This window comes from Crocuta crocuta, unplaced genomic scaffold (assembly GCF_008692635.1).
Source record: "Crocuta crocuta isolate KB4526 unplaced genomic scaffold, BGI_CrCroc_1.0 scaffold619, whole genome shotgun sequence".
Lineage (NCBI taxonomy): Eukaryota > Metazoa > Chordata > Mammalia > Carnivora > Hyaenidae > Crocuta > Crocuta crocuta.
In genome coordinates this window covers 2,129,251-2,273,429 of record NW_027533395.1, presented here as the reverse complement: position 1 = coordinate 2,273,429, position 144,179 = coordinate 2,129,251, and the positions used below count along the sequence as shown (strand labels likewise).

Here is a 144,179-nt window from a genome sequence, read left to right as displayed (position 1 = left end):
AAGTGGAGCAGGGGCAGAGAGAGAGAGGGAGAGACAGAATCCCAAGCAAACTCCACGCTGTCAGTGCAGAGCCTGATGCAGGACTTTAACTCAGGAACCATGAAGTCATGACCTGATCCAAGATCAAGAGTTGGATGCTTAATTGCCTGAGCCACCCAGGCACCCCTAACCTGATGTATTTTAGAATTCCAGTGAAGACTATGGGCATAATAAGCTAGTGAAGAAGAGTTAGCAAATGGACAAAAAGATCTATGGAAAATTCCAGGAAAAAAAAAGTTTTATTATGATCACTGGTCTTTTCTTACATTATTTGGTGCACATTATTTCTCATAATGGCGCACACATTATTTATCTTTCCATTATTTACAGTAACATAAATGCTCAATGCGTTAGTTTGATATGAGAAGTTAGGGACCACTTCTGACAAAGTGACATCTGAAAGCAGGTTCTCGAATTATGGTAATTACACTGGGTAGATGAGGGAGGCCTATGGGGGGCGGGATGAGTAGAGGGAGGAAGAGTAGGAAAGGAGGATCCTACGTCCCAATGTAAGAGGCCATTAAATAAGATTTGAAAATAAAATAAATCACAGCTTAATACCAAATTTTAGAAATACCACTTTCATATATGGCATAAGGAACAGCTAAGAGAGTTGAAAGTAGTTAACTTTGGAGAGGGGAAACTAGGAAGACACAGAGGGTTGCTATTTTTAATCATAAGTACTGTATCATTTTAAGCCGTATTAATTTGGATAAAAACTAAAATTTTTTATTTTAACCTCATTAACCTCATTTCCATTCTCCCCAGATTTCTATTTTTAACCCTTCTGTCCATTACAACTACTCATTTTATCCATTCATTTGTTCATTCAACTATTATTGGGCAACTACTAATGTCTACTGTTTTTGATAAAGATACGGCAAGTAACAAAAACCAAAGTCCCTGGTGCAGTACAGGAAACTAATTACTAAATATATCATACAAATTACATCTACTATTTTAGGTGTACTGAACATCTAGATATGTCCAGTAAGTGTTAAGAGGAAAAAATGCAAGGGGCACCTGTGTGGCTCAGTCGGTTAAGCATCCGACTTTCGCTTAGGTCATGATCTCGCGGTTTGTGGGTTCAAGCCCCGCGTCGGGCTCTGTGCTGACTGCCAGCTCAGAGCCTGGAGCCTATTTCAGAGTCTGTATCTCCCTCTCTCTCTGATCCTCCCCTGCTCACACGGTCTCTCTCTTCTAGAAATAAAATAAAAATATTAAAAAAAAAGAAAAAATGCAAAATAAAGGGAAAGAGAGATAGGAAAACCTATTGTACTTACATTGGTGACATTTAAGCAGACACTGCAATTTAGTAAGGGAGCAGGCCATGCAGATATGTGGCAGAGCAAATGAGGTGGAGAGAGCATTCACCACAACGGCCACAATGGCCTAAGACATGGGTGTGCTTGGTATCGCCAAAGTAGGGAGACCAGGCCATGTGAATCTTTCTATTCCACTATTAAGAACTTCAGCTATTATTGAGTTGATAAACTACTGACAGGTTTTCAAACAGAGAGTAGTAAGAGCTAACTTACCTATTTAGAACGTTCACTTGGTGGGGTACAACCACTTTGGAAAACTGTTTACTGACATATACGGAGGCAGAAGTTCCATGCAAGTCTGACTTGCAGATAGAGAACATAAATGCATACGTGTATTTGCCGAAAGACGTGTACCAGTACCTTCACAGCAGGACTCATAACAGCTAAAAGTCAGGCACTATCTGAATGCCCATTAACAAAATGAATAGATCAATTGTTGTGTATTAACACAATGGAATAGTATATAGCAATGCAAAGAAACCATTCACAATTTCAAGGAACATCAGGGATGATTCTCACATGCATAAGGTTGCATGAGAGCCAAACTCAAATTACTTATTCTATGATTCCATTTATATACAGTGCAACCTCAGACCAACCTAACCTATGCTCTTAAAAGTCACTTATCCCTTGGAGACAGTGACTGGAAGGGAGCCTGGGTTGCTAGTGATGTTCTATTTCTTGTTCTGGGTGCCAGTTATATAGGTGTGATCAGCTTGAAAATTCACCACAAATTCCTAACATGTGCACTTTCCTGTGTTTTCATAAAAAAAAAAAGTTGCTGACATTTAAGATGAATCTGACTGTTGTGTGGAAAATGGTCCTAAGGGGGGCACAAACAGCAGGGAGACTGTTTAGCAAGCTAACGTAATCATCCAGTTTAAGATAAAGGTGAATTAGGGGCACCTAGGTGGCTCAGTTAGCTAAGAGTCTGACTTCAGCTCAGGTCATGATCTCAAGGTTTGGGTGTTTGATCCTTGCATCAGGCTCTCTGCTGTCAGCACAGAGCTCACTTGGGATCCTCTGTCTCCCTCGTTCTCTGCCCTTCCCCCTCCAAAAATAAACATTTTCAAAAAGAAAATAGGAAAATGACTTAGGTGGTAGACGCAGAGGTGGTGTGGAGCAACCATCCTCTGGATAGATTCTGTACCTGGAGTCAGTAAGACTTGACAGATTATACATTAAGGGTGAAGGAAACAAAGGAATAAAGAACAGATTTTTACCCTGAGAACTGGAAAAATAAGAGTCCCCTAATGGAAATGGGCAAGACTGCATCAAGTATAGATTTGGAGGACATGGAGAACCCCACAATCTAGGTTTTTAAAAAAAATTTTTTTTTACATTTATTTATTTTTGAGAGACAGAGGGAGACAGAGGGTGAGTGGGGGAAGGGCAGAGAAAGAAGGACACAGAATCCAAAGCAGGCTCCAGACTCTGAGCAAGTGTTCACCACAGAGCCTGACGCAGGGCTTAAACCCACAAACTGTGAGATCATGACCTGAGCCCATGTCGGATATTTCACTGACTGAGCCGCCCAGATGCCCCTCCACAGTCTAGTTCTGAACACCTTCCATTTAAGACGGCTCCAAGTAGCTCCAAGTAGAGCTACTGAACACAGAACTGTATGTATGAATCTGGAGTTAAGAAAGTTGGAGCTACAAAATCAATGTGGGAAGCATCGGCAAAACTACATTGTGTGTGAGTGTGTGTCCTATTGAAGGTTGTTTTTAGTAATTCATTTTTATGGGATTTTATGAAACTATCTGTAACTAGTTGGAAATTAACAAGAGAAGGTTCCCTTACCACAAGTGGCTTGAAAAGCACTGGTTCTGAATGGAACTAGGTTTTTTTTTTTTTTTTTTAATGTTTTTTTTTATTTATTTCTAGGAGAGAGAGAGAGAGACAGCATGGGCATGGGAGGGTCAGAGAGAGAGGGAGACACAGTCTCCAGGCTCTGAGCTGACAGCACAGAGCCCGACGCGGGGCTCGAACCCACGAACCGCGAGATCATGACCTAAGCGAAAGTCGGACGCTTAACCGACTAAGCCACCCGGGCGCCCCTGGAACTAGGTTTTAAGCCAGACTAAAAACATGTTTTTGGGGTGCCTGGGTGGCTCAGTCAGTCGGGCAGCCAACTTCAGCTCAGGTCATGATCTCACGGTTCCTGGGTTCAAGCCCCACGTCGGGCTCTGTGCTGACAGCTAGCTCAGAGCCTGGAGCCTGTTTCGGATTCTGTGTCTCCCTCTCTTTGACCCTCCCTTGTTCACACAGTCGGTCAGTCTCTCTCTCTCTCTCTCTGAAATAAATAAAATGTTAAAAAAAAAAAGTAAAAATAAAAACATGTTTTTCCCCTTTAACCCAGTGAATAGGGACTTGTAAAGGAAGATCATATTAGTTTTGGGGGATAAAAGAAGGAAGCAATATTGCAATGTTTCCTGCATGTCTGAACTATAACAATAATGCATATTTTCCCATTTTTACCCCCACAGTATCTCCCACGCTTTTTGTTTGGCCCCAGGACATCTGGTTTAGGGGAGCACATCTGCAGTGTAGCTCAGAGGAGGGCTCGGGCACTCCTTGTACACAGATGGCTTTAAAACCAAGGCCCACCTCAGCCCAGTGATCAAGGTTAACAACAGTGATTAAGTCACACTGACAGTATGTGCCCTTGTGATGCAAGGAGAAGGGTATTTCACTTTCTGGTCTTCCTCCCAAAACCCTTAACTCCTGACAAATCACTCTACAAAATACCTGACCAGCACTCCTTAATATTGTTAAGATCATCAAAAACAAGGGTGCTTGGGTGGCTCAGTTGATTAAGCATCCATGGTCGTAGGATCAAGCCCCTGCTTAGGATTCTGTCTCTCTCTGTCCCTCCCCCTATCTCTCAAATAAACAAACTCTAAAAACAAAAAGAGTCAGAATTTGTCATAGCCAGTAGAAACATAAGAAGTCTACCATATAGGATGCAGTATCCTAACTAGACCCTGGAACAGAAGGCGATATTATATAAAAAAACTAATGAAATCTGAATAAAATACGGACTTCAGTTAATGACAGTTGCAGCATTAGCTCATCAGTGTGGCAAGTGGACCATATGAAGAGAAGATGTTAACAAGGGGACACCATGTCAGGTGGTGCCAGGATAGGAGAATTCTGCATTATCTTGGCCATTTTTTGGTAGACCTCAAACTCTTAATAGTTTATTGCAAAACCAAAATGGGCCTCGAGGAAATCGCCTAGGGAGTGAGTGTAGGCAAAGAAGAGGTCAGGAGGAACCCAAGTCCAAGGTGTGTTCTGGAGACTATTAGTATCATTCCTCCAATTCACGTTATTTCTCTCACCATTGTACTGCCTTTCAATGGACAGAGACCTTATTTCTACTGTTGCTCCTCCTAGAGCAACGCTGTCCAAGAGGACTTTATGGGACAGTGGAAGGAAATGGTCTCTACCTGGGCTGTCTAAACACAGTAGCCGCTAGACACAAGTGCCTACTAAGCACTTACCAAGTATCTACTGTGACTGAGGAACTAAATTTTTAATTTTACGCAACTTTAAATTTAAATAGCCACCTACTGGTTACTATTAGGACAAAAGAACTCTAGAATTCAGAATCTCTTATTTGGTCCTTCCCACTGCTTCCCCCTACCCCCCCTTTTTACAAGCCATCATATTTCTGACTCTCCACACTTGATTATCTTGGCTCTAGAACATCTTCAAACAACATCTAAAGCCAGACTTCACTCAGTCTATTGTTCCACATCTACACAGACGGCTGTAAAAGGATATAAGCTGCCCAGTCCAAATGACTATCCTCACTAATCTGCCTGTAATGGAGGCCTTAAAGGTCAGACTCCTGTGAATATAAGGAAAATGTTTCTCAAATGTGATTTTTTTAAGTATTTTTTTTATTTTTATTTATTTCTAGGAGAGAGAGAGAGAGAGAGAGAGAGCGCGTGAGCAGGGGAGGGTCAGAGAGAGAGGGAGACACAGACTCTGAAGTAGGCTCCAGGCTCTGAGCTGGCAGTCAGCACAGAGCCCGACGCGGNAGCACAGAGACTGATGCGGGACCCAAACTCATGAACTGTGAGATCATGACCTGAGCTGAAGTCGGACGCTCTACTGACTGAGCCACCCAAGTGACCCTCAAGTGCGAATTTTTTTTTTTAAAACAAAGGGTGGGGGGAAAAAAAACTCCCATTGTTAATTATAGAGACAAGTATTAAAAGTTTATAAATCAAGGGCACCTAGGTGGCTCAGTCGGTTAAGCGTCCAACTTCAGCTCAGGTCATGATCTCACGGTTCATGGGTTCAAGCCCCATGTCGGGCTCTGTGCTGACAGCTAGCTCAGAGCCTGGAGCCTGTCTTCGAATTCTGTGTCTCCTTCCCTCTCTGACCCTTCCCTGCTCATGATGTCTGTATCTCTCTCTCAAAAATGAATAAAACATTAAAAAAATTTTTTTAATAAATCAAATACAAAACTATGAAAATATTCAAATTAAGGACTGAATTAGTGAGACAGATCAAGTCATTCTTCTTAAACCACTACCTATGATATGAATGTAGTAGTAACTAACTCAAAGTACACAGTCCTACTGCTTTCCTCAGTTCAAACACTTACAAAATCTCTATCTGTACAGTGTCTGTACAGCCAGTAGGCATGAAGATGGCATTCAGTGAAGTTTTTTCATTAGCACCCATCAATCGATCATGATAGGCTCATCTGCTAGTCCCATCAAAATTAAGTGGCAGGGCTTTAACGTGATCGTCTAAAAGATCCACAGTATACTTACATTAATTTTCAAAGATGACTGAAATAAACAATTTAAATTCACAGGGAACTCAAGAATCCAGAGATTAAGTCCCCAAACCATCAGGAACTCCACTTCGAGAAACAAGATGCTCCAGTTCAACTACAAACCTCCATCAGAGAGTAACTAGTAACAGCTTCTCATACCAGAGGCTTTCCACCCTGTGTTCAGTCACAGGAGAACAGGTCTTCTTCACTAGATTACTTTCTCACAGAGTTTAAGGTCTTTAAAATCTTTCTATGAGAGAGACAATTCTATAATGAGCCTCCCTGCACCTAATACTAGCCTTAACCTCTCCATGCTGCTAACTGGTCAAGTTTTAATAGGCAAGACAAGTTGCATAATGAGGTTAACAGCAACAGCTCAGAGAAGTCCCAAGACAAGGAAGTAGTACAATGAAAGAGAAGTTAAAGGGACTTTTATTCAGCCAACTTTTTTTTCCCATGTTAATTTGAGAGGAGGGAGGGGCAGAGAAAGGAGGAGAAAGAGAATCCCAAGCAGGCTCTGCACTGTCATCTCAGAGCCCAACTTGAGGCTCAATCCCATGAGCCCGGAGATCATGACCTGAGCTGAAATCCAGATACCCAGCAGAAACTGACTGAGCCACCCAGGTGCCCCTCAGCCAACCAACATTTATTAAACTCTTACCATACAGCCAAACCTGGGAGTCCAAGACACAGTCCTCTCTTCTAGAAGCTTTGTCCAGAGGGGTTGAAAACAACTAATTACAATACAGTGTAACTTGCTATATAACAGGCAAGTTCAAGTACCAAGGTAAGCACCTAATCCAAACTTGAAGGCAGGGGCAAGGCTGAAACATGAAGGATGAGTAGCAAGTTGCCAAGGGTGAAAATTCTGCATTACTCTTTCCTCAACTCCTCTGTCACTAATCCCAAAATTCATCCATCTACTATCCCTCCAAAAACTTTGCAAATTTCAAAGAAAATTAGTACAACCATGAATTTTTAGTTTATTTTGGGCTCAAAATGCTTCAAGATTTTTCTGTTCATTTCTAAATCCTTCAGTCTGCTCATTGACCTTATACTTAACAAATATTTTCATTAATCGTGCTCTTCCAAATTTCTCTCCTCTCAACAATATTGAGGTTTCTCAACTGAGAGACTCTAGTGAGATTCTTTCAAAAGAAAGGAGAAGTTCACTTCAAACAAGAAGGGGCCCAAGGAGCCACTAGAAGGGTTTAGCAAAGGAAGACACTCTTCTCCCCCATGGTGAGAATGTATTTCTAACTGCTAACCTCATTGTAATTACAATCCCCAAAACTGTGGCCAAATTCCAGAGGGGCCACTTATAAGCCACCTAAATTATCTCACCATTCAAATTGGCTATGATTCCATTACTTTGTAACCCTAAACTACCACCTAACATTTATTACCAGATCATATACCAAAGAATTTTACAACCAGAAGAGAACCTGAGAAATCAGGTTTAGTGCAGTGGTTTGCAGAGTGTTCCAGAGAAGTACTTCACGGGCCCTGCCAACATAGACACTCAAATGTTAACGTACTCCAAAATTCAGTAATTTGGTTTTATGAAGACCTTAGCATATAAAGCTCCTTCCTTCCCTTTCAGTGCACGTATATTCACAGGTTCTTATAGTTCTGTCAATAATGAGAGAAGGCTGTAAGTGATGGAGGACTTTTTAAATTCCAACCTACACAATTCACTCAAGTTAACCTACTCAAGTTAGGGAACTCTCCAGTTCCCTGTCCCCACTCTGCTTAATTCAGTATCAAGGGAGGCTGAAGAGCATCTGCTGGCTCGTGCTCTCAAAGCACTGTCAGTTGTAAAATAATAAATGAACTTAATAACATTTGATGTTACGTTAAAATTTGAATGCCAAATCAAACTTTGATGATGTAGTGCCTTTTCAAAGTGGAAGGAGGAAAACTGAGCAGTGAGGAATGATTCAACTTAAATCCCCTACAACATGGCTGCCAGACAACTGGTCAACTAATTCCCACACTCCTTTAGCAACAGGACATTTGCTATCACCCCATCATTAGACAGTTTTCACAGTAAATTATTCCTTAAGTTGAGCTAGTCTTTTCTGACTAGGGCCTTAGTTCTAGTCCTAGAATCAGAAGGTACAAATCCTTTTCCTTTATGAGTATTTGATTGTGGCCTCCCCCATACCCCAAATTCCATCATTTCCAAACCAAATATTCTTTCAATTATTCTTCCACATGTCGTTTCCAGCCCCTTCAACATCCTGTATACTATGACCACAAAACTTACCTCAGAATCTGCATTCCAGAACTGATCTACATTATGTTTGTAACCAGTACCAAATAGGATCTTCATCTCCCCCAATTCTAGATATGGTTTGAAAGTAATTCATGAGATGGGACACCTGGGTGGTTCAGTCAGTTAAGCATCCTACTCTTGATTTCGGCTCAGGTGATGATCTCATGGTTGAGTTCACACCCCGTGTTGGGCTCTGCACTGACAGCATGGAGCCTGCTGGGGATTCCCCCTGCCCCTTCCCACCCATGCGGTCTCCTGAAAATAAATGAGCCCTAAAATAATGCACCTGAGATATGACTTTTTATTACATCTGACTCAAATTCAGCTATCAATGTCCCACAGCACTACTCCACACCACATGTCCATCATCATCATCCTGTGCCTCCTTATGCAATTGGTTTTACTGAAGGATTACTGAAAAGGATTACTGCACAAAGGATTGCTCAGTGACAAAAGGATTACCGAAGTCCAATACGGACACATACACATCCTCTTAATCTTAGATGGATTTGATTTTTGTGTGTGTGCACGCGCACTTTTCTCTCCCCCTCTCCAAAGTAAAAGGTTGCCTGGCTTCAGGCTCACACATGTGAACCCCCACATCCCTTCCAACCCTTCCATCTCAAGCCAAAAAAAAAAAAAAAAATCATTTCAAACAAATCTTCACCTATAATTCAGCTGGCCTCCAAAACCACAGTCAGCAATATGAAAAGGCCAGGAAACATTATTACCTGGTCTTTCTTAAAACACCAGAGTTGCTGCAAAACTTCCCTGTTCCTTTTCAAAAATTATCTTTTACCCCCCATGCCATCAGCAGAAATGGCATCAAGGACATGGATGACGGCAAAGTTGAACTATGAAAGATGATAGGATTTCAACAGGCAGAGACGTGGGGAGATGGAGAGGAGCAATTCCAGGTAAAGATTCAATAAGCAAATATACAGAGGATGACAAAACCATATATATGAAAGCTATTGTTAGCTTAGTGACTAAATACTGGAATGTGTGCATAAATGAGGGTTAGAGACGTAAACTAGTATTACATTCAAAAGGTCTGAAATGCCATGCTAAAATGTTTGAACTTTGTTACAGCTGTTCACGATCATGTCTATTGCATAAAGTAGTGATTTAATCAGAATCCTAATTTGAAACAATTCATCTGACGAGTCAGATTAATTAGACTAATTAGAGAAGAAACACTACAGAAGAAGGGACCCCTCAGGGAATGAAGACTAACCCAGAAAACACTGTACTGGTGTGCTGGAGATAGCAGGGACAACGGATCCTTACCTAGGTTCCACGGAATCTGAGGATTTTAAGAAGCACCATTACTTCATGTTTAAGAAACAAAAAATGCTTCCCAATCAACTAGTGCGTACTATCATCCCAATTCCATCGATGTTAAAATGTGACAAATGTGGGTTTTCTAATCAATGAAATACAGCCAATAGTTTTTTATTCAACACAATTGGCTCAAGAACAAAAAATCTGGTGATTTTCAGGGTACTATATACAGCAGTTTTCCTCCTTATCAGGTGCATGAAACCTCTTCTTAGTGATTCTCCAGACCGGTCATAGGAATTCAGTGAATGCAGGTAAAAGTAGCCAACCAGCCCTCCTCCCTTCATTCACTTAAATAAAAGATTAAAAAATTAAAAACAAGTCTGTTTTACCAACTTTGATTTTTAACCAAGCTTTCATCAGGAGCCGCTGCTTTCCTCAAAGCCCAACACAGAATTGGACCCCACCCTTGATCTACCAAGTAAAAATAGCTTAGTCGGAAATCATAAGTACCTTAAAAATATTCCCTACATTATTCTGATGCACCCCTGAGTAGGAATCATTTAAACATAGTTACACTTGAAGTATTAAAGCACTGAAACTTTTTCTCAGGGTAACTCCAAACCAAAAAGCCAGAAATGCCTGGCAGATTTGACAAGATGAAAATATAAAACTTCCCTAAGAAAAAACTCCACCATAAATGTAAGAAATGGTAGTTGTGGGGCTCCTAGGTGGCTTAGTCGGTTAAGCGTCTAACTTGAGCTCTGGTCATGATCTCACAGTTCATGCGTCAGGGCTCAGGGCTCTGTGCTGACAGCTCAGAGCCTGGAACCTGTTTCAGATTCTGTGGCTCCCTCTCTGATCCTCCCCCATTCATGCTCAGTTTCTCTTGGTCTCTCAAGTGTTAAAAATAAATTAAAAAAAAATAAATGATAAAGTGTGAGAGGTGCCTGGTTGGCTCAGTCAGTAGAGGATGTGACTCTATCTCAGGGTCATGAGTTCAAGCCCCACAGTGGGTATACAGAGTTCTTAAAATGACAATTTTTTTTTAAAAAAGGCATTCAATTGTGAGAAAATACTTGCAGATGAGTTAACATCTGTAATACATAAAGACTTTTATTAGAAGATACAAACCCAGAAGAAAACTCTAAGCAAAACAAGAAGCTACTCATAAACGCACACATCGCTTTAAAAAAAAAAAAAGTTGTTTCACTAGAGTACAAATTTTAACAATGAGCTATTTTTCACTTATCAAATAGGTAAAAATACTAAAAGATGAACAACCAGTGTTGATGAGGCTAACTGAAACATAGGAGTATTATTTACACAAGACCTAAAAACGCACCAGTAGTAAATTACAATAGAATCAAACCACAAATGCTATATGCAGCTGCTAAAATAAGACAAATTTAGATGTATCTAATGTGGAAAAATGTCCTCCATATACTGCACCCAAATTAAATTTTTTTTTTATTTTTAGAAAATGCGTACTGAATATTTTTGTAAAAATCAAAACCCAAAACCCAACTGGGTATATTTAGATCTATACAGAAAAGGGTCTAAAAGTAAATAGACCAGATGCTTACTAATGATGGCCAGTAAGAGCATGGTAAGGGGCAGGTGATAAGTTTTATATATACCTCTCCACTGTTTTAATTTTTACAATGAGCAAATTCTTTCAAATTTCTCAATAAATTTACTTGAAGGTACCACTTGCACACCGTCGCTTTCCAAACTCAGTACGCCTTCATCTCCAGAAGGTCCATTCCCTTCCCTCTTTGTTTCCTGGGAGAGCCTTTCCTAGAAGGTCCCAAAGACCAACTGAACCCTCTAGAGCCTCCAGCCAGAAGGGAGCGGTTCTGTAGTTCAGCCTCCGCCCTTCCCAGGAAACAGTCTGGAGATGGACTTGCCTTTTTCAGTAACAAACTGGAGAACAAATGCAGGAACTGTAGTTAACATCTCTTCTGAGAATAGGCAACGTTTGGAATAGGGGAGTGTGAAATTCGAGGAGCCAGCACTTTGCTTATAAAGGACCAGATAGTAACTATTTCAGGCTTTGCTGGCCATACAGTCCGTCTCACTAGGCAATTCTCACCAAATCAGCCATAGATCTATGTACATGACTAAGCGTGGCTATGTTCCAATCAAAATTTATTTACGACACTGAAGTTTGAATTTCAGGTAATTTTCACAAGTCACAGAATAGTGTTCTTTGGATTTTTTTTTTAAATGGAAAAAAAACAAAAACAAAAACAAAAAATCCTTTAGTCCACAGGCATACCGAAGCAGGGGGGTAGGCTACAGGCAACATTTCCATTAGTAATTTTACAAATCTCAGAGTAGAAAACAAAACACAGAAGCATTCATTAAAATACCTGGATTTTTAAAAATATTTGAGAGAGGACGCACAAGAGCGGGGGAGGGGCAGAGAGGGGATCTGAAGCTGACAGCATGAAGCTCTAGGAGGCGTTCGATCCCACGAACCAGGAGATTGTGACCTGAGCCGAAATCAAGAGTCTGACACTTGACCGACAACTGAGCAACCCAGGAACCCCAATGATGGCTGGATTCTTAACCTACCAAAAAATCTTTCATGAGCTTTAAAAATGTATTTTAGTGAACCACAAATGGTCACTATTAGAAGAGCAGCTTTCTCTTAAATAACTGATAAAATTTACAATATTAAAAGGGATCCCTCATCAGAGAAATGCCAATTAAAACCACAAGAGAGGGGCGCCTGGGTGGCTCAGTCGGTTGAGAGTCCCACTTCGGCTCAGGTCATGATCTCACAGTTCGTGGGTTCGAGCCCCGAGTCGGTTCTGTGCTGACAGCTAGCTCAGAACCTGGAGCCTGTTTTGGATTCTGTGTCTCCCACTCTCTCTCTGACCCTCCCCTGTTGACAGTGTTTCTCGCTCTCAGAAATAAATAAAACATTAAAAAAAATTTTTTTAAACCACAAGAAGATGTCCCTTCGCTCCCATTAGAATGGTTGGTATACCAAAGTTGGCAATACCCAGTGCCGCGTGGAAAACCCAGAACCGTCAAAAACTACTGGTGTGAAAGCTAGTATGGCCACTTTGAAGAAGAGCTTGACAGGGTCTTAAAAAGTTAAATACCAGGGCACCTGGGTGGCTTAGTCGATTAAGTGTCCGACTTCAGCTCAGGTCATGATCTCACGGTTCATGGGTTCGAGCCCCGCGTCAGGCTCTGTGCTGACAGCTCGGAGCCTGGAGCCTCCTTTGGATTCTGGGTCTCCCTCTCTCTCTGCTCCTCCCTGCCTCATGCTCTGTCTCTCTCTCTCGAGAAAAAAATTTAATTTAAAAAGTTAAATATCAACAAACCAAAAACAGACTCTTAAATAGAGAACAAACTGGTGGTTGCCAGAAGGGAGGTGGACAAGGGCGAGGGATGAGTGAAATAGATTTTTTTTTTAAATTGTTTTTAATATATCCTACTGTATGACCCAGCAATTTCACTGCCAGGTATCTACCCAAGAGAAATGAAAACCTATGTCCAAATGAGGACATTTGTGCAAAATGTTCATTGAAGTATTATTCACATAGCCCCAAAGCTGGAAGCAACACCAACGTCCATCAACTAGCAAACAAATAAGCAACGCATTGTATCCATATAATAAAAAACAATTAAACAAAGGAACAGAGCACCTGGCTGGCTCACTCATTAAAGCAGGTGACTCGATCTCAGGGTTGTAAGTTCGAGCCCCATGGTGGGCGTAGAGACAATGAAATATTTAAAGCAAAACACACAAACAAAAATGAACAAATTACTGATACATGACCCTCAGAAACATTGTGCTAAGGAAGCCAGACATAAAAGACTATCATGTAATATACTACACTCAACTCTAATGTGTGGGTCCCCTGTCCCCCTAACCAATTCTCAAACACCAGCTGGGTGTCTTACAATTCAACTCCATTCTACCATTATCTATCAGGAGAGAGCATAAGATTTCTCAGGTTAAGAGCTCAGTCCCACAAGACTGCCCCCCATTTCCAGGTTGTTACCTGTGCTTCTGACCAAGTGGCTATAAATTAGAGATTCCTACCACCCCACCTCCTTGGGTTTGATTACTTTGCTAAAGCGGCTCACAGAACTCAGGAAAGCAGTGTACTCCCTAGATTACTGGTTTATTACCAAGGATACTAAAGGATACAATCAACAGCCAGATGAAAAGGCACGGAGGGTGAGGTCCCACACACAGGAGCTTCTGTCCCCAGGGAACTTGAGACCGAGAACAGCAGCACGCAGACGCACTCAGGGTCACCAAACTGGAAGCTCTCCGAAACCCCTCCTTTGGGGTTTTTATGGAGACTTCATTACACAGGCACAACTGATTAAATCATTGGCAGCCAGAGAGTAAACTCAATCTCCAACCCCTCGCCCCTTCCCAGAGGAAGGTCGAGGGGTGGGACTGAAATTCCAACTCTCCAATCACAAGCTTGGTCTCCCTAGCAACGAAACCCCATCCTTAAGTGATTTCCAGAAGTCGCCTCATTAATATAAACTCAAGTGTTGGTTGAAAGCTGTTTGTTATGAATCTCAAAACACCTTTGTTGCGCTCATCACTTAGGAAATTCCAAGGATTTTAAAAGCTCCATGCCAGAAACAGAGACAAAGACCAAATATATATTTCTTTTTTTAATTTTTTTTTAGTGTTTTTATTTACTTTTGTGAGACAAAGAGAGAGAGAGAGAAAGAGAAGGAACGGGGAAGAGGCAGAGAGAGAGAAACACAGAATCTGAAGCAGGCTCCAGGCTCTGAGCTGTCAGCGCAGGGACCGACTCACAAACCACGAGATCATGACTTGAGCTGAAGTCGGACACTTAACCAACTGAGCCACGCAGGCGCCCCAAATGTATATCTCTTATTATATATCACCGTATCACATTATGGGATTCCACTTGCATGAAAAGCCAAATCACAGAGAAAGAAAGCAGATCAGTGGTTGCCTGGGGCTGGAGGCAAAAGCAGGGACTGACTAGAAATCAGCAGGAGGGGGAAGAGAGCAAATATTCTAAAACTAGATTGGGGTGGTGGTTGCACAACTCTATGAACTGTAAAAATCACTGACATGTACACTCACAATAGACAGGCTTTACGGTATGTAAACTATACCATAAACTATTTTCTAAGTTTGTTTATTTGTCTATTTATTTTGAGAGAGACAGAGGGAGAGAGAGAGAGAATGAACAGTGGAGGGGCAACGAGAGAGAGAGAGGAGAGAATCCCGATGCAGGGCTTGAACTCATGAACCGAGAGATCATGACCTGAGTCGAAACCAAGTGTCGGGTGCTTAACTGACCGAGTCACCCAGGTGCCCCCCATAAACTATTTTAAAGCAGGGGTAAGGAGATCCCCCAGACAGCTCACTGGACCTATCACTCTGCTCATAACTCCACCTGCCCAGGTGCCTCTCAGTTCTGTGCCTTTGCTTCAGGTACTCCTCCTGGAAACTTCTCCATCCCAGTCTCACTCCCAGGGAGAGTGCTCGTTCATTTGAATCTCTCTAGCACTTTCTGCTCAGCACTTTTTATCCTGGTCTTCTTCAGTCCTAACTTCCTAATTCTGTGATAATTCCTTCAGGAAAGAAGTATCCTTCCGCCCTCCATATGGCAGGCACTATTTGCCATGAGGAGTTACAGAGTCTGCAGGGTTAGGTACCGTCTAAGCAAAACCCTCTTGCACACTGGCAGGCAGAGTGACAAAATCCTTAACCGACTGAGCCACCCAGGTGCCCCTAGAGTGACAAAATCCTAAGTCTGTAAAACTGATACCATCCCATCTCCCACCCCCTGCCCCCACAACCGTGATCCAAAAACCCTTCCAGTTTTTCAGAAAACATTTCTAGTTTATTCATTCCGGATTCTTCCAATTTAATCAAGCAAATGCAGACGTCACAAACTACGTTTTCAGTGCTGGGCACAAGCAAACTTTTGACAACTGAGTATGAAATCTGCAAGTCAGAAAGACAGTGGGACTTAATGAGGCAGAAAACATGGCTCCGTATCTGTCCACCAAAGCCAAATTTTAACCAGCATGAAGTTCCCAAATCGGAGGGAATACTATCTCTAAAAGCCCCTCTGGTAAAATCCTGGTTGAGATGAAGATCCTCAGCTGTGAGAAAGGCTACCTTTTAAGATGTGTTCGCACTGGTCACAGATAACACGGAGAACCTTGATGCTTACACAGTTCGGGCAACTCCAAAACTTCTCAAATGCTCGACTGGGGGACTCAGGGGTTGTTTGTTTTTATTTCTTAAACAAGAGACGTCTGAAAATTATTCACTCTTATTTTCAAAGAAGGTATAACAATGCAATTTCTTTTTGAAATCACAATTTGCGTCAGCTGGAATTTAACTCTCCCCAAAATGATTCACAGAGATAGAGTACATAAAGGCCAAACACTGATAAGGATAAAAAAAAGCTGACTCAAGACTTTAGAAAAACAAGCTTTAAAACACTGAAGCAGACGCTATGGGGGATTAAAAGCCGTCTACCTACCGGTAATCTTCAATGAAGAAATCACTGAGATTTTAATAAATTCAATTGTGAGTGAAACACCAAGTATTAACTATGAAAACTCCCTGAACTGAGAACACACCCTTGAGACAGAGGCGTCTGCAGCTAGGGAAGAACATATTTGCCACTTGTCTTTTGATTCAGACCTGTAAATAATAAGACACTTATATTAAACATCTCTGATTTTATTAAGTATAAACCCTCTGGTATTCAACACGTAGGGTTTATTAAAGAAATATAAACCATCCCAGTTTGAAAGTAAGAGGGTCCCCTTCAAGTGGAAAAAAGAAAACTGAGAGCATCTGTTTCACCCTTTAATGGCTGATCCTGCTCCAAATAAGCCCAACCGCAGGGGAGGCGGGGGGAGGGGGCACCTCATTTGTCCAGAGCTGCCTATGTGTCAGGTGCTTTACATACAAGATCTCATTTACTTCTTGCCAGAATCCTCTGAGGTGTTTTAAAAATGAGAAGATCAAGGAACAGAAAAGCAAAGTACAACTTCAAGGCTCAGAGCTACCAGGCAGCAGAGCCCAAGTTCACCTGGATCAGACCACTTCCCTAGGCTGAGTGGTCTGTCTAGTTACCTAGCTCTAACTGCCAGCTCATTAATTACAGGCTATCTGACCCCAACACTACTCTCTCCACTTCTCCATTAAGAACATTTCAATGGCCCAATTAAGTGAGCATTTTTTCCAAGTAAATTTTAACATGACTTTATTTTATGCATAAATTACATTTCATTACACTTGGCAAACTGCAAACTCCTTGAGGGCAGGCTCGATAAATATTTGTAGAATCCTCTTTAAAAACCATGAAGCCGCTCACTCTGAAAGTTCACTACTTACTATCCAAACATTTGCCTCTTTCCTCCTTTTACCCTAAAGTAAAATAAGGTATATAAACATGATCCCATGACCAGAAACAGTTGCTTCCTTTGAGTGTCCACAAACTTTGCGTCCATCTCTTTGAGGATTTATATGTGTGTTAAAATTATTTCTGTGCCTGCTTTATCTTCTCCAAGAGACTAAACAACTTTAATATGCCCACAGCATCTAGCACAGCAGATGCTGAATAAATGTTTAAATGAAGAAAATTTGTATTTTTTTCTATATGTCTGTCACACAGATGCACAGAATCAACCTGGTTAATAAAAGAAAAGATTTCTACAATAATAATGAATTCTCAGGGAACAATCAGCCTTGAATCAAAGTTGATTTCTGTCATCAGGTTCTAATTAAGAACGGCAGATAAAGCAGATGGAGAACAGCTTTAATCTTCATGCTAAGTTGATCCTACTCTGGTGAAAACACAGAAAAATTGTTTGGACAAGCCAACTGAACAAACATGATATTGGATGTCTAGAGGAAAGTCATTCTTAAAGAGTCTTCTTTCCACTAGATGGCTATCTGAATTTTTTTACCAAGAGAGTTAGTCAAAGGGAAGGGATCACTTAACGTTACTGTGCATTCCTGCAGGGCCACGGAAAGAGGGTGGTGGTAATGGGGGCAGGGGGGAATCAAAGAGAGGGTTTTGGGGGGTTGTTTTTTCCATTTTAAAAAGGTTTCCCCTTTTGGAACTACTTACTTAGTCCTCTTCCCATTTTACTTACTTATATCATTTACCAAACAATGTAGAAGTATTTCCATAGAGATTATGGAACTGTGCCAAAGTTCTCATCAAAGAAGTTTAGAGTTCACTTAAACTGATTTGCCATTTAATTTCTGGTGCGAACTCTTAGGACTTCGTTTTGCCCATCTAAATGTGGAAATTTACCTGCTTGAAATATTTTGGGGTTTTTTTTTTATGAATGGCTTCAACATAAAGATAAACATTAATTATTAAATGCTCCCAGATAATCTCCCATTTAAGTATAATGTGTTATGATGCATACAGTAAAACTCTATCTGAAATGAACTACTTAAGGCCATTTGTTCAAAATCATTATTTTATACTAAAGTTTATTCACTTCTTTCCTTTCCAATTACAGAATAAAAAGTGCATTAAGAAATGTAGGGAAAATCTGAAAACACTTGTTTTGTTTTCTCCAGTCTTTAAAAACAGTTTTTCTAGAGGGGTCTGGGTGGCTCAGTCGGTTAAGTGTCAGACTCTGACTTCAGCTCAGGTCACGATCTCACAGTCATGGGATCAAGCCCCTCATCAGGCTCCAAACAGAAAGTGTGGAGTCCGTTTGGGATTCTCTCTCTCCTTCTCTCTCTGCCCCTCTCCCCTTCTCACAGCCTCTCTCTCTCTCAAAATAAATATATAAACAAATTTTAAAAAGAAAAGAATGCTTTTCTATGTAAATATATTATTTCAAAACTGGTATAACACTATAAAATACAATGTACATCATGTTGTGGGAATTTACCCCTGTTGCTAATTATGCTTTGGAAGATCATTTTAATAGCTATTCAATATTTCATCACTTGGATATATCTTGTGGGACATGTGAATTTCCAATATTTTTTTGGTATGAATACTTTGATAAATGTCTCTAGGTTTACTTCTATGTCTGAGTTAGACCATGTCCTCAGGAAAGCTGACTAGAAGAATAATCATAAGAATCCCAAATAAAAATGTTCATCAGAAAGAGTATATCACTTCCCCTTAGCAGTGAGAGGACCCACCTCATACCCAGCTCAACTGAATTTTACCATTATAATTTTTTTTTCCTGGAGCACCTGGGTGGCTAAGTTGGTTAAGTGCCCAACTCTTGATGTGGGCTTAGGTCATGATCTCAAGGTCATGGGATCAAGCCCCAAGTCAGGCTCTGCATTGGATGTGGAGTCTGCTTGAGATCCTCTCTCCCTCTTTCTCCACCACACGTGCTCTCTCTGTCTTTCTCTCAAAATAAGTAAACATTAAAAAAGAAAAGATTCTCTCTCTCTCCCGCTGCCCCTCTCCCCCATTTACATGCTCGCTCTCTCTCTAAAATAAATTAAAAAGAAAAAATTTTTCTCCTAATTAGTAGGAAAAGACTGGTATCTTGCTGTTTTAATTGCATTTCATTTATTACCAACATGGTATTTTTCTTCACTCTTTAAAACTTAAGTGGCTTGGGCACCTAGCTGGTTCAGGCAGTAGAGTGTGCGACTCTTGATGTGAAGATTGTTAAGTTCGAGCCCCATGTTGGGTGTAGAGATTACTTAAAAATAAAATCACTAAAACGTAAGTAGCTTACTTCAAGTCAGAAGTCTTGTTTTTCTTTTTTTTTTTAATTTTTTATAGTTTATTTATTTTTGAGACAGAGATGACAGAACACGAGTGGAGGAGGGTCAGAGAGAAAGGGAAACACAGCATCTGAAACAGCCTCCAGGCTCTGAGCTAGCTGTCAGCACAGAGCCCGACGCGGGGCTCAAACTCCAAACCGCAAGATCATAACCTGAGCTGAAGTCTGCCGCTTAACCGACAGAGACACCCAGGCGCCCCAGAAGTCTTGTTTTTCATTACTATAATTAGACAGCCTTCTTTTAAACCCTGTAAAATTTTCAACTGGCTCTCAAAGACTTTATTCTATTCCACAACAGATTTGGCTACTCTTAGAGAGATTAACATTGCAAATAAATAGTAGTATCTTTAAAACAGAAGTTTCAGGGGGCGCCTGGGTGGCTCAGTCGGTTAAGTGTCCAACTCTTGACTTCAGCTCAGGTCATAATCCCTGGGTTCGTGGGATCGAGCTCCACACTGGGCTCTTCTGCACTGACAGCATGGAGCCTGCTTGGGATTCTCTCTCTTCCTCACTCTCTGTCCCCCTCCCTCGCTCGTGCCCTCTCTGGCTTACGTGCTTGCTCACTCTCTCTCTCTCTCAAAAATAAACATTAAAAAAACCTGGCAGTTTCATATAATCCAAGTTAATTTAATTTCTAAATTTTACCATTCAATTTTACACTTAAAAATGCTAGTTTGTTATACTGCATTAAATCCAGGAGCTAAAGACAATGTAAAATTCCCCATTTTACATAAAGAAAAACATTTCATTAATGTTTCCTTTGTAAAATCATAAATATTTTTTATAAGACATGCTGAGAGTGAGTTGCTAGGTAAATAGCTTCAGTATTACGAAAAATAGTTAATCCTTGAAGTTAATCCTTGAATATAAGCAAATGTTCTTTTTTCAGTTATTATATTACCAGCTTCCTATATTACAAATGAGAGGGGTTATCTGGCTTATCACAAACATATAAATATCAGCTAAAACAGCAGAATCAAATTATTCAACATTATATTACCAGAGCACGGTGTTGCCCATTTTGGGTTACATTATTTGATGGAGAGAGGACAAGAAGAAGGTGAGATCTGGTCTGATTTATTTGCTGGGATGTTTCTATATAGCTACTTAAAATTATGTTGAGTTTAAGACACAACATTAAAAGGGGAGAAAAAGAGGGGCGCCTGGGTGGCTCAGTCGGTTAAGCGTCGACTTCGGCTCAGGTCGTGATCTCACAGTTGGTGGGTTCGAGCCCCGCATCGGGCTCTGTGCTGACAGCTCAGAGCCTGGAGCCTGCTTCAGATTCTGTGTCTCCCTCTCTCTCTGACCCTCCCCAGTTCACGCTGTCTCTCTTTCTCCGAAATAAGAACACTAAAAAAAATTTTTTTAAAAAGGGGAGAAAAAGATACAACACTATCATCTTATATGCTAAAACTAAGTAATAAATATACACCACAGAATAAGATATGTCAAAAGGCTAAAGCAATTTTACTGGGTGAAAACACAGATGAAGAAAACTGACATTGCTTTGAATACTTACATATTGGTGGTTTTATCGCAATAACGTTTTGCATTAATGTAACAACAACAAAAGATTTCAAAATAGTTTAGTTTCTTCCCCTCCATACTATTCAGTCATGGTCAGCACAGTGCGCACCAGTCCCAACAGTATTCACATTAAGACTAGAAAGTGCTGGGGTGCCTGGGTGGCTCAGTTGGTTAAGCGTCCGACTTTGGCTCAGGTTCTCATGGTGGTTCGTGGGTTCGAGCCCTCCATCAGGCTCTGTGCTGACTGCCAGCTCAGAGCCTGGAGCCTGTTTCAGATTCTGTGTCTCCCTCTCTCTCTGACCCTCCCCTACTCATGCTGTCTGTCCCTCTCAGAAATAAATAAAAACATTTTTAAAAATTCTAAAAAAGACTAGAAAGTGCTACTGAATCTCTCCATATGCAAAGCATCCACCCAAGTTTTAAATAAAATGCAAGTAAAATGAAATGCACAATTTGCTGGAATTCAGAACAAGTCGATTCAGACTTGATAGTCTATATAGGAAAAGGGAATAGTTTTAGGATGAGGCCATGCCAAAAACCATCCAACTTCACATTATATGTACTTTAATTCCCATTGCTTTCCATTCAATATTGCTTTTTGAAACTAAGCGAATAGAAGAATCCCAAATTCAGTGTAGAAAGAAAAGATATCCTATCTGGATACCTTCGGGACATACTTGCAACTTTCTCTCCCAGAGCAACTGCTATTTAGTACTGTATTCTAGACCCTGGTAGGCTGGGGATTTATTACAGAGAAGCAAAAAGTGATGCAGTCAACCAGTCTAAGGTAGTTCAAAGTGCCAGACATCTTAAATTGTATCAAAACTAAACAGAGGAATCAGTTGATGCCTTAAAAAGATGCTTTTCTTCCGTTAGTGCTTAATTCCAAGGACAAGTCAAGACCTTAGACCTGTAAGAAATCCTGACCCAAATAAAGGTTATCAAAAGAGCCATCTTTAGTGAGAAGAAAAGCCATACGGCCCTAAAAATAAGTTTTCTGATTTTCCAAAAACAGTGACTGAGCATAACTGATGATAAATGTTAATGTAAAGATAATCACCTAGTGCATACCGTTCGTATCACTCATCCTAGCTCTCAAAATCGTCTGCTGCTAAACCACTTTACCTTTCCAGCCCCATCCCCCACACTCTCTCCCTGGCCTTTTTCACACTCCTCTCTCATGAGGAAATGGCCTCTCCCACCCCTATCTCTACCAGCGGATATCCTACTCATCTTTCAAGGTCCTCCTCAAAACGCCAAATTCTCCTTGAAGTCTCCCCCTCCCCCAAGTGGTTTATAACAACATTCTTTTATCTATCTCAAAACACCAGCTTATCCAATAACGACTGGTAATGTTTTTCTCGCTGGCTAAGAAACTGCGGCAAATCTCTGAACCAAACAGGGGGCCAAGATACCCGCATCTCTGCACTGTCCACATAAGCCTGGCAGCTATGTGCCCTGCACACGGGCAGCTCCATAAATACTTTTCAATGACTGTAATAGGAGACACTAAAGATTGAGTTCTACCAGGTCCCTGACTGTCTCGTAAATATTCAATGATTTATAAACTCACAAAACCCAAATTGTTAAAAAACAAACAAACAAACAATTTTACACACAAAACAGCAGAGGGGTTAATTGTCTTTGAGCAGTTGGAGATTCAATTCCCACGCCCACTTACAAAGTAATCTTTTTTTTTTAATTTATTTAATTTGAGAGACAGAGAGAAGAGAGAGAGAGAACGTGCCTGAGACCCTGTGCACGTGTGTGCATACAGAGTGGGAGGGGGGTGAGGGGCAGAGAAAGAGGAAGACACAGAGAATCCCAAGCAGGATCCACGCTGTCACCACAGAGCCCAATGCAGGACTCGGTTCATGAACCACAAGATCATCACCTGAGCCGAAACCAAGGGCTGAATGCTTAACTGACTGAGCCACCCAGGCGCCCCTTACAGAGTAATCTTGAGCAGTTACTTGGCCTTTCTAAACTTCAGTTTCCTTTTTTTTTTTTTTAAATGTTTTATTTACTTCTGAGAGAGAAAGAGACAGCATGAGCAGGGGAGGGCCAGAGAGAGAGAGGGAAGCACAGAATCCAAAACAGGCTCCAGCTCCGAGCCAGCTGCCAGCACAGAGCCCAACACGGGGCTCGAACCCACGAACCGCAAGATCACGACCTGAGCTGAAGTCGTACGCCCAACGAACTGAGCCACCCAGGCACTCCAAAACTTCAGATTCCTGACTTGTGAATTAGGAATCATAAAATCTATTTCAATGGGCTGCTAACATTAAATAGCACAGTACCTGGCAGAGAGTAAATACTCAAGAAATGGAGCTATGGTTACTGTTACATGAAAACTCTTCCTTTGCTGGACAAGTTTTAAGTCACAATCTAAATAAATCTGAAGCCATTATTCTTTAGTTTTAGAACTTTTATTTCCCATAAGTCTTCCCTGAGAAATTGTTAAGTCATTGTCCATAAAGCTCTAGAATATAACTGGTAGGATACTGACATTTTAAAGCTCAGTAAACTGATTCAAGAGAATAGTTAGTTAATTAAATACATACCAAAGTCCTATTTTCTTCTTCTTCACATTCCTCAATAGGAAATAATTCCACGTTTCCATGTAATATGCCAGTGGACTTTACAATGGCGTCTCAACATATGGAGCCATTTCTGGCCCTGACAGCATACCCTATGTGTTTCTGGCACAGAAACAGAAACATCAAGGCTTTTTGTTCAAGTAAAGAAGCAGAAGTACTTTCTAGTGACAGCACTGATATATACATATATATTTTGTTTTTTTCAAGTAAACTCTACCCCCAGCATGGGGCTCCAACTCATGACCCTGAGATCAAGAGTCACATGCTCTACTGACTGAGCCAGCACTAATGTATTTGAAAGAGTTATAAAACATGTCCCACAGGGCTCCTACCAGAGGGCACAGAACACTACGCTGCCCTAACACTGAGGCTCCTCAGGAAACAAGACCCGTGTTCCCCAGTGCCCCACTAATAAATCCCAACAAGCTTATCTAAAACAATAGCTATTTAACATTTTCTGAAAAGAGTTATCAGTGGGGTGCCTGGGTAGTTCAGTCAGTTAAGCATCCAGCTTTGGCCCAGGTCATGATCTTGTGGTTTGAATTCCAGCCCCGCGTTGGGCTCTGTGCTGATGGCTCAGAGTCTGGAACCTGCTTCAGATTCTGTGTCTCCATCTCTCTCTCTCTGTCCCTCCTCTGCTCATGTTCTGTCTCTTTCTCTCAAAAATAAAGGAACATTAAAAAAAATTTTTTAAGAGTATTAGTATTAGCATCTAAAAACTTTAGACAAATAATCACAAAACACACAGCAAAACAGAGGCAGATTCAGTTTGGCAAGGAATTAAAAGCATGTAGGCATGCTCCACACCCACAAAATGATGTGGGCTTAAAAGAAATAACTTCCCACGGCACCTAGGTGGCTCAGTTGGTTAAGCATTCTACTCTTGAGTTTGGCTCAGGTCATGATCTCATGGTTCATGGGATTGAGCACTGCAACGGGCTTTGCACTGACAGTGCAGAGCCTGCTTGGGATTCTCTCTCTCTGCCCCTCCAGTGCTTATGCTCTCTCAAAATAAACAAACATTAAAAAGAAAGAAAGAATTTCCTATTGTTCCCAGGAGTACCTAATATCACAGATGGTGAAGAAAGGTACCAGTGTATCTTGCTTAAAGAAAAAGATGTGTTCTGGGGCACCTGGGTGGCTCAGTCAATTAAGCATCTGACTTCGGCTTAGGTCATGATCTCACAGTTCATGGGTTCAGGCCCCACGTCAGGCTCTGTGCCGATAGCTCAGAGCCTGGAGCCTGCTTCAGATTCTGTTTCCCTCTCTCTCTACCCCTTCCCCTCCTCAAAAATAAATAAACATTTAAAAATTTAGAAAAAAAGACCTGTTCTAATAAAATTCTATGAAACAAATTACTAAGTGATTTTAGAACTCTTGCGTTATAATCATTTGGCTGAAAAAAAGAAAAGTGACCCCTTAAAATTAGTTTTCCCAAGTCAGTTTCAAAGGAAAATAATAATTTCCTGACAAAATATTAATACCATACAAAATAATTATATGTTGTTAACCTTTAAATGTGCTTTAAGTATTAACTTAATTACTGTATGCACAGTAAAAATAATATGGTAAAACTCTGGTTTTCGTATTATTTCCACAAGGTAATGCTTAAGGCAATCTAGCTAAGTTCTTTACCTAACTGAAACTTGAAACTTTATGACCTAAAAACTTTTCATTGTTACCTTAACTGTGTTTCCCCTACCAAATTAATCAACTGACTACTTTCTGGGCACCTCTGCCTGACTCTAGAGTCTCTCCTGGTTCAGGAAATAGGACCATGTAATGAATGAAATAACAGTACTGACCTCAGACTGACTCCTGGCCCAAAGTCCCTCCTCTGGGCTCCCAAAGAAACTGCATACATGTCCACGATGGAAGTTAACACACCGGAATCGCATATTTGAGTCCTTTCTCCCCTACCACAGAATTCTACAGTGGGCATGCAGTACGCATCTTTCTACAACTAAAACTAAATTGGTATGGGCTCAGTAAATAAATATTATCAAGCACAGTGGCAAACTGAACCTATATTGATAGGCCCTTTCTCCACCAAAGAGCTAGCAGGGGGTGTGTCCCCACATCAGAAGGCAGAAGTGATGAAAGTGATACCTAGCAATTTCGGACAAAGCACCTCTCACTATCAGGCGGGACAAAGCTCCCTATCAGATGGGAGTTTGTTGCCTAAAGTTAGATTTGATGCATAAGAGCTAAACATTTTAGTAGGTGTGGTGTCAGGCAGAAGATAACCAAACAGAAGCTTCTGCTCCTAGAGAGGCGGAGTACCAGAAAGCAAGAGCAGCGGGCTTTTGCTCCAACACCCACCCCTCAGGTCCTGGGTATGCTTCTACTCATCCACCACATGGCCTTTGACTCTTTTGGCCTCAGTTTCAGAGATAATAAATACCCACACTTTACCTGTCTGTCAGTATCAGTTAAAAGGGGTTTGCTAAAGTCCTGTCTTCTTCAGCATCTCCAGAATCAGTCTTCCTCTCTCCATCCCCGCCACCACCTCCTTAGACCCAGAGCACCAGCTCTCACCAGACTTCTGCAGCAGCTCCCAAATGCCAGCCCCTCTGTGTCCTCCCTCACTGCTCTGCAACAGCCGTTCCACATAGAAGGCGGTGATTTTGTGTATCCTCAGTGTTTCAACAGCAAATGATTGCTCTTGGGAAAAAAATGCTAGAACCCTTAGTATGGCATCCAATGGCTTGACTGGCACCGTGCCTCCCTGCTTCTCTGGCTGCATTTTGTGCGACATCCTACCCACCAACACACACAAATTCCATCCACACCAGTCTTCTTTCAGTTCCTTGAATGTACAGTATTACCTCCTACATTATCACATCTCCCTGTAATATTCTCTTTTCCACCCCCAAATTTCCCCTGCGAACTCCCACTTAGCTGTCAGGTCTCCAGTCACTTCCTTCCCTCCCCTCCCACCTGTCGATGTTCTCTCATGACACCAAGCACTTTTGCTGCAGCACACATCCCATGCTGGCGAGTTTATCTGTGTGACTGACTATTTGAGTCATGTCTATCTCCTCCAAGAAACCATAAGCTCCAGGATTGTGACAATCTTACTTGCCAATAAGAAATACAGCGTATGTTTCAAAATAGAAGTGATCTTTAAAAACCTGATAATAGAAAATTATGAGGCCAGTGTTTCTAACTGTGTATTTTCAGTATTTTCCAACATTTCTTCTTTATAAGTATTTCCAAACATTTTTAAAATCCTAGCCAGAATGTAAAATCATGATGTAAAACGCTGGAAAATGAATACATTTTTCTAAAACGTAGAAACAAAGGCATTCCACATCAAAAGCTTTTTCCTGCCTGAACTTAGTCACAGCTTTAGAACACTGTGAAGCATGGCTATCAAATATAAAACTGAACCTTTTATAGGTTTATTTGAAAACCCAGGAAACTATAAAAAGGATTACAGTACCTATGAAACAGTAAGAAAACGATTAAAATGTATGCCAGAGAAGGGATCACAGAACATATGCCTGGGGAATTTATGTCAATGAGGTTAGTAACTACAAACCTGTTCAGAGTAAGCCAGTATTTATAAGAAGAAAAAATCAGTTCTTTAATGGTTCACATTTCCGGTCTTAACAACACTTACTGTGAGCAAACAGTTCTGGCATTTGATTAAAGGTTATTCAAAACGCAAGCAGGAGTAGATTTTAAAGAAAAAATGGACACTAATAACATTAAAAATGCATGTGTTTAAAAACAGAAACAGGCTCATAGAGAACAATCTGGTGGTTGTTAGACGGGAGCTGGGTGGGGGCTGGGAGCAGCAACAGGGAAGGGAAATAAAAGGTACACATTTCCAGTTATAAGACCTGGGAATACAATGCACAGCATGGGGAATATAGTTAATAACAGGTAACAGCTTTGAAAGATGACAGCTAGATTTATCAAGGTGATCACTTTGTTGTTGTTTTTTAATTTTTTTGTAAAAGTTTATTTATTTTTGAGAGAGAGGGGAGGGGGGGGGAGGGGCAGAGAGACAGAGGGAGACACTAAATCCGAATCAGGCTCCAGGCTCTGTCAAGCACAGACCCCGAGCCCAAGCCCAATGTGGGGCTCAAACTCACAAACCGGGAGATCATGACCTGAGCCAAAGTCAGACACTTAACTTACAGAGCCGCCCAGGCGTCCCGATCACTTTGTAACGTATACAAATACTGAATCACTATGTCGTACTCTCAAAACTCATATAATATTGAAGGTCAAATACACCTCAATTTAAAAAAAAAGGAAAAAAATGCATGCGTTTAGTTCTTTCCCAGAACACAGTTTTACTGTCCCCTTATATTAGTATGTTGCAGGGTTTTCTCCTTACCTGAAAAATAAATGGCTGGAAAATAAACCACACGTTGAGGCGCTTGGCCCTTTCTCTGTGGCATTTACAGTCTTCTCCCAGATGTAGTTAAGTCACACTCTTAAGACACAGAAAACACTGAAAAGTCAAAATTTAAGCAGTAATGCCTCAAAGGTTTTCAATTATTAATGTACTTCCCCGGAGGCTTAGCCTATCTAATCTAAGAGTGAAGAATTTGGGCTCGCAGGAATTGCACAAGCAGTGGAGAACAGACCTTTAAAAACAGTACTTGTTCCAACAACAGCTCGTTTAAAAAGTCCCTGTCAGAAACTGCCCCGGCAAGAGACTTTTCTGGCAACACGTATGTTCAATTAGTATCAATAAATGTACGCTAGGTGTCCCTAAAAGCAAAAAGGAAAACACTAAGGAGAACAATCAATATGTTCAAAGAACAATCTATATGTATACTATACATAGGGCAAAAATCCTAAAAGCCAGGCCAATCAACAGCTCAAATTCTCCCCAACCCAATTTTCTGATTCTCTGCCTTTCTCAATATTGTTCCCTCCAACTGAACTGCTCTGACCCCTACCTCAGCCTTTAGCCCCTTTCAACCCTACCCTAAGAACACCTCCATTCTCTCTCTGCTAAAGCACTTGATAATATTCCCTATAGCCCCAATGACCTCATTCTGTCTTTTTTATAACTACAGTCACAATTGTCCCCACCTATGTTTCATAAGGACTTACCTAACATATAAAGTAGCTTTCCACTTTCTACAATGCCCTGCACATGAAATATCAAATATTTATAGAAGCTGTTAGAACTGCAGGGACAATGTCCTGAGTCTCAACCACATCTTTATGGTAAGGCAATCGATGACCACAGAGTTGAAATGGCTTCATTAAGCAAACATTGATTGAGCACTCTAAATGGCAAGCCCAGAAATGAACTAAATAAAACTCCTAACCTCAATGAGCTCACAGTCCAGCAGAAGAAAATATAATCGTAAACAACAATTACCAAAAGGAAAAAGAGATCGACATGGTGATATATGAGGTATGAACAGGATCTTACAAAAACAAGGGGGCGGGGGGCGCCTGGGTGGCTCAGTCAGTTAAGTGTCCGACTCTTGGTTTCGGCTCAGGCCATGATCTTGCAGTTATTGAGCCCATATCGGGCTCTGTGCTGACAGTGCTCACTCTCTCTGTATCTCTCAAAATAAATAAATAAAATCATTAAAAAAAAATTTTTTTAACAAAAGAGGGCACCTAACTCAGCCTGAAGGTGGGTAGTTAAAGGCTTCCTCTGCAGAACTCAACTCAGCTCACGTAATAGTCAAAAAGAGAAGGTAAGTAGGGGAAGGCTCCTTGATTTTGGTCTTGGCAATAATTTTTTAGATTTGACAACAAAAGCACAGGCAACAAAAGCAACAATAAACAAGCAGGACTACATCAACCTAAAAGGTTTCTACATAGCAAACAATCAACAAAATAAAAAGGCAGCCTACATATGGAAAAAAAAATTTGCAAACTATGCATGTGATGAAGGGTTAATATGCAAAATACATAAGGAAATCCTACATCTCAAGAGCAAAAAACCATATAATTCAATGTTTAAAATGGGCAATGGAGGTGAGTAGACATTTCTCCAAAGAAGACACAGAAATGGCCAACAGGCATGTGAAAAGATGCTCAATATCACCAAGCAGGGAAATGCAGATCAAAACCACAATGAGCTTTCACCTGATACCTGTTAGAATGGCTAGTATCAAAAAGTCAAAGAATAACAAAAATTGGAGAGAATGTGGGGAAAAGAGAACTCGTGTGCACTGTGGGTGGGAATGCAAATTGGTACAGCCTTTGGAAAACAGTATGGAGGCTCCTCAAAAAACTAAAAATAGAGCTACCATATGATCCAGCCATCTCACTTTTGGGTTATATCCAAAGGAAATAAAATCACTATGTCAAAGAGTTATCTGCAATCCCAAATTCACTGCGGCTTTTTTCACAGTCGCCAAGATACAGAAACAACTTGTGTCCATCAAACAGTGAATAAAGAAAATGTTAGACACACACACACACACAACACACACAGAATATTCAGCCTATTAAAAAAAGAAATCTTGCAATTTGCAACAACATGGATAAACCCAAGAGATATTATGCTACGTAAAGAAAGCCTGATAAATGAAGACAAATCTTACATGATTTTACTTACATGTGGAATCTAAAACCAATAACAAAGTGGAACTCATAGTAACAAAATAAAATGGTAGTTAGCAAAGACTGCAGGTGGTGAGAGGAAAGGGAAGATGTTAATCAAAGGATACAAACTTTTCAGTTATAAGATAAATAAGCTCTGGAGACCTAATGTATAGCATGATGACTATAGAATAATATAATATATTGAAATTTGCTAAGAGAATAAATCTCAAGTGTTCTCACCACACATATACAAAAATGTTAACTATGGGAGGTGATAGATAAGTTAATTAATCTGATTATGGTAATCATTTCACAATGCATACAAATATCAAAACATCATACTATACACCTAAAACATGCAATGTGCGGTGCCTGTGTGGCTCAGTGGGTTAAGCGTCCAACTCTTGGTTTGGGGTCAGGTCATGATCTCATGGTTCAGGAGATCGAGCTCTGAGCTGTGAGCATGTAGCCTGCTTGGGATTCTCTCTGCCTCTCTCTGCCTCTCTCCACCCTCAAAATAAACACGTAAACTTTGGGGGGGAAAAAGGAGACAGAATATTTTAAAATATAAAAAAAACTGCAATGTTTATCTGTCAAAAATAAAATGTGTCAATAAATAAAAAATAAAATACATAAAAAAGAGAAAGTAAGGAAGACTGTTACCATCCAAAGGCACAGCACACAGGGAGACAGACCCAAGACAACAGAGCTCTACTTTAGTCTGGCTGGAATCTGAAAGATATGAGAGGGGCAGCCTGCAAAAAGAGACTGATTTGCCTCTTTTGAATAAATGAATAAAAGAATGCATGCAAAAGAAAAATCAACGTATGCTTTCTACTTGCAGAAAACTTCCACTTTATTTGAGGCAGTACATATTTGTTTTATGTTTTGTATTATTGGTAAGGATCAATAAGAGGCATGTAGGAATTGCACTGGATTAAGAACCAGGAAACTCAGGTTTGAGTCCTAACTTTGTTCCTTCAACAATTACTCTTGGGCAAAACTCTTTTTTTTTTATGTGTTTTTTTTTTCTAGGAGAGAGAGAGAGACAGCGTGAGCAGGGGAGGGTCAGAGAGAGAGGGAGTCACAGACTGAAACAGGCTCCAGGCTCTGAGCTGGCAGTCAGCACAGAGCCCGACGCGGGGCTCGAACCCACGAACCGCGAGATCATGACCTAAGCGAAAGTCGGACGCTTAACCGACTAAGCCACCCAGGCGCCCCTCTTGGGCAAAACTCTTAATGTTCATCTAGAAAATAAGATGTTTGAACTAGATTCACTACAATCTCTTCCTACCTCAAACATCTATTTTCATGCTATAATAGAAGAAGGACCAAACTACTGTAGACAAAGATGCACAAGGGAGACTCTGTAGAATGATACTCTTTAAAAAGGGGTGAGATGCCAAAACCAATGGCTGAAAGTTTGTGGGGTCCAGGATATGTATACAATCTCAAAATATCACCCCACAGATAACTCATTAATTATTAAAGAAGGAATTTTGTACCATCGTATTCTTTGGGGAGGGAGGAGATTTAACCTTGATTCTTACCCTGAGGAGGGAAAAAAAAATCAGACAAGTCCAGATCGTGGAACATTCTATGAAACAACTAATCTGCACTCCAAAAATGTTGATTTCATGAAAGAAAAAAAGGAGAGGCTGCTATTCTAGATAAAGGACATCAAAAAGATGTCACAATGAAATGACTATAGACTGAATATTAAACAACACATCTGTATTGATAATAAATTTCTTGAGTGTGATAATGGTGGTGTCCTTTAGGAGACTATCCTTATACTGAAGAAACACATGTCTAAGTTTTTAGGAGTGAAGTAGCATGGTTATCTACAAACTACCTTCAAATGACTAGTGGTTCAGGAAAAAAAGACATACATATCCATACATATATGTATATATGAATATATACATATATGTATGGATATATATATGTATGTATGTATATATATATCTGTATTTATAGATGTAGACATACACATTCACATATATGCACCTGTTTACATATGTATACATGGAAAAAGAAACACATAGGGCAAAATATTAACATCTAGTGAAACTAGGTGAAGGATAAACATGAACTCATGTACTATTATTTAAACTTTTTCTGTGTTAGAATTCTGTTCAAAAGGAAGAGTAACATGGGTAAAAGAGGACTGACAGTTACACAGGCTGAGAAAAGCAAGGTGAATCTTCCACACAGGCAGGATGAGAGATACAGAGGTAGCAATTTAGAGACTGAAAAGTTTCAAGAAATAGGAGGTATTAATTATAGCACACAATGATAAGTGGGCTAAGAGTTCGGAGATCAGCAGAGCTTTCAGGAAAAACTGAAATTGTAACTAGATTTTACAGGCAGAGCAGAGTTTTAGATGGGCAGAGAACAAAGTGTCCTTTAGGACAAGAACATGCAGAAGTAGTGGCCACAGCATGTGTACACATAAACGCTTACACATATGTCAATATGGACACATGCATGTACATACATATACATGTTACATATATGCAGTTATGAGATTGCCCTTTTTGACGGAAAGTGCACATATGGGCTAGAGCCAGAGTACCAAGAGCTGGCCCAATTCTGGAAGGCCTGGGTCCTACACAGTAGGTAATGGGGACTCTCGGAGGTTTTCCGATATCTGGGTGAATTTAGAAATACAAAAACAGTAAAAGATAAATACAAGAATGTTTAAAAGATAAATATAAAAATCAGCCCCATCTTTATCATTAACATTTCAGTGTTATTTCCTCCCATTTTTTTCTGTAGCTTTCAAAATGTAGTTGAGATCCTGTTGCTTTTTTCACTTAAAATGCCATCTCCTCATGTTATTATAAAAACTTTATAAATGTTACCCTAAGGGCGCCTGGCTGGCTCAGTTAGAAGAGGATGTAACTCCTGATCATGAGTTCAAGCCCTACAATGGATGTAGAGATGACTGGGAAAAAAAAAAAAAAAAATCTAAAAAACACATGTTACTCTAAATGGTTACATCCTATGCACATACCCAGATTTGCTTAACCATTCCTCAATACTGGATTACTAGACTGTTTATCATTTTTATCATTTTTTAAATCATTGCTATTTAAAAAGTATTCGGTTCCTCAAAAAATTAAAACCAGAATAACCGTATCATTCACCCATTGCACTTCTGGATATTTGCCCAAAAGAACGGACAGCACAAATCTGAACAGATATTTGCACACCCACGTGCTTAGCTGCCTTATTCACAACAGTCAAAAGGTGGAAGGAACCCAAGTGTCTGCTGATGGATGAATAGATTTTAAAAGATAGTACAGGGGCGCTTGGGTAACTCCATCAGTTAAGCGTTCGACTTCAGCTCAGGTCACAATCTTGTGGTTCATGAGTTCAAGCCCCAAGTCAGGCTCTGGGCTGACAGCTCGGAGCCTGGAGCCTGCTTCAGTTTCTATAGCTCTCTCTCTCTGCCCCTCCCCTACTTGCTCACTGTCTCGCTCTCTCTCAAAAATAAACATTAAAAAAAAATTTTAATTAATGAAAATTTTAAAAATTAAATACATTTACACAAGCACCACTTTGTTTTAAGTTTTGCGTGCACTTCTGATTAGTTCCTGCGATCAGATTACTGAAAGGGGAGCTAAAAGAGGAAAGAACACACGAGAAGCAGGGACACACTGCCAGGGAAGATTACAGCAATTAACACTACCATCAATATTATAGAAGAGTCCTGCCTCACACCACACCCTCAAGAGTATTCATTCCATGGGGGAGGAGAAGGGGGAAACAAAAGTTACAGAGAGGGAGGGAGGCAAACCATAAGAGACTCTTAAATACCAAGAACAAAGGAGAGGGTTGATGGGGGATGAGGGAGAGGGGAAAGTGGGTGATGAGCATTGAGGAGGGCACTTGGGATGGGCACTGGGTGTTGCATGGAAACCAATCTGACAATAAATTACATTTTTAAAAAGAACATTCATTTCAATCACTTAACAGTATTTATTCAGCACCTATGTGCAAGGCCCTACTGTGGGGAATAAGGCAGAAGTCCCTGCCTTCATGGAGCATATGTTCTGGTAGGAGAGGCAGGCCAAAAAAACACATTTTTTTATTCTAAGAAGGAAGCAAAAGATACAGTATAGGGTGAGGGAAGAAAAAAAAAAGGGAAAGCAGAGAAGTATTGCAGGGAATGGACTGACATTTTATTTATTTATTTATTTTTAATGTTTTTATTTATTTCTAAGAGAGAGAGAGAGAGACAGCGTGAGCAGGGGAGGGTGAGAGAGAGACAGCGTGAGCAGGGGAGGGTCAGAGAGAGAGGGAGATACAGACTCCGAAACAGGCTCCAGGCTCTGAGCTGGCAGTCAGCACAGAGCCCGATGCGGGGCTCGAACCCACGAGCAAGATCATGACCTAAGCGAAAGTCGGACGCTTAACCGACTAAGCCACCCAGGCGCCCCTGGACTGACATTTTAGATAGGAAGACCACAGAGAGCCTCCCTAACATGGAGTAAAGATCCTAAGGAAGGAAGGAAGGCAGGGAGAGAACCGTAAAGCTGTCTGGGAAAGGGCATTCCAGGAAGAGGCAACTGCAACAACGAAGGACCTAAAGGCCAGAGCATCCCCAGGGTGCCTGTAGCGTTCACGAAACAGCGAGAAGGCCAGCAGGGTTGAAGCAAAGAGTCAGGGAAAAGCAGTAGGAGATGCAATCAGAAGAGTCCATATCTCATGGGTTGTGATAACTGTACATGATCATTTTTTCTTTCTTTTTAAATTTCCTTGTTTTATCATAAGAGCATTTAACAGGAACACTTAACAAATTTTTAAGTGTACAATACAGTACAAAGTCAGCAGACATCTAGGACTTACCCCTCTTGCTTTTATCTTTTTTTTTTATCCTGGCTATTTTGATAGGTAAAAAGACAATATATTAGTCAGGCTGCTATAATAAAATACCACAGATGGATAGTGTAAACAACAGAGGCTGTGAAGTCCAAGATCAAGGTGCTGGCTGATTCAGTGGACGGCCAGAACCCTCTTCCTGGCTTGAAGATAGCTGCTTTCTCATTGTGTCCTCACACGGCAGAGATGGTGATCTCTCTTCCTCTTCTGATAAACCCCACTAATCCTATCCTGAGGGCTCCCCATCACCACATCATCCAACCCTAATTACTGCCTGAAGGCCCCATCTCCAAATACCATCACATGTGAGGTTAGGGCTTCAATATATGAATGGGGGTGGGGAGGTTCAGTCTATGGCAGATAGTATTTTATTATTTTAATTTTAGGACTTTTTGATAAACTGGTAAGAAAGAAGTCACATTTAAGGAAGATCAACTTGGCAGAGGTATACTTGATAAAATAAAATAAGGAAACCCATCTTGGAAGTTTTACAACAATCAAGATGGACAGACTGATTTGATTTATTCATTCAAAATTCAAGGGTACCTGGCTGGCTCAGTTGGTGGAGCATGCGACTCTTGATCTTAGGTTCATGAGTTTGAGCCCCACGGTGGATGTGGAGCCTACTTTTAAAAACTAAGTGAAACATTTTTAAAATGCACTTACGTAGCATCTAAAACATCACAGGCACTCTAGAAGGCATAATTAAAAGGAACTAAGGGCAGGAGTCATAGCAGTAGAAATGGAGAGAAAAAAGTACAAGAGGAATTTTCAAAATGTGTCAATTAAGTTTGGTAACAAGATACAGGGGGGTAAAGAGAATAAACTGATATGTATTGTGAGTTGAGAGCAGGAAATATATCTAATTCATCTTCACATTCTACATAGTCATTTACAATGTTGCTCAAAAAATGCTTATGGATTAGAGTAGTCAAGTTTTCTAAAGATGGAAAAAGACCACGGAAGGCAGAGATAAAGACAATATTTTGGGGAATGCTCAATTAGAAATGGAAGGAAGATTGGAGCACCTGGGGGGTTCTGTCAGTTAAATGTCTGACTTCGGCTCAGGTCATGATCTCACAGTTCGTGGGTTCAAGCCCCGCATCGGGCTCTGTGCTGACAGCCCAGAGCCTGGAGTCTGCTTCAGATTCTGTGTCTCCCTCTCTCTCTGCCCCTCCCCTGCTCGCGCACACACACACTCTCTCTCTCAAAAATAAATAAACATTAAAAAAAAAGAGAGAGAGAGAAGAAGAAATGGAAGTTAGAAATCAGGAACCTTAAGTGAAAAAGGAAGACGTCAGAGAAAGACAGGAAGAGAATCGAGACTGTGCTTTACCACACCAGCAGAGCCAAGCTGGAAAGAAAAAACGTCATCACCTTAGTGCCAAAAACAGCAGAGGAGACAAGGAAGCTGGGAAGGATGACAAACCAAGATGTGGACCTAGCAATAAAGGAAGTCACTAGTTGTGACAGTGTGAAGCCAGATCGTCAAGGATTAATGACGAAGCCAGCAGGGGGCAAGGAAAAGGATGTAACTTCTTCTGCCTTAAGAGATCCTGCAGTAAAAGGAGAAAAGAAAAATGGACAGGTAAACACAAAACTGCCAGAACTGCCTACATTAGCCTCTGACTGTGTGCTGAGTCTAAGCAAGCCTTATGGAAGTGCTTATAAACGTGCAACCTCATTGGGAGCCACTAACAACCAGGTAGACTGAATAAATACAGGAAGACTCTACCTACACTGTGTACAAAGGGGGCTGCAAATCTTCACATTTGCTACTAATTGCGGTTTGGTAAGTGGCCTTAAGAGGTCACAGAGAAAGTAATACCCATAGTAATAACTGCCGGTTTGTTGGATATATTCGCTAATGTGAGCTAAACCAGCTTAAGTCAATTAAGGTTCTTTTTTCTGCTTGTTTAGTCTCTCTAGGAAACTACTGGAGGCTCTCCTCAAACATCCAGAGATGTCTGGCTTTCTATTCATATTTAAGAAACTTGTGCTTAAATGCTGGCTGGAAGTTCTCTGTCAAGTGATGAGCTTCACAGCAGAGTAACTCTGCCACAACTTTTATATATTTTTAAATATCAAGGAACCAAGTAAATAATAAATTGTCTAATATGCATGGTACTATTTAAGAGCAATACTGTTTGCAAGTAAAGCAAACACCCATTTCTCTTCCTAAAATACTTCATTTTCTTGGGCAGTTAGGGAAAAGGAGTAGGGACAAAATCCATCATCACTATTTTATGTCAGACTTTAGGGTGTGCCTGGCTGGCTCAGTCAGAACAGTATGTGACCCTTGATCTCAGTCAGGGCTGGGAGTTCAAGCTCCATGTTGGGTGTAGAGATTACTTAAAAAAAAAGTCTTCAAGGGGTGTCTGAGTTGGTCAGTCGGTGAAGCGTCTGACTCTTGATCGAGGTTTGTGGGTTAAAGCCTCATGTTGGGCTCTGTGCTGACAGCATGAAGCCTGCTTGCGATTCTCTTGCTCTCTCCCTCTCTCTCTGTCTCTACCCCTTATCCTCTCTCTCTCTCTCTCTCTCTCTCCCCCTCTCCCATATAAAAATAAACACAAAAAAATTAAAGTAAATTAAAACAGGCTTTAGGAAAGACACCTAAATGACAACTAACTTATTCTATAAAGTTTCTGTATACATTCAGAAAAACAAAGAAAATCACAATCTTTTTATCTGTCTGAGATAAATGATGTATAATAGGTGTTCAATTTTATAGTACAATCAAACAAGCAAGCAAACAAACAAAAACCTGATTCTCATCAAAGTTAAAATGTCTTTTTATTTTTGATTTTAGCAAAATGTGTCAGACTGGAAATGACTGAGCTTCAAGCATGAGTGATTCCAAAACATTCCTTTTATTCTTTTGTCTTCTTTTAACCATCACTGCTGGATCCACAGTGATGATTTCTACAGATAAAAGGAAGCATCAGTTTCCAGAATCAATCTCCAGATGAGAAGTGTTTTGAGATTACAGATTTATGCTAAAAGCACAAATCTAGCTGAAACTCAACTACTTCACCCATCTCTGATTTCATAAGAGAACGAAGGAAGTATCCTTCTGGGAAGTCCACATACAAATCTAGGCAAAATGTATCTCCTCACCTTAATAACATGCTTTGAAAACAAATGTGACTCAAAAACCTAAATGGTTTTTTCACACACAAAGTTAGTTTTACTAAGCTGTTGTGCATGCAATTATGTGCAAGCGCACACACACACGCACACCCCTTATGAGCTTTAAGATGCTATTCATCTTTCACCCCAAATGCTAAGGATTCTGATGAGGTGGGGGTGAACTGGAAAAAACAACAGCAGGATTGCATTATGACAAAGCACTCCACATTTCCGGGGCACCCAGGTGGCCCAGTCGGTAGAGCATCTGACACTTGATTTTGGCTCAGGTCATGATCTCACAGTTCATGAGTTTGAGCTCTGCACCAAGCTCTCTGCTCTCAGGGCAGAACCTGCTTCAGATCCCCTGTCCCCCTTTCTCTCTACCCCTCCTCCACTTGCACACACTCCTGTGAGTGCCCTCTCTATCAAAAATAAACATTAGGGGAAAAAAGGATGAATTTCACCCAAATATTCTGAGTATCACTTAACAGCTACATCAGTTTGGGGCACGTGGGGGGCTCACTCAGTTAAGCGTCCAAATCTTGGTTTCAGCTCAAGTCCTGATCTCACAGTTCATCGGGTGGAGCCCTATGTCAGGCTCTGCACTGATAGTGTGGAGCCTGCTTGGGACTCTCTCTGTTCCTCCTCCATTCTCTCTCTCTCTCTCTCTTTCTCTCCCTCTCTCTCTCTCTCTCAAAATAAATAAACTTTAAAAATGTTTAAAAAATAACTACATTGGTGGTTCAAGTTACAAAATTTACTTTTAATACCATTTTAATGGATTTTATTTCCCCCCAAGACATTACAAAATACATGCTTTAAAAAAAACAGGATGCAACACAGAAAAATGTACCTCCTCCCCTAAAACTCACAATCAAGAGGCAGTCATTGTTAGTTAACATTTTGACAAATGTTCTTCTACTCTTTGCAGGTAAATGTATATATACAGGAGCAAGGAATAAAAAGTTTAAAGGAAAAAACCTAAGCAGATGGCCCACACACTATGATTATAAAAAAATATTTTATTAAACTGACTTGTACCCAGCAGAAACTCACTCCCACACTGCAACCAATTCCGTGCCCCTTAAGTTTAATAATTACTGGAGCAAGAAAAATCTCTCTGCTCAGAAATCAACTCTGCAGAGACCAAATTATTCCTGCCACAACATAAATTGAAGAGTTATACTAGTGGCAAAAGGAAGCAAATCCTGAAGGAGATGAGCGAGCATATGCTGCTATCTTGTTCTAGCTGTTTTTAATATTACCTCTTCAAATCTGCTCAAATATTTCCATCTCTTGCATGATTATCAGGGCCGCCTAAGCCCCAAATGCCATTCTGCAGAGGCTCCAAGTTGAGTCAGCACATTGTTTTTATGATTGCAGATGGGCAAACGAAAAAACTGAGGCTTTGTGCACTCCCATAAAGATCAGATGATGCCCTCGGTCTGTCTTTGCTAGCACAGGAAAACATGCTAGCCCTCTCAGATTACCAGCCCCTCACCCCACCCCCAGCACCTTAAAAAAAAGACAGTTTCATTTTGTTTTTTCCAGTTACCTGGTACCCAAAAACCTCATCATTATACTAATGATGGCAGTATGAAATGCAGAGTGTCTGTACGCCAGCGTTTTCCCTAGTCTCTAAAAATGACCCAAAGGAAACCCTTGGTAAAATGGCCTGGAAAAGAAAGTCACTACAAAGCCCCTTAGATATTAAGCAAACACAGTCTTTTCTGTGCCCATCTCCTAGCCCAAATCCCAATCTGATACAAAGCTACTCTAAATATCAGGCAATTAACTTTTAAACTCCCAAGCTCCCGCCAGCTATATTTTGGTCTCTTTGACACATTTCATACAGCCTTTTGATTTCCTATATCTAATCTGAAATAGAAAATTTACTCTTCTTTATCAAATTTTCCAGGGAATGACATTGTCAATAACCAATAGTGTGCTCTTCACTCTATACATATGAAAGTGGCAAATAAAAATGCCTAAAAATCTTAAGGAAAACACAGAATTCACTACAATCAAGTGAAACAAACATAAAATAACCCCAAACACCCATGTTTTTAAAAAGCACTTTTATATATCTTATGAGCAATTTGTCACCTCAAAAATGAGTTCGGCAAAGTTGCAGGACACAAGATCAAAAATGAATTATATTTCTTTTTTTTTTTAATATTTTTATTTATTTCTAGGAGAGAGAGAGAGAGAGAGACAGCGTGAGCAGGGGAGGGTCAGAGAGAGAGGGAGACACAGACTCTGAAACAGGCTCCAGGCTCTGAGCTGGCAGTCAGCACAGAGCCCGACGCGGGGCTCGAACCCACGAACTGCGAGATCATGACCTAAGCGAGATCATGACCTAAGCGAAAGTCGGACGCTTAACCGACTAAGCCACCCAGGCGCCCCTATATTTCTAATTTTAGTAATGAATCTTTAAAATTAAATAAATAAAACAATTCCATTTATAATACCATCAAAAAGTTAAATTTAGGGGTGCCTGGGTGGCTCAGTCGGTTAAGCGTCCGACTTCAGCTCAGGTCATGATCTCACAGTTAGTGGGTTCTAGCTCCGCATCGGGCTCTGTGCTGACTGACAGCTGGCTCAGAGCCTGGAGCCTGTTTCAGATTCTGTGTCTCCCTCTCTCTCTGACCCTCCCCTGCTCATGCTGTCTCTCTCTCTCTCTCAAAAATAAATAAAATTAAATTTTAAGAAAAGTTAAATTTATTCCTAAATGTTTTAAATTTTTTCATGTTTATTTATTCATTTATTTTTGAGAGAAAGAGAGAGAGAGAGAGAGAGAGAGAGTGTGTGTGTGTGTGTGTGTGAGTAGGGGAGGGGCAGAGAGGGAGACACAGAATCTAAAGCAGGCAACATGCTCTGAGCCATTAGCATAGAGCCTGACATGGAGCTCAAACTCACGAACGGGGAGATCATGACCTGAGCTGCAGCAGACACTTAACCAACAAAGCCACCCAGGTGCCCCCTAAGTGTTTAAATAAAAAGACTGCAAATACACAAAACATTGTTTGTTGAAGGAAATTAAAGAAGACCTAAATAAATGGAAAGACATCCCATATTCGTGGATGGAAGATTTAATACTGTTGACACTGCAATACTCCCAAAATTGAACTACTGATTCAATGCAATCTCTATCAAAATCCCAACTGCCTTTATGCAGAAATGGACAAGATCCATGAAAAATTCGTATGGAAATGTAAGGGACCTGGAGCACCTGAGTGACTCAGTTGGTTAAGCATCCAACTCTTGATCTCGGATGATCTGCTGTGAACACAGAGCCTGCTTAGGATTCTCTCTCTCCCTCCCTCTCTCTCTCTCCCTCTCCCTCTCTCTCTCTCTGTCCCCCCCCCTTTCAAAATAAACTTTAAAAAAAAAAAAAGGGGGATCCTGACAACCAAAACGATCATGGAAAAGAACAAAGTTGAAGAATTCATACGTCCCAATTTCTAAACTTACTACAAAGCTACAAGAACCAAAACAGTGTGTCACTGACATGACATACGTCTTCCCTATGAAGACATACAGGTCAGCAGACCAGACTTTAGAGTCTAGAAATAAACCTCATGTTTATGGTCAACTGACTTGTGACAAGGATGCTAAGACAATTCAATGAAGAAAAAATAGTCTTTTCAACAAATGGTGCTGGAACTACTTGATATTAGCACCTAAAAAGAGGAAGCTGGACCCCTACCTCAGTCCATACACAAAAATTAACTCAAAATGGATTAAAAGCCTAAATATGAGAACTAAACCTATGAAAATCTTAGACAAAAGGAGAGGCATAAATCTTTATGACCTTGGATTAGGCAATAGTTTCTTATATATGACAATAAAAACAAAACAACAAAAGAGTAAAAAGGGATACACTGGACTTCATCAAAATTAGAAACTTTTCTGCTTTAAGGGTTACTACCAAGCAAATGAAAAGACAATTCACAGAATGAGAAAAAAATATTTACAAATCATATATCTGATAAGTATATATGATATTGTATTCAGAATACATAAAGAATTCTTACAAGTAATAATAAATAATCCAACTTAAAAATAGGCAAAGGATCTGAAGATATGCAAAGGGCCAATAAATACACGAAGAGAGGCTCAACACCCTTAGACATTAGGGAAATGCAAATCAAAACCACAATGAGATACTATTTCACACCTACTTGGATGACTATGATAATGAAAAAAAACATTTACTAAGTACAGAAACAAGAGTTGGCAAAGATATGGAGAAATCGGAACCCTAATACATTGCTGGTGGAAATGTAAAGCGGTGTATCCACTCCAGAAAACAATTTGGCAGTTTCTCAAGCAGTTGAAAATAGAGTTACCTATGACCCAGCAATCCTACTCCTATGTATATACACTAGAGAATTGAAAACATACGTCAACCCAAAAATATGTATACCAATATTCACAGCAAATTACTTATAATGGTCAAAAAGCAGAAATAGCCTAAATGTCCATCACCTCATAAACGGATGAACAAAATATGGTGTATATCCATAAAACGGAATATTATTTGACTATAAAAGGAATTCAATTCTGATACATGCTACAACATGGATGAACCTTGAAAACATTATGCTAAGTGAAAGAAGCTAGACACAAAAGGCCACGCTGTGTATGATTTCAATTAAGTGAAATCCTTAGAGACCGAAAGTGGAGTAATGCTTTCCAGGGACTGGAGGGAATGGGTAATGGAGAGTGGCTGCTAACAGGTGCAGGGTTTCTATCTGGAGTAATGAAAATGTTCTGAAAGTAGAGAGTAGTAATGGCTGCACAACCTTGTGAAGACACTAAAAACCACCAAGTTATATGACATGTGAGTTATATCACGATTAAAAAAAAAAACTTTAGGGGCACCTGGGTGGCTTAGTCGGTTAAGCGTCCGACTTTCACTTGGGTCATGATCTCGCGGTTCGTGGGTTCGAGCCCCGCGTCGGGCTCTGTGCTGACTGCCAGCTCAGAGCCTGGAGCCTATTTCAGTCTGTGACTCCCTCTCTCTCTGACCCTCCCCTGCTCACGCTGTCTCTCTCTCTGCTAGAAATAAATAAAAAAATTAAAAAAAAAAAAACTTTAAATAACCATTCAGCAGTAAACTGTCCCTCAGGAGAAATAGAATAATACAATTCCCCTAATACATGCAAAGGTGAGTTTTCCCAATATCAAGATTCATAATGTTCAGCAGAATTGAACTTTTCCAGGTATTGTTACTGTACAAAGCTAACAATGAATGAAATTTTTTGCAAAGACTGGCTATGATCACCCTATCCTAAAACATCAACTGTTTTCCCTTTTTTCCATGTTCCGCTTCAGTACGTACACCTGAATACTTTTGCGTGCCTATATCCATGCAAAGTAATCAGTATAAATTTTCCCATATTGCTTTACGGACTTCAACGTTATCGTTAAATGGCTGTAGTTAGTTTACATCTAGAAATTTCTTAACTCCTTCCCCTCCAAGCTCTGCCTTGAAGTGTAAGACATTTATTTCTGATTTTTCACTCTTTATAGACAATGTTGCAATTTACATGCAACATGAAAAGCCAACATAGCTTTTTTCTTCTCTTGAATTATACCACTGAATTTAAGATTCCCAGGGAGGAAAATTACTGAAGCATAGGGTTGGACATTTTAATGACTTCTGGTTGCCTTCCAAAAGTACTACAAATTGGCACTGCAGTAAGGAACAAAAATTTGCTATCTTAAACATTACCATATTTTATGCTTCTGATATAATCAATATGAAAAGATCTTCCTTTTAGTCTTCAAACTTTGGTTATTCAAGGGCTTCTAAAATCCACAAGCACTTGCTCTATCTCTTAAACTTTGTTGTCTTTTTTAGTCACTTAGTCTAAGAGAACGAAGGTTTTTATTATTACAGTTGACACACATTACATTAGTTTCAGGTGTACAACATAGTGATTTGACAATTCTATACATAATGCTATGCTCACCACAAGTGTAACTACCATCTGTCACCATACGATACCATTACAACACCAATGACTACGTTCCCTACGCTGTACTTATCATCTCTGTGACTTTTTCATTCCATAACTGGAAGCCTTACCTCCCACTTCCCTCCACCCATTTTGTCTACCCCCTCTAGACCCCTCCCCTCTGGCAACCACCAGTTTCTTCTCTGTATATATGGGTCTATTCCTGCTTTTTTGCTTGTTTGTTCATTTGTTTTGTTTTTAGATTCAACAAATAAGTGAAATCACACGGTATTCATCTTTCTCTGACTGACTTATTTCACTTAACATTATACCCTCTAGATCTATCCATATTGTTGCAAATGGCAAGATTTCATTCTTTTTTATGGCTGTGTAATATTCCATTGTGTGTATGTCTCCTTTATCTATTCATCTATCAATAGACACTTGGGCTGCTTCCATAATTTGGCTACTGTAAATAATGCTGCAATAAACATAGGAGTGCTTATATCTTTTCGAATTAGTGTTTTCATTTTCTTTGGGTAACTACTCAGTAGTGGAATTACTAGATCATACGGTACTTCTATTTTAATTTTTTTGAAGAACCTCCATAGTCTTTTCCACAGTGGCCGCTCCAATTTACATTCCCACCAACAGTGCACACAAGTTCATTTTTCTCCACATCTTCATTCTATTTCTTGTCTCTTTGATACAAGCCAGGATGGAGAAATTTTTTAATTCAGTATTCTTACTCTAAGGAGGGTAGAATATGTCATTGATTGTTCTGTTTTCCTTCAAAATATGTATGCACGTGGCTATCTTACCTAGTAAGAGTAATTGTTAGAAAAGAGACAGAGCCTGGAATTCAATCACAATAAAGAGAAAAAAACCTATAATAATTAATCACTTTCAAGATTTGGACATCCTTAACAACTATGAGCACAGATGGCTCAAGGTGTTTCCTGACTGGCAATATCTAGTCTAGAGAAAGACCAAGAAAAATGCCTACAATGCTCTTGCCTACAGAATCATCATGACAAAAATAATGGTTAACTGAGCACTAAGTGCTAGGTACTAACAGAAGCATGTATTTTTTTTTAACTTTTAAATTAATATACGATAAAATTCATTTTTATTTTGGTGTATAGTTCTATAAATTTTAACACATGTATGGAATGAGGTAATCACCAGCATAGTAAGGATACATGATAATCCCATCATTGCAAACAGTTTTCTTGTGCTAGCTCTTTGGAATCTATATTCCTCTCTTCCCTAATCTTTGGCAACCATAAATTGGTTCACTATTACTATAGCTTTGTCTTTTTGAGACATAAATGTAATCACTTGGGATTGGCTTTCTTCACTCAGCATAACGTCTTTGAGTGTTGCACGTAACAATAGTATGCTCCTTTTTATCATTCAGAAGCATTCCTTTGAATACATGTACCAGAGTTGGTAGGTCTAATGACCCACTGATGAACTTTTGGGTTGTTTCCAGTTTGGGGCAGTTCTGAAGAGACCTTCTTTAGACATTCATGTACAGGTTTTTGTGGAGGGCAAATACCTAGGAGTAGGGTTTCTAGGTTGGATGGTACTTTTACATGTTTATATTTCACTTGTATAATTTTATATGTTTAACTTTATAAGAAACTACCAAACCATTTTCCACGGTAGCTACTGTTTTGCAATCACCACCTCAGTGTATGAGAGGTTTTGTTTGTTTGTTTGTTTTTGTGCTATTCTCTTTATTCCCAGAAGTATCCCATTCTCATCTGAAATGAAAATCTTTGGCTTTCTGTGTATCCATTCTCATCCCCTTGATCTTTTTTCTTCTTTTATAGTTTAGTGTCAAGTTGGTTTCTTTTTTTTTTTTAATAGTTTTTATTTATTTTTGAAACAGAGAGAGGCAGAGCATGAGCGGGGGAGGGGCAGAGAGCGAGGAAGACACAGAATCTGAAACAGACTCCAGGCTCTGAACTGCCTGCACAGAGCCCGATGTGGGGCTTGAACCCACGAACTGCGAGATCATGACTTGAGCCAAAGTTGGACGCTTAACCGACTGAGCCCCCCAGGCGCCCCAAGTTGGTTTCCATATAACACACTGTGCTCATCCCAACAAGTGCCCTCCTCAATGCTCATTACCCACTTTCCCCTCTTCCCCACTCCCATCGACCCTCAGTTTGTTCTCAGCATTTAAGAGTCTCTTATGATTTGCCTCCCTCTCCTTAACTACTTTTTCCCCTTCTCCTCCCCCATGGTCCTCTATTAAGTTTCTCCTGTGTCACATATGAGTGAAAACATATGGCATCTGTACTTCTCTGCCTGACTTATTCCACTTAGCATAATACCCTCGAGTTCCATCCATGTTGCTACAAATGGCCAGATTTCATTCCTTCTCATTGCCATGTAGTATTCCATTGTATATATAAACCACATCTTCTTGATTTATTCATCAGTTGATGGACATTTAGGCTCTTGCCATGATTTGGCTATTGTTGAAAGTGCTGCTATGAACACTGGGGTACATGTGCCCCTATGCATCAGCACTTCTAACAGAAGCATGTTTACATTCATTACCACATTAATTCTTACTAAGCACCTTATGAGTTAGAAAATATCCCATTTTAATGTGGAAAAAACAGAGGCTTAAAAAGACTAAGTAACTTGTCCAAAGTAGGTCAAGGAAGAGCACATCTTTCTTAACCTGTGCATTAGCAAGTGGTATCTTCCCCACAGGATATAAATTCAAAGACAGAAATATTCCTACCTAGGTCTGACAGCAAGGGGCGAGAGTGATTAAGTACAAAGAAATGAGGCTCTCCCCATCACTACTGCAATGTTTGCAATCATTGGTAGCATAATATAAAACAGGGGGAGAGTTAGCACCCCCATTATGTCCATCAACCCCTAAGCCAACCTAATAAGCATATCATGTACAGTCGGTGCTTGTTCCTAGTCCCCTAGCTCCCTCTTCCAAAGTGTGCTCCCCCTAAATTCCTCTACGTCAGCATCCCAGAGCTGCCAGTGTATGTGATGCTGAAAGAATACTTCTTAGTGTCTCTCTTTTTCTTTTTCAAGCTTTTTTTTTTTATTTTTTTAATGTTTTATTTATTTCAAGGAGAGAGAGAGAGACACAGCGTGAGCAGGGGAGGGTCAGAGAGAGAGGGAGTCACAGACTGAAACAGGCTCCAGGCTCTGAGCTGGCAGTCAGCACAGAGCCCGACGCGGGGCTCAAACCCACGAACCGCGAGATCATGACCTAAGCGAAAGTCGGACGCTTAACCGACTAAGCCACCCAGGCGCCCCAAGCTTTTTTTTTTTTTTTTTAGGTAATCTCTACACCCCAATGTGGGGCTCAAACTCACAACCCCAAGATCAAGAGTTGCATGCTCTACCAACTGAGCCAGCCAAGCACCCCTGGTGTCTCTCTTTTTCAATGTTGGTAGGATTGGGGATTTCTGGTTTGTGTTCTGAGAAAAAGGTGAATAGATAATACTAAAATAAACTGTATTCAATCCTAGTCATCCATTTCCATATATTTAGTTTAATAAATGTTCTTGTATTCCAAGCAAAGCTTACTGGAACTGAAGTTTACTACCAATCACATATATGTGTTTAGAAGATAGGGCCCCTTAGAAGGAAATATACTACTTTATACAGCACTAAAGTAAATATCTAATTGGACTCCAGAGGGTTTTTTTTTTAATTTTTTTTTAATGTTTTATTTATTTCTAGGAGAGAGAGAGACAGCGTGAGCAGGGGAGGGTCAGAGAGAGAGGGAGTCACAGACTGAAACAGGCTCCAGGCTCTGAGCTGGCAGTCAGCACAGAGCCCGACGCGGGGCTCGAACCCACGAACCACAAGATCATGACCTAAGCGAAAGTCGGATGCCTAAGTGACTAAGCCACCCAGGCGCCCCTCCAGAGGTTTGTTTTTTAAAGTCTAAGTATTTAAAGAACAAATAAAATCATAAATATTATGTTGACTCAGTCTATTTTGTGGGTGTTCCTAGTTAATGATATTTTAGATTGTGTTTAGATTTGCTAATAATTAATATTAACTGGTCCCTCCCAGTAGTTTGGAATGTTTCAAAATGTAAATAATTCTGGGCCCTTTGTGAGAAGAGGCACGTAGTGTGTAATCCCCACAAAAACCAAGAGAAAAAGCAGAATGAGGCCTTTCCATGTTTAGTCCAAATCTTACTAAGTGAGAGCTAGTATTCACTTATGGTGTCTCCTGGCCTAAAAAGCTATACTCAAACTTCTATGGTCCTATTATCACAAATAACCTTCCTAAATCAGGCATGATTCTAAGAACTTATATTATTTAAAAAAAAAAAAAAAAAGGCAAAGAAAAAAGAAAAGGAAGGAAGGAAGGGGACACACAGGACAGATAGATGCATAAATGCAACACATACCTCAAGTGCTTTGATGAATATTTCAATGAGAAAGTTACAGACTTATACTGTGAACAAAAATTAAAAGAGCCAAAGAAGTTTCACCCTAAAGTCCCAAACCCAATCTTCATTAGTCTCATAGAAGAAACAATCAAAAAGAAAACACATTCACGGATATCCAAAATGAGTTAACTCAAAAGAAACACCTTATATTTAACTACTGAGACTTCAAACAGTCTCAATACCCATTTCTTTTTTTAATTTAAGTTTTTCTTTATTTTAAGAGCAGGAAAGAGTGCATGTGCAAGCAGGGCGGAGGCAGAGAGAGAGAGAGAGAGAGAGAGAGAGCACGAATCCCAAGCAGGCTCTATGCCATCAGCATAGAGCCCAGTGCAGGCCTTGATCCCACCAACTGTGAGATCACAACCTGAGCATAAATCAAGAGTCAGACAGACACTCAAGTGAATGAGCCACCCAGGCGCCCCATTACCCATTTCTTAAAATACTCTCCTAGTCTGACCTCAGCAGTTAAAAATTCAATCAGAGCACAGCACCTGGGTGGCTCAGTTGATTGCCGGTCTGACTTTGGCTCAGGTCATGATCTCCTGGTTCGAGGGTTCGAGTCTCTCATCAGCTCAGAGCCTGGAGACTGCCTCAGGTTCTATGTCTCCCTCTCTTCATCTGCCCCTCCCCACTTGCACTCTGTCTCTCTCTCTCAAAAAATAAACATTTAAAAAACTCAATCAAAGCAATAAGCTAACATAAAATGAGCTCACACGTTCAGATTTATCTTCTGTGGAACAAAATGCCTGTCAAAGATGGCTTGAACCCAGGATGTCAAAAAATATTGACATCAAGGGTGGCCTGGGTGGCTCAGTCGGTTAAGTGTCCAACTTCGGCTCAGGTCATGATCTCACAGTTTGTGGGCTCGAGCCCTGCGTCAGGCTCTGCACTGAACGCTTGCTCAGAGCCTGGAGCCTGCTTGGGAGTCTTTGTCTCCTACTCTCTCTGCCCCTCCCCCGCTCACACTCTGTCTCACTCTGTTTCTCAAAAATAAATAAAAGTAAAAAAAAATTTTTTTTAAATACTGACACCAATATCACAGGGCAGAAACCAATGGCAAACCTGAATGTTTGTTTTTTTCAATGATGAAGCTACCGTTAACTCTGACCAGAATACCTTTAACTTGAGACCAGAAGGCCCGCTCAATGGAGTGGGAAGCACTCCAGTCTAGAAAAAGGGGCACGGATTCTAGTTGTACTGATGCTACTGGCTAGGTGAGTAGCCCTAAGCAAGTCACTTAACTTTCTTTCCTTCTCAAGGTTTACTTTCCTTATTCACAAGGTTAACTAGACCAATGTTTTCAAAATTCACCTAACAATAGGGTAACTGTTAACAATATGCATTCCAAGCCTCCTTCCTTAGATTCTGGTTCAGGACATCTCTCAGTGAGGCCTAGGACCTTATTCTTAATATGTGATCCAGGGGTGCCTAAGTGGCTCAGTCGGTAAAGCGTCTAACTCTTGGCTGTGGCTCAGGTCATGATCTAACAGTTCAGGAGTTCGAGTCCCGTGTCATGCTCCATGCTGTCAGTGTGGAACCTGCCTGGGATTCTCTCTCTCCCTCTCTCTCTGACCCTCCCCTGCTCATGTTCTCTCTCTCACTCTCTCTTTCTCAAAATAAATAAATAAACTTAAAAAAAATAAGTAACTCAAGTAGTTCTTATCATTTGTCAAGTTTCACAAACACAGGAGATGATCCTTGATCCTCAAGCTGCCCACCTTCCACCTCTGATTCTACGCTATCTGGATGTTTCATACTGATGATCTAAAAACACACAAAATTATAGTTTAACATTGTTACTGGACAAAATTAATAAACATAGGAGATCACAGAAGCAAATATCCACCCACCCATCCCTGACATCATTCATACCTCTAAACAAGAATGAAAACATCCTCCTCAATTCTGGCCAAGGAGACACTCTTCCGTGAAGAAATGGTTTTCAACATTAAACTCTCAGCGCACTCACATGGAAAGACTTGTGTTAGAGGAAGAGAGAACTGCTTAACCTAAAGTTTTAAGTGAAAAGTACACATTGTATCCTTCCCTGCAAAGAGCATTAGCTGGTGATGCTACCTGTTCCCAGCTAAGAGAAAGCTAGACCGGAAGCCTGAGTAAGTCCCCAGCAGCTGTAAACCTGCATTCTCTCTGCAGTACTGGAGTGCAATGGTTACAAAGCAAAAGGAAAAAAACAAAACAAACAACAATAACTGGTTACTAATTCTTCAAATTCAACCCCTATACAGTCAACTGGGTGGTCAAGAGTCCACAGTGTCTTGTAAGGAAGGTTTTGTCAGGTCCTGTGGAGAACCCCACCCCGCGTTCCTTCTGCATACAAAGGTAGCAACCTTCACCTTAGCTTTTCTTCTCTCTGAACCCTTTTGCTTCAGACAGTTTTTCTGGAATTCTCAGAATCTCCTCCTGAGGTTTACTTTTATTCTCTTATTTAGGCTTATCAGTAACTACAAACGTAACAAAAGAAAGAGAAAGACTGCTCATTAGCAACTGTTACATAGGTGGCATTTACAAAAATGCAAATAAACTCATGACTAAAATGGAGTTTGAGTCATCCTTGCAACAGAAGCAGATAAGAAACAAGAATGAAACAGGACTACATACTTCAGCCGTTAGAAAAACAGCTGTAGAGTATTCCATTAATTCCATTATAATGTATAACCAGCATACCATGTCAGTATAAAACTCGCTGCTTGGCATGGAAATAGAATTCTTTAGAATTAGGGTTACACAGGCCAAAAAACTGCTTCAATGGCAAAAGTGGGGAAACCAGCTGTTATGTACAACATCACAGAAGCACAAGGTTTAAAGTCACGTATATGTTTAAGTACATTTCTGTGTCTGCTGCCCAACAGGCTCTGAAGCGAATGTTTTGACAAAAGACCGAACTTCAAACTCAAAACAGAAATGTAAGATCAGAATCAAGGAGACCAGCATAATGGTTAAGGACAGGGCGGTTAAGAGCTCAAGTCTGGCTGTTGCACAGACCTGAGCTAAAACCCAAATCAACAAATTGCTGTGTGACCTTGAACAAATCTTGTAACCTAAGCCTCAATTTCCTCCTTTGTAAAATGGAGAAAATGCTCTGCTCAGCCATTAGGAGATTTAAACAAGGTAATTCAGGTAAAACATTCAGCCCTGTACCTGGCACAGTAAATAAATAATAAGCTAACTCTCAAATTTGTGTAATTACTGACTTCCAACCTCAAGGAAAGCTAAGAGTTTCCAGGTGGCCAGGCAAAAAGTTCTAATCAGTAGAAAGCCGACATCCACATACACTTCTGTAAAGGTAGCTTTTCATTTCCTTTCACACTGAGAACCTTACTCCTCCTCAGTAAAGCAGAACTCTCACCAATGACGTACAGCTCTATTCAGAAAAGACTTCAGGCCAGACATTCTTAGTTGGGAAGGGCAATTTTCAATGAGATCTGGATTAATGATCTAACAGTTTGGGAGTTATAGTTGGTATTGTTAGGAGAAAGAGGGAAAGAGAGGAAGAAAAAGGCTTCAGACCATCCCCCATACCATTATTCAATGGAGAAAAAACAATAAAGGTTAACCGCTCACTATTTCAAATTGAATTAGAAAATAAAGAAAACAGTATCTGGTGAAATATTTTAACTCATGGGGAAGAACTAACACAGCTGTTGGTAAGGTGAAAGTGGCCAAACTCGTCAAAAAAAAAAATCAAGAAGGGGAAAGTGAAAAGTAAATTGTTCCTACAGTGTAAGTAGCAAACACCCACTCTATCCTTTTAAGCCTATGGCCGAAATTTCCAATTTGCAACCAAGAGTCTTTGCCTGGTCTTCCAAATATGCCACTGACTTGGGCATACCTTTAACCTGTACTCTCTTCTTAACTAAATACATCACTCTGGTTAAGGACAAAAATAAGGTCCTGTGCACTATTTTTCAAAAATGCATGGGAAAATATTAGGAATTCAGTTATCTAAAGGTACTGTGGGAGATACTGTTGGGGAGAAAAAAGTTCCTCCTGAAAAAAATTGACCATAGGGAATAAATAGGAATATTGCTCCAACCAAAAACAGGTTTCAAAATAATGCAAATTTTGAAATTGGGGTAGGAGCAAGATCAATGAGTTGTAAGGTAAAGAGCTAAATTCTCCGGGGGGAGGGGGGAGGGGAAGATAAGGAGTGAAGAAAGGCTTCAGCAGGGAGGACACACCGGTGTTCCAATCCATCAGCAGATGTGCAAAAATTCGGAATAAAAAAAAAATAGAATAAATTATCTGTCTCAATGTTGCAAAATTTAGCCATAGGTAGAAAATAAAGTATTTCAGGCACATTTTTAAGCACTGCAAGGTATCTTTCCGTACTAGAGGTGTTATTGCAAAATGAAACAAGAGATTGGTCAGATGCTCTAATTAACAACTCCGCAGTGAAGGGATAATGACACCCCCAAAAAGCAGCTCTGTCACCTAGAGATAATGGACATTTTCTTGTTACTGTTTAAGAATCCAGAAGAATCTCCTTCTGCTTTTAAATGCAAATTACCCATCTCTGAGGCACATTCTGCTCTATTCCTTTATCTGAAAATTACTGCAGTGTGATCCCGTTCCAGAGAGGACACCATTCAGCCCGGAAAATGGAATTAGGGCAACCACACGCGCTCTGGGGATGTTCAGATCACCACATCCAGTGAGCTGTCACCACCTACACGCGGCCTTTTTCAGTGGAGAGACACACCATTACGAGGACTCAAAATTCTATGTGAAGAAGGAAAACTTAGTTTTGAGGACTATCAGGTCATTAAAGGTTACATACACATTTTAATACCTGCACTAGCACCATGGCAACAAAACAGCTCCGCGGCCCTTGGTCTTCAAATAACAATGCTATTTACTGGAAACTTTCTTGAAAGACAGAATTTCAGTAATAACAGTATGAGTTGCTATTTGTCAGTTCATTACATGGTAAAACAAACCAAAAAATACCATCATGCAAGAAAGGTGAGCACATCAGACTGTGCACTTCTCTTCCATGTTTAAACTCCCTAGTAAACACTGACTTGAAGAAACACTTCAACTTAATATATCAAGTGATCAAGGTTAAAAAGAACACTTTTAAACCAGAAAAAATCGAGAAATAAATAAACCACAATAGAGGGAGTCATCCCATTGTTAAATGTTCAAGATTTCCGCCCAAACCACATGTGGTTTGGGAAATTTTGTCAGATACATATAAACAGTGAAGAAAGCCTGGCAAGATAGCCTCAAAAAAGGTTAACTTACCTCTAGTCTTTCCAAGTTATTTATTAGTAACTAACTTAACGTTAAAAAAAAAAAAAAAACCTCTTTTCTAGCCAAGGTAAGTCACATCCAAATGACTGAATCTTTTTGGTGATACCTGGCTGACCCCATTCCCTATCCTCAAAGGCAGACCTCAATCTGCCCCGCAGCTGGCCTGACAACCAGGAACAGAGCTACCGAAAATGCACTTCCAATCTCTAAAACATCAGTGAATGTTTGAGGAGGAGGAAAAGGATTGTATTGAGTTTAGAAAAACTATTCAAATGTTTTCCAAATGCCCGAGATTAATACATGTCAACCAGATGGCACAGCACGGCATTAGCTGGCCCCTACTTGCACCTACCCATTCAGAACCCCGACAATGAATGCAGCAAACCGCCCAAGACCACAGGACCGGCAGTATCATGCACAGAAAACAGAAAGCCTGCATTTTGAAATGAGAACAAGCGAATGACGGTAGCCGTGCTTTGAAAAAAAACCTAGAAGCGCTTCCTAGTTCAATCCATCCCCAAATCCACGCCGCCCTTTCAACTTTGCAATTAAGAGAGAGGAGAAATTCCGGTCAACTCGCCTTGGGGGGTTGGTCTGAGAGTAGAGGGCTCAAGTAGGGAGGAGGATGGAGAGAGAAAGAGCAAGCCAATGAAAGATACCAAAATTTCCCACCTTTCTTAAATTCTTCCAGCATAGCGTCCAACTTGGTGTCATTGAAAACAAAGTGCAAGGGGTGGTTATAAAATTTAGTGATGGTTTTCAAGGGGGTACAGTCATCTGGATCCACGAAGGCCAAGTCTTTGACAAAGAGGAGGTCCACGATGTTGGAGCGCTCCCCCTCAAATACTGGAATACGAGTGTAGCCGCTCTCCATGATCTCCGACATGGTGTTAAAGTCCAGAATGGCCTCGCCGGTGATCATGAAGCAGTCCCGGAGCGGAGTCATCACGTCCTCCACTGTCTTGGTGCGGAGCTCCAGCGCCCCTTGGATGATGTTCAGCTCCTCCTTAACGAGGTCGTTGTAGGGGTCGGTGACCCGGAGCATCTCCAGCAGTTTTTCCCGGTTATAGACAGTGCCTATCTCCTGGCCCAGGACGCAGTCCAGCAGCTTGCTAACCGGGTAAGAAGCGGGGAAGGTCATCATCATGAAAAACTTGGTGAGGAAGATGGTGTTGGCCCCTACAGCCAGGCCGTGTCGGGAGCAGATGGCCTGGGGCACTATCTCCCCGAAGATGACGATGCCGATGGTGGAGACCACCACCGCCACGAGGCCGGAGCCGGCGATGTCGTCGAGCAGGATGGTGAGCGTGGTGTTGACCAGCACGTTGCCCAGCAGCAGCGAGCACAGCAGGTAGTTGCCCTGCCTGCGCACGGGCTCGATGCGCTTGGCGTAATTCTTCTCCTTCTCGGTGCCGCAGTTCTGCACGATGCGCAGCTCCATCGGGTCCAGGGCCATCAGCCCCAGGTTGAGGCCGCTGAACATGCCCGACAAGCACAGGAGCAGCGAAATGAAGATCACCTGCAGCCAGAAGGGCAGCAGAAACTTCTTCTCCTCGCCCACGATCATCTTGGTGTCCTCGCCGTCGTGATAAATCCAGGTGGTCTCGGCCCACGGGGGCGGCGGGAGCCCCGCCACCCCCGAGCCGCCCTTGCCCCCGACGGCGCCACTCGCGGACCCCGGGCCGCCGGTGCCCAGGGCTGGCGTGGAGAGCGATGTGCACAGGTAATAGGACTTGCTCTTCTCCATCTTGCGCAGCGGTTTGATCTCGATCTCAATGATGCCCGATGTACGGCGGTTGAGAATGATGTGGGGCAAGATGATGATATCTGAGGTGCGGATGCCGCAGCGCTGGGGGCCGCTGTCCGGCTCCGGCGGCGCGGGGCCCCCGAGCCCGCGCTCGCCCGGGCTGTGGCGCCGCCGCTCGTGCTCGGTGAAGGCGATGCGGGACCACGTCTCGTTGTTGATGTTCTGCCCGTACACCCGCAGCTTGACCCGGGTCCGCTCGCTCACTCGCAGCGCCCCCCCTTCCATGAACGACACGTCGTTCGTGTCCTCCAGCCGCAAGCCGATGATCACTGTCTCCTCGTTCTCGCCCGCTGCTGCGCAGCCGCCCGCGCCGCAGCAGCAGCTCAGCAGTAGCAGCGGCAGCAGCCGCCCGGCCGCCGCCTGCAGGACCCCCCGGCCGCGGGCGCTGAGGCTGCGGCGCGCCGCCATCTTCCAAGTGGGCAGTGCGGCGGCTGCCTGCCCGCCCGCCATCTTTACTTCGGGTTCACAAGCGCCACAGCCAATCATAGGGTGGCTGCTCCAGCTGCGGCTTCATCCTTCCTACCCGGCGGCGCGAGCGCAGGCACCGGCCCCTGGGCGAGACTGCAGCGGAGCGTCCGCACAAACCGTTCGGCAGCCCGGCTCCCTGACTGACACTGACTCGGCCTGGGCTAGCTGAGGAACCTGGACACTCGAGGGAGGGGGAAAGGGGAGGGGGAGCGCCAGCGGCTCCAGCGAGAGGCAGGCGGGGCAGCCAATCACGAGCGGGTGCTCGCCCTCCCAGCCAGGGGGCAGGAATGGGGGCGTGGCCGTGAGGGGAGCCGCGGACCAATAACAAGGTAAGTGGGTGGGGCAGTGAAGGCCACCGTCCCCCTCAGCACGCCAAGTTTCCAACTGAAAGGCGCGTGACTCTTGTGTATGTGCGAGGGGAGGAGGTGTGGCCAGCTGGGGCCCGAGAGCCAGTCACAGATGAGAGCTGTACGAAAGGGGGCGGGGCCCCCAGTCTGGCTGCCAATGAAAAGGGGCCGTCTGTGGGTCTGGTGCTCCCTGAGGGGCCTCGGTAGTAGATGCCCGCACCTGGGTAGGCAGTGTTGGGCTAATGCCCTGGAGCGCTAGGCGGTCAGTTTTCACTGCTCTGCATTGCAAGCTCCCGCAGTGCCCAAAGCTCGTGCGGAGAGGGCTGCCCCAGGAGTTCGAGAAATCGGCTAGGAAGGGCTTAAGGTGCACATTTGCCTGAAAAGCCGGGACACCGGCCACGACACCCTCTTCTACTCGCGCGCACCGCTCTGACGGAGATAAGCGGTGGCTCGGTGGCCCGAGCCCAGCTTTTTCTGGAGCCTCACTTCTCCCTACGGGATGCTCTCACTCTGCCGCTTGTGGTAAGGTGGTGCCACCTGCCGGCCACATGGGCACCCTGCAAGGCTTCCAGGTCTGCAAACCCCAAAAGCTGTGTTAGAGGTGCGGCGGTTATAGGGAAGCAGTTTCCCCACCTTTCCGAGACCTAAGAATCCCCTCCCTATGCCACAGAGTTATAGTAATCAAAACAATATGGTAATCGCATGAAAAAGGTACAGAGATCAAAGGAATGGAATAGAGAGCCCAGAAATAAACCCACCCATATAGGGTTAGTTAATTTAGGACAAAGAAACCAAGACTATACAATGTGGAAAGGACAGTCTCTTCAACGAATAGTGTTGGGAAGCCTGGACAGTTACATACAAATGAATGAAACTAAGCCACCCATTTTACACCATATGGAAAAATTAACTCAAAATGGATTAAAGACTTGAATGAAATTCCAAGAAGAAAAGGTGGCAAGCTCTTTGACATTGATTTTAGTGATTTGTTTTTAATTTTGGATCCGACTCCAAAGGCAAGGTAAACAAGAGTCAACATAAACAAATGGGACTACAACAAACCAAAAAGCTTCAGCACTGTGAAGGAAATCAACAAAACAAAAAGGCAACCTACTCAATGGAAGAGGATATTTGCAAAGCACATCTCTTTTCGTTTTTCTGTTTCTTTTTTTTTTTTTAAGTAGGCTCCACTCCCAGCATGGAGCCCAAGGCAGGGCTTGAACTCATGACCCTGAGATCAAGACCCCAGCTGAGATTGAGTACGACACTTAACCTACTGAGCCACCTAGAGCCCCTGCAAATCACTTATCTGATTAGGCTTTAATATCCAAATATCCAATAAAATATATAAAGAACTCACACAACTCAATAGCAACAACAAAATTTAAAAATGGGCAGTGGATAGACATTTTTCCAAAGAAGACCTACAGAGGGCCAACAGGCACATGAAAAGAATGTTCAACATCACCAGTTTTCAGAGGAATGCAAATCAAAATCACAATGAAGGGTTAAGGGGCTGGGCAAAATGGGTGAAAGATCTCAATTGTATGGTGCTGAATGGTAATTAGGTTTACGGCAGTGATCACTTTGATATACAAATATCAAATATAACATTGTACACCTGAAACATATGTTATATACCAATTTTACCTCAATAATCAAAAAAGATTTCTCTCAGGCGCGCCTGGGTGGCTCAGTTGGTTAAATGTCCGACCTTGGCTCAGATCATGATCTCACAGTTCATGAGTTCAAGACCCGCTTTGGGCTCTGTGCTGACAGCTCAGAGCCTGGAGCCTGATTCGGATCCTGCGTCTCCCTCTCTCTCTGCCCCTTCGCCACTCACACTCTGTCTCTCTCTCCTGCAAAAATAAATAAACATTAAGAATTTAAAATATATATATTTCTCTCATTCTTGCTGAAAGTATATATATTCCCGGGCCCCATTCCATACTTACTGAAGGGGTAGGACCTAGGAATCTGTATTTCTAACAGGCACCCAGGAAAGTTTGCGAAATGGGAAGGGGCAGACATACAAAGAAACACATAAAGGCCGCTTATTAATCACACTGACCAAACCATGCTAGGTTCATGGGTCACTCAGGAGAAAAAATTCCTGAAGATCTAGTTCCCCAGGACTCCCAAACCACCGTCTGGAGGAGGCACTGTAGCAAAGTAACTGCCAAACTGGTCTTGTTCTTGCAACTTGAACATCCAAAATATAATTACTATTTCCTTTTTTTTTTTTTTTGTACTCTGCAAGCACATTTTCTTCCCTTTTGTAAACCAATCAGACGTTTCTGATTAATTTCTGGTAGGGTAATAGCAATGGCCTCCTAACTGCTCTTTCCTCTTCCACATCTGCCCCTTTCCCTTCTCAGCTCAGCAGCCAGAGGTGGTCTTGTTAAGTCAGATCCTCTTGCTCCTTTGTTTGAAATCCCCATCTGACTTCCCATCCCAACAAAGTAAAAGCCACAATACCTACAATAGCTCACAAGGCTGGAAAGGGTGCGCCACCTCCCCTAGTTTCTCTGACCCCATCACCTGCTGCTCCAGCAGGCTTCTCTCTCTTTTTTTTTTAATGTTTTATTTATTTCTAGGAGAGAGACAGAGAGAGAGACAGCGTGAGCAGGGGAGGGTTAGAGAGAGTGGGAGTTACAGACTGAAACAGGCTCCAGGCTCCGAGCTGGCCGTCAGCACAGAACCGGACGCGGGGCTCGAACCCACGAACCGTGAGATCATGACCTAAGCGAAAGCCGGACGCTTAACCAACTAAGCCACCCAGGGGCCCCTCCAGGAGGCTTCTCCTAGCTGTTTTTCATTCACTTCGGGATGCTCCTCTGTGAGCCTGTGCACTTGCTGTTTGTTTCCCGTGCCTGGGACTCTCTCTCCAGATCACAGCATAGCCCATCAGTCCCCCTCCAAGACTGCTCAAAAGCCACCTTTTTTTTTCTTTTTTTAAGTTTAGTTATTTATTCTGAGAGAGAGAGAGGGAGAGAGAACATGAACAAGGGAGAGACAGAGAGAGAAAATCCCAAGCAGGCTCCACACTGCCAGTACAGAGCCTGATCTGGGGCTCGAACTCATGAACCATGAGATCATGACCTGAGCCAAAATCAAGAGTCAGAGGCTCAACTGGCTGAGCCACCCAGGTACCCTTCAAGGGCCACCTTTTTATAAACTCACAAGTGAACACTCCCTATACTCCATCTCTGCTTTTTTCCCTTAATTTTGTTTATTATCTGTCTCCTTCCACCAGAGTTTAAGCTTCCCCAGGGCAAAAAACCTTTGTTTTGTTCACTACTGTATCACCAGGGCCTAGAATAACAGTAGACATTGAAAACCACATTTGTAGAATGTTAAAGAAATGAAAGAATTTTTATTCTGATCATTCCAAATAATGTCCCTGACTCTATTTTCTAGCCCTTTAGCTTCTGGCAATCCTTCCCCCATGCCCAATTCTCTCACTGCTATATTTGAAAAATAAGTTCAGATGAAAAGAATCTGAGTCACACATGTAGCATGCATTTATAAAAACAGCATTATCAAAGTTTTGGGGAAAAGGTTGAGATTTTCAGGGCTATGTGACAAAGGTTAAAGAGATACGGTCCTTCTAAATCAGCTGATTGAAAATTAAACTCTTCGCTTCTTAAAAAGCATGAGTTCAAGTGTGTTTAAGGGAACTAAGAGGGAAAACCATTAACAGCTCGCAAATGCTGATTGTACACTTTTGAAATAAGTGAGGAGAAGGGGGCGGGGGAGAGTTGCCAAACCTACAGATATTTCCGGTGCATTGCAGAGAAAGCTACAACAGTCAGGAAAGTGTGGCATTCAGCAATTTAGAAACAAGAAATTCAGGACTTGGTTGCAAATATGTAAGAAAGGACCCACCAGGACATCTTAAAATGTAAAATAAATCAAGCTCAAATTCACACGGGGATCACTGAGCGATGCTTATCCTGAGTGGTGCCAGGGGCAAGGAGGTCATCTTCTTGACGTACACCCAAGACACAGAGCAATCTAGATACCTAAGCTAACTAAATTTTCCTCAGAAAGAAGGATCTTCCTTCAAGTTTGGAGGCTTTTTTAGCTCAAGGGAGCCACTCTGTCTTTACTGAGGGGTTGCTGGTGCAGGCGTACCATGACTTCCAGGGGCTTTCCCAGCCTGTGCATCTGTATGAATGGAGGGCAAGTGCAACACTTACTCCTAGGGATCTCTTTTTAAATCTGAAGGGGAAAAAAATACAGTACAATTCTGATAATATCTCACCTCCAAAAAGGGCTTCACAAGGCCCGATATTGCTAAGTGGGTGCCACAGGTGTCTGATCCCAAACAGGTTCTGACTTTGACCTTTAGCAAGTCATTCAGGTAAAGCCAGAACTTGGTAGCAGATACCTTCCCTAACTAACCCTCTCTTGCCAGAATCCATCCCTGGCTCCTAACAGGGAAGAGCGACTATTCAATTCTTTCATCTGCAAAGGATAAATTCCCATGTGTGAGGACTCCGGGATTTGAGAAATTACTCCGTCCAGACCTAAAAGTCTTTTCAAGTTTGACTTTCTTATAGATCGCAAGTGAAACACCAAAGGGTGTTTTGTTTTTCAACATAAATCTCAAATTTTACAGAGAAGCCTTATCTTTGCCCCCAGAAAATCGCCTGTGGTTTTAGAAAAGTATTCAAAATTAGAGCTTCAACGGTAATGTCTTAATCACACCAAAGCGCCAGGTCTTCTGAGGAAAAATAGGAACTGGGCAAATACCGGAGTTACCCAGACTTTCCCTAGAATGAAATCTGCTCCCGAAGCAACGTTGTTCACTTGTTTAAATACGTGGTGCTCTTGTAGCTCAAATGAGAACTCTTCACATCAGTGGGCCAAAAACAAAGATACAAACAAACAAGCCAGAATCAAGAATCAAATCAAATCGGCAATGCCACTGACCTTTTTTAGAAGACCTTTCAGACTTTCTGTTTCAGGCCTTCCTATTTCCTCTCTTTTTCTAGATATTTTCTGGATATAGTCAGTGGGGTACGAAGAGGAAGAACAAAGCAGCTTTTTGATGGAGTTTTGAGAAAGGCTTCCTCCCTTGATATGGGCCCAAGCTCCTTGGGTGCAGCCTTCCTGGGAATCCTGAGTCTCTAGTCAGGCATTCCGGTAGGTGCAAGGGAGCCCCCTCCTGCCCTTCCCACCCCTCCCCCCAGGGCTCTGGACAGCACCCTACACCACCACCACCCTTTTCCAGGGAGCCTGCCTCTCCTGACCCTTCCACGGGGCCGCCCCAGGAGGTCTCCTGTGTTCTGCATGGTCACCTGCTTCCTTCCTCCACTGTCCTCTTGACCTGGGCTACTCAGAGAAAGATGTTTCTGCTAGAAGCCCACTGTTTGCTCTGCTCCCGGACCCCCATCCTCCTGACTGCCAGGCTCCCAACTGCAGGACTTTCTAAAACCTTTTAGGATGTTCTTTCTCACTGCTGTTGCATCCTGGTTACAGCCTCCAGCTCAGACTTGGACAAAGGTGTAAGATAGGTTCTGAGCTCGACCATCCTCATCATCGTGGCTAAAACATTCAACCCAGGTCATGATTTGGGGGAAACTTTTCACTTCTATCATTTTTAAACATTGAGCCATACGCATATCACCTATTCAAAGATCTAAATTTTAAATCCACATAGGAGCCAGGGGAGGGAGACAGGGGAGCACCTGGGTGGCTCAGTTGGTTGAGCCTCCAACTTCAGCTCAGGTCATGAGATCACGGTTCATAAGTTCATAGCTGTCAGCACAGAGCCCGCTTCAGACCCTCTGTACCCCTCTCTCTGCCCCCTCCCCCACTCGTGCTCTCTCAAAAGTAAACATTAAAATAAAAAAATTAAAAAAACACATTTGGGGAGTCAGAAGAGGCAGTTGATAAGGAAGACTGACCCGAGGCTGGTAAGTAGGAATGGGAGCCCAGGGAGGAGAATGGATCCCGAATATCCAGTTCTGAGCCCTCCCATGAGATTCAGACCAGCATGAGTCTGATTCTAGAACTGGAATTTATGACTATGACTCCAGACATAAAATGCCAGTTTTCCCATACCAGCTGAGCTCATTCCCATGGTCTTTTTTCCCACATCCTCTGAAACTGGAACAAGAAATCTATTCCAATAAGTCAGACCCCCTGTGTATAGACAAATAATATGTCAGACCTCAGTGGGAAAAAAAATTCTATTTTTAGTTCCTCTGAGATACCTATTTGTTTTTATTTTAAATATCACCAAAGACTTAACTTATTTCTCCCCATTTATTAATACCACATCTCAATTCTGTTTCCTCTTTAAATTTTAAATAAAATTGTGTGTCTTCTTATCGCAATTCTTTTTTTCTCTTTTACTCACTCATTCATCTGATATATATTGTATCTCTAATAAGTTCCAAGCATTGTGTTAGGTGTTATAGAGCTCTAATATTGAGTCAGAGGTTACCTCAAAATTCTTATCAGTAAAGATGTTAGGAAACATGTGCTAAAAAAGGACATATGCAGAATAGAACATCAAATATCTTTAAAGTACAAATAAAGTGGAGGAATTGAGACTTCATAGTCTTGGAATTGGTCCTTAAAGAATAGATAGGTTTTGGATATGAGAACTAATATGAGAACTAATCCAAAAAGGTGTCCCAATGACTCAGCCTGCCCTAACAAAATATCATAGACTGGGTAGCTTAAAAAGAGAAAAAACTGGGTATTTTCTCACAGTTCTGGGAGTTAGAAGCCCCAGATCAAGGTTCTGTAGGGTTGGTTTCTGGTGAGAGCTCTCTTCTTGGCTTCCAGATAGCCTCCCTGTCTTCATGTGGCTTTGTCTCTGAATTTGAATGCGGAGAGAGAGAATGAGCTCCCTGGTGCCTCTCATTATAAGGACACTAATCTTATTGGATCAGGGCCCCATCTTTATGAACTTATTTAACCTTAATTACTTTTTTAGAGGCCTGATCTCCAAATAGAGCCACATATGAGGCTTGGGGCATCAACATATGAATTGGGGTTGTGGGGTGGGAGGGAGACACAATTATTCTGTCCATAACAAAGGGACTTGAGAGAGAAGAAACAGGGAAAAGGCATCCAAATGGAGAGAAAAGCATGCAGTGAGACTGCTTATTGGAACACCACGTGGTTGATTTGGGTTCTACAGCCCAGAAAGAGGCACAGCAAGAACGATGTTGGAAGCTTGATTGGTCCAGTTTGTGGTGGATTGAATGCCAAGTTTTGAAATTTGAATTTCATACTGTAGACACTCAGGAACTATAAAAAGTGACACGTAAAAGCGCTGTGTTATAGGGAGATTAACTGACGGCGCCACTGTCATGATGCTGGGGCCCTGCCAACTTAGGAATTTAGGAAACTCCTGCCACTCAAAGTAGAAAAAAACCTTCATGATTTACAAAGCACTTTCCCCTGTGTTATCTTGACTGACCTCCACAATTAGAACTAAAGGGCACACCATTTCTCCACCCACATGTAGGACAAAGAAACAAATATAGCTATCTCGTGCCACAGGAGTCCCCAGAAAAATGGGACACCACACCCTCTGTCCACGCCTGACTCACAGCTACTGCCTTGGTGGTTTGGGCAGTAGCTGCGAGTCTTAGAGCAAACATTAAGTTTTCCCAGGTTGGTCAACATTCTTGATCACAGCTGAGCCTTCCTGCTACATTTTTCAAACTTCTAAAAAAGTTCCGACATGTAATAAACATACATAAAAGTGCCTAAGACATAAATGTAAAATAGCTGACCATATCCTTTATCATCCAAAACAGAACCCATCTGAGAGTAAAAAAACGGGTACTATTAATAATCAACCTAGTTTAAGGCTTAAACTGGGACAGTCCCAGGCAAAGATTATGTTCACCTTGTAAGAATTTATAATGGTAAAGCAACCATCCCCTAACTGTTGAGAAAGACCCTGTATATTCCTTCTAGATCACGCCCCTCTCCTCTACCCTACCCTTACTTTTATAGCAATCATTTCCCTTTTTAATTGCTATTTTTTTTAATTTGGGAATTCCCCAAAGGAGACCAAGGACAAACCCTATAATACGACAGTATGAGACCAGACCTACTTCTAGCGCTGGTCGCAGTGCTTTTTAGGCTGAACTCCTATCATGCAAGTCATTTAAATATCCTCAGCCTCGGTTTTCCCTTGTGTAAAATTAGAAAAATCAGAATTGTGAAGGAGGTAAAAGGGAGTCATTTTCAGTAAAGAAACAACTTGGGGCATTTGGCACAGTTTATATCCACAACGAATCTTCCTCACTATCTTGAAAAAAAATCACCATTTTTAAAGGCTTGCGTCAGCTTTATGGGCTCCTGTTACTTTTTTTTTTTGCGGTTTTTTTAATTAATTCATTTACTTATTGTTTAATTTACATCTAAGTAAGTTTGCATATAGTGCAACAGTGGTTTCAGGAGTAGATTCCATAATGCCCCTCCCCCATGTAGCCTATCCCCCCTCCCACAACCCCTCCAGCAACACTGTTTGTTCTCTGTTTTTAAGAGTCTCTTATGTTTTGGGACGCCTGGGTGGCTTAGTCGGTTAAGCGTCTGACTTTCGCTTAGGTCATGATCTCGCGGTTCATGGGTTCGAGCCCCGCGTCAGGCTCTGTGCTGACTGCCAGCTCAGAGCCTGGAGCCTGTTTCAGTCTGTGACTCCCTCTCTCTCTGACCCTCCCCTGCTCACGCTGTCTCTCTCTCTCCTAGAAATAAATAAAACATTTAAAAAAAAAAGAGTCTCTTATGTTTTGTCCCACTCCCTGTTTTTATATTATTTTTTGTTTCCCTTCCCTTATGTTCATCCTGTTACATTATTTAGAAGCAAAAATAAATATGCCTCCATCACAACATTTCCCTGGTTAGATCCAGTTGAGAAAAATAATAAGGTTAATGAGAAAAAGAAAATAAGGACAGTTAATAAAAGATTAACGACTAAGCCTAGAAGCCCCACAAATCCTTCTGCACTTGCTGTGCAAACCTTTCCTCCCTAGCAACTTGACATTTTTGAGGCTTTGCTTTCCAGAGGATGTTTATTTAATATTCACAAAGCAAGTTATGTGATGGAAGCTTGTTAACTCTGGGAACAGAGAATAAACCGTCCAGGCCACCTCACCTGACACAATTAGGCTCTGAGTTATATGTCAAATTACCATAAGCGGCTCCAATGCTCTGATCCCCTCCTGCGACCACCTCTGCAAAGCTGCACATGCCCTTCTTGGCTTCCGCTTGTAATGAATTAAATATATAAGTCAGGGTCCCAGATTAGGCCATAGATCTGCCATCGCTCGAACTATCATGGGGGAAAGCCCCTCACTTGTAACTTTGTTGTAACTGTGCTTTTTCTAGTCCAACAGCCCACAAACTCAAAAGCCTATGGGGCCAGGAAAGTTGACTGGATAGGGCTGAAGGCAAACAGTGGAACGGGACACACTCCGTGTGAAGGAGAAGCCATTACTCACTCCGGCCATGGCGACTGTGCACAATTGCGTGAGTCATGATGCCAACACTTCCGATTTTTCAAGAGAAGCCAGAAATTCATATTTTATGTAAAATCTTCTGGTTCATTAGTGAGCGCCACTAATTCAAAACACTTTAAAAGCACTGTGACCCCTCCGGAATCTAGGTCCATGCATCCATCTCCAAGCGTGAGGGGAACGTGGAGTGTACCATGTTCAACACCCTTGGTTTACAGATGGGGAAAGTGACCCCCAGAGTGGACATGTGATTTTCCTACAGGCAAGTGCAGAGCCAGATCGAGAAAGAATGCCTGCTGCCTGCCCCCTGTGTCACTTTTCCTTCCACAAATGAGAAGAAAGTTAATGGCCGAAGCCTGGGTAAAAGTTAGTAGACCCAAGTCTGGCTTACAGCGTGCCCAGAACAGAATCGATTTACCATTCTACTATTTTACTCTCTCTGGCTTCTGGACAGAGTGTGTGAGGCAGTGTGCCATTACACGAAGCATTAATAGAGTAGCATTAGGGCAGAACATTTGTGTCCCAAATTGATTTTCCCCTCACCTGGAGCATACCACCACTACATGGCTCTGCTCCATGAAAGGAGGGGCCAGCGTGTTCCCATTGGGGGAGGGGACTGGTGCAGTCATCAGTCCAAGACAAGCAAGGCTCGCTCAGCAGGAGAAGATTAAGTACAGAACTTACATTCACATAACACTCCCATTAACCTCTGTGGGAGCTGCGCTTGCAGGAATGACACGGTCAGCAGTTGAAGAGAGACTGGAATGAGGCAGTAAAGCTCAAGTCATAGGTTATGATTAAGGTTGTGTAATTCTAGTTCCATATTTGCAAAATAGCTCGTTTTTATTATCTAGTAAGATCTCCCTCTCTTGACCCTTTGGGCAGGGTCTTCAAAAGAACCCTTGTTTAGACCCAAACCGTGCCATGTGTGCAGTTGAAGAAACGTGGCAAATCACAGAAGTTAGGACAGGTGCTAGCAAAGTTTAGAAAATATACTTGGCTGGATTTGTCCTGCTGGCCCATGGGGTTCATCATATTTGATTGGTAGCCATCTGTGCCTAGGACAGTACCTGGTATACAGTAGGTACTTAAGTACAGTGAGTAAATGGAAGACTGGATGGATAGGTCCACATTCCTTTCCAGACTCATTTAGCAGACCTCCCAATCTAGTAAGGAAAAATTAGTCACTGCTTTGCTGCTTCCTAGGAGCCATCCAAGGAAAGGCCAAGAATCAATGAGAGCAGCAGGTTCTGCTTGCTGTCTTGGCACAGAGCCATGCCCTTTTCAGCGATGTATAGCTGCAGGCAGGGGCTGGGGGTGGGGATCCTGTTTCAACTACTGCTGGGATTTCTCCCATAGGTAAGCTGAAAAGCCTCTGGAGGCTTAAATATGAATCCTCTCCCTGTGATAATGAAGGACTGAAAATACTGTATTTGATACAATAATCAATTAAGTGAAGATCTGCTCCTTAAACCCTTTAATTCCACTATTTTTTTTTTTTAAATCTAAGCTCTATACGCAATGTGAGGCTTGAACTCACAACCCCAAGATCAAGAGTTGCATGCTCTACCAATTGAGCCAGCCAGGTGCCCCATTAGTCCCATATCTTTTTATTTTAAGTTTTTATTTATTTATATTGAGAGAGAGAGAGAGAAAGAGAGAAAGCACACACACAGCAGGGAGAGAAAATCCCAAGCAGGCTCTGCACTGTCAGTGCAGATCCCAATGTAGGGCTTAAACTCACGAACTAGGAGATCCTGACCTAAGCCAAAATGAAGAGTTGGATGCTTCAGTGACTGATCCATCCAGGTGCTTCAGTCCAATATTTTTTGACAAGCATTTATAACTACAGAATAATTAGACACCTGTTTCTATGGCTCTGCTGTTAGCAAGTATAATGTTAAAATGTATGAAATGATTGACAAAGGTTAACAAGTAACCTGGGTGATTACCACCTAGGTGGTAGGTAGTCACTACAATTATTTAAATATTTTGTTATATTTGAAAACAGTCATAATACAGTGTTGGGGGGAAAGTTGCCTGCTGTCAAAAGAGCTACAGGCAGCTTCCTAAACCATTCTCTGACAGTAAAAGAAGGGCTAGTCTTCTGCTGGTCCTGACATCACATGTTACTAGCAACCGTATAGCTCTAAACCAATAATAATTTCGGGGTACCTGGCTGCCCAGTCAGCAGAGCATGTGACTTTTTTTTTTTTAAGTAATGTCTGCACCCAACGTGGGGCTCGAACTCACTATCCAGAGATCAAGAGTCACACATTCCTCTGACAAAGCCAGCCAGGTGTCCCAGAGCATGTGACTCTTGATCTCAGGGTCATGAGTTCAAGCCCCACAGTGGGCATGGAGCCTACTTAAAATAAATAAATAAAATAAACAAATCAACTATAATAATCTAAACTATGTGCCACCCAATCTTCCAAAGAACTTCATGCAGATGAGGAAACAAAGGCACAGAGACGTTAAATAACTTTCCCAAGGCCAAAATGCCAAGTGGCAGAGTTGAGGGGGAAAAAAACTATCAATTTTGGCATCAGGCTTTTTTTTTTAATTGAGGGATTCTTTATTTTTTTTATTTTTTAGAGAGGGAGAGAGAGTATATACGCGCGGGGAAGGGGGTTAGAGGGAGAAAGAGAGAGAGAATCTTAAGCAGGCTCCATAATGACATGGAGCCTGACACAGGGCTCAATCCCACAACCCTGGGAACATGACCTGAGTCGAGATCAAGAGTCAGATGCCCAACCAACTGAGCCACCCAGGCGCCCTGGCATCAGGCTTTTGTTCCTAATCATCATTCCACACTGCCTCTCACTCCTAAATGAGAAGTATCCTCTATGATGAGGGCTGTACATTCCTAGTTGTCTATTTCACCTATCTGGAATATTTAAACAACTGTGTCTGGCGTTTTTCTGAACAAAACATGTTTAATTTGATATTAAGTAAGAAATTTTTTTCTAGATTCTAGGTCAAGTACAAGTCTTACAATGTATATTTTTGTTAGAAAGTAATATATGAAATATGTTACTCTTAGGAAAAGCACAACTCGAATTTCCACATTCCAGTTCAAACTCATCCCTCAACATCTTTCGGGGGAACTGAGAATTCAGAATGACCAATGATAGACTAAAACCTCCTCCCTCTAAATTTGGAAAAGCCTAATAAACCAAATAACCAGAACACCCTTTCTTTTCATCCTTTTCCCCTCTAGTAGGACCATCTCGTGCTCACAGATGGTGAAGTATGCTTAATCCCAGCTGTGCCATTCTAACTCAGGTGGTCACTAGAGTAGGTGGGATGATGACTGGGTAGGTATTGAACTCTAAAACCATGAAAGCACTGTTTAGAATCAAAGTCACAGAGATGAATAGCTTAAAAGATACCATCCAGCCCTCTCCTTAGTCTGGAGTAGTATGAACCCATTCAGAAATCTGAGAATTTCTCCATTTTTAATAGCTTTATTAAAATAGAGCTCTGGACTAAAGAATCCATTCCAGTGTTTTACAAGGCCTAAATATTCTCATACCCTTAATAAAAAAAAACCTCTTGGGTCATGCCAACTCCCCTCCACACCTTGGGGGTTTTGTTGTTGTTGTTTGTTTGTTTGTTTGCACTGAGTTCAGAGCAACTAGTTGAGATTTTCTCATTAAAAGTCTTCATTGCTTGAAGGCTGGTATTTTTTTTTTAATGTTTTATTTATTTCTAGGAGAGAGAGAGAGACAGCGTGAGCAGGGGAGGGTCAGAGAGAGAGGGAGTCACAGACTGAAACAGGCTCCAGGCTCTGAGCTGGCAGTCAGCACAGAGCCCGACGCAGGGCTCGAACCCACGAACCGCAAGATCATGACCTAAGCGAAAGTCGGACGCTTAACCGACTAAGCCACCCAGGCGCCCCTGAAGGCTGGTATTAAAAAACTGATCGGCTCCTGATGACAAGGACCATGGCTTATATATGACTTACATCTTTGTGTCCCTTGACAAAGTCTTCAAGTGCAACTCAACTTCAATTAAATAATGTTCTTCAGTTCTAATGATAAAATCATCCTGAAATACTCCTCAATCTCATTCTTTAACTATGGAAACTACACCTAATTCTGATACTTTCCTAAAAATTTAACCAGGGCGCATTATAAAGGAAAAGAAAAGCCACCATTTTTACATCTCCTACCTCTCTTTTTAAAAATTCTCACTCTTGGGGCACCTGGGTGGCTTAGTTGGTTAAGCATCCGACTTTCGCTTAGGTCATGATCTCACGGTTCGTGGGTTCGAGCCCTGCGTCGGGCTCTGTGCTGGCTGCCAGCTCAGAGCCTGGAGCCTGTTTCGGAGTCTGTGGCTCCCTCTCTCTCTGACCCTCCCCTACTCATGCTGTCTCTCTCCTAGAAATAAATAAAACATTTAAAAAAAAAATTTTTTTTTAAATAAAAAAAAATAAAAAATAAAAAAATAAAAATTCTCACTCTTGGGGTGGCTCAGTCGAGTCAGTTGAGCGTCTGTCTGATTTCAGCTCAGCTCATGATCTCATGGTTCGTGGGTTCAAGCCCCGAGTCGGGCTCTGTGCTGACAGCTCAGAGCCTGGAACCTGCTTCAGATTCTGTATCTCCCTCTTCTCTCTTTGCCCCTCCCCTGCTTGTGCTCTCTCCCTCTCTCTCAAAATTCAATAAAATAAACATTTTTTAAAAAATTATCACTCCCTGTTCCGGTTAGGATTTACTATAGTCACCACTATCTTGTATTCTTTAGGATGCACTGAAGTCAAAGAGACTTATTATTCATTTATTTTCTTCATTCCATTACCAAAAAAAAAGTGTTTGATTTAAAAGACCAGTTATCTCAAGAGCACTCCTACCAAATTTGAATTGGCAATTTTTTGGTGTGATTAGCATGATATCAGTAGGAGCTTTGTTTTATAAGCAAACATGGTAAAAGTCCAAAAGGTGCTATGCAGGTCAGAAGGAAGATGTTTTTCCTGAAACTCTCTACCAACTGTTATTTCTGAAGCCTTTCTCACTCCCGGGCCCCGCTTGCAGACTGCCCCTCAGTTCCACATCTGACCACTAAGTGGCGCCAGAACTTCGAATTAGCTAAGACAGAAAAACTCCTTAACCAAGCCTGTAGGCCATTTGCTACCAACTCTCAACACCTTCTAAAAATAATCCATTTTTTATCAACAATCTAGAATATAGTGGCTTTTTGCAATGTATTTTTTCTGTGGTCTGTGCTTTGGGAAAGAGTAGATTAAAAGACATATGTAACTCATTCCTTAGCCTCCTGCCCCTGTCTTCTGGTCAGCTATAAATCGTGTCACAGCAGCCACCAGCAACATCAGGGGGACATCTGGACTTCGGACGGCCAGACTCTGCAAGCTTGAATGGATCTGTGATTATATCCTGTCAAAAGGCAAACCAAAATGAAAGGACAAGTTAAAGGTGTTTTGATGTACCCAAACACTAATATTTCAGTTTGACTTATGCTGATTTAGCTAGAAGATAGATGAAATTTTATACTTCTATAGGATCCTTGGAGTAGCTTCAGTTATCCAGCTATAAAGGTGCCTGTCTTGTCCTGAAGTTTCTAATCACGTTATTAGTCCTTTCAAGGTAAGCTTCATTTAAAGCTTCTTAAAGGTGGTCCTTATGGGACCAGGACAGTCGATTTTGCTTAATTTTGTTTTATGGGAGTCCCATTTGAATGTGCCTTTCACCCTTCTGGGACTAAATCCTGAAACGTCTTCCCTTCCCTTCCTGTAATTTCCAGAAACATGTGTACAAGACAAGAAGGCAAGTCCTGGGCACCAGGGCCATCGTTAGCAAGTGCAGATGCTCAGATGTTGAGGTTGCCCAGCAACGGCCAGCAAGATCTCAGGGCCGAGCGAGTGGAATGATCAGAAGACAAGATGGAAGTCTTTATTTTTCCTGTTTACTCCAAATGAGATCCCTCCAACAGCAGCACCAGTGCGGCCAGAAAAAAACCAGCACAAATGTAGGAATTCCAGAGCATGAACAAGCCACCTCACCTCATTTAATGAATTCATTAAATGTAAATGTACATTCTTACCATTGACCGGTGGTCGCTGTGAATAGGAGACTGGACAAGACAGGGACAGACCCTACATCCATGAAGGACAGACTTAAGGGCCACTCCCTTCTACTGTAGTAACTTGCTGGGGGTCTCGGCTTCCCTGGCCCTCGGTTTCCCCCTATCTAGAATGAAGAGGCCTGCCTGGATCTGGGCTCCCTAACAGGCAAACAAGCATCCAGTAAGGGATCTCCACGCCTGGAAGAAGAGAGACTATGTTTGCTGCTGCTGCCAGGCCCTCGTGTCCGCTGTATTTCCTCCTCTTGCTGCACTGGGATTCTTGGTCAGAAGAGTTAGCTCTCCTCCTTTTCACCCAGGAAAATGAGTTTCCACTCTTCTTCTTCCCACCCCATATCCTGTCTACTAATAGGAGATAGTGATATTAGTATCACTTTCTACTACATGATCCTAGCCCTGAAAGATCTCAAGACTTAAAGGAAATAAAAGGTGAGACACCTTGATAAGCAGTCCTTTCCAGCACCAGCATCCTGTGATTCTATGAAAAGTCTAAATAGGGAGAGGGAGTACAGCATATTGGGTAAGAATGTCAGCTCTAGGATCAGACGTGGGTTCAACCTCACCGCTTTCTAGCTGTGAGACCCTGGATTAGTATATTAGCCTTTCTGAGTCTGTTTCTTCGTCTGTAAAATGAGGATGACAAGAGTTGTTGTCGGGACAACACAACGCGATGCCCTGAACACACTACCTGCTCAACAGAGACTAGCTCGTCTGTGTTATTTCTACACTGGCCACCCTGTTACCACCACTGCTATTAAACCGCGGTAAGATAGTCCGGAGCACAGATCCTCCGTGCATCATTTCAGTTGCTGCTGTGTTTGCTGAATGTAATTCTTTTCATAGCAAAACACACTTCCCTTGCCAGCACTGAAAAAGAAGGAAGAGAAGGAGGAGGAGAAGGAGGGGGAGGAAGAAGGGCAGGAAGAAAGAGAAGAGGAGGAAGAGGCCAAAGGAAAAAGAAGAAGGGCTTTCAGAAACAGTCATCGCTGTCAATCCTCGGCAGGGAGCCGCGCCTCTCCTCACCCTACGCAGCTGGTGGGAGCACGCGCGCACCAGCAGCCCCCACGCGCTGCCTGCCTGTGCTGTGCTCCAGGTTTAATCAGAAAGGTCTTCCATAAAAATGATATGAATGTCCTCCTCCAAGCGCACAAGGTTATATTTCTAGGACGCACAGCTGTTTCATTCTTTAAATCTTCCTTCACTATCAGTTATTGCCATTTCAAAACCTTGGAAGTGATCTAAAGACTTTGGCACATCAGCAGGCTGAGAGAAATAAGGCAGATGAGAGAGGAGGCAGCTGAGCATAAACCAGTTCGAGTACGTGACGTGTTACGGTTGGTATCTGAGGTCAGGAGGCCTCCGGTACGCCCAGTGTGCACATGAAGAGGGAGGTCAAGGAGGGCCGGGTTGGAAGAAAGGGGTGTCTGCGGAAGCCAGCTTGCATAACTACGTGGTGGTTTTTTTGTGGGTTTTGTGGTGGTTGTTGCTGTTTTACAGCCAGAGTACACTGGAAATGTTGTGGTTGCAAGAAACGCTCCCTTTACTTGTAACTGTAATCTTCTAACAGCTTTTGTAGCTAGGACTCAGGAAACCGAGGTCCAGGAGAATTAGAATGATGAAAACATTTCAAAATACACATTGATTCTCACCAGCCAGGTTTTGTTATTGGTGAACTCCCAAGCGTTTCAAAATACCACATTTGTGAAAGGTTTCGTGGACTGAAAAGTCCAAAGTCAAATTTCTCTGCTTTCCAAAAAGGCATCTTCTTAGAAAAACAGAAGGGTAACAATAACAGAGTGCTCAAGGATTTAATAAAGCAAATGCTCTGAATCACTCTTCAGCCCTAGAGGTGGCTTCTCTACTTAGCCGGGGCTTGATTCATGCTGCTAATAGTGGCCAAATAAGAACGTATGAGGGTTTTTGGCTCCAGGAATCTGGCCTCTTGTGGTCAGTTAAACTTTCCCAACTACAAATTTACCATTTGGGAGAGTGATCTCTAAACAAGGTTTGCTCTTAAAGATCGCCCATCACAAAGACTGTTCTAAACAATAATAATTGTGATAGCATGAATAGGGGGAAAGGATTAAATATATAAAAGAGAAAGACAAAGAGGGATGCTATAATCCATCATAATACCTCTGCCTTCTTCATAGAGTAGTTGTGGAGATGACATGAGATAAATTGTGATAAAATGCTTTAGAAAATGCTGTACCAGGGGCACCTGGGTGGCTTAGTCAGTTGAGGGTCCGACTTCGGCTCAGGTCATGATCTCACCATTCTTGAGTTTGAGCCTGGCATGAGGCTCACTGCTATCAGTGCAGAGCCTGCTTCAGATCCTCTGTCCCTCCCTCTCTCTGTCCCACTCCTACTCACTGTCTCTCTCTCTCATAATAAATAAAAACATTAAAACAAAACAAAATGCTATACCAGTATTTTATCTACTAGAATAATTCCAAAAATAAATTTAAAGTATTTTAGAAAACAGTGGTATATTGGCTCAAATATACATTCAAGAAATTAAGAGATGATAAAAATTAGCTTTTCAAAACAGTGGAGAATTGATTTAATAAATAGAGATTGGAAATTTTTAACTAGTTAATATTTGGGAAAACAGTCACCCTGTTCCTCAACATTTAGGCTGAAATACTTTCCCAATGGTTTAAAATTTTTAATGTGAAAAGCAAAGCCACGGAAGTACTAGAAGACTCTTTATGACCTTGGATTAAGCAATGGAATCCTCTTGGGGCTGACACTCAAAGCACAAGCAATCAAGAAAGAAAAAAAGAAAAGGAAAAAGAAACATTGGACTTGACCAAAATTAAAAAATGTGTGCATCAAAGGGCACTACCAAGAGAGTGAAAAGATACACACAGAATGTGAGAAAGTTTTGCAAACATATATCTGATGAGTCTAGTATCCAGAATAATGAACTCCTACAACTCTACAATAAAAAGACGACCCAATTTAAAAATGGGCAAAGGGTTTGCAACAATGCGGATGCAACTAGAGTGTATTACATTGAGCGAAATAAGTCACTCAGAGAAGGACAAATATATGATTTCACTCATATGTGGAATTCAAGAAACAAAACAGATGAACATAGGGGAAGGGAAGCAAAAGTAAGTAAAAACTGAGAGGGAGGCAAACCATAAGAGATTCTTAAATACAGAGAACAAAATAAGAGTTGCTGGTGGGGTGTTGGGTGGCAGGGCATGGGCTAAATGGGTGATAGGCATTACAGAAGGTATTGGTTGGGATGAGCACTGGGTGTTATATGTAAGTGATAAGTCACTAAATTCTACTCCTGAAATCATTATTACACTATATTTTAACTAACTTGGAGTTAAATTTAAAAAACTTTTTTTAATAATAAAATAATTTGACATTTGAATAGACATGTCCCCAAAGAAAATATACAAATAGTCAACAAACACATGAGAAGATGCTTAACCTCACTAGTCACTAGGGAGATGAACATCCAAACCACAATGAAGTACCACTTCACATTGACTAGGACGACTACCGTCAAAACTAAACAAGGGCACCTGGATGGCTCAGCCAGTTAGGTGTCTGACTCTTGATCTCAGCTCGGGTCTTGATCTTAAGGTTGTAGAGTTCAAGCCCCACTCTGGGCTCCATACTGGGTGTGCAGCCTACTTAAAAAAAAAAAAAAACTAAACAGAAAATAATAAAGTGTTGGCAAAGATGTAGAGAAATTGGAACCCTGTAACATTGCTGGTGGGAATTTAAAATAGTGCAGCCACTGTGGAAAACAGATGGATGGGTCTTGAAAAGGTTAAATGCAGAACTACCATATAACCCAACAATCCCACTACTAGGTATAGACCCAAAAGAATTAAAAGCAAGTACTTAAATAAGTACACACAAAGTACATGTCTATGCATGTTCACAGCAACACTACTCACAACAGCCAAGAGTAGAAACAACCTCATCTATCAACTGATGAATAGATGAATAAAATATTTCATATCCATGCAATGAAACACTATTCAGACATAAAAAGGAATGAAGTACTGAAACACGGACAAACCTTGGAAGTATGAAACCTTGAAATTATGTTATAAAAAAGAATCCAGACACAAACGGCCACACAGAATATGATCCCACAAATATAAGATGCCCACAATAGGCAAATCCAGAGAGAGAGAGAAGACCAGCTATTGCAGAAGGATGGGAAGAGGGGAGACTGTAGAATAACTGCTTAATGGGTATAAGATTTCTTTTTGGGGTAATGAAAGTTTTCCAGAACTAGATAGTAGTGATGGTTGCACAACCTCGTAAGCATACTTGTTAGAATGTTAAAATAGTAAATTTTATGTTATATGAACTTTACCTCAAAATTTCTAAAGTGTTAAAAGAAAATATAGATGGGGTTCCCGGCTGTCTTAGTTGATAGAGCATNTCTGAGCTGGCAGTCAGCACAGAGCCCGACGCGGGGCTCGAACCCACAAACCGCGAGATCATGACCTAAGCGAAAGTCGGACGCTTAACCGACTAAGCCACCCAGGCGCCCCATAGAGCATGAGACTCTTGATCTTGGGGTTGTAAAGAGGGCAGGGAAAAGGTATTCTCATACATTGGAGGTAGGCATGTAGACTGGTACAGGCTTTCTGTAGGGCATTTTGACTACGTCAGTTAAGACTTACAAATACTTAAATATTTGAATAATATTTTTCTAAGGTAGCTCTTAACCTTTTTTTTGTATCTGGACTCCTTTAAGAATCTGATGAAAGTAATAGACTGTTTCTTGAGAAAACACACATCCATGCATATAATTTTAAGGGGTTCATGGATGCCCTTAAGTCCATTTGTGGGTGCACCAAGTTAAGAGTCTCTGACTTAGCCTGGATTGAAAAAATAGTTATGAAATTAATTCAAATCATTTTGGAGATACAAATATGCTAGAAATTATTTACAGTGGCCAACTAGAAGAATAATGATTTGTTTCTTGTTTTACAAGCCTGTGACAAGTGTAATCCTTTTCTAAATCGTTCTGCTTGAAGGTAAGGATTGAAAGCCAAACAAACCTTTGATTCTAATGCAGAACACCTGCTACATGTTGGCAACTTCTCTCCAATTGGTCTGATCAGAAAGTCTTGGGCAAATCGTGAATTCTTCAGGATAGCTGCTGTTTCTTCATCCACTTCGACAATTTCACCCTCCTGAAGGATACCAGGAAGAAAACACAAATTAAGAAATGCGACTTTTAACTCAATAAAAGAGGGGCACCTGGGTGGCTCAGTTAGTTAAGCATCCGACTTCGGCTCAGGTCATGATCTCATAATTCGTGGGTTCGAGCTCCGCATCGGGCTCTGTGCTGACAGCTCAGAGCCTGGAGCCTGCTTTGGAATCTGTGTGTGTGTGTGTGTGTCTCTCTCTCTCTGACCCTCCCCTGCTCACGCTGTCTCTCTCTCTCTCTCATTCTTTGTCTCAAAAATAAATAAAACATTAAAAAAAATAAACTCAATAAAAGAAAAACATGCAAAGGTTTTACTAAGGAGTGGCATTTCAAGATGAAATAAATACCTTTTAATATGATTTTCTCTTGTGTTCAGACCCTGCTGCTAGTTTCATGCTTATTTCAAAATGGAATTGACCAGTGTCATAATCAGTTTTTCTTTGGTGGCAAAGCAAAAAAAAAAAAAAAAAAGACTCTCATTGCTCCAGTAGCCAGTCTCTCCTCAGAGACAGATGTAAAAAACTACGGTTATCTGAGCTTCACCTTATTCATCATTAAAACAAAGTCTTAAATTAAAATAATAGCTTATAATGTGTATTTCTGTGAGTCCTGGGGTGCCTGGGAGGTGTATAAAGGGTTCATGCCTTAGGAAGATTCTAGGCTATCTAACCCTTCCCTTCAGATAAACTCTGCTTTTATCCCTTCATGTACTGGAGTGATGTAAAGCAATGTGTGACAAGTGGTTAAGTGTTGATTTTTAAAATAAAATAAGATTTAGCTTTAAAAAATAATTCTGCTATTAAAACTTGTTTTTGTTTTTTTTTGAGAGGCACTGTATCAGAATGATGAGTTCAAAGGACCTTCCCTTTTTTTTTAATTTTTTAATGTTTTATTTATTTCTGAGGGAGAGAGAGAGACAGCGTGAGCAGGGGAGGGTCAGAGAGAGAGGGAGAAACAGAATCTGAAACAGGCTCCAGGCTCTGAGCTAGCTGTAGCACAGAGCCCAATGCGGGGCTCGAACCCACGAACTGTGAGATCATGACCTGAGCCAAAGTCGGACGCTTAACCGACTGAGCCACCCAAGCGCCCCCCCCCCCCGCCTTTTTAAATGTTTTTGAAAAAACTTTTCTTAGGTGTGATAGTGATACTGTGGTTATATAGGAGAATATTTTATTCTTAGGAGATGAAGGCTGAAATATTTAAGGGTAAAATGTCATGATGTCTGCAACTTATTTTTTTTTTAATGTTTATTTATTTATTTTGAGAGAGGGGAAGAGAGGGAGAATCCCAAGCAGGCTTTGGCTGTCAGGAGCTTGATTCCACGACAGTGACACCATGACCCAAGCTGTAATCATGAGTCAGATGCTTAACTGATGAAGCCACCCAGATGCCTCCGCAACTTACTTTTTGAGATGCAATGAAATGTTAAGAAAAAGTACTTGGAGCAAGGGTAAGAGTAGAAAGAATACCCAAAGTCGTGGAAATTTTTATTTACCTTAAATGTGAAATTTGCATCAAATATTAGTTCTTTTTCGTGTCCTGTGATTCCTCCATTGTACATAACTTGGCATCTTTTGGCTGATCCTGTCTTAGGGAGTTTGAAGAGGCGAAATGTTGCAGAAACAAAACGACAGTCACCTGAAACAGAATTTACCCATGATTCAGCTCCAGCACCCAAATGGCCATTGGTTTACTTAGCAGATGAAGAGCATGTATATTATAAAGGTGATTTTCTTCTTTGCATGCCATGAGTTCTCTTTCTGTCCAGTTCACTTTATTTACTGAACAACCTCGAAGTGCTTTATACCAAACTTTGGAGGCTTCCCGATGACCCAAAGTCTGTCTCAGTGAGGCTCGCTCAGTACACACTTCCTAATCACCACATTTGAACCATTCGGGGAACAGCTTTAACGTTCCCCCTGCTCGCTCGCTCTTTTTTTTTTTTAAATTTTTTTTAATGTTTTATTTATTACTAGGAGAGAGAGAGAGAGACAGCGTGAGCAGGGGAGAGTCAGAGAGAGAGGGAGTCACAGACCGAAACAGGCTCCAGGCTCTGAGCTGGCAGTCAGCACAGAGCCCGACGCGGGGCTCGAACCCACGAACCGAACCCACGAACCGCGAGATCATGACCTAAGCGAAAGTCGGACACTTAACCGACTAAGCCACCCAGACGCCCCTCCCCCAGCTCTTTCTTACCCAGCACTCTTTCGAGTTCCTTGTTTTGAATTGTAATGAGGTTGGCAGTGACCAAACGTGGACGGCAGAAACCAATTTTTTGGGCGAGGGTGGCAAGGTCCTTCCAGTACAAAGCACCACCCAGGCACTCACCTAAAAAAAAAAAAAAGAAAAATCACAGACCAACCAAAACAACTAGGTGTTCAGAAAATTACTCTTCTATAAAACCGATTAGGATATGGTGTTCTTTATTTTTTTTTTTTAATGTTTATTATTTCTAGGAGACAGAGAGAGAGACAGCGTGAGCAAGGGAGGGTCAGAGAGAGAGGGAGTCACAGACTGAAACAGGCTCCAGGCTCTGAGCTGGCAGTCAGCACAGAGCCCGACGCAGGGCTCGAACCCACGAACCGCGAGATCATGACCTAAGCGAAAGTCGGACGCTTAACCAACTAAGCCACCCAGGCGCCCCGGATATGGTGTTCTTTAAAACATAGGGCCTAGAAATAGAAGAAGGTCTTGAGTATCCCCCCAAGATCTAGAAAGTCACAGTTAAAATGGAATATACTAGCTAATGGCCTCTGGGAACCATTCTTCAAGACAGTCACGAACGTACTAGTTCCACCCAGCTGCAATCATATTTTGGAATTGAGTAGGTCACAATCTGAAAAGCACTATCTCTGTGAGTAAAAGAAATATAAAGGATATTTACAAAATTGCCTTTCAGCTCCAGATTATCATAAAGATCTGCTACTAGAACAGTAACTACTACTAATATTCATACTTATTTTTTAATTTATTGCTTCAACAAATTAGAAACAATCCAAGTGATTATCCACAGAGAGATGGTCAAATAAAGTACAGTACAGCTGTATGCTATAGTTATATAATACAAGTATTTAAAATACATTTTTTAGAATCTTAGGCTTAGGAAACATGCTAAATAAAATTAGAATGCTAAATTCTATATACAGCATGTTCCCAGTTTTATTTTATTACAGACACACACACACACACCCACACTCCCTAAAAGGATGTATACTAAAATGTTGAAGATGTCATTACTAAGTTATATGATAAGTTGTAATTTCTTTCCTTTTTCTTTTTGTGTTTTCCAATGCTTTAACAATATTCATCTATTATTGTATGACAAGAAAAAAGTTAACATAATTTATTTTTTTAAGTTTATTTATTTTGAAAGAGAGTAGGGGAGGGGCAGAGAGAAAGAAGTGGGTAGAGGATCCAAAGTTGGCTCTGTGCTGACAGCAGAGAGCCCGATGTGAGGCTTGAACTCACAACCCCCGAGATGAAGACTCACAGGCTCTACCCACTGAGCCGGCCAGGTCCCCCTAAAATGAAGAACGTTTTATTTCATAGCCAGATTGACCACATGCATGCATTCATCACAACTTCCAGAGACTTCGTTAAAATCACAGTAAGGAAATTAACACAAAAATGGTGCAGGCAGAAGGGGATGAAGGGGGCTTCAGTTCCAGAACGGTTGCCCTCATTTCCATGCTACAGTTTTGAAAGTATTTTTCATATTCACTATCTCGTTTAATCTTTATAACAGCCCAATAAGGCAGATTATATTGTTATCTAAATTTTACAATTTGGAAAACAATGACTCCAAGAGACTAATTAAGTTGTCCAAGGTCATACCACTCTTGAAGAGGCAGAAGGGAACAGAAGCCTCCTCACCTAATCCCACGTGTTCCCATATCACAAAGCCTCGTCCAGCATATTAGCAGACCAGAGCTCTGTACCTGAGCAAGTATCTGCCGTAAAACAAAACAAAGCAACACCTACCCCATAAAACTCTGTGTGTCCTGATTTCCTCTGGCAGTTCAAGGCTAGCATAGACATCACTGAAATACAGCTCCCCTCCATGCTGAAACAGCAGTATTAATCCAAACAAGGTTAAAGATGACATTGGTCCCAGATAGCAAAGAAAGGAATGAGGAGATAAAATCAATTTTAAAAACCAACAGAACTAAGAAATCACAGCTGCCTTTCCAGTTACAACCAGTAACCACATGCCACGATTTTTTTTCCAGGGCCCTACTCAACAGGTAATAAAATGACTTTTCAAGAGTGTTTCTCTCCGAAATAAAGATACTCAGGTTACTTCAGATTTTTGCCAGTCTGAACCAAATGCAGTCTCAGATAGGTATATAACTAATGGAAAGAAATGATATTCCTAAATTTTTCTCCCTTAAAAATTATATTAACTTTTGTGATGTAATAATACACTATATTAAAAAATATTTTTGTTAATTTTTAAAATTTTTAAATGTTTGTTTATGTTTGAGAGAGAAAGAGAAACAGAGCATGAGTGGGGAAGGAACAGAGAGAGAGACGGAGACACAGAATCTGAAGCAGGCTCCAGGCTCCAAGCTGTCAGCACAGAGCCTGATGTAGGGCTGGAACTCATGAACCACGAGATCATGACCTGAGCTGAAGTCAGATGCTTAACTGACTGAGCCACCCAGGCACCCCAATAATACGCTATATTTTTAAAACATTGTCCTTAAAATCTCTAACATATGAGTGATCAGGAATTTTAAAATTGTATTTAGCTGAGTTCAAGGGCTTAGAGTCTAGATTGTACAGTAACGTCTCTACCTCTTAGAAGTACACCTTGGTGAAGATAGTAAGCTGGTCCATAAGATGGTATATCAATTAAGACATTATTAAATCATTTTTACACAGATATTCTTGTTTGATCTCTCCGAGAGCCCTGTAACCCCCGATTCTCAGAATCTTGTATCTTCTATCACGAAGATACACATCTCATGATCTATATGGACGGTATGGAGCTCCTGAAAGTTTTCCTTTTAGAAAGTAGTTAATTTAAAGTTCCATCTACCTTAACTTCCTGAAGATCTAGAATCCTGACAGAGACCAAATGAGCAGCCCTCAGAAACACAATACAAGCTAGAAGAATGTAGTCCTAGCAGCCTGCAGTAGACAGTCCAAAAGTTCCAGCAGTTTCTACAGATGCTATTCCAGAATCGTGTACAGCAGAGAACAGGAGGAGAGAAAGCAATAAGACAAATATTTTAACATGTTCAATGACAATCATGACTCTCAGATTTATTACCTTTTACAAAGTGAGAGGAAAAAGAATCCACGTCTAGGGTATTCTTGTCATGCCCCTTGGGCCATCCCTTTCTGTAAATTTTTTTTTAATATTTATTTTTGAGAGAGAGAGAAAGAGACAGAGAGTGTGAGCGGGGGAGGGGCAGAGAGAGAGGGAGACACGGAATCTGAAGCAGGCTCCAGGCTCTGAGCTGTCAAGCACAGAGCTGACATGGGGCTTGAATTCACAAATGGTGAGATTATGACCTGAGGTGAAGTGGGACGCTTAACCGACGGACCCACCCCAGGCACCCTCCCCCCCTTTTTAAAAAAATATTTTATTTATTTTTGAGAGAGAGAGAAAGAGACAGAGAGTGTGAGCGGGGGAGGGGCAGAGAGAGAGGGAGACACGGAATCTGAAGCAGGCTCCAGGCTCTGAGCTGTCAGCACAGAGCCCGATGTGGGGCTCGAACCCACGAACCGTGAGATCAAGACCGAAGCGAAAGTCGGACGTTTAACCGACTAAGCCACCCAGGCGCCCCCCACCATTTTTGATTTAGGGAATAAATTACAAGAGTTTGAGCTCTCAGCTCAAGGGGGCAAGAATAGGACAGATCCCGGGGCGCCTGGGTGGCTCAGTCGGTTAAGCATCCGATTTCAGTTCAGGTCATTATCTCACGGTTCGTCGGTTCGAGCCCCGCATCGGGCTCTGTGCTGACAGCTAGCTCAGAGCCTGGAGCCTGCTTCGGATTCTGTGTGTCCCTCTGTCTCTGCCCCTCCCCTGCTCACGCTGTCTCTCTCTCTCTCAGAAATAAACATTTAAAAAAAATTAAAAAAAAAAAAGAATAGGACAGATCCCATTGCTCTTACTGACACATAAAAACCACTCGTCTCGGGGCGCCTGGGTGGCTTAGTCGGTTAAGCGTTCGACTTTCGCTTAGGTCATGATCTCGCGGTTCATGGGTTCGGCCCCACGTCGGGCTCTGTGCTGACTGCCAGCTCAGAGCCTGGAGCCTGTTTCAGTCTGTGACTCCCTCTCTCTCTGACCCTCCCCTGCTCACGCTGTCTCTCTCTTAGAAATAAATAAAACATTTAAAAAAAAAATACATTAAAAAAAAAACCACTTGTCTCCCTCTTCCCTCACCTTCAGCACTCGGTGTACCTCCTGCAGCACTTGCTGCTTATCAGGCACAAGGTTAATGACACAATTTGATCTAAAACAGAACAGATGGAATATCAGGCAAATTCGCACACATCACAGAGCTCTTCAAATCCTTTAGTTCCTAAGGATGTCTTCCATTGTTTTCTCAAAGCAACATCATTCTTCCTGCCTCCCTCCCCTCTTCCCCACACTCAACTTATCCCCAAGAAAAAGATGGATGGAGTGTTTAAAATCGCAGTAAACTGTTAGCAAATCTGAGCGTGCAGGAAATAAAGCCCGGCACGCTGACTTGCTTCTGCCCTGATGGTCACCATGCAACAGCATGAAACCTGGGACCAGATGCCTGTTGCACAATGTGTTCCTTATGCCACATGGAAATAGGCTAAATTCCTCAAAGACAGCTTTATTAAGCCTGTCGGGTGGACATGATGTGACAAAAACTCAAAGGAAAAGGGGAAACATAGATTCCTACACTTTGGTGTGACAATAACACTAAAGACAACAGGTCAGTGTGTATTACTGTATGAGCAGACTCAGTGGTCCTGCTGGTCTTTTGGGCTCATTTGTTTATGGTTAAGTTCAAAATCAGTTCTCTCCTGGGCTAGTGTGTTCTGAGGCCAGTGGACTACAGGCCCCCAAGAGCAGCTCCCTCCCTTTGTGAAGTAAGGCTACGTGTAGCCTAAATGAGGGAAGTTCAGCAAAGGGTGGTAACATCTGTGTTCAACAGGAAATGGGCACAAGTAAGGATATAGACCCACATAACAATATCATAACTCTCATTCTTGATTCCAGTCTCCTCCAGTTTCTCTATGTAGCCATGATGAAAAGTCACATTAGGGGTCTGGAAGCCATATTTTTCCATGTGATAGTCAATATACTTTTTAGCCACGTCTACCTAAAAAAAAACAAAAAGAACCCCCCCTAAAATGTATATATGGATTTGATGACCATTTTTTAAAATATACTACTTTTTTACTATAAGTTTCCTATTACTAATGGAATATACTTACCCAAATTCTTTAATTCATTAGACTCCACACCCAACGTGGGGCTTGAACTCATGACCCTGAGATCAAGAGTCACATGCCCCACCAACTGAGCCAGCCAGGCACTGAATAAACTCTTCACTCAATAACAAAATCTTTCAAGATAGATGGTACAAGGAAGGGAAAAATCAGACTCCATTGCGTCATCATGAAATTCATATATCAGGTCAAACCCCTGACTCTGTTCCCCTGGAAGAGCCCCTAATTGTCAAAGTTCTCAGCTTTCAGAGCAGGAGGCACTAGCGGCACAAATGAGTGTCGCATTTAGTAGCCTTCTTAGATTATCCTTGAAGAGCCACAAAGGAAACAACTTTATCTCTAAAAGAATGCCTTTGAGAAGTTTTTTCTCCTTGTCTTCCAAATCCCTGCCTCACCTGACTTTCTGTCATGTCTATTCCAGTGACATGTCCCATCTCACCAACCAGCTGACTAAGTGCATAGCAATCTCGGCCACTTCCACTGCCCAGGTCCAAAATCCAGCAGTTTTCCAGACGCTCAGGGATGACCAGACCACAGCCATAATACCTGGGAAATAGAAAATGTATACATATTTCCCCCCTCCTAAAGACTAGAATATGTGGAACCACTATATCTTACAGACCCTTCTTTCCTACCTCCGTCCTTCCTTTCTGTCCCTCCTTCCTTCCATCATTCACCGGATTTCTATTTAAGTGATTCGTTTCCCCCATTAAACTAGAAGCTCTGTGAAAACTGGGACTCGATCTGCTTTATTTACCATTGTATTGTTGGGCACTGTACCAGGTACTAAGACAAATAAACCATTTACAATATTTGCTGACTAAAAACATTTAGTTAGGCATTAGCTGAACATCTACTACAGGTCCAGAACTGGGCTAGTTACAGAGAAGAAATGGAACACAAGATTTCTGTCCCCTAGGGGTATTTGACTGGGGAGGTAAAACATGAGCACAGAAAACATTTCCCATGATTTATTGACAAACGGAGTAATGCACTGGCAGTAAGTGCTCTAGTGGTTTAGGGAAGAGGGTGCTCACGGACTGGAGAAGGCTTCACAAAGCAGGAAGGACACAGGGAAGTGTTAGAAGCGCAGGATTTGGAAAGGAGAAGGAAGGCATTCCAGATCAACAATGGCATGAGGGGCAGGACGGAGGGAAAGGTCTGACTAGAGTAGTGCAGGGCATACTCTGTGCATCAGAGGAAGCTGGGATTGGTTAGGAAGGGAGGGCCAAACCTCACAGACAGCCTTGAGTGTCAGGTCCAAGGTATATAAATGTATCCTGAGTAAAGGTGGGTGGGGGTGAAGCGTGCGGTCATTGGAATTTCTTAAACAGAGCAGTAAGATGATCAGGGCTGTACTTTACCAGTTTTATGACAGACAAGGCAAACTGGATGGACTGGAGGAAATGGATAAAGTCCCTAGGGACCGCATCAACTATCTCTTGAAAAAGCTGCTAAGTCTTTATGGGGGGCTGGAGGCACTCTACCTCAGGGCTACTTCTTCATGTACATTCTTCAAGGCTTCCCGGATGTGCTTGGGGACCAGCCTGGCTGAGGTGACACAGGCATTGGTCTGGAGGTCCGCTGATTTCCTCAGCACCTGCCCGTAGTAGGTCTGACCAAGGGCCAAGGGCGGGTGGGGGTGGGGAGAGAGAAACGAGGTAGCTGGTGTCCGTGCGGCGACAGATCCCGTGCCCACCACCACCCCCATCTCCACACATCCAGGCCTGGCCAGGCTTTCTCCCTGCAAAGCTCTAAGCCCAGACTCTGCCCTGCAACACCCCACCCCCACCCCCTCCTTGACCCTGGGGGCCACGGGGCCGGGCTTCCGAAGGCCTGGTGCTCCCACTCAGCCGAGGCTCCTTCTTGGCCATTACGGGTCCTTCTTGCNAGGCCCCGCCCCGGGGCAGGCAGGCCTGCCCTGCGGGGCGGGCTGCCGGAGCCTGCGCCAGGTGCTCCCAGCCCACCTGCCCCCAGAGGCAGGAACCCGCCGCCGCTTCCAGCTGCTTCCAGCACGGTCTTAACCATCGACCTCACCTCTAGTTCCGGCCCTTCTGGGCCCAGTGTCCTCTCGTCTGCCTTTAGACTTTCCAACCGGAAAGAGAAGCTACTATTAATTAGTATCTTCCTTTATTGCTCTGCTGGGATTTTCGTTTTATAAACCTCCTATGCGGACTTAAATGAACACCCGTATGATGTTTGCCTCTGTGGGCAATGGAAATCACCTTTTCTCAATCTATTTTTTGTAATTAGTGGACTACTATGTTACATAAATTTCAGGCGTACAACTTAGTGATTCCACAATTCCACACGTTACACAATGCTCACCACCACAAGCTGGCTAACATGTCACCGGTTACTAAAATACTATTGACTGCCCTATCCTGTACTTTTCATCCCCATGGCTTACTATTCTACAACTATAAAATGTTTGTACCTCTTAATCCCCCTCACCTATCTTGCCCATTTTGTTTTTTAGATCCCACATATAAAAAGGGTTATATGGTATTTGTTTCTCTGCCTTATTTCACTTGGCATAATACCCCCTGGGTCCATCATGTTGTTGCAAATAGATCTCATTCTGTTTTATGGCTGCATATTTCGATATATATATATAAATAAACACACACACACATATACACATATACATATGTGTATATCATCTCTTCTTTATCCATTCATTTATTGATGGACCTTAGATTGCTTCCATATTTTGGCTATTATAAATAATGCTTCAGTAAACATAGAGGTACATGTATCTTCTTAAGTTAATTTTCATTTTCTTTGGGTAAATAGCCAGCAGTGGAATTACTGGATCACACGGTATTTCTATTTTTAATTTTTTGAGGAACTCCCATACTATTTTCCACACTGGCTGCACCAATTTACATTCCCACCAACAGTGCATGAGGGTTTCCTTTTCTCCACATCCTTGCCAACACTTGTTATTTTTTGTCTTTTGATATTAGTCATTTTGACTGGTGTGAGGTCTCAGTTGACTGGTGTGTGGTTTACATCTGCATTTCCATAATGATGTGTGAGGATAAGCACCTTTTCATGTGTCTGTCGGCCATCTGTATGTTTTCTCTGAGAAATTTCTGTTCAGGTCCTCTGCCCAGTTTTTAAACAGATTACTTACTCTCTATTTTTAAATAAAGTCAGGTTTATTGAGATACAATTTACATTCAGTAAAACTCAACTTTCTCTAGCATACAGTTATGTGAATACTGACAAACATACACATGATAATCAATACTCCCTCAGCCAAAGACTTTTTTAAAAAAATATGTATTTATTTTGAGAGAGAGAGTGCATGAATGCACAAGTGGGGGAGGGACAAAGAGAGAGAGAGAGAAGATGCTTTCAGCACAGAGCCTGATGCAGGGCTCGATCTCATGAACTATGAGATCATGACCTGAACTGAAAACAAGAGTCAGATGCTTAACCAACTGAGACACCCAGGCACCCCTCACCCAAAAAAATATCTTTGTGCCAGTTTATGCCCTCCCCACTAGCTTCTAAACAACCACAATTGTTTTCTCCCTCTTTTTCCAGAATGCCATGGAATTATCATGTATGTAGCAGTTCTCAGTCTGTTTTGTATCATATTTAGGAAAGCAACTTGGCTAAGTTCATTTTTAATCTCTAGTCATTTTTAGTCAGTGCACTTGTGTTTCCCAAGTACTGTCATTTCATTGTGAAGAAAGTTTTTTCTTCTACCCCTATATTGAACAACAAAGAGTTTGAACTGTGTGGTCCACCTCTACGTCAGTTTTTTGGTAAGTACAGTATGAAAACATATTTTCTCTCTTGTAATTTTCTTTCTTTTTTTAAATGTTTATTTTTGAGAGGGGGGAAGGGACAGAGAGAGAGGAGGACTGAGGATCCGAAGTGGGCTCTGTGCCAACAGCAGAGAGCCTGATGCAGGGCTCGAACTCACAAACCATGAGATCATGACCTGAGCCAAAGTCAGACACTTAACTGATTAAACCACCCAAGTGCCCCTCTCTTGTAATTTTCTTAATAACATTTTTTCCCTCTAGCTCACTTCATTGTAAATATAGCATATAATATACAAAATATGTGGTAATTGACAGTTTATGTTATTGATAAGGCTTCTAGTCAATAGTAGGCTATTACTAGTTAAGTTTTGGGGGAGTCAAAAATTATTTGTGGATTGTCAACTCTGTAGGTCTTGGCACCCCAACCCCCACGTTGTACAAGGATTCACTATATTTGTCTATCTTACTTCCTTTTGTGGTTGTAACAAGCATTTCTATTCATTAGGATAGTAAGGAGCTATGGAGATCTAAACTGAACATTTACATTATGCTCATTTTTCAATCTCATCTGCTAATAACAGTCTTCCCTGATGTCAATTAGTTTTGTTAAATATTAATAGGAAGGTGCTGTATTTATAAATTTTTAACAAATTAAGTCCATGGAAATAATCATTGTTGGAATATTTTTATAGCTTAGAATATTTCCAACTATGAAGTGTGTAAAATGAGTGTTTCTACAGGTATCAGTTTCTTGGCAATTGTGTAACGGTAAAAACACTCTTTAATACTAGTTTTCAAAATGCTGTCTCCATAAAATTGGTCCTTTTAGGAAAGCAGTCACTTTCTCACTCATTGTGGAAATGCCATCTTTATCTTGAAGGAACAGGTTAATGGGAGTTAAGGAGAGAGCTTTACCATTTCCACTTGTTCACTGTACTTTATTATCTTCAACTTATGGTTATTCACAAGAATCATTTGATAAACCTTAAATCCACTTCACCACAACAGATAGATCACAGGAAAGCAAACTGCCATCAACTTAAATTGGGTTAGTCCCAGTTTTCCCTCAGCTGGTATCTGGTGTGCAGCACCGGCTTTGGGACCGGAGTGCTTGTAGCCATCATTCGTTCTGATTGGTCAGTGCATCGGCCACAGTTGTTTTTGTTTTTAATATCACCCTTGCCAAATGACAGGCCTGCTGTGTAGATCAGTATGCTATGTAGACCAAATCAGACCTCTCATATCATGTTATTTTAAATATTAGCAAAAGCTAAGTTCCTTAAGATAAAAAATAAAGATATATAGACATTTTTGTATTTTTTTCCCTTGCCTCCAAGGATGGCCTTGCACATACCTCCACATATCCCACCTTGGAAGCTCCTGGCCTGACAATTACAGAATGGTCCAGAAAGGCAGGTTTTGGTTCAGTGCACAGACCATCTTTCAAAAGGTAGAGCTTTCCAAAATGGCCAGCATCCCTCAGTAAAAGGTTCCCCCAAATTGGAAGCATTCAAGCAGAAGCCAGATGACCAGCTGGACGTTTACTTGCTAGAAATGCAACAGCAGGGGTAAATGGTAAATTACTCCCAAGATCCTTTCTTTGTATTATGGTAAATACTAGAAATGACAAGAGCACCCTTGTTTCTTTTTTTTTTTAATTTTATTTATTTTAATTTTTTTTAATGTTTTATTTATTTCTAGGAGAGAGACAGAGAGACAGTGTGAGCAGGGGAGGGTCAGAGAGAGAGGGAGTGACAGACTCCGAAACAGGCTCCAGGCTCCGAGCTGGCAGTCAGCACAGAGCCTGACGCGGGGCTTGAACCCACGAACCGCGAGATCATGACCTAAGCGAAAGTCGGACGCTTAACCGACTAAGCCACCCAGGCGCCCCATAGCACCCTTGTTTCTATTTATAAGGAAAATAGCAGAGAGAACTAGGCTAGTACTCAAAAGACCTATCATCAAACTCAGTGACTTTGGGTAAGTCATTTCCTGTCCCTAGTCACATTTTGCATTTGTAAAACCTGGGGCTGGAATTCAATCGCTTTTGAGGCCCTACACGGCTCTAAGATTCTGGAGTTCTAGGAGTCTTCTTCACCAAATATTACATGTTGGTTCTTTAGAAAGAACTGCTTGGAAAGAAAAAAAATTATATAGTTTTAATTAGAAATAGAAGTTAATTTTTTCAACTGCCTTTTTGGTGTGTATTACAGTGATATATGATTTAATGTTTCTTATGAATGTAATGTGTTTAGCAGCTATTATATCAACTTTGTAATTGTGAAATTATCTTAGCAATTCTTCAAAAATATTTCTGTATCCAATTTTCCTGAGATGTTATTAAGATTTTTGAATCTGTGTTCATAAATAAGAAACTCCTAGGTTTTGTGATATTTTTTTGCTTTAATTTTTAAAAATGAAAGTCACAGTGACACCTGGCTGCCTCACTCTTGGCAGAGGCATGTGATTCTTGATCTCAGGGTTGTAAGTTGGAACCCGATAATGGGTGTAGAGATTACTTAAAAATAAAATCTTTAAACATAAATAAACATAAACATGAAAGTCACATTTACTTCAGCAAGTGAACTGAGTATCTTACTATCATTTTCTATACTTTGGCAGCATATAGAAATTCTCTGATAGTTTGGACAAGTCTGCTGAAAGCCATCACAAGCAAACTACTTTAAAAAATTTTTTAAGTAAGCTCTAGTCCCAATGTGGGGCTCAACTTCATAACCCCAAGATCAAGAGTCACATGCTCGCCCCTGGGCATATTCTCTTTTAAATGTCAGTTTTGTAATATTATAGCTTTAGAAGGAGCCAGACATTTTGATACTAGTAATCAAATTTTAGCATCAAGCAGATAGATCATGCTTTTAAAATCTAATTGATGTACTTTATGTAACCCCATCCAATAATAAATTTACTAATTTGTACTTTCATGATTGAGCTGATACTTTACCAATTTAATTTTTCTTAAGATTTTATTTTCAAGTAATCTTCACACCCAATGTAGGGCTCAAACTGACAACCCCAAGCTCAAGAGTTACGTGCTCCAGTGACTGAGCCAGTCAGGTGCCCCGATACTTTACCAATTTAATCTATAAGCACCAATTAATGATATCATATTTTTTTTAATTTTTATCATTCATGCTTGGTTTTCTTATTCTGATTTCCTAAGTTCTAACCACAAACCCCCTTAAAAAATTTTCCACCCTTATCTCTAAAAGACATTTAATGCATGATTTTCTTTCTTTATAGCACTGCTTAGGTATATCATCACATAAATTTTCTTGCAGAGAATTTGACTTTTCACTACTTTAAAAATATTATCCTTCAACATATTCTCTATACCCCAGATTTTATTTTTTTTAATTTTTTAATGTTTTATTTATTTTTGAGACAGAGAGAGACAGAGCATGAGAGGGGAAGGAGCAGAGAAACAGGGAGATACAGAATCCAAAGCAGGCTCCAGGCTGTAAGCTGTCAACACAGAGCCCGATGCAGGGATCAAACCCACGAATGTGAGATCATGACCTGAGCCGAAGTCGGAGGCTTAACCTACTGAGCCACCCAGGTGCTCCTATACCCCAGATTTTAAAGAAGGATTTTAGTTTCCATGTTTGATCACCACTTAATTCTACATAACCCATTTATTTCACCAAGAGACATACTATCAAATTATATATACATTTCTGACTATACATTTCTGGCTACTTCTCTTTCATGTATCTTGGCGTTATGTTATTTAAAATGAGTAAATCAGGGGGTGCCTGGGTGGCTCAGTCGGTTAAGTGTCCAACTTCAGATCAGATCATGATCTTATGGTTCGTGAGTTTAAGCCCTGCATTGTGCTATGCGCTGACAGCTTGGAGCCTAGAGCCTGCTTCAGATTCTGTCTCTCTCTCTCTGTCTTTCCACTGTTTATACTCTCTTTCTCAAAAGAAAAAAAAAAAAGACTAAATTCAGTACTACTAGTTTTTAATATTTACCATTTGTATTACCAATATTTATATTTACCATTAAAATTTTGATTGTGAAATTTGTTTTATCAGGTATAATGTAAGCAATCACTGCTTCTTTAATACTTGTTCCAGCATGATGAGGAAAACTTAGGCCACATCTTTATTTATTTTAATTTTTAATTTAAAAAAATTTTCATGTTAAGTATTTCTTTGCATCTTGTATAACAGGATTGATGATCCTTTAAAAAAAAAAAATCAGTCCTGGGATTTTCTAAGCAGATAATCCTACCATATGATAATAATTTTATCTCTTTATTGCTAATAGCTATACTTATTTCTAATTTCTGCACTAGATATGGCCTCCAGCAAAATGTTGAGTAGAAACAGTGTTGGTAACATCCTCTGATTATGCTTCAAAGGTTTTACTCTTTTTTTCAAAATGTTTATTTATTTTTGAGAAAGAGAGAGAGAAAAGGGGTGGGACAGAGAGAGAGGGAGACAGATAATTCTGAGCAGGCTCCACATGTTGGCTCGATACCATGAATCATGAGATGATGACCTGAGCCAAAATCAAGAGTTAGATGCTCAACCAACTGAGCTACCCAGGTGCCCCTCAAATGTTTTATTCTTAACATGACATTTGCTATAAATTTGTGACCCTTCTTTTTGAAGGTGAACTAAGCCCATTTACATTTAATAACTGTAATGAGTGTTTACAGAATGAATAGCATAACTGAATTCCTTCATACCTAGTTTTTTTTTTTTACCTTAAGTTAATGTGTATAAGTATGAGGGATAAATACAATCTAATGTGATTAGTTGACTCAATGATATACAGTATGAATTAAATTGGACTCTTAATTGCTTTTTTTCCTTTGAGTGAAGATACCATTTTCCTAAGTCAGCTTTCTCCCAATTCCTTAGTGAAGAACTAACTAGAACATGATAGCATCCCATTTAAAATTCAAACAAAGCAAAGACAGTTAAAGGCAATGCCTTTTAGTAAGGTGAATTAAATAAACATGGGTAAGTATCTGAAAACATAAGGTTTTCACCATGGCACAACCCTACCCTGAAATCATTCCCAGTAATTCAACTGTCTTTGCATTTGGCAGTAATGTTTACAAGTGAATTTGCTGATGGCTAGCACAATTTAAAAATGAACCCAAGGCCGATTAATCAAAAATAACAACAAAGAAACTAGGAATGAAGGTCAAAGAAGAGACTACAGCTGGCCAGATATGATATCACTTGCCTCATTTTCATTCAGGAATTTGCTACAATGAATAAAATAAGTATCTCCTCTGAGGGGGAAGGGAAGGGAGGTGAAGGGGAAGGGGAAGGGAAGGGGAGGGAAAGAACAGGTTATTACCTATTACCATTCTGTGATACATATACTTTCTGAATGTTATGATTAAAATAAAAAGTCTTTTAAAAAGAATATTAATCAGTCCTATGGTTTCACAATTGAAGCCCTAATTCTGAATTTAAAACATTACTCAGTATTTGCTGAAGGATCATATTTAGATGATATGGCTTTTGACATATAAAAATTCTATGGGAAAAACTAAGACCTCTTTTAATTCTGCTTTAACATAAAACTAAACAGGGCAATTAAAAAATTCAATAAGAGTATGAGTTACTCTGCTTCAAGAAGTACTTCCAAATTTCAACCACCCAGCTTCTTTTCGGAGAAACTGTACACCATCACAAATCTGTTCTAACTTAACTTTTGGAGAAGAAAATGGAAAACCAAACCCATAGCACAGTGGTTAAGTAAAAGATTTCCTTCTTAGTGTCAGGCAAAGAAGTGCTTTTGCCTCCTTAGAAGCTGCACTATTTCAGCAGATGATTCAGCTGGTCCTGTAGATCAGAAGACTGCTCAACACTAGAAATCAGAAAAGAGAAAAAGGTTTATCTGGAATGAGCAATAAAGACCTCTCTTTGTACAGTCTGTACTTTACTGTAGAAGTACTGCTGAAGCTAAATCAAAATTTATATTGGTCCTCTAGGGTCCCAGAAGTTTAAACTATCAAAAAAAGGTCTGTAAAGCAAATTAGAGTAACCAATATTGTAAGGGACAGATTTAATCCACTCAAAAAAACAAGACTGTTCAATGGCTTCAGCACATTTAATTTACTTAGTGAATATTAACAATGCAGAAGGTTTTCTATTCTTTTTTTTTTAATGTTTTATTTATTTCTGAGAGAGAGAGAGACAGCATGAGCAGGGGAGGGTCAGAGAGAGAGGGAGATACAGAATCTGAAGCAGGCTCCAGGTTCTGAGCTGGCTGTCAGCACAGAGCCTGACGTGGGCTCAAACCCACGAACCATGAGATCATGACCTGAGCCAAAGTCAGACGCTTAACCAATTGAGCCACCCAGGTGCCCCAGGTTTTCTATTCCTTAAGCATGGCTTCTACATATTGTAATTTTTAAAAAGACTTTACTAGCAGTGAACTGACTTACTGCACACCCTTGAAATGTACAGTTGACCCTTGAACAACATAGGGGGTGTATAGGTGCTGATACCCTGCACAGTCAAAATCTGTGTATAACCTGACTCCCCCCAAATTTAACTACTAATAGCCTATTATTGGTAACAGAAACAGTCAATTAACACATATTCTGTATATGTATTATATACTATACTTTCATAATAAAGTAAGCTAGAGAAAAAAAATGTTAAGACAATCATAAGGGGACGTGTAGGTGGCTAAGTTGGTTGAGCATCTGACTCTTGATTTTGGCTCAGGTCATGATCTCATGTTTTGTGAGTTCAAGTCCCGTGTCAGGCTCTGAGCTGATGGTGTGGAGCCTGCTTGGGATTCTCTCTTTCTTCTCTCTCTCTCTCTGCCCATCCCTCTCTCTCTCTCTCTCTCAAGAATAAGGGAAGGAAGGAAGGAAGGAAGGAAGGAAGGGAGGGAGGGAGGGAGGGAGGAAGGAAGAAAAAAGAAAAGAAAGACAGGGTGCCTGGGTGGCTCAGTTGGTTAAGAGTCTGACTCTTGGTTTCAGCTCAGATCGTGATCTCATAGTCATGAGATCAAGCCCTGAGTCAAGCTCTGTGCTCATGTGGAGCCTGCTTAAGATTTTCTCCCTCCCTCTCCCTCTGCCCCTCCCCCTGCTTGCATACTTGCTCTCTGTCTCTCACACAAAATAATAATATTTTAAAAAAGAGAAAATCATAAGGAAGAGAAAATACATTTACAATACTGTATGGTATTTATCAAAAAATCTGTGTGTAAGTGGAACTGTGTATGTAGTTCAAACCTATATCATTCAAGGATCAACTGTACTGTCTTCTTTATATCCTGAATGAGCCACCCCAGAGCATATGTCAATTTAAGGGCATATGTCAACCAGAGTTTGACACTGATCCTCAGCCCAGAAGTAGAATTCCCTGCAGCCTGCTTCAGTTGCCACCCCCCCCCCAACTCCCCTACCTTTGGGGTTACTTACTTCTTCTGAATAGCTTCTTGCCTAAATCAGAAAAGGAAAAAAGAAAATAAATATTAAAAATCTCAGAAGACTAGTGCAACTTATGGCTAGATATATGCAGGCAGAAAAAATCTCTGGCTTCTGTCACACTCTGTATTTCTGTCCCTTCTAGCCTAAGACTGTTCTTGAAGCTCTGTTCACTATCTGAGCGCAGAATTGCTAAATCGAAGGATTCTAAACCTAAAGAGGAGATGCCACTCTATCAGATCGAGGGAGGTGGTGCAAAAACTATACATACACGTGGCTCACATTCAGTCCGGGTATGGGCAGTCTAGTAGTCACACACATCATATGCACACACCCAAAGAATGAACACTTAGCTGTTTAAATATCAAGAGTTAAACTCTTAATCATACAGTAGGCACATAAGTATAATATCAACTATATAAAATATAAAGCAAAATGAAATACGATGAAAAGCTAACTATAATTTTATCCAAACTTGTAACAGAGAGGGGGTTCTCTATATTTCAAAATCTCCTGTATCATTCATATGCAGCTAGGGCTGGGCTGTACGTGAGACTTTGGGATACAGGTCTGAGTTACACTTGACTCCCTAGTGAAAGAGCAGACTCCCCAGGAGAGACCTTGGGCATAGGTGGTCAACAAATACTGATTAAGCGTCTACTGGGTGCCAGGCACTGTGCTCACGTGGTCCTGGTACAGGCCCTGCCCTCATGGGGTTTATAGTCTCTCCCTCTGAGGAGCCCTCAAACTGACACTGAGAGGCTCACAAAAGGTAGTTCTGGCTCTTGATCTCACCCCACACCCCAACTTCTTCTGCAGTCTCAACCATCTTTTCCAAAAGGAGCTCATGTTTGACTAACCCTACTTTTACTCGCAACTCCTGCCTTCACAGGAAAATGTGTTGAAGAACAAAGGCCACAACAGGGGGCAGCCTGAGGATAATGATTTTGTAGCAAGTAGTCATTGGAAAGGGCATACTCACTGGTACTGGAGATGTGTGGTTATTATTGCCATTTTCCTTAAACTCTGCATTAAGAAACAACACACACAGAAAGAGAAATCGATACATTCCACTTCCCTGTAGCCACACAAATTATGTATAGAAACCCCAAATCATAAAAGGAAGTGTTTCTTACATCTTCTGAGTGCAAGATGGCGTCTTCCTGTAGTACCATGTTGCGAGCTGCCTGACCTAGCAGCTGGAAGACAAAAATAAAGTGGTAATCAAAACCTCCAGACTTCTGTCACCTTCTCTCTGCAGCTGTTAAACCGCCGCCCTCTCTTCTCCCCTTCCCTCACCCAGTTACAAAAACTCCCACATGTAACGGAGGATAATTTTCCATTTGTTCATGTTGAAAGTCCAAAGTCACTGTCACTACGGCAGTTCTGGCATGGGTTCCACCTCCAATCCACCTCTGAGAGATCAAGGGCTCCGTAACTGCGGAGCTCCTTGAGTGACTTCTTCGCCCAAGAGCTGAAAGAAGCCTGCAAAGAAAACTTTGGCTCCACAGGCCCAGTGAGAATTTAACCTTTTGGTTTCTTTCTTTCTTTTTTTTTTTTTTTAATGTTTTATTTATTTCTAGGAGATAGAGAGAGAGACAGTGTGAGCAGGGGAGGGTGAGAGAGAGAGGGAGTCACAGACTGAAACAGGCTCCAGGCTCTGAGCTGGCAGTCAGCACAGAGCCCGATGCGGGGCTCAAACCCACGAACCGCAAGATCATGACCTAAGCGAAAGTCGGACGCTCAACCGAGTAAGCCACCCAGGCGCACCTAACCTTTTGGTTTCTTAAAGACAGATCTGAGGCTTGGAGTAGAGTGAGGGGGCAGGAACTAGCATAGGGCTAAAAAGGCTAGTAGGAATATAGTCGTTTAGAAATGGAGTGAGAGACACAAGCAAAAAAGGCCTGCAAGCAGCTCGGGGTTGAAAGAGGAAAGCATCACATGAAGGACAGCTGATGGGGGGATGGGGGATGGGGGGCAGAGACCAGGAACTATTCTTACAGTGCGCACAGCTTCAAGTATAGTTGCAAACAGTTGCAGAGCATTGTGCTGTAAACTTGAAACTAATGTAACATTGTATGTCAACTATATTTCAATTAAAAGAAAGAGAGAAAGAAAGAAAAAGAAAGGAAAGAAAGGAAGGGAAGAAAGGAAGGAAGGAAGAAGAAATGCAGATGCAGATTTTGAGGAGTCCCTGTAGCTGACAGCTGGGTCCTGACAGCACAAAAGCTGAGCTCCGATTTGGGTGGGCGGCCTGTGGCCACTGAGAGGGGACTCAGTGGGTACTGAGAGCCAAGCGGAGGTGGACAGTAGTTTCTGGTCTACTGTTCCACCCTGCTCCTGGCAGACATTAACTCCAATCAGGTAAGAAGAGCTACTACCATGTGTCCTACCCACTGTCACTGCTCCCTTGGGTCAGTGAGAGTCTGGTGAAAAGGGGATCAATGGCCTCAAAATCACCAGGAACAACAGCACTGTTACAGCCCCCAGATAACTTCCCCCATGGCAACTGTTATTTGTTTTTTTTATTTTTAAGTTTTAAAATTAATAAACCTTTATGTGCCTCTAAAGTCAAAACAGTAAAATAAGACCTTCCATCCCTGTCCCTTCCCCCTCTCTATTTTCTCTCCCCTACGCGTAAATATTTTTTTTTTAGGGACACCTGGCTGGCTCAGTTGGTAGAGCACGTGACTCTTGATCTCAGGGTCATGAGTTCAAGTCCCATGTTGGGCATGGAGCCTCCTCAATTTTTAAAAGATGTATACACGTGTGTGTGTGTGTGTGTGTGTGTGTGCGCGCGCGCGCGCGCATGTGTGTGTATTTTAGTTTTGGGTTTATCTTTCCATGATTTCTTTGTAAAAGTGGACATATGTATATAATCTCCCCTCCTTACTTAGAATGTAACCAACTACATGCACTCTTCTACGCCCTGCTATTTTCACTTGAAAATACAGGCTGATATACACATGCAGCAAAATATATACCGAACCTGCACACTGCTCTTTTATGGCTACAGAGCACTCCACTCTACAGATGTCCCTATAAGTGGGGCGCCTGGTTGGCTCAGTCAGTTGAGCATCTAACTTTTGATTTCAGCTCAGGTCATGATCTCAGCGGCATGGAGTCAAGTCCAGTGTCAGACTCTACACTGAGCATGAAGCCTACTTGAGATTCTCTCTTTCCCCGTGCCCCTCTCCACCGCTCATGTGCTCTCTCTCTAAAATGTCAGTGAGTGAGTGAGTGAGTGAATGAGTGAGTGAATAAATAAATAAATAAATAAATAAATGTCACCACAGGATTATTCAACCAGCTATCTGGGGTGGACTTTGGGACTATTTCCAGTCTTTGCTATTATAAGCAGTGTTACAAAAAACACCTTAGATATCTTTGTGTCTTTTTGCTAGAGTATCTTTGGGATAGACTCATAGAATCATGGCTGTGATTGCTGGATTGGAGGGTTTTAGTTTTGCTACATACTGCCAAAATTCCCCTCCATTAGGGTTATATCATTTTGCATCCCCATCCACAGCGTATCAGAGTGCCTGTTCCGTCATGACCACTTTTAAGTGGCAAACTCCCAGAGTCCTACAGATGGGAGATGGTGACTGACAAAGTGATGGCAGAAAGACAAGGTTCTAACACAATCTTCCTCATTCATTTACTCAGTCAGTGCATGTTTACTAAGTGCTCAGCTACGTCAGGAAGAGACAGAGCCCCTGTCCTCACAGAGCTCACAATCTGGTGTTACAAAGAGGACACAGGCACTACAATGCCTTGTGGTAACTGCGGATAGGGAAACACCAGATAACCTGGGAGCATGTGGGGGGGTCCTGACCCATTACAGGCCAGAAGTTCAGGGAGAGCTTCCTAAAGGAAGTGACTTCTAAGCTGAGACCTAAAGGTCCAGCATGATCAGATTTACTCTTTTTGAACTGCTGCAAGCAGAATGGACTGAAGTGAAGACTGAAGGCAGAGAGACTGGCTAGACACAGTCTAAGCAAGCAAGGAAAGTGGTCTGAGCCACGGAAGTGGCAGTTAAAGGGGGAGGAGGGTGATCATTTGGGAGATCGGCTCAAGGAGACTCGGGATTTCTGGAATGTGGGAGCTGTTGCAATGCAGGGCCAAGGCCCCTTCTTTGATCACAGATGCATTCATTGGCATTCTGCATCCTTTTCTTGCATAAACCGACCACGCACTTAACCCATCATAAAACATCATCTAAGATGTCCGGTTTGGGCTTTTTTTTTTTTTTTTTTATGTTTTTTCAATGGTTTTTTTTTTTTTCTTTTGTTTTGTTTTCTGAGAGAGAGAGACAGCATGAGCAGGGTAGGGTCAGAGAGAGAGGGAGACACAGAATCCAAAGCAGGCTCCAGGCTCTGAGCTAGCTGTCAGCACAGAGCCCAACGCAGGGCTCAAACCCCACAAACCGTGAAATCATGACCTGAGCCTAAGTCAGACGCTTAACAGACTGGGCCACCGAGGCGCCCCCGGTTTGGGTGTCTTTAAAATGGAACAATGTCTTCAGTATTTCCCCCTGGGCTTTTACCATTGCTTTGCTCATAAGTAACTCAACAGCAATCTCAGCTATTCATCTTCAATAAGTATGATTACTAAGTTGTTATTTGTTAGCTCCTCATCTTTCAAAGGTGATTTTTCTTTGAAAAATCAAAACAAGATTTTTCAGCTTAGTTTTCATAGTAATACCATCCCTCTTTTTCTTTTCATTCTAGTTAATTATTTTCCATATTACTGCATTAAATAATGTAGTTCCAACAGTAAGCATAAATGCCTTACATGGCTTTAGGATAAAATACAATGGACCCTTTACTCAGCACACAACTCGACTGAAGGAGACGTGCAGGCGCACACAGGAGGAGCGTAGGAGTCACATGCTGAGGGCACAGGCTGCCACGTTCTTCCCCACTTGGTGCTCCAGCCACGCTAGAATCCTTGCACACCCTGCACACATTCCCATCTCAAGGCCTTTGCATTTGCCACTTACTCTGCTTGGAACACTCTGCCTCCAGCCGTCCACATGGCTTGCTCCCTTGCTTCATTGAAGTGTCTGCTCAAATGTCCCCTCCTTCAAGAGCCCTTCCCTGATCACCCTATTTAAGGAAAACCCTTTCATCACTCTCTACTCCCAGCTTAGTTTTTCTTCATAATATTTACTGCCACCTGATTTTTTGGTTCGCTTGTTTATCTGTCTCTTCACTAAAATGTAAGCTTCATAAGTATGAGGTCTGTTAGTTTTTGTGTACCATTCTTTCCCTTATGCCTAGAAGAGTTCTTGGCACATAGCAGACAATAAATATTTATTACATGAATGCTGCAGAAGGAGAGCTTTACACATGGAAATTGTCAGCAAATCAAACAAAACAGGTACATGGAGACTGTTGAAAAGAGAAGCAATGCCCTGTGGGCTAAGAAGGATTGAAACTGAAAATCAGGCTCCATGTCCATAATGAGACTAAGAGCTTCCTTTCCCTCAGGACTGACCCCAAGGAGATGCCCTGTGGCTTTGAGACAATTTGGGCTACATCGATATCAAATCAAAATGCTGGAGAAGAAAGTCTAAGGAACAGAAAGAAGGAATACCCTCCTGAAGAAGACAATTGCCACTAGACCCCAAAAAATCAGAAGCAGAAGGTGCTGTGTGAAAATAAACTGTAAACATTTAAGACAATGTTTCTCTAGGAGATTCAGTTCACTGAGCTCAGGACATTATCAAGAAAATGAGAAGAAAACTCACAGAATGTGAGAAAACATATGCAAATAATATCTGATAAAGCATTAACATTCAGAATACATGAGAACTCCTAAAACTCAACAACAAAAAATCCAATCTGGAAATGGACAATGGACCTTCATAGACATTTCTTCAAAGAAGATATACAAATGGCCAATAAGAACAAGAACCACGCTCAACATCACTAGTCTTTGGGGAAATGCAAATCAAAACCACAGGGGAATACCACTGTGTTAGCCTATCAGGATGGCTATGATAAAAAATGGGGGGCACCTGGATGGCTCAGTCGGTTGAGAGTCTGACTTTGTCTCAGGTCATGATCCCACAGTTCATGAGTTCGAGCCGTGCATAGGGCTCTCTGCTATCAGCACAGATCCTCTGTCCCTCTCTTTCAGCATCCTCCTCACTCATGCTCTCTCTCTCTCAAAAATAAATAAACATTTTTAAAAAAGGAAAATGACAAATGTCCATGAGGTGAAGTATTTGGAAGGCTGGTGCATTGGTGGCAACATAAAATGGTGCACTCACAGGGCGCCTGGGTGGTTCAGTCAGTTGAACCTCTAACTCTTGATTCCAGGGTCATGGTATGGAGCCCTGTGTCAACCTCCACACTGAGCATGGAGTCTGCTTAAGATTCTCATTCATTCTCATTCTCATTCTCTCTCTCTCCCCCTCCCACCAGCTTCTCTCTCCTGCTCATGCTATCTCTCTTTCTCTAAAAATAGAGATAGATAGAGAGATAGATAGATAGATGATAGATAGGAAGGAAGGAAGGAAGGAAGGAAGGAAGGAAGGAAGGAAGGAAGGAAGAAGCGGTACACTGTGCTAAACAGTATGGTGGCTCCTCAAAAAGTTAAACATAGAATTACCATAGGACTATGATCCAGCAATTGGAGTTCCAGGGTCTCAAATAGGTATTATACGCAAATGTTTACTGCAGCACATTCACAAAGCCAGAAAGTGGAAATAACACAAATACCCATCACCAAATGAATGGATAAACAAAACGTGGTATATACATACAATGCAATATTATTTAGTCTTAAAAAGGAATAAAGTTTGGTACTGATAAATACTACAAAAAAAAAAAAAGACAAAAAAAAAAATCAATAAGACACTCCAAATAGTCTACAGTCTAGTAAAGGAAATGACAAAAATACATATGTAACTAGATGAAAAGTCAATATGGTATGTGATAAGTACCATGTAAGAGATCCAATAAAAAGGCAAAAGTCAGAGAATTGAGAGATGATGAGTCAACCCTCACAGAAAGCAGGACTGATTTCAGTTTAACTTAATCCGCACCACTTACTGAGCACCCACTCTAAATCTACTATGGAAGAATCTCATGTGAAAACTACACAAGAAGGAACAGAAAGGAGCAAGTGACATTAGGGCAGTTAATGGTGACACCGTGGCTTTTTGGCCACTTAACCAGCTCATACCAAATGAGAAGTGGAGCCCAAGATTACGGGCCTAGAGCCAGGCTGCCTAGGTTTGAATCCTACTTCCACCCCTTCCTAGCTACTCTGTAACCTTGTCAAATTAAATTCCTCTTTGTATCCTCTATGTAAGAAAAGTACCTCTGCTTATTATTTATTTTATAAATATTATTAAATATTTAATGAATTAAGCTACATAAAACACAGCAATGTCCAGCACATGCTTAAGTTTATTATGATAAATATGGATGTTCAATACACACTGGTGCTGGCAAGGCAAGAGAAAAGTAACATAAATTAAATCTCCTTTCAGCCTGCAGCCCACTGATAGACACCTGAAACATGCAGAGCGTGACCTTGCTCAAAGAACTCATGGCTGTCTTACTTGCTTAATGTTTTTGTTTTATTAAAGACTAAAAGAAACCTTATCTTAACAGCAGCTAGCCCCTCAAGGTCCTGAAAGCCTTGCTTTCAAATTCCTTAGAGACTTATGCTCTCCCTAACCCTCACTAACTTAAAAGTATATAAAATGCGTCATCTCCTCACAACCCCAGTGCAGCTCCTTCTGCCCACGTGTCCTATCTCTGCTTTAACCCCATGCTCTAATAAAATAACTTTTTTTTTCACCAAAGACATCTCAAAAATTCTTTCTTGGCCATTTGCTCAAGCCATCAAATACATACTGGTGGCTAACTATGAACACTATCGGGTGCCCGGTGACTCAGTCAGTTAAGCGTCCGACTTCACCTCAGGTCATGATCTCACCGTTCGTGGGTTCGAGCCCTGCATCAGGCTCTGTGCTGACTGCTCAAGCCTGGAGCCTGCTTCACATTTTGACTCCCTCTTTCTGCCCTTCCCCGACTCACACTTTGTCTTCTCTGTCTCTCTCTGTCTGTCTGTCTCTCTCTCTCTCTCAAAAATAAACAAACATTTAAAAAAAAAACCTATGAACCCTATTTTTTGATTTATATATGTATACCTTGCCTATCCTCCAAGAAGATTCAAGGCAATTTATACCTAATTATGTGTCTGTATGTGTATACACCCCCCCACACACACACTTTTTTTAAAAAACAGAATGCAAAAGTCATTAAAAGGAGAAGGAAGTAAGCGTGTCTACCACTAAAACTGATGTAAGAACTTCCGTGCACCAAGGCAAAAGTGAAACACCTCAAGCATAATTCTTATTTGATAAAAGGCAACATAACAATTTCTCAAAAAGAGACAGACTGCTCTGATACTGAATCCTAAAATGCGTATATCATGTGTAACCTCACACAAAACATACTCAGGATCACCAAATCAGTGACTTCAACAATAGTGTTATAGTAAATGCTTCTTCATACAGATGTTTCTTGTAGTCACTATCAATAAAAGCTAAGGGCATAAAATAAAAGGTAATTCTGTGAAGACAATTCTATTGGACCCTAAACTAATATGAACAAAGCTGCTATGAATATTCATATACAAGTCCAAAAATTTCTGGTCACATTATGCGTGTTACTACAATTACATAACTTAATAAAACAATATGGAAATTGATGAAATATGAGTTAAAAGAGTCAGAGTTACTATTACTATGAAAACTAAGTTGAAAATAAGCAATACTTGCTGAAGATGAGCAGCTAAGCCACCGCTATTGAATTAATTCTGAGCAAGATAGTGGTAACGATCTATAGAAGAAACTCACAAAAATCTAAAAAAGACTTTGTACTCAGATAGTTTCACAGGTGTATTCAAGATGTTCCAGTTTAAAGAAATGAAAACAGGAACTTAGATAATATGTTATGTGTATAACAAAATGAGAAACATGTAATCATTTCTCTTGGATAAAACCTAGGAGTAGAACAGCTGAGCCAACAGAAACATTTTGTTTGTCCATTCACTTATCAGTGGACATTGGGTTGTTTCCAGTTTGGAGCTATGATGGATAATGATACTATGCACATGTACAAGTTTTTGTGTGGATATATATTTTCACTTCTCCTAGGTGATTATTTAAGAGTACAATAAATAGGTCTTTTTTTGGACACAAAGTGAGCATACATAAAACTTTCTGGTGTGAAAATCATCATATGACTCCATTCACAGAAGCAGCTATAAGGGGAAATCGGGGCGAACAAGAAAGCTAATCTAAGAGACAGAAAACCAAGAATGTGGCCAGAAAGACAAATCAGAAAAGAACAAACCCATAAACGATGCGCAAAAGTGTGGGAAGAATCTGAGACGTTGAGGGCAAAACCATGCTGAATTTGGGAGCTAGAAAGGGAAAGGTCTTCCCTAGAGGCAACCCCATGAAACGAATTAGCAACTGGCTAGGACCGCTGTCTTATCCGCCGTCCAGCAGCAATCTCCGCTAGAGGGGATTCCCACCAAACCGTTTCTTTCCCTCCCCACAACTGTAATCCCTCTCAGCCTACACATCCCAGAATGCAACACGCGCCCTCCGCGAACTGAATTCTACTCCTCGGCTAGCAGGTCACAGCCTACAATTCCCAGGAGGAAACGCGATCTCCTTCCCACAGCTATGGAAGACTCGGGCCCCCGGAATATCGGGCCAGAAAGTCCACTCCCAGCTCACCTCGGAGCTCCGGGAGCCCTTCAGCACTTGCTTAGTGAGCGCGATGACGTCCGTACCACAGGTATTCACCTTCTCTGTAAGGAGACCCTTCACAGACTGACCAAATCGCGCTTGCGAATCTGGCGTCCCAGTCGCCATCACCTCATCTAGTGAACGCCTCCTCCCGGACAACGGCGAGTCGCTGGGGCCAAAAGAGCCGCAAAGCGGAAGGAAGCGAGGCGGTGTTTCTTACACCGTGGGAAAAGGAAGGCACGCATGCGCTTAGCGGAGGTTGACCTTAAATTCATTTAAAATACTCAGTTGATATCCTGAGGAAGATGAGGCCCAGGTGCACCTCTCTGGAGGGGATGGAGGACCTTTCATTAAATCCATAGATTAGACTGTAATCCTCAATTACAGTCCTACTCCTGCCATTTAGTTTGCGTCTTGTTTTTATCAGTAAGGAAAAAGTAATAATGTTCCGGTCTCCAAAAGTTATGAGAATGAATTAAGATCATTTAGTTCAACTTTAGTAAAATTGCGTTAACTAAATATCAAACTATGCTAGCCTGAGGGCAGAGAAAAAGAAAGAGAACAGTCTTTGTCCCTGAGGAGCCCCCAAGCTGTGTGAGGAGCCATGTAAGCAGCTAATAAATGAAGGAAGTGCTCAAAATCACTAGTAATTTTTGATGATAAATGATCTGTTTGTTCTATTAAAAGCAAACTTATCATCACCTTGGAAATGAATTAATAACTGAAATGTTTTTGCGTACCTCTGTTTCTTTGTTAGCTAATGCAGGAAAGATGAGAATAGTGTTATACTGCAAATTTTGTTCAAAATAACCTGTACTCAGATCAACATTACTTTCTCCTCCAAGTGCCTAGATTCATGTCTCTGTTGATTCTTTCATTTAATTCTTGTTCTTAACCAATTTTACTGAGGTATATAATTCATGTGCAATAACTATGTTTTTTAAAATGTACAATTTGCAATCCCTATCAAAATAACACCAGCATTCTTCACAGAGCTAGAACAAACAATCCAAAATTGCGTGGATCCACAAGAGACCCCAAATAGCCAAAGCAGTCCTGAAAATGAAAACCAAACCTGGAGGCGTCACAATTCTGGACTTCAAGCTGTATTACAAAGCTGTAATCATTAAGACAGCATGGTATTGGCACAAGAACAGACATACAGAATAGAGAATCCAGAAATGGACTCACAAACATTTGGTCAACTAATCTTTGACAAAACAGGGAAGGATATCCAATGGAAAAAGAGACAGTCTCTTCAGCAAATGGTGTTGGGAAAACTAGATAGCGACATGCAGAAGAATGAACCTGGACCACTTTCTTATACCAGACACAAAAATAAAGTAAAAATGGATGACAGACCTAAAGTAAGACAGAAAGCCATCAAAATCCTAGCGAAGAAAACAGGCAACAACTTCTCTGACCTCAGCCATAGCAATTTGTTACTTGATATGTCTCCAGAGGCAAGGGAAACAAAAGCAAAAATGAACTGTTGGGACCTCATCAAGATAAAAACAGTGAAGGAAACAATCAGCAAAACTAAAAGGCAAACAACACAATGGGAGAAAATATTTGCACATGACACATCAGATAAAAACTATAAAGAACTTATCAAACTCAACACCCAAAAAAATCTCGTGAAGAAATGGGCAAAAGACATGAATAGACGATTTCCAGAGAAGATATCCAGATGGCTAACAGACACATGAAACGATGTTCCATGTCACTCATCGTCAGGTTTTGATACAAATCAAAACCACAGTGAGATACCACCTCACAGGTACCTGTCAGGATGGCTAAAATTAACAGTCAGGTAATAACAGATGTTGGCAAGGACGGGGAGAGAGGAACCCTTTTGTACTCTCGTTGGGAATGCAAACTGGTGCAGCCACTCTGTAAAAGAGTATGGAAGTTCCTCAAAAAATTAAAAATAGAGCTACCCTATGACACAGCAATTGCTCTACTAGGTATTTATCCAAAGGATTCAGGAGTGCTTTTTCGAAAGGGCACATGCAACCAATGTTTATAGAAGCACTATTGACAATAGCCAAAGTATGAAAGAGCCTAAATATCCATCGACTGATGAATGAAGATGTGGTATGCGCGCGCGCGCGCGCACACACACACACACACACACACACACGCACACAATGGAATATTATTCAGCGATCAAAAAGAAGGGAATCTTGCCATTTGCAACGACATGGATGGAACTAGAGTGTATTATGCTAAGTGAAATAAGTCAGAGAAAGACAAATATGTTATACATGAAATCATATATTACAATTTCACTCATATGTGAAATTTAAGAAACAAAACAGATGAACATTAGGGAATGGAAGCAAAAATAATATAAAAACAGAAAGGGAGACAAACCATAAGAGGCTGTTAAATACAGAGAACAAACTGAGGGTTGCTGGCAGGGTATGGGGTGGGAGGTGGGCTAAATAGGCCATGGGCATTAAGGAGGGCACTTGGGATGAGCCCGGGGTGCTATATGTAAGTGATGAATCACTAAATTCTATTCCTAAAAGCGTTATTACACTATATGTTAACTAACTTGGATTTAAAATTTTGTTTTAATAATTAAAATTTTAAAAAATAATAATAATTAAAAATAAAATGGAAAAAAAATTTCTGACTTGGTAATTAAAAGTTCTCAAGGAAAATATGGTAATAAAATCCTTTCTGTGGCTGAAAAGAAAATAAAGTGTACAGTTTGTGGGTGCCTGGGTGGCCCAGTCAGCTCAGGTGTACTGTCAGCACAGAGCCTGCTTCAGATCCTCTGTCTCCTTCTCTCTCTGCCCCTCCCTGCTTACACACACTCTCTCTCTCAAAAATAAACATTTAAAACAATAAAAAATAAACTGTACAATGTGATTAGTGTGACAGATGTACACACCTATGAACCACCACCACTATCAAGGTACAGAGCATTTTTATCACCCACAAAAGTTTCCAAGTCCGTCTTTGCAGTCGATCTATCCCTCACTCTAGGCAACAATTGATCTGCTTTCTATCACTGTAAACTAATTTGCATTTCTAGAATGTCATATAATTGGAATAATACAGAAAGTATTCTTTTTGTCTGGCTTTTTTCAGCATAATGATTTTGAGAGTCATCCACATTGTGATGCATATCACTAGTCTGTTCCTTTTTATTTCTGAGAAATATTTCATCGTTTGAATATATCTCATTTTGTTTATCCATTCACCTGCTGATGGACATTTTGGTTGTTTCCATTTGGGGGTTATTATAAATAAATGTGCTATGGCATTCATATACAAGTCCTTATGTGTGTTGTTTTCATTTATCTTGGAAAATATCAAGGAATAGAATGGCTGGGTCATATGGTAAGTGTTTAGCTTTTCAAGATCTGCCAAACCACTTCCCGAAGTTTTTTTGTGTTTTTGTTTGTTTGTTTTACCACTTTACATTCCCAATAGCAGCGTAGGAGACTCCAATTGCTCCACACCCACAAATTTAGAAAAAGACTGTTATGTGGCCGTGGTAACAAGAAGTCACCTGTGGTAGACAGACTGGCCACTGACAGGTAGCTTTCATGATCCCCACCGCCTGGTGTTCACCTCCTGGTGATCCCCTTCACTTACATGTGGGCAGGATCTGTGGCTTGCTTCTGATCCAACAGAATATGCACAGGTGATGAGACATACCTGATTGTGCATACATGATTATGTGATTACAAAGACTGTAAGGCCCATCTTGCTGAAGTCTCTTGATGGCTGTGAAGAAGGAAATGGCCATGTTGGAGAACTCCACATGGCAAGAAACTGCAAGCATTATCTAGTCACTGAAAAATGAGCCTCCAGCTGAAAACCAGGGGGGAAAAAAGCACTCAATCAAACAACCTAAAGGAACTGAATGGTACTAACAATCAGGCAAATTGGGAAATAGAACCTTACCCATTTGAACCTCCAGATGAGAGCCTAGCCCTGGCTCACACCTTGATTGCAGCCTTGTGAGACCCTAAGTAGATGGCCCAGAAAAGTTGTACTTGGATTCCTGACCCACAGGAACTATAAGATAATAAATGTACATTGTTTTAAGCCACTGTTTTTGGTAATATTTTTATACGGAAATAGAAAACTATTATGCCACCAGAACTTGTTTGAAATCTGTTCAATCAGTTCATGACAACTCACCTCAGTGAATCCCTTTTGCGAATCAAGCAATCAGGGTCACTTCTGAAAGTCAGTCATCCAGGAATCCAATAATCACCCCCTTAGAGTGCCAATCAATCAACAGTAGTCTCACCCAAGTTACTTCCATAAAAGATAATATCAACCTTCTGATGTGTGATGATAAAATCACTGCCACTATCTATTTCACAGACTTTTTCATTGTCCCAAGCAGAAAACTCTGTACCCATTAAATATTTTCTATTAATTACTTCCACCCCCTGGTAACCTCTAATTTATGCCACTATAAATTTACATATTCTAGATACCTCTGGCAAATGCAATCGTACAATATCTGTCCTTTTGTGTCTAGTTTATTTCACTTAGCAAAAGGCTTTCAAAGTTAATTCAAGTCATAGCATGTATTAGAACTTCATTCTTTTTATAGCAGAGTAATATTCCACTGTATGTATATAACGCATTTTGTTCATCCATTCATTTGTTCATGGACACTTGGGTTGATTCCACCTTTTGATTATTATGAATAATACTGCTGTGAACATTGGTGTACAAGTACCTTTTTGAGTCCCTCTCGTCAATTCTTCTGGACACCTACCTAGTTACAGAATTGCTAGTCAGATGGTAATTCTATGGTTAACATTTTGAGGAACAAATGTAAGTTTCCACAGAAGCTATGCCATTTTACATAACCACCACAATGCATGGGGTTTCCAATCTCCATACTGTCACCAACATTTGTAATTATTTATATATATATAAAATACCCATCCTAGTGGGTATAAAATGGTAAGAATTTTTACTTTTGAAAGAAACTGCCAAACTGTCTTCCAAAGTGGTTGCATTCTCAGGGTGCCTGAGTGGCTCGGTTGGTTGAGCATATGATTTTTGATTTTGGCTTAGATCATGGTCCCATGGTTCACGAGTTTGAGCCCTGCATCAGGCTCTGTGCTGATGGTGTGGAGCCTGCTTGGGATGCTCTCCCTCCCTCTCTCTCTGCCCCTTGCCCCCTCAAAATAAACATTTTTAAAAAGTGGTTGCATTCCCACCAGTGACAAATAAGAGTTCCTGTTGCTCCACATTGGTGAGCATCTAATTTTGTCAGTTTTTTTGGATTTTAGCCATTCTAATAGGTATGTAGTGGGTATCTCATTGTTTTAATTTGCAATTCCCTAATGACATATGAGATTGTCTTTTCATATGCTTATTTGCCATCTATATATATCATCTATGGTGAGATGTCTGTTCAGATCTGTTGCCCATTTTTAAACTGGGTTATTTTCTTAGTGTTGGGTTTAAAAGTTCTTTGTATATTTTGGATATTAATCTTTTACCAAATATGAGTTTTGCAAATACTGTCTTCTAGCCGGTGGCTTGTTTATTCATTTTCTTCCTTTTTAAATTTATTTTTTAATGTTTATTTTATTTTTGAAAGAGAGAGAGGGGAGAGAGAGAGACAGAATGTGAGCATGGAAGGGGCAGAGAGAGAGGGAGACACAGAATTCAAAGCAGGCTCCAGGCTTTGAGCTGTCAGCACAGAGCCCTATGCATGACTCAAACTCATGGATCACAAGATCATGACCTGAACCAAACTCAGATGCTTTACCAACTGAGCCGCCCAGGCACCCCTGTGTCTTCATTTTCTTAACAGTGACTTTCACAGTGCATTAAATTTTAATGGAGTCCAACTTATCCATGTATTTCTTTCATGGATTATACTTATGGTATGAATCTAAAAAGTTATCACCTTGAGGTGCCTGAGTGGCTCAGTCAGTTAAGCATCCAACTTCAGCTCAGGTCATGATCACATGGTTCGTAGGTTCAAGCCCCGCGTAGGGCTCTGTACTGACAGCTAGCAAAGAGCCTAGCCTGCTTCCGATTCTGTATCTCCTTCTCTCTCTGACCCTCCCCTGCTCACTCTCTCTCTCTCTCAGAAATAAATAAAACATTAAAAATTTTTAATAAAAAAGTAAATAAAATGTTATCACCAAACTGAAGGTCCTTGAATTTTCTCTTATGTTATCTTCTAGGAGATTTACAGTTCTGTGTTTTTCATTTAGGTCTCTGATCCATTTTTGATAATAGCTTTTGTGGAAGATATAAGGTCTATTGTCTAATTCTTTTTTTCTCTTTATTTCCTTTTTTTTTTAATGTAAGAATGTCATTGTTCCAGCATCATATATTGAGAAAACCAGCCTTCCTCCATTCAATTGCCTTTGCCTCTTTGTCAAAGATCAGTTAACTATTTTTATTTGTGTCTATTAATGGGCTCTCTATTCTGTTCCATTTATCTATTTGTCTGTTCTTTCACCAATAACACAATCTTGATTACTGTAGCTTTACAATAAGTCTTGAATCAGGTAGTATCAGTCCTCCTTCTGTGTTGTGTTGGCAATATTGGGTCTTCTGCCTTTCCATATAAACTTGATAAGTAGTTTTTCAGTATCCAAAAATAACTGGCTGGGATTTTTATTAGGATTGCACTGAATCTATAAATCAAATTAGAAAGAACTGACATCTTACAAACTGAATGTTCCTATACACAAACATGGCATATCTTTCTGTTTATTTCAATATTTTTAAATTCCTTTCATCAGAGTTTTGTAGCTTTTCTCAATAAAATATAATACCTTATTATATGTGTATACCATATTTTATTCCTAAATTCTTCATTTTTTGTTAATGTAATTGCATTGTGTTTTACATTTCAAATTCCAATTCTTCATTGCTGATATACAGGAAAGCAACTGACTTTTTGTATATTAATCTTGTATCCTGCAACCTTGTTAATTTCCAGGGAGGTTTTGTTGTCGTTGCTGTTGATTCTTCGGGATTTTCTACATAATGTCATCTGCTGACAAAGACAGTTTTATTTCTTCCTTCCTAATCTGTGTCCCTTTTATTTTCTTTGTTTTATTGCATAGCTAGGACTTTCAGTACTATGTTGAATAGGAGTGGTAAGAACGGACATTCTTGACTTTTTCCCAACCTCAAAGGGAAATTAATCTTCTCATCATTAAATATGATATTAACTACAGGGCTTCTGTAGTTGTTGCTTATCAATTTGGGGAACTTACCCACTATTCCTAGTTTGCTGAGAGTTTTTATCATGAATAGATGTTGGCTTTTGTGAAATGCTTTTCTACACGATATGATTTTTCTTTTTTAGCCTGTTGATGTGAGAGGTCATATTAGCAAATTTTCTAATATTGAACTAGCCTGAATATCTGAGATAAATCCCACTTGGTCTTAATGAATGATTCTTTTTATATATTGTCAGATTTTTATATATTGTCAGTTACTAATATTTTGTTGAGGATTTTTGCATATATGTTCATGAAAGATAATGGTCTGTGACCTTCCTTTCTTGTATTGTCTTTATCTGGTTTTGGTATTAGGGAAAATATGGAAATTCTAGGGAATTAGTTAAGAAGTGTTCCCTCTGCTTCTCTATTTTGTAAGAGATTGTTGAGAATTGGTATAATTTTTTTTTTCCTTACATGTTTGGTAGAATTCAACAATGAAGCTGTCTGGCCTGATGCTTTGTGTTTTCAAGCATTATTAATTATTGATTCAAGTACTTTAATAGATATAGACTGATTCAGAGTATCTTGTGTGAGTTTTGGCAGATTATGTTTTTAAGGAATTGGTCCATTTCATCTAGCTTATCAAACTTGTGGACATAGAATTGTCTAAAGTATTTCTTACTCTTCTTTTAATGTCAATAGGATCAGTAGTGGTGGCCCCTCTTTCATGTGTGATTTTGGCTATTCACGTCTTCTCTCTTAGAAAAAAAGGTTTGCCTGGCTTGAGGTTTATCAATTTTATTGATTTTTTAAAGACCAGCTTTGGGTTTTGTTAATTTCCTCTATTGTTTTCCTGTTTTAAATTTCATTGATTCCTGCTTTAATTTTTATTATTTATCTTCTTCTGTTTGCTTTAGGTTTATGCTGCTTTTCTTTCTCTAGTCCTAAGGGGGAAACTTATATTATTGGTTTTACATTCTAGTATATACTTCCAGAGATATTTTATGCATATAAGGCAAAACAGTATATATATTCTTCTTCCGTTTTTTACACAAATGGAAGCGTTCAATACATGGTATTCTTATCTCTGCTCTTTTTACCTAACAATATATTTTGGAAATCTTTCCATGATAATCACATAAAGTGTTCCCTCCTTTCTCTGACTGCATTGTATTCTCATCTCCTATTGATGGGGGTATGTATATTACTGGAAATTATAAACACTGCTAAAATGATTCATTTTGTGCACTGAACTGTGTGACAGTTTAACTGTGTAACAACTCTAGACTGCTTCAATCCCAGCTTTTCCATTGACGGGTTGGATGGCCTTGGGCAAGTCCTTGTGTCTGTTTCCTTATCTGTAAATTAGGGATGGTGATGATTATAGCACGCTATAGAGCTGGCTATAGAGCTGTTTTAAGTATTAAGTTAAATATTACATGTAATACATGGCAAATGCTCAGTAAAGTTATTATTTTCCCAAATTGTTGGAAGGCTTGATTAGAAACAGTAGTGATTCTTTACCTCTAACAATAAAGTAAAAATTAAGGGAGATTGAACTTAATGGTCTCAAACTTTTTTTTTTAAGTTTTTGTTTTGTTTTGTTTTGTTTTTTAATTTATTTCTAGGAGAGAGAGAGAGAGACAGCGCGAGCAGGGGAGGGTCAGAGAGAGAGGGAGTCACAGACTGAAACAGCCTCCAGGCTCTGAGCTGACAGTCAGCACAGAGCCCGACGCGGGGCTCGAACCCACGAACCGCGAGATCATGACCTAAGCGAAAGTCGGACGCTTAACCGACTAAGCCACCCAGGCGCCCCAATAGACTGTATTCTTGAGTATAAAATAAAATACTAGACTGTGTTCTATGAGCCTGGGTTCTTCACTCAAGATTATGTTTGTGAGTTTCATCAGTGTTGGCACGTGTAGCTGCAGTTCGTTCTTTCTCATCTCCGTATAGTATTCCACTGTATCATGCATGATTATCTATTCAATAACCAATAAATACTTGGGTTTTTCCTAGTTTGGAATAATTATTACAAATGGTGCTGCTATGAGCCTAAGTGTCCATCAACGGACAGATGGATCAAGAAGATGTGGTTTATCTATACGATGGAATACTACATGGCAATGAGAAAGAATGAAATCTGGCCATGTGTAGCAACATGGAGGGACCTTGAGGGTGTTCTGCTGAGCAAAATAAGTCAGGCAGAGAAGGACAAATACCATATGTTTGCACGTACAGGATTAGGAGGACCTTAACAGAGGACCATGGGGGAGAAGAAGGGGGGAAATGGTAGAGGGAGAGAGGCAAACCATGAGAGACTCTTGAATGCTGAGAACAAACTGAGGACTCATGGGTGTGGGGGGGGAGGGGGGAGATGGGCATGGAGGAGGGCACTTGTGGGGATGAGCACTGGGTGTTATATGGAAACCAACTTGACAATAAACTATTGGTAAAAAAAAAAAATTAAAAACAAACAAACAAAAAAAATGGTACTGCTATGAACACTTTTTGAGTGTACCTTTGGTGAATATATGTACAAGTGTTGTTGGTTAAATACCTAAGAATGGAGTTCCCAGGCCGTAAGTTCAGCTGTAGTAGATAATGGGGCTTATGTTTTAGAAGAGGAACAAAGAAAACGGATTCAAAGGAAGTGGAAGCCACACGAACTTTCGGTCTGAATTCTGGTATAAAGTTACAAAGGATGCATTGATCATTTCTCAACACTGACACCAAATTAAAATAACAATCATCAAAGACTTGATGAATAAATCCAAAGGGAGATTCTTTGAAAAGATTAATAAAACTTCTGGCAAGTTAAGAAAAAACAGAAAGTGCACATTGTAAGAACTATTAATTGCCAAAATTGGCTCAAGAAGACTCAGAAGAGTTGAGGAGACCAACAACTATGGAAGAAATTGGAAAATTATGTTAAAGAGTTATCGCTCCAAAAAAAGCACTAAGACCTAACATTTTTCATATTACCTTCCTTTAGAAGTTCAAAGAATAGATCATTCTCATGCCATTTAATCTGCTTAAGGATATAGCAAAAGATGAAAAGTTTCTCCAATAACTTTATAAAACTAGTAAAATCATAATATCAAAACTTGACAAATGCATTAAGAAAACCACAACCCAATTTTTCATGAGTAGAGATGCAAAAGAAATAAAATCCTAAGTAATACAAAGAGATTTCAATTCTATATGAAAAGAAGATGCTCTTAGTAAGTTATTACTAACTAGGAATAGTTGGATACCAAGAAATCTACTTATATAATGCATCTGATAAGTTAGTTAGTATTTGTCACAAGTCTTTAAAATATGCATGCATGGCCCTTGAGCAATAATTCTATTCTTAGTATTCTACTGTAAGAAAATATTTTTATGCACAAAGGTTTCACTATAAGGCTATTTGGTAGTGTTGTTTATATGAAAAACAAAGACAAAAATGGAAACAACCTAAATGTCCTATAGTACAGGATCAATTAAATAAGCTATGCTGTATGTATGATACACACACAATGGAATGATATGCAGTCATTAAAAATAATGTTGTAGTGCGAGCACCTGGGTGGCTTAGTTAGTTAAGCGTCCAACTTAGGCTCAGATCATGATCTCATGGTTTGTGTGTTCAAACCCCCATGTCAGGCTCTGAGCTGACAATGTGGAGCCTGCTTAGGATTCTCTCCCTCCCCTCCCTCTCCCCTTCCCCCACTTGAGCTGTCTCTCTCTCTCTCTCAAAATAAATAAACTTAAGAAAATAATGTTATAGAAAAGTCCTTAATAATAGAAAAATATCCATGCCAAGAAATGCAGTATGGATGGCCTCATTTAGGTTAAAAACACATTTCAGGAGCACCTGGGTGACTCAGTCGGGTAAGCGTCCCTCTTGANCTTTTAGCCTCCTGCATTATCCAGATTTTCTGCAATTATCACGTGTAACTCTTATAACATGGTGATGAGGTCAGGAAGCAACACTTTGTTTTTTTGTTTATGGGAGAAGGGGAAAGAGGCAGAGGGAGAAAGAGACAGAATCCCAAACAGGCTCCATGTTCAGTGCAAAGCCCAACGTGGGGCTCAGTCCCACAATTCTGGAATATGGTCTGAGTATCCAAGAGCTCAACTGACTGAGCCACCCAGGTGCCATTGAAGCAACGTTTTTAAAAAATTGCCATTTCTTGGGGCGCCTGGGTGGCTTAGTCAGTTAAGCGTCCGACTTTCGCTTAGGTCATGATCTCGCGGTTCGTGGGTTCGAGCCCCGCGTCGGGCTCTGTGCTGACTGCCAGCTCAGAGCCTGGAGCCTGTTTCAGTCTGTGACTCCCTCTCTCTCTCTGACCCTCCCCTGCTCACACTGTTTCTCTCTCTCTCTCCTAGAAATAAATAAAACATTTAAAAAAAAAAAAAGAAAAAAAATTTGGAGTAATGGGCAACCAGGCAGTCTGGCTTTCAAGGCCCTGCCGGTTTACCTTCTTTATGAGGTCCCCTATCTGCTGCCTTCCTGCTTCATTCCAGCAGCCCACACACCAGTCTGTACTCCTCATAGTAGAGACGCTGGTAAACCATCCCCAGAGATGGGCAGAAATTCCATTCCCCACCTTTGTGAATCTCACTCAGTGGATCCTGGTTGCTTGTCTGAGGATCCACTTCTTCTATGATGATTGACACCAGGAGTGTTCACCTCCTTGGGGCTGTGGCTTCATCTGTGAATGTCAAATCACTGATAAATACTGATTGAGCCACTGAAGTTTCCAGCAAAGGATAAGAAGCTTGTCTGTGAGGAAGATCTACTAATAAGAGCACAGAGAAACTAGGAAGCCCATTGTGGTAAAATGATAAAAAGAATAAATATTGAATAAATACTTATCTCATACCAGGCAGCACTTTTACGTGCATAATCTCCTTGAATCACAACTAACCTGATCAGTAGATGCCATTATTATTTCAATTTTACAGAGGTGGAAACTGAACCATAATCAATTAACATATACTTCACATAAAATTATCATATGACCTAGTAATTCCATTCCTAGATATATTACCCCAAAGAATTGAAAACAGGGATTTACACAGATACTTGTACAGACATGTTCATAGCAGCATTATTTACAATAACCAAAAGGTAAACACAACTTAAATATCCCCCAATTGATGAATGAATAAACAAAATGAGGTATACCCATACCTTGGGATATTATTCGGTCATAAAAAACGATGGGGTTCTGATACAATGTGGATGAACCTCAGAAACGTTATGCCAGGTCAAATAAGCCAGACACACAAAACACAATATTGCAAGGTGCCACTCATGTGAAATAGACATATTCATAGAGACAAAGTAGATTAGAGGTTGCAAGGCGTAGGACGGAGGGTATCTGATGGGGAGTTATTTCTTAATGGGTCATTTCTGTTTTGGATGATGACAAAGTTTTGGGAGTAGATAGTGATGATGGCCATAGAACACTGTGTGTATATTTAATGCCACTGAATTGTACATGTTGAAATGGTTTAAATGGTAAATTTTATATTGCATATATTTTGATATAATAAAAATAACTTTCTAAAAAATGTCATATTAGAAGGTGGCCCAGCTAGAATTTGAACCCATACCTATCTGACTCTAAAGCCCATCCTCTCAACCCGAGAGCGTCACTGCCTCTGGAAACAGCAGCAAACCAGGAGTTAGGACATCTGGGTTCTTGCCATCATTATCTTGTGTGACATTCTACAAACCTGACCTTTCAAGGCATCACATTCCTGGGTTGTTAAATAAGACTGAACAAAATATCTTTGACAGTCCCTGCTGGTTGTGAGCCTCCTGACATCATCTGCCCACCGATTTTGATTTTACAATGTGGAAAGCCCCATGCCTTGATTCCTGACCAAGATACCATTTGTGGGGCACCTGGGTGGCTCAGTCGGTTAAGCATCTGACTTTAGCTCAGGTTCGTGGGTTTGAGCCCCACGTCGGGCTCTGTGCTGACAGCTCAGAGCCTGGAGCCTGCTTCAGATTCTGTGTCTCTCTTGCTCTCTGCCCCTCCCCATTCATGCTCTTTCTCTCTCAAAAAAAAATTTTTTTTAATTTAAAAATTAAAAAATAAAGATACCATTTGATTCGGGTGTACTCTGTAGACATTGATGAATGGGGAGCCCCAGGGGAGGGAGGCCCAGCTGGCTTCCCCTTACCTAGCTCCTCCCCTAGGGGTTGCCCTGGAGTTGAGCCAGCCCTTGAGGAGTCCTCCGCAACTCCTTCCTTTGTCTTTTCTGGAAAAGGGCTCCAGCCTGGCTGTGCTCCAGGATAAATTTCCACAAGGCAAGAGATAACACAAAGCCAAGGTGAAGAACAGGGCAGCCTTTAAAAAGGCCTCCTCGCACCCTAGAGTTAGAAGCAGCTCTTCCACTCCGTAGCTGTCTGTCTTGCTGGCCAGCACCCGGCCACCATGTGGGAGCTCTTGGTTTTCTTGCTGTTCACCCTAGCCTATTTCTTGTGGCCCAAGGCAAAGTACCCTGGTGCCAAGTATCCCAAGAGCCTCCCAACCCTGCCCTTTGTGGGCAGCCTGCTATTCCTCCCCAGAAGTGGCCATCCACACGTGAACTTCTTCAAGCTGCAGAAAAAATATGGCCCCATCTATTCCTTTCGTCTGGGGACCAAGACTACAGTGATGGTTGGTGACCACCAGCTGGCCAAGGAGGTGCTTATCAAGAAGGGCAAGGAATTCTCTGGGCGGCCCCAAGTGGTAAGCAGTGCCCACCAACCCTCCTCTCTCACCAGCCCCTGGTTCTTCAGTTCTTCGGCCAAGACCATGTCTGGAATGACCCTTCTGACTTCTGTAATTCTTCTAACCTGTAATTCTTCCCAAAACAGATTAGCTGGGCTGTGGGTGGGAATCAACCCCTCAGACCCCACCCGGCCTCTAAACCAGGCATGAAGAATCAAAGGAATACCTCCTTTTCTGGGCTTCTAGGAGGTGGGCTGGGGTGCGAGCCTCACTCTTGTCATCTCACCTGGAACTGGATGATGTTCTCTCTGACTCTCCATTTCCCTAATTAACTGACATAGTTTATGCAAAGCACTTAGCCCAGTGCCCAGAGCAATAAGTCCTCAATAAACAGCCTTTAGGAATGCTATTCTTCATGTGGAAAAAGGGGTTTAAATGATTACTGTGTCCTATGGGAAGGTGTGAGGGAGAAGCAGCTTTGCTTTTGCAGGGCTGGGACTGCCGTTTCTTTGGGGCTGTCCCCAGCTGCTCTGGGTTACATAAGGCTGACACCTGGTAACATTTCAAGGATGCTGATCATCTATCCTACTGAACCTTCTGTAATGCTCCTGGGGGAGGAGAGAAGCTAACCAACTGGGAGTACTTCCAGTGCCCCTTCCTCACACCTGCTGCTGAGTACCCTCCCGAAGAGTCCAGGCAGCCCCCTGCCGCTCCCCCCAACCCCCTGCAGCCACTTATCTCTGATCAGGCCAAGGGTTGACTCATTTTTCTTTGGATCAGTCGCCCAGATCTGCTGGCCAGTGGCCTCACTCCCAATTCTCCTGAGCAAAGAGGATCAGGAGGAAGCTAACCAGATGGGGCTTGTGGGTCATAGGATATAAGAGGGGAGGCTTTGAAGCCTGATGCTTTTTGAGGTCCCTCTGGGAAGAGGTGGTTTGGCCCAAGTCCAGAATGCCTTCTCCAGATGGGGCCTTAGGGTGGGCACACATCCTTGCAATGGAAGGGCAGAGAGAGTAGATGAGCTGCTGCTGCATCTTCAGCACCCCCCAGAGGGCCAGGGAAAGGCAGAGATCTGGGCAGTCCAAGCCACCTCTTCCCAGAGGGACCTCAAAAAGCATCAGGCTTGTCTGATTCCTATAGTCTTTCCTGCTCTCCAAAGGTGACTCTGGATATCCTGTCTGACAACCAAAAGGGCATTGCCTTCGCTGACCATGGTGCAAGCTGGCAGTTGCACAGGAAGCTGGTGCTGGCCACCTTTGCTCTGTTCAAGGATGGCGACCAAAGGCTAGAGAAGATCAGTGAGTGCTGGCTGGCCCCTCAGACCACTGGTGGNGGGTGCAAGGGAAAGCTCAATCCAGTGCTTTCTTGGCTCCTGCTGCCATCTAGTGGCCTTCTGGTCTATGTCCCTGGCCAAGATGGAATTGGGAGGGAGAGGGCGCTGCTTAATTCCCCACTGTCATGCCCCCTCTCCTCTCAGTTTGTCAGGAAATCAGTTTATTGTGTGATAACCTGGCCGCCCAGGATGGACAGTCCATAGATTTGTCCTTGCCTCTCTTCCTGGCGGTGACCAACATAATCGGCTTGATCTGCTTCAACTCCTCCTACAAGAATGAAGATCCTGCTCTGAAGATCATATATAATTACAATGAAGGCATCTTGAATACTTTGGGAAAGGACAATTTGGTAGACATATTCCCCATGCTGAAGGTAAGGATAAGGCCAGGCCACACTCTCAGATCCCAACAATCCCTGATTGCAGTCTGCATTTCTTACTGCCTAGCTCCAGACCCACTTTTTTCCAGACTACCTCAGCTACAGTGACCTCTATCTCTTCTGACTCTTTTTAAAACCTTTCCACCTCTCTACAGAAATAGGTTTAGCTTTTAACTCTGCATTTTAATACTCATGATAATGGCTCTCATTTATTTACCAATTGCTCAGTCTTAAGCACTCCACATGCATTAATCAAGTAATTCCCCCTTGAAGGTCAGTTTCCATACAGATGAAAATAGAGGCCTTACAAAGTTAAGGAATTTGCCCCAGGCTTCAGATTCAAGTCTATCTTACTCCTAAGGGCTGGGCACACAGTGAAGTCTACTTAGTAGACCCTCAATCAGTGTCTGATGTCTGATTGAAAGGGCAGGGAGAAATGGAGATGCTCCCTTTTTCCTTATTTGGAGTTGTCCTAGTTGCCATTAATAATCCCATTCTTGGGGAGCCTGGGTGGCTCAGTTGGTTAAGCGTCCGATTTCAGCTCAGGTCACGATCGTGGGTTTGAGCCCCGTGTTGGGCTTTGTGCTGACAGCCNGGTGCCTGGGTGGCTTAGTTGGTTTAATGTCCAACTCTTGATTTTGGCTCAGGTCATGATCCCAGAGTCATGGAATCGAACCCTGCATCCACACTCAGCGTAGAGTCCACTTACGATTCTTTCTCTCTTTCTCCCTTCTCCCCTCCTCTCCAGAGACAGAAATCTAAGATACCAGATTCTCCAGGAGGGATTCTGGTAGCTGGAGAAGCAAAATAGAAGAGGGATGGATTTGACATTTATTTCCACTTTTCAGATTTTCCCCAACCAAACCTTGGAAAAAATGAAGGGTTATGTTAAAAAGCGAGATGAATTGCTGACTGAAATCCTTGAAAAATATAAGGTAGGAAATGGAGCAGAAGAGACAAGAGTTAGGTTGAAATATCATGAAAACGGGGCTGGGGTCCACTTTGGACACTGTAGGATCTCTAGCACCTAGCAGAGAGCCTGGAACATAGTGGGTCCTCAATAAAAATGACTTAACTAATGAATAGGGGTGAGGAAGTAATTGCAGAGGATCCTAGAAGGGACCCATTCACTCCCAAAATTTAAAGAGAACCCAATGCTGCCTCCTACCCTCACAAACGCATAGGTCCTGCCTCACCTCACCCCCCTCCCTCACTTCCAAGTGGAAGGAGCCTTTGCATCTCTAGTCTGGTATGGATGTATGGCAGGGTATTGCAGATGGGGCTCCTTCTTTATCACTGTCTCCCAACTTCACCCAACCAGGAGAACTTCAGCAGTGACTCTATCACCAACATGCTGGATGTACTGATCCAAGCCAAGATGAACTCAGACAATAACAATGCTGCCTCGGACCAGGATTCAAAGCTGCTTTCAGATAAACACATTCTTTCCACCATAGGAGACATCTTTGGGGCTGGTGTGGAGACCACCACATCTGTGGTGAGGTGGACTGTGGCCTTCCTGTTACACCATCCACAGGTGGGCTTCTCCTTACTCTGGTTTTCCCAGCCACTCTTCACCCCAGCCAGATCCACCTATGGCCCCAAAAGGAGGGAGAAGCAATACCCTCTGCCCTTCCATGCAAGATGACTGGGCTGCTCCACTCCTTACCCAAGCAGTAGTTGGCTTTGGCCCTAGGGTGGAGCTGCCCCATCTTCTGGAAGCAAAGCCCGGCTGCAAAGCCATCACTGGGAAGAGTCTGAGCCAGACCTTCTGGATGTGACAATAGGATTCCTCTAAGCCCATGCTTCCCCTGGGCTTAAGCATGTTGGTCACATCTACCCTGCTCTGGCCCTCAGTTATATAAGAAGATCCAGGAGGAGATTGACCAGAATATAGGTTTCAGCCGCACACCAACTATGAGTGACCGGAACCAACTCATCTTGCTGGAGGCCACCCTCCGAGAGGTGCTTCGCATCCGGCCTGTGGCCCCTACGCTCATCCCCCACAAAGCTATCGTGGATTCCAGGTATGCCTTCCCTCCCAATAACACAGTACGCTTGCCAGCCCACTTGGTCCCTCCTCTACCACTCCTCAACTTGCTGGTCAACCTATACTCAACCACTGAACATCAATCATCTTACCCCTCACCCTACTGATCAATATATCCACCACCTGCTAATATCCACTGACTAATCCACAGATCTAACCAACCTCCCTCAGAAGCTGCCAGCTGCTCTGGAGACATGTGGTCTGCGATAAAAGACCAGGTGCTCTCTCTTCCTACCCAATCCAGTAGACATAACACATGCACACACATGCACCAGCTCAAAATGCACACCCACATGCCCTGGCAGACACAAATGTCCACACACACAAGTATTTAAGACATAAGAGCCAGTCGGGAAGAGGGCTGAAGAAGGGCTAGATTCATACTGGGTCTGGAAGAAGCTGAGGAAAAGATGAGGAAGTGGAGACAAGGACAAGTTGGGCTTTGTCCTCCAGGGTAGGGGACTGTAGAGGCTTGGGGCTGGGCAGTTTGGGAAGGACAATATTTTAGACTTCTCTTTCTCTCCCTCTTTGGGGCAGCATTGGGGAGTTTGCCATTGACAAGGGCACAAATGTTATCATCAATTTGTGGGCACTACATCACAATGAGAAGGAGTGGTACCGGCCCGACCAGTTCATGCCCGGTGAGTCCCTGTTCTGTCCTGCCCCCAGGCCACACAGCCAACCTAGCCTCCGTGCTCCATCATTCCAGCATGCCATTCCCTCTGCTACTAGAAAACTCCTGGCTCCAGCTACATAAACCTGTTGACAGTCCCATTCTACCCTAGACTGACTTACCCAAACTCTTCACGGTTGCCTCATTTTCTCCTTCTACCAACTGCAAAGGTCCTCTGGGAAGCTCTCAAGGTATATGGCTCCCATATACCTAGAGTCAGCCCCTCTCCCCTTGGATGGTGGCATTTTCATTTGTTAATACTGCCTCCTTTCCACCCTTCCTGAATATTGCATTTCATTTGTGCATTTCTCAGGGCTACCTGGGAGCTGGAGCTGGGCTGTGTCTCTCCTCAGGTTGGGGTTCCCCCATGCCAGGCTATCCAGCTCCTCAGACTGGGGCTCCCTGGGCAAGGCTGTGTCTCCCCCTCAGTCAGGGCAGAGCCATTACTGCGCTGACGCTGGCTGACACCTCCCCATTCCACAGAGCGCTTCTTGGACCCCACGAGGAGTCAGCTCATCTCGCCATCATTAAGTTACCTGCCCTTTGGAGCAGGACCCCGTTCCTGCTTAGGTGAGAGCCTGGCTCGCCAGGAGATCTTCCTCTTCATGGCCTGGCTGCTGCAGAGGTTCGAGCTGGAGGTCCCTGATGACGGGCAGCTGCCCTCCCTGAAAGGCACCCCCACAGTGGTCTTTTTGATTGAGCCTTTCAAAGTGAAGATTAAGGTACGCCAGGCCTGGAGGGAAGCCCAGGCTGAGGGGCGTAGCACCTAGAGGCTGACCTAGCATCCCCTGATTCCACCCTGTGCAGCTTCACTGCACAGAATTAGACGTGCAACTCCACCTTCCCCCCCCCCGCTTTCCTCCCTCCCCGGGGCCCACACTGCCTTCTGTTCCAGTCTGCAATCCTTGGAAGTGGTATGCATAAACAAAACAGTTTTTCTTCCTGGTCCCTGAGCAGTTCATTTATTTGTTCATTTGTTCACTCATTCTTTCGACAAATGTTTATTGAGCACCTACTTTGTGCCACTCACTATCCCTGGACACTCAAGCTCCCTGGTTTTGTGAGGCTTACACTCCAGTGAAGGCTGACAAATAAGCATGACAGAGACTCCTAAGTACTTTGAAGTCAATTATACTGGATGTTGGTGATGTGAGAAGAGAATGACAGAGTGGAGGGTGGCCACTGCAAGCCAGTAGTTGGGAAGGTATAAAGATCTTGGGGAAAGCATCCCATGCTGAGGGAGCAGCAGGTGGAAAGTTCTCTAGGTGGGAGAGGTCAGCATGGCAAGAGCAGAGCAAATGAAAGGGGAGAACGGTTCCCGATAGGGTCAGATTAGAGGCAGAGGCTAGGTCTCATGGACCCTTTGTAAGTGGCAGGAAGGAGTTTAGGTGTTTACCCCAAATATGATAGAAAGTCACTGCTGGGCAGGGGAGTAGGGAGTTATACATGTAAGTGGGAAGGTCTGGTTTGTATTTTTTTTTTTTGTAAGTTTATTTATTTTGAGAGGAGAAAGAGTGTGCATGAGTGGGGAGGAGCAGACAGAGAGGATCCCAAGCAGGCTTCATGCAGAGCCCAACATGGGGCTCGAACCCATGAACCATGAGATCATGACTGAGCTGAAACCAAGAATCGGATGCTCAACCTAGCCGCCCAGACTCCCCTGGTTTGTATTTTTAAGAACACCCTAGGTGCTGAGTGGAGATTGGTCTGAGAGGGGTGGGGAGGAGGGGATGGTTGTACTCGTCCACAGAACAAGGTAATGGTGGCTTAGTCTCTGGCCACAATAGTGGAGATGGTGAGAGTTGGTGGGATTGCTTATATTTTGGAAGTAGAGCAGATCTTGTTTGATCCAGACAGGAATTATTGTGTGTACCTCAAAGGTTTGGCTTTGGGGGGAGTGTGTGTAATCCCCAAACTCAAGCCACCACTACCCATCCCTCTTGTCATGGTCCCCAAAGACCAGCAGGTGTCCTTTCCCTCATCCTGGCCTGGGGTAAACACTGCCAGGAAAGCATTCTACAGCGGACTTCTGCTCAAGCACCCGGGCCCTGCTCCGCTCCCCATGCCACAACCCCAGGAAATCTGTAAAGGCCTCACTAGAAAATGGCTCCTAGACTTCTTCAAATCTTGAAACCAGCAACTAAACCTTGGCCACTGGCCAGTTTACAAGTGAAAGATGTCCTGAGACGCACTGGGAGACACTGATCCTTACCTGTTAGCCTAGAAGAGAGGCTCCTGGCTCCGCCAGCCGGGCCAGGGTCAGATCATCAACCCACTCCTTCTCTCCCGCCTGGTGGAGGGTTCTGGAAGGGACAATGGGGCAAGGCTGAGACCATGTCTGGCCATGTTTTCAGAAGAAGAAATCAATGGAGCCCCTGCAAGGAAGGAGGGGCAAAGTTTTCCATTACAGCAGCAACTTCCTTCAAAGATTTTTGTTAATCCAGTGGTAAGAGACCATTCCTTACTGTCCCCCCAACTCAGACCTGGCCTTTACTGGCCAGTAACCTAAGGGTCTTGGTAAAGAGTGCACAGAGGAGTTTGTGGGCAGCTGTGGCTAACCAGCTCCCATCATAAGCAGCCTGGAAAAAATGCTGACACCACAATGGGCAGATGGGAAAGGGTTTAACTGGTGGTAGCCCCCTCCCTCTCCCACAGTCCTCTGCCCCCCTCCGCTTGTGGCTGGTCTAGAGCCAAGCTACCCTCGGCTTAAAGCAAAGGGGAGTAAATGGGCTGGAGGTGAGTTAAGTATTCTACTCTCCAACTATTGAATCAGATCACTGAGTGGCAGGGAAATGAGAGACTAACCCTTCGTTTTGAAGAGGACAAAACAGGGGTGCCTGGGAGGCTCAGTCGGTTTAGCATCTGACTTCAGCTCAGGTCATGATCTCACAGTTCGTGGGTTCAAGCCCCGCACCAGGTTCTGTGCTGACAGCTCAGAGCCTGGAGCCTGCTTCGGATTCTGTATCTCCCTCTCTCTCTGAACCTCCCTTGCTCATGCTGTCTCTCTCTCTCTCTCTCTCTCTCTCTCTCTCAGAAATAAGTAAAACATTAAAAAAAAATAAAGAGGACAAAACTGAGGGCCGGTGGGGGCAAGAGCAGGGGAGGTGACCTGCCCTAAGTCACACGGCTCCTTAGGATGAGTGCTGGGACTAGAACCCAAGATTTCAATGATGCAGGAAGAAGAGCCAAACACGCTTTCCTTCTCACCTGTCGGGTGTCCATGCAGAAGACTCAGGGTATCTGGCCAGGGAGAGTACAAAGCTGAATGTCCCTTCACAAAATGGCCTCATGAACTCTGACTCCTGCCCACACTGTTCTTCCCCTGCCAAGAAGGCCTTTTCCTACTGACCTAACTCCTCGCATCCTGAGTCTCAGAGGGCAAGCCTTATTCCAGGACATATCTCATGACTCCCAGCCCCTGCGCTTGTCCCCTTTTCAGCTTGTGTTCCTTCTACTGAATCCCATGCACACCTAAGCTTCCAATTGGGTTCAAAATGGATGTAGTGTCCCCCAGGGGCACTATCTGCCCCTGTATCTCCGGAGTTCAAGACCGGAGACTGAATCTTCTCACATTCCTTACCCTGCACATCAGCACCTGGCAAGTAGGCTAGACACACAACAGACTGAAGCCAATGCTCTTAATCTCTGGGCTAATTGGTCCAGTGATACATAGACTGTCTCCTCATGCAGAAGGAGGCCCAGATCTTTACACAGCTGGAAGGCCTTTGTTAGGACCCCACAGTCACATTTCAAGCCTCAGAATGCCCCTTACCCAGTGGTATCATGATAAATAAACAACTAAAAAATCAGTTCCCTGGTGCTAGTGGTAGGGAATAGCCCTGACTTGCAGTGTTTGCCAATTGCCATGATGTAAACACTCCCCACTATGAGTAATAATTTCAAGCCACCAATGTGAGGCCACTGAAAAACAGAGCTGCAGAGGGATACATGGTGGCATTATATGCTATTTACCTTGATATTATGTAGTAAATACCATTATATAGTATTCCCACCACAGAGGTAGATGTAAACAACCTCAAGGGCATAGATAATAGTAACATGTAGTAAAATAATTAGCAAATGATTAGTTTTGAGTATTTATTACCTTTGGTTTGATTACAGTGCATTCCCTGGTAGGTTTAAATAGTTTAATTTTTTAATGGTTATTTAATAAACAGCTCATAAAATTCCTGGAAATTTAATACTCAGCTTTTGTGAGCCAGAACACCGGGCTGTCCCAGGAGAAATGGGCCATCCTTGTCTTTCAGAAGGGCAGCTCCCCAGAGTCTCCATTCTGAGGGGACGGGACCCCTTCTTTGGCACCCTTGGTGTGGAGTGGGGGGGGGGGTAGGTGAGAGTGATTGTTCTAGGGTCTCTGGTGGCCATAAAACCTGAAACAAATGAAAAGCCCTTTCTCCGGTCACCCGCCTAGGTGTAGACACCCACCTCTGGAGGAAAGGAATCCAACCACAGAGGTGAGGGGTCGGGGAGGACTGGATGAGGAGGACCCACGGGCTAGTCTCCAGACTTCGCAGGTGCCCCGCCCTGGATCTTAGGTCCATTGCTCGGTTCTCGAGCCCATTTCCTCATTTAGGGAGTGGGGACCTTATCACCTGTGCTGCTCACTGTCTGAGGCCCTGGGGAGGGTGAAAAGCAGAAAGGGCCAGGGAAGCAGGGAAAGCTATAGAAAATTAAGAGGTCAGGCTGTGCAGGCAAGTTCTCCCAGGCTCGTCATTTACAGACTCAGTGACCATGGGCACCTGACTCGGCCTTCTTAAACGGCAGTTTTCTCAACTCTAATATGGATGTCTGAGGTGTGCATAGAAACAGTACCACCCACCTCAGAATGTTGCCAAAGGTCAAATACGGACCTACAAAATGTGTTCAGTCCCTCGATAAATACTGGCTTTACTGCCACTGCCTATGGCCAGATCCACAAAATAAGCCCTCCTCTAAGGATGAAGAAGCAGGTGTTGTCCGGACAGGTCCCTCTTCAGGACAGGACCTCCAGGAACCCTCCCTTGCAGGCTTTGATGATGCTGTCTGCCTCTGCCTTCTCTCCCCAGCCAGGGGGCATGCTGGCAGCTGGAAAGTAGGTGGAGAACCCAGAGACCAACTTCTCATGGTTCCAACACAGAGGCCGCTTTGTAACATTTTCTAGTGGGATTGGGTTTCTAAACACTTCTTGGTAAGAAGACAGGCAATGAAAGGGTAGACTGGTGGGGAGCAGGCTGAGAGTGAGGAGAAACTTTGGATCAAATAAATCCTCTTCTCCCCTCCAAGACACCCAAAAGCTCTAACTCCTGAGATTTTTACAGTGTTTCCTGGGGGACTCACCCTCCCCGGGGAAGTCAGTATTGATCTTCACCTATCTCAGGTGTGAGGCCATTTCAGCACAGAGGGGCTCTGGCAGGGATGCCTGGCTCGGGGTGGGGGCCTCTGGAGGCTTCTGATGAGGGCGGGGGGAGAAGCCAGGGGGATAAGTAGCTCCTGAGGAAACAGTGTCTGGACAACTTGCCTGCTCATCACCTTTCTCTGATTCTCTCTCACCTTTGAAAAGAAACAAAAGTTCTTCATGTGCCTTGTGAGCACCAAGTCTTCAGTGTTCTTCAGTGTTCAAATCCCGGCTCTACTGCTTCCTAGCTGTGTGGTCTTGGACAAGTCGGTCAACTTCTCTGAATGCTACAACACTGTTAAGAAAGCAGTCCATACCTCGCATGGCTGCTTTGAGGCTAAAATGGACAATAAAATGTAGGTAAGATGTTTACACAAGACCCAATAATGTGCAGTCAGTAAACAGAACAATAAAGACAGATTACTTTATTACCAGTTTACCTCTCCAGATGCATCTCTTGACACTTCCCAGAATGCACTTATCTACAAAGATTAAATTGCTAGCAGCTTTAGACATTTCGGCCTCCCATGCTTTGGTGTGCTTTTCAGCACCTGGCACTTAGTATGCATTCAATAATCTGCAAAACATTTACCTAGAATTCCCTTTACACCGTTCTTTACCTGGTGAGCTCAGTTTAGAGGTCCCTCTTCCAGGTAGGCTACCCTATACCCCCAGGTGGGTGACATTCTCTTCTAAAGCATCCTGTGCACACATGCTTTATGGTACTGACCATGTGCTACTAATACCGTGTACATGCCATTTTTCCCCCTCGGGGCCCTTAGCTCTTCTGAAGAGGAGCCCAGTCTAAGGCGTCTGTGCATTCCCGATGCTTAGCACATGGTAGGTGCTCGATAAATGCTCATCTTGTTAAAGCCGGTCACCTGCTGCCAGGCTGAGAACCCCATCCCCAACATCTCCTAGGACCCAGGGCCCTTACCACTAGGTTCAGGTAGAAGCAGGTTTCCAGGAAGTTTGGCTAACAGCCAGCCAAACCCACTCCCTACTCCTCCTGGGTCAAATCCTCTTTTTCCTCCCTGGATGAAAACAGAGGAAATGGAGAACAGGGAGTTTCTTGAGATTCTTGTTCATCAAAGTTCCTGTTTTGTGCTTCAGAGAATTGGTATCGTCTCCAGCTGAACTTGGTCCCCTGGGCAGTAGAGATAGACAATGCTACACCTCATTAGAGAAATGAGGAACTTAGTGAGCCAGGAACCCGGGGTGTAGAGAGGGCGCCTCCACAGACCCAGGCATCAAGGGTTAATGCACAGCCTCTAGCATGTAGCCTGAGAGGGTGGTACTCCTTTTTTTGCCACTCAGACATTAGTTTAACGAAGGCAGGAATGATGTACTCCCCAGTCCTTTCCCATGGTTTTAGAACAGAACTGTCTCCAGATGCAAACATGGCTCCCCTGGGCTTAGTTGGAGGAGTTCAACAGTTTAAAAGTAACTAGGCAGCAACCATCCCACTGGAATTACTGAGGGGCCAGAATAGTGACCTCTGGCCCAGGGTCAAAGACGGAGGTGGGGGCCTGTCTGGCTTACACTGGACTCTAGACAATAGTGCCGACTGCAGGGTAAACCCAGAGGCTAGGGAAGACAAATGCTGTCAGCATCCTCTGCCGGCCCATTAGTGAGCGTTCCACTCGGGGAGGCAGGAACCCCCCCTAGGAGGGCTCCAAGATGCACATCATATCACTTTGCCCACCTCCAGGCCATGCAAGGAGAAGATCTGCTAGGTGGCAGTGTTCCCCTTCCTGGGCAGAGACAAAGGCTGGTCCTTCCCTAGAGCAGGGACTTCTTTACATCTGACTCCAAGTTCTAGGAGGATAGTCTTAAGGATGAGGTGAAATGACAAGGAATCTTAGGAAAGAATCACTGGCCCAGGATGGCAGGTGCTGGCACACCAGTGGCTCTCCCATGGCCTAGAAATCAGTTCTCAAGTCTCTGCCTGGTAGTAGAAATCAGTTCTCAAGTCTCTGCCTGGTAGGCAAGACCTCAAGCAAGCCCTCCCAATTCCTCAAGATTCCTTAAATCTGTACCATTCACTTCATCTCAATCTACCTCCTGTTGTTAACTATTTTACACGGGTGTTTTGTCTTCCTGACTAGAACTTGACTTCTAGAGGGCAGAGGTTTTGTCTTCTAAATTTCTTTTGCATTCTCCTCCACATCCAGCACAGTGATGGGCACAAAATGGGAGACTCAGTAATACATGCTTTGTGTATCAAATTCCAGGGCCTATCGTATCATTTTTTTCCCTAAAGATTTAAAAAGAAACTTTTTAATGGTGTATTTATTTTTGAGAGAGAGAGAGAGACCATGAGTGGGAGTGGGGCTGAGAGGAAGACCCAGAATCTGAAGCAGGCTCCAGGCTCTGAGCTGTCAGCACAGAGCTCAAACGTGGCTCAAACCCACGAACCACGAGGTCATAACCTGAGCCGAAGTTGGATGTTCAACTGACTGAGCCACCGAGGTGCCCCCAAGATTTTTCTTATTTTTTAAGTAATCTCTACATCCAACGTGGGGCTCGAACTCACAAGCCTGAGACCAAGAGTCACACTCTCCACCAGAGGAGCCAGCCAGGCACCCCTCTATCACATCATTAAGAGATCTCACAGAGTGCTTGCTTTCTTTCAAATGGCATTTCAGTTTCTGGGTATCCAACAAAACTGGTTTCTGCTTTTTGGTTGTCTGATTTTAACCTGCTTGTGGGACTTTACCAAATATTCCAAACATCAGAAATATACCTGTGGCAGAGAGAGGGTTTGGGGAAAACTCCTCAGGACAAAGTGTGGCCTCAGCGGAAGTATTACCCAGCCTGCCCTTGGCCCTGTGGTTTCTGCTCGGGCCAGGGGCCTGTCCTCAACTGCTCCACAACTTCTCTCGGTCTCTGTGTAGATGAGGGAAAAATGCAGCTAGGAATCTTGGGAGTTTGACCCCTGAAGTATGAGGAAGGGGAATGATAACAATAATAACAAAAAAAGTGTTGCAAGAAAAAAGAACAGTCGCATTTTGGGGATCGATTTTATTTGGGCTTCTCACAGTGGTTAGAGCCACTCTGTCTTCAGAACAATCACAGCACAGGAAATGCGTCACCGAGACTGCCCAGAAAAGTCTGACCAGCTGAATCTTATTGCTTAAAATACACATATTCACAAGAACTGACAAATGGTGATGTGCCTCACACAGGAATGTGTTAGCATTTGCAAATCTTCCGACTGTAGCACCAAACCCTCCACCAGATCAACCCCTTCCTTCTTGTTCACCTGGAAAACCAGATTCAGTCAAGTCTCCCTGCCCACCCCCCCACTAGTCCTTCAGCTCCCTATTTCCATCTCTCTCCTGGCAGGGGAGCCCCCCTTGGCAGGGGCCGGGCTGTGAGCGCTGAAATCAAGCCTGGCTCCGTGGCTGCATTCGGATCTTTCTCATGCCCCTAGGGCAGGACGCTGCAGTGACCCCCAACAGTTAACACGCAGACCAGTTCCCCACTCCCCGCTGGGGAAGGAAACTTGAGAGGGCCAGAATTCAACCATTTGATCAGTTAACTGAAGAAGGATTCATTTTGGTGCATCCTTCAGTGAGTTTGGGATTGTATTAAAAACAAAACAAAACAAAGCAAAACAAACAAAACAAAACAGTGGAAGGAAAAGCATCCGAGGGCTGCTGACGCACTCCCGCCCACTCTTGCCACACAGGGGCTTGCTTGCACGACACTGGACCTCGGCAGAGAGAGGTAAGCCCTATGGCACTGTGGTGTCTGCCAAACTCTCCTGGCAATTCCGGGGCAGGGCCGACTCTGGGCCACAGCTAGTCCAAGCTTGTCACTGAAGATCCAATCAAGCTTCCATCTGAAGTTCCTCCTTCACCTTTCTGTGCCGAGTGGTTTTGAACACCCCCGGGGGCTGATCCCTAGGGCCAGGAGGAGCAGAGGGAGGCAGGCAGGTTCAGAGCACATTTCCATTTACAGGGAACAGAACACAGGCCTCCGAGTGTCCACGGAGCAATGTGCAAATTGCAGTGATGGGTAGAGGAAAGCCTCTACTTCGAGCACGGTTATCTCTGGCAGACACATTGGGGGGGTGGGGGGGGATGCCTGCCATCGACAATGCTGCTGGATACACCCGAGTACACAGTCAGACGTTTGTTCAGTAAACAGTAAATGTGTAAAATAAATTACCTTGAGAGGGCCATATCTGCTCTGAACGTGTGGCTGACGCGAGCATAATGGCGGCCATTCAAAGTATATTCACAGGAAAACAGGGCTGGGGGCTCACACACAATGGACACACAGGTGATCCAAAAAGTCATTGTACACAGACTTCACTTTGTTCAACATGGATTTTGGTTTTGTGGACTCCAAACGCAGACACTCGTTCACCTCACAGCCTTGGATTTGTCTATTTTTGTACATATATATATATTTTTTAATTTTTCCTTTCTTACTGTAACATTAATGCCTAACGCGAATATCATCGTTCAAGAGAGGGGGGAAGAACCGAACTCTTCATATGAACAGCGCTGGACAGGGAATGTTAGTTTTAGCTGTTTGCTTTCTCCATTCAGGTTATTCCTATCAAAGCTCAACTGGGTATCTGAAGCCAAACTACAGTAATAAGGATCCTGCGGGCCTTCTGGACCACTGCCTTCGCCCTCCTACCTGGGCCACTTAGGCTCTTTACATAGGCTACAAAAATAGTTACCCCGCTCAAAAAGGGGGCTGGGGAAGGGCTGGGAAAGGGTATGAAAACCACAGATAACCAAGGCATATTTTTTTTCCAAGTGGTCAGTTTAAAAACAAAAAACAACAACAAAAAACACACACAAAAAAACAGAAGAACTTATTCAGAATCAAGAGAAAATACTGTGTAAAAGCCAGGCTATGGGGCCACTGTTTCTGAGGACCCACAGCCTCCTCATTTGTTCATAGAGAACATCGAGACATGAAGGCCTGCAGACTGTGTGTTTGGGTGAGGGGTGGGGGGACCCTGATCACCTACAGGCACAGAGCAAAGGACAGAGATGCAGAAAGTTGCACCTAAGTCCACTGCCATGGCTTAGGGCCTCCTGCGCTCCCACAGAAGTTCGAGATAGCCCCCACTCAAGCCCGCACATGAAACATCTTCTGGCTCAAAAAGTGGCCAGGTTCTTTAAAGGTCAACTTGGGATAGAGCCACAGACTTCCCTTTTCCAGAACAGGCTTCTTGCCTGCCCCCATTGATAAAGTTGTTTTCAGCTCTATTGGTGTTTAAAGAAAAACCGAAAAGGTGATATGATGTTCCACACTGAACCAGTCTGTGGCCAGCCAACACCTGCTGGGCAGGGCCCCTCAAAGATGCACAGTGGTACATCGACCTCACCCCCACCAACCTACCACAAAACTGTCTATGAGCTCTCCTCCTCCCCCAGGATGAGCCCAGTTCTGGCTCTGCAGACACTGGCAGTGAGGGGTCACAATCCCTGGACCTCTACGGCCTTCCTTCTTCACTCAGGGCTGAGACACAGCAAAGTTCTCTTAAATGAACACCAGAGCATAAAGCCACTCCATCACCAAGAGTCACCTCAGCGCACAGTCTCAGCCCCTCCTTGGGACTTCTGAAACACACATCTCTCTGACCCAAGCAGGCAGAGAGATAGGACTTGAAAAGAGAGAAGGGGGAACAGGGTGGGGTATGAGGAATGAGTCACAGAACGAACCAACCTCTCAGCCCTCCACAACACTGCTCCTGGGGGCGGAGAGGCATCCACACCTCCCCTGTGGCGGGAGATGTAGGAAAATGCAGGAGCGGGGGGGCGGGGGGGGGAAGAAGGGAAGTGGCTGTACCACTCTTCTGGAAAGTCACTTAATGCTTCTGTCATGGCGCTTCCCTACCCTGGTTGCTGTGCCAAGTTGTCAGGCCGCAGGCAGGGCCTGCTCTAGCTGGGGGAGCTGCTGCTCTGCGAGTTTGGGGAGTCCTGCTCGTTGATGGTGTTCAGCAGCAGGCACGCGGGTGGCCGTGGCAGGTGGGGGTGCCCAGGCTCGCGGGCCTGCTCCTCGGAGGGCTGGCAGAGCCCTTCCTCCTCGTCGCCGGGGGGCCGCACGTGGCAGCTGTCACAGAAGTCCAGGGGCCCATCCAGAGCGTCGTCAATGAACGTGTTGAACTCCTTGAGGTCGTCGTCATGGTGCCCCCGGTTGCACACACACACCTCGATGCCCGAGTCCCCAGTGAAGCGGCGATGTCGGCCAGGAGTCTTGTCTTTGCTATCGGGGAGGGCGCTGCCTGGTTCGGAGCTGTAATCTCTCAGCAGCTCCTCCTTACAGTCGGAATCTTTGTCCAGGAAGGCCCCGGGGCCCAGCTCCCCCAGGGCGGCCACAGAGCCGCTGGGCTCCATTCCAGTGGCTTTGGTGGCTGCTGTGCTGGCTGGCACGTCGGAGGGCTCAGGGTCTGCGATGCTCGGGGGTCTCGTGCTGCTTCTGCTGGGCCCCGACAGGGGGCTGCTCTGTGCTCCCTGGGGGCCCCTGGTGGGATCGGCACCTGGGGGGCTGCCGCCCGCGGGGCCACAAGGCGCAGGCAGCTGCTGCTGCTGCTGCTGCTGCTGCTGTTGCTGCTGCTGCTGTAGCTGGAAGGCACTGTATGGTGGGGGAGGAGTCGGAGGTCGGTTCACCACTTCCTCATAAGGAGGTAGTAAATAGTTTGGCAAAAACCCTAAAATGGAGAGGCAGGGAGGAGAAATTACTGCACTGGCATATGCTGTAGGACGGACCACAAAGCTTGCGCTACACATATGCCCCTTCCCACCCCCAGCACACCTGCCAAGTGACAGCTACAGCTCCTGCTTGTGGGTGGGGCAGGGGGGATGGGGCAACTGTGCGAGGAGGAGGGACAGACTGGGAGTTACCTAATCTAGCTTCTTGAAACCTGAGAGCCTCTAAAGCTGCTTCATAGGCAAGGCTTCTGCCTGTCCGGAGTTAAGGCAGAGAGGTAGGCAAAGTGGATGGCCAGGAACGGATCTGTTTCCACACGCCCCCAAGTCTCATGTTTCTTGCTCAGACTGAGTCCTCCATCTATGTCCCATAAGGCCTCAGGGTCAGGGACCCTAATTTAAGACTTGCTGACAATGTTTTTCTCCCCTCCCCACCCCTGCCACCCTTCCAGATGCATACCATGTAAAGGGCCCCTTTTTTCTGGGATATTAGAAACCTGTGTTGTCCCTCACTCTAGTGTGGCTCGAGGTGGTCTAAAAAGACAAACCAAACCTCATCCTGACTCAGATCAGGAGCAGGTGGGTTACCAGCAAAGGGTGAGGGGCCTGCCAACAAAGGCTCATTATCTTTCAAATGTGCTGAATGTCTCAAGGTACACTGGTCTAGTTATAACAGTAGCTGCTAGCATTTTTTGAGCACTTACTATATGCCAGGCACTTTGCTAAGCACTTAATGCTTCCGGATGTGGAATTCCAAACCTGTGACCACTTTTTTTTTTTAATGTTTATTTTTGAGAGAGACAGTGTAAGCAAGGGAAGGGCAGAGACAGAGAGGGAGACACAGAATCGAAAGCAGGCTCCAGGCTCTGAGCTATCAGCACAGAGCCCAACATAGGGCTCAAACTCACAAGCTGTGAGATTACGACCTGAGCCAAAGTCAGACGTTTAACTGACTGAGCCACCGAGGCACCCCAGTAGAACACACTGTAGAATGGTTCCGGACAAGCTGGGCCTCCACAGACCCTTTGACAGGTCATGTGTAAAGAAACCCCAGGGAAGTCACGTGAGTATCCTTCAGTGAATCACCAAGTTTCTTGGTTCTCAGGAAGTCCCAATGTCACCCCCCTCTCCACATCTGCCTCTTTCATGTCAGGCTTTGCTCAGGCCTATCACAGGGCAGTAAGCAAAATGGGAGGATTTCAGGCCACAGAAAGCTAAATCTTGATTTTCTCACATCATACATCCTCTGACTATCTGTCTAAAAAAAATAATTTGTTAAAGGATCAGAAACCTGGTCAGAACCTAGCCCATGAGGGTTTGGACTGGCCTGGTGGCTAAAGGTACTATATCCCCAGCCCCTGCTCCTCTGTGCTAATGGGGAGTGCCCCTCATTCTTGCACCTGCAGACTGCACTATGCTGGGGAAGGGGCCCACAGGGACCCAGTTTGTGTGTCCTCCTAAAGGTGGGGTTTGGGGCTTTGGTGTACGTACTGAAATAAAATGGCAGCGCTGAGTAATTGTGGGCTTCTCGGTAGGCGATCAGGTTGATTTCATGCTGCCGCTGCTGAGCCTGAAGGCGATGCTTGGCTCGGCGGTGGTGGCACACACAGCAGCAGCTCAAGATGATGATGATGGTCCACACCAGCCAGAACCCTGGGGCCGGGGAGGCAAGACAGAGAGGCACACATGCACGGTGAACACCAGCCAGAGGGGCAGCTCTCCGAGCAAGGGGGGCCCCAGACAGTGCCCACCTGATCGAGGCTGGCACTGTCAGGCCTCACCTAGTGAACTCATATTTGGAACCTGTATTCGATTTTCACACGTGTTTGTGCCAGTGTGAGAGATGGGATGGGAGAGGGCAGGAGGCACGTCTCTAGCACCACTGAGCCAAAGTTTTAGGTTTGGTGGGCATTCAATATGCTCACCTTTTAGGACAGCGTACTTCTCCTCTCTTACAGGGTCTCGGAGACAAATGCTTTGGGCTTTCTTGTTATTCGCCTCCTACCCCACCTCCAAGCCCTGCTCAGTACCTGGCGGCCAGTTCACAGCGCACTTCCAGCTGCTACAGGAGACTGCTCACCAAAAGCAAAGAGCCCCTCAAAATCCCAGTGGATTAGCAAGTGCAAGGGCCCTCAGAGGGGCTGCCTGATAAAACAATTCTTAGGATTCTTTTGATATCACCAAAAAGATCCCGGGCTTTTTCTCTACCACATACACTGGTGTAATACTAAAGAGTCACTGAAGTTATACTTGGAAAAATTCTAATCGCCTCAGGTCCATCTCTTCCCTAAAGAGTGTAAATGACTTCCTCTGCTCTTGATATAATCCGGTACAATTCCATCTCCTACAGCTGCAAATAACAGCCCCACCTCCCTTTGGCCTGTAATTACATTAGACTTAGGGTCATTAGCAGCCTCCTCTTCTCCAGGCAGATTATTTCTTCTCGTTTCCCACTGTGCCCTCTTGGGTCAGACTCAGAGAATCTTTGCAAACCCCAATATAAGACCCGTCCCCAATCTTCAAATGTATGCAGAAAATCCTTGAGCAATTTTGTTTAAAAAAAATAAAACACACACACACACACACACACACACACACACACACGGAGGAGAAGAGACTGGAAGGAAAGACACAAAAATAGTGATTTATTTTTAAGTAGCAGGATTAGAAGAAATTTCAATTTTTTCCTTCAAATTATAAAACTGGAAAAAAGTTTATTAAACTTAAAAATATCTGTGAACAATTTTATATTTTTGGTGTCTTTTATTTAATAGGGGAGGGTGACTGGCTGGTTCAGTCAGTGGAGCACAGACCTCTTCTGCGTTATCAATTCAAGCCTCAAGTTCAGAGGAGAAATTACTTAAAATAATAATAATAAATTTCTAGATAGGTTTTTAAGTTCCTCTGGGAATGCATTCACAAAATGAAATGACTTTAAATCATTAAAAAATATTCATAGAATACTACTTTTGACATATAAAGATGTTTCTAACATTAATGAAAAAAGCAGGGAGGCTGGGTGGTTCAGTCGGTTGTGCGCCTGACTCAATTTCAGCTCAGGTCATGATCTCACAGTTTGTGGGTTTCAGCCCTGCAGCAGGCTCCATGCTGGCAGTGCCCCAAAAAACCCCATTCCCAACCAGAGAACATACACATAAGGTGAAGTCAGAAGTCTCCCTAGGGGTCTGGGGCGCCTGGGAGGCTCAGTCAGTTAAGCATCCGACTTCGGCTCAGGTCATGATCTCGCGGTTTGTGGGATCGAGCCCTGTGTCAAGCTTTATGTTGATGGCTCAGAGCATGGAGCCTGTTTCAGATTCTGTGTCTCCTTCTGTCTCTGCCCTTCCCCCGCTTGGCTCTGTGTGTCTCTCTCTCAAATAAACAAGCATTACCAACAAAATAAATAAATAAATAAAAAGTTTCCCTTGGGGTGACTTCCCAGATTCACTACTGACATTTGCTTAATTTCACTTATATTTTTCTCTCCTGCTGCGGGCTGACTGAGGACTGGATAAACACCATTACAGGAGCCCTCGGAAGTGGTGCTGAGGCCAGAGAAGAGCTGTGGAAGAGAAGTGGTTCCCTGATGCTGTCCTGTAACATCCTCAGCCTCCTGTGATCTGGATCTGGGACCCTCTTCGGGGTTGGGGGTTAACGGCACAAATAAGTACAGTGTGTTCTGTTGAAGAGCTCGGTTCTAAATGCGTTTTAGACTCCGGTCTAAGAGTTGCTGGGCTAACCACTCTTCCATATTACCTACATTTCTCTCACCTGCCCAGCACAGTCTCGCAATCTTTTATACTTCTTGGTACTTTTTAACATACATTCTCCCAGTAGATAATGAGCATCTAACTCAACTAGTTTTTACCTCCCAAGTCATTTTTTCAGTAGTTTCTTACCTAAAGGTAAACCAACTTTTAACCTTAATGCTGCAATATAAAGGACCCAGGGACAATATTTCTCATTTTATAGAATATATATATAACATGATTTTATTTTTTAATGTTTTGAGTATTTTTCTTTTTNCATGACCTAAGCGAAAGTCAGACGCTTAACCGACTAAGCCACCCAGGCGCCCCGAGTATTTTTCTTTTTAAAAAATATTTATTTATATTTTGAGAGAGAGAGCACGAGAGGGAGAGGGCGAGGGAGAGAGAGAATCCCAAGCAGGCCCCATGCTGACAGCACAGAGCCCAACTCCGGGCTCGATCTCATGAACCACCAAGATTATGATGGTTCCAAAATCAAGAGTCCGACGCTTAGACAACTGAGCCACCCAAGCACTCCTTTTTGTTTTTAAGTAAACTCTACCCCCAATGTGGGGCTCAAACTCACAACCCTGAGATCAAGAACTGCATTGCTCTACCAACTGAGCCAGCCAGGAATGATTTTTTTTTTAATTTGAGAGAGTGAGAGCAAGTGAGCATAAGAGGGGGAGAAGGGCAGAAGGAGAGGGAGAGAGCACTCTCCTCCACTTGCTCTTTCTCACTCTCTCTCTCTCTCAAAATAACTAAACTTAAAAAAAAGAAAAATCTTGGGAACTGGTTTTCATGTTGGCAACATATTTCTGGTTTGCCCCCTCTGGGCAAATGGGTAGGCTTGAACTCCATGTCCCCCTTATGACTGGGCAAGGCTTTGGGACTGGTTCTTAACTAATGAATAGGGGCTAGAAGTGACTTATGTCACTTGGAGGCCAGAACATTTCTTGCTTATGTAAGACTTTCTTTCCTTTAGTCCTCCTTCTGCCATGACAGTTGGCAACATTCCAGATAGTGACTTCGGGGTCAATCTGGCCTCAGAGGATGATGAAGTGGGAACCAAGCTCCCATCGAATCTGCAATGAACATATAGTATGAGAAGTAAATATGTTGTTTTGGGTCACTATGATTTGGATTTTTTTGTTACTAAGCATGACGTATAGCTTATGCTGACTGACGCAGTGTCTTTATAGGCTTTTCTGGGGAAAGGGACTTAAGGTGCTCATCAGATTGTTTGTTTTTAAGTTTATGTATTTATTTTGAGAGAGACAGAGACAGTGCAAGTGGGGAAGGAGCAGGAAGAGAGGAGAATCCCAAGTAGGCTCTGTGCTCTTTCAGTACAGAGCTTGACACAGGACTTGAACTCACAAAACTGTAAGATCATGACCTGAGCCAAACACAAGAGCCGGACGCTTAACCACCTGAGCCACCTAGGCGCCCCAGTGTTCATCAGATTCTTAAGGGAATCCTTCATCCACAAAAAAGACTGAGATCCACTGAACATAACAGAAAAACAGATTTTTTTTTTTAAAGGAAAAATTAGGCAGGGCAGGAGACTGGAGGAAGAAATGAGACAACTAGAACACACACCCTTATCAAAGCTGCCTTAGTCACATCTAAGAGAGCACCAGACAACTCATGTGTCCACTGAAATTCCACCACCCTACTTCTTTTCATGTAGTATCATGGGTATAAAAACTCTCCTTACCACGTACCAGTTGTATGATGTTATATTTATGTTGTAAGTCTCACACTGAGTTCTAATTTCTTCTTCTTTTTAAGTTTTTATTTATTTAGGTAATCTCTACACCCAACATGGGGTTTGAACTCACCACCCTAAGATTAAGAGTTGCATGCTCTTCCGACTGAGCCAGCCAGGCACCCTTCTTCATTTCTACTACAGTATGACAAAAGATTATTTGTGTGGATCAAAACTGAGGGAAATCTGACTTGGAAGCAGAATGCATTTAGTGGTAAGATGGTGTGTTAGCACGGGTCCCAAAAAGATCCTTAATGAGCTGGTCCCACTGGGTGGGGCTAATGTGGGAAGGCAGAAGGGATTCTCGTCTGGCCCTCACAAAATGGACTCGCTTGGGAGTCACTGGAGTCAAAATAATGTCCCACCAAGTTTAAAAGGGAGAATATCCAGACTGGTCCCTCTGGAGCTGTATAAACTTTTGATCTTTTTGCTAGATTTCACAAACAAGGAAGAAAGTTTACATACACAGAGAAAGACAGAAGCACACCCTCCTTTCCAAACACACATCTACCCAGAGACCACATTCCCCAATGACAACTTTGAAAGCTGTGATCTCATGGTGGGGAGCATTTGTCATGCTAAGCAAAACAGAAAACAAGTTCTAAAAAACAATCACAGTCCAATGTAGGAACTGAGTCATGTGCCCCAGAGTTCACTATAAACTTGGGAAAACACCACTCCCCAACTGGGCAGGAAATTCCTCATTAGGAGGCCAAAGCAGACTGTAAATTAGCTCTCCTTCTACCCCAAAGAATGATGGGTGACCTCCCTGGCCCCTTAAAGCTCTCAGCAGGAGCTCCTGCCACTGCCACTGTGAAAAAGACGTGAATTAGGGAAAAGAAGACCTCAGAAGGCTTACAAATTCATCTGAAAGACTAGACAAGCTTCCTATAAGCATGAGTGCAGCTACGGAAGAGAAGAGGCAGTGACCTGGGTTCAAATCACAGCTCACAAAACCACTTCCTAGCTTTGTGACCTTGGTAATTTTGTTTTCACTTCCCTCATCTGTAAAATGGGAGAATAACGGTTTCTACCTTACTGGTCACTGTGAGGAATAAACAAGTTGATATATGGAGAGTCCTCAGAACCATGCTTGACATACAGTAAGTTCTCCAGATTGTTACTACTATTCTTGTTACAGGTACAACCACCAATGGGAAGGGTGTCCTTTCTATTTCTCTTTTAATTCCCCCCAAAAAATACTCCATAAAAAAGCAAGGGTGAGGAACAAGTCCAAAGTCTACTTCTAGGTTCTGTTCTTGGCTAAATTCATTGGAAAGCCAGCCCAAGTGCTACTGATGAACCTACTTTTGTCCAGAAGCCTGGACCTCTAGGAGCAGGGGTCCAGTCAGGGGGAGTGGGGGTCCAATCAGGGGAAGCAGGGCTCCAGTTGGGGCTTGGAAGAAGGCCCCAGCTTCCCGCACTCCACTCTGCTAAGGGTGGCAAATGCTATGGGCCTTCCTTACAAGCAGCCCAACAATGGACATCTTAAGATAAACTAAGAAAGGAAAATCTAGCAGGTGAAAAACAAGCTGGGCGGTCTTAAACGGAGTTTCATGTCACCTCAGGGGAATTCCACTGCCCAGAAACACTCCCCTCTTCCCTCTCCCCTACTAAGGCCCAAACAAGGGAAAACTGATGCCTGGGTAAAGGTCGCTCAAATTATTTCAGGAGCAGAAATTAGCAGCTCCGACTTCTCCCTAGACAATGTAGCTTGGTGAATGGAAAGAGCCCTGGGATAAGAATCAGGAGATCCAAGCTCAGGATCTTTGGCCTTGAGCATGTTGGTAACCTCTCTCAGTTTTGGTTTTCCTCTTTGCTCTACTTGTTCCATGAAGGGCATCCTCAGGTGGAAATTAAACACCCAAATTCCAAACCTTCCACAACCTGGGCCTATCACCCTTCCAGTGGCTCACAGAGTTCTGCAAGGGAGTGGCTTCCTACCCTACTACCATTCAGCTGCATCCAACTGAACATTACTTAATGCCCCTGGGTCGGGACACATGGGGTTGATATGCGTACCTAAGCAGGGTTGCTCTTGGGGTGAAAGGAAATGATGTGATTAAAGCCCTTACTCAGTGTCTCGCATATAGCAGAGTTCTGTGCACATTAGCTCACCTCCCACTCCTTCCCAGACAAGCCTCAGGGCCCCAGGGGAAGGGTGGGTGAACAACATCATGCACACTCTGTTCTTTTTGCGTGGGGCCCTGGCCTATGGCATCCCTCTGCCTGAGAAGCTATTGTACCCTTCTTCATGTTCTTCATGAGCTTAAAAAAAATTTCTTAATTTTTATTTTTGAGAGAGAGATAAGTGTGAGCAGGGGAGCGACAGAGAGATAAAGACACAGAATCTGAAGCAGGCTCCAGGCTCTCAGCTGTCAGCACAGAGCCCGATGCAGGGCTCAAACCCATGAACTGTGAGATCATGACTTGAGCTGAAGTCAGATGCTTAACCAACTAAGCCATCCAGGTGCCCCTTTGCTCTTCATGTGTTTAAATCCTATGCACCCTAAAGGGTGCATGGGAAATCCAC

The 144,179-nt window shown here is 42.5% G+C and overlaps 5 protein-coding genes across 13 annotated transcripts in view; 1 reads left to right on the top strand and 4 right to left on the bottom strand.

Annotated features, from left to right (window-relative positions):
* The window catches only part of CNNM2 (cyclin and CBS domain divalent metal cation transport mediator 2), a 153,820-nt gene extending 97,560 nt beyond the window's left edge, over positions 1-56,260 (bottom strand). For all 3 annotated transcript variants that reach the window (XM_077748471.1, XM_077748472.1, XM_077748473.1), the window contains exon 1: positions 54,541-56,260. In XM_077748471.1, coding sequence (XP_077604597.1) covers positions 54,541-56,161 — 1,621 coding nt within the window. In that variant the 5' untranslated portion in view covers positions 56,162-56,260. The remainder of the gene's footprint in view (positions 1-54,540) is intronic.
* Positions 56,261-70,436: 14,176 nt separating this feature from the next.
* Positions 70,437-86,525, bottom strand: AS3MT (arsenite methyltransferase). The gene is made up of 9 exons (XM_077748383.1): positions 86,214-86,525; positions 85,122-85,272; positions 84,460-84,596; positions 83,684-83,753; positions 81,268-81,349; positions 79,483-79,614; positions 78,782-78,924; positions 77,135-77,269; positions 70,437-71,380 (listed from the first exon to the last, which is right to left on the bottom strand). Exons 1-9 carry the CDS (start codon positions 86,435-86,437, stop codon positions 71,279-71,281), a joined length of 1,176 nt encoding a protein of 391 aa, XP_077604509.1. The 5' UTR covers positions 86,438-86,525; the 3' UTR covers positions 70,437-71,278.
* Positions 86,526-92,247: 5,722 nt separating this feature from the next.
* Positions 92,248-126,548, bottom strand: BORCS7 (BLOC-1 related complex subunit 7). 3 transcript variants are annotated; one of them, XM_077748405.1, is made up of 7 exons: positions 126,270-126,548; positions 124,594-124,722; positions 109,334-109,465; positions 97,074-97,136; positions 96,920-96,963; positions 95,932-95,952; positions 92,248-94,361 (listed from the first exon to the last, which is right to left on the bottom strand). In XM_077748405.1, exons 3-7 carry the CDS (start codon positions 109,406-109,408, stop codon positions 94,310-94,312), a joined length of 255 nt encoding a protein of 84 aa, XP_077604531.1. In that variant the 5' UTR covers positions 109,409-109,465; positions 124,594-124,722; positions 126,270-126,548; the 3' UTR covers positions 92,248-94,309. The 3 variants fall into 3 exon arrangements, with proteins under 3 accessions (XP_077604531.1, XP_077604532.1, XP_077604530.1); XM_077748406.1 differs by lacking the exon at positions 124,594-124,722; XM_077748404.1 differs by lacking the exons at positions 109,334-109,465; positions 124,594-124,722; positions 126,270-126,548 and adding an exon at positions 105,710-105,887.
* CYP17A1 (cytochrome P450 family 17 subfamily A member 1) lies at positions 119,327-125,003 on the top strand. Its single transcript, XM_077748401.1, has 8 exons — positions 119,327-119,639; positions 120,781-120,919; positions 121,099-121,328; positions 122,183-122,269; positions 122,656-122,871; positions 123,192-123,361; positions 123,922-124,025; positions 124,541-125,003. Exons 1-8 carry the CDS (start codon positions 119,343-119,345, stop codon positions 124,825-124,827), a joined length of 1,530 nt encoding a protein of 509 aa, XP_077604527.1. The 5' UTR covers positions 119,327-119,342; the 3' UTR covers positions 124,828-125,003.
* A 5,908-nt stretch (positions 126,549-132,456) lies between the features above and the next one.
* WBP1L (WW domain binding protein 1 like) overlaps positions 132,457-144,179 on the bottom strand; it is a 60,728-nt gene continuing 49,005 nt past the window's right edge. For all 5 annotated transcript variants that reach the window (XM_077748375.1, XM_077748379.1, XM_077748376.1 and 2 more), the window contains exons 3-4: positions 137,624-137,785; positions 132,457-136,134 (exon numbers count right to left, since the gene is read on the bottom strand). In XM_077748375.1, the coding sequence (XP_077604501.1) occupies positions 135,365-136,134; positions 137,624-137,785 (932 nt within the window). In that variant the 3' untranslated portion in view covers positions 132,457-135,364. The remainder of the gene's footprint in view (positions 136,135-137,623; positions 137,786-144,179) is intronic.

What these genes read in the sequence shown, in the direction of transcription:
- AS3MT (XM_077748383.1), bottom strand. Translation starts at nt 86,437, where the DNA reads ATGGGGGTGGTGGTGGGCACGGGATCTGTCGCCGCACGGACACCAGCT. An exon ending in GACACACAGAGTTTTATGGG is followed by an intron (nt 79,615 to 81,267) that starts GTAGGTGTTGCT and finishes TTTTTTTTTTAG; the next exon opens with GTGAGTGCCTGGGTGGTGCT. An exon ending in GTTCTGCATTAGAATCAAAG is followed by an intron (nt 71,381 to 77,134) that starts GTTTGTTTGGCT and finishes GCCTTTTGACAG; the next exon opens with GATATAATCACAGATCCATT.
- BORCS7 (XM_077748404.1), bottom strand. Translation starts at nt 105,847, where the DNA reads ATGGCGACTGGGACGCCAGATTCGCAAGCGCGATTTGGTCAGTCTGTG. An exon ending in AGGGCTCCCGGAGCTCCGAG is followed by an intron (nt 97,137 to 105,709) that starts GTGAGCTGGGAG and finishes TTTGTCTTCCAG; the next exon opens with CTGCTAGGTCAGGCAGCTCG. An exon ending in CCATCTTGCACTCAGAAGAT is followed by an intron (nt 96,964 to 97,073) that starts GTAAGAAACACT and finishes TTCTTAATGCAG; the next exon opens with AGTTTAAGGAAAATGGCAAT.
- CYP17A1 (XM_077748401.1), top strand. Translation starts at nt 119,343, where the DNA reads ATGTGGGAGCTCTTGGTTTTCTTGCTGTTCACCCTAGCCTATTTCTTG. An exon ending in CCAAAGGCTAGAGAAGATCA is followed by an intron (nt 120,920 to 121,098) that starts GTGAGTGCTGGC and finishes CTCTCCTCTCAG; the next exon opens with TTTGTCAGGAAATCAGTTTA. An exon ending in TCCTGTTACACCATCCACAG is followed by an intron (nt 122,872 to 123,191) that starts GTGGGCTTCTCC and finishes TCTGGCCCTCAG; the next exon opens with TTATATAAGAAGATCCAGGA.